At 51.6% G+C, this 139,323-nt stretch overlaps 7 protein-coding genes and 2 long non-coding RNA genes across 11 annotated transcripts; 4 read left to right on the forward strand and 5 right to left on the reverse strand.

The window, feature by feature from the left end:
* Nucleotides 1-1,178: 1,178 nt before the first annotated feature.
* On the reverse strand, nt 1,179-8,222 carry LOC108392823 (keratin, type II cuticular Hb6). Its single transcript, XM_036992304.2, has 9 exons — nt 7,796-8,222; nt 6,808-7,016; nt 5,956-6,016; nt 5,244-5,339; nt 4,851-5,015; nt 4,470-4,595; nt 4,003-4,223; nt 2,088-2,119; nt 1,179-1,935 (listed from the first exon to the last, which is right to left on the reverse strand). The coding sequence occupies exons 1-9, from the start codon at nt 8,162-8,164 to the stop codon at nt 1,754-1,756; spliced, it is 1,461 nt and encodes a 486-aa protein (XP_036848199.2). The 5' UTR covers nt 8,165-8,222; the 3' UTR covers nt 1,179-1,753.
* An 8,415-nt stretch (nt 8,223-16,637) lies between these two features.
* LOC108392820 (keratin, type II cuticular Hb1) lies at nt 16,638-23,029 on the forward strand. Its single transcript, XM_036992301.2, has 9 exons — nt 16,638-17,088; nt 18,421-18,629; nt 19,270-19,330; nt 20,236-20,331; nt 20,852-21,016; nt 21,312-21,437; nt 21,684-21,904; nt 22,156-22,187; nt 22,447-23,029. Exons 1-9 carry the CDS (start codon nt 16,720-16,722, stop codon nt 22,674-22,676), a joined length of 1,509 nt encoding a protein of 502 aa, XP_036848196.1. The 5' UTR covers nt 16,638-16,719; the 3' UTR covers nt 22,677-23,029.
* A 143-nt stretch (nt 23,030-23,172) lies between these two features.
* On the reverse strand, nt 23,173-31,457 carry LOC108392819 (keratin, type II microfibrillar, component 7C-like). Its single transcript, XM_073213497.1, has 4 exons — nt 31,345-31,457; nt 29,623-29,801; nt 28,722-28,764; nt 23,173-28,438 (listed from the first exon to the last, which is right to left on the reverse strand). Exons 1-4 carry the CDS (start codon nt 31,435-31,437, stop codon nt 28,391-28,393), a joined length of 363 nt encoding a protein of 120 aa, XP_073069598.1. The 5' UTR covers nt 31,438-31,457; the 3' UTR covers nt 23,173-28,390.
* A 5,712-nt stretch (nt 31,458-37,169) lies between these two features.
* LOC108392824 (keratin, type II cuticular Hb6-like) lies at nt 37,170-46,495 on the reverse strand. The gene is made up of 11 exons (XM_073213496.1): nt 46,220-46,495; nt 43,943-44,027; nt 42,458-42,823; nt 41,554-41,762; nt 40,829-40,889; nt 40,340-40,435; nt 39,978-40,142; nt 39,595-39,720; nt 39,125-39,345; nt 38,281-38,312; nt 37,170-37,698 (listed from the first exon to the last, which is right to left on the reverse strand). The coding sequence occupies exons 2-11, from the start codon at nt 44,024-44,026 to the stop codon at nt 37,586-37,588; spliced, it is 1,473 nt and encodes a 490-aa protein (XP_073069597.1). The 5' UTR covers nt 44,027; nt 46,220-46,495; the 3' UTR covers nt 37,170-37,585.
* A 281-nt stretch (nt 46,496-46,776) lies between these two features.
* On the forward strand, nt 46,777-53,936 carry LOC108389287 (keratin, type II microfibrillar, component 7C-like). Its single transcript, XM_036992303.2, has 9 exons — nt 46,777-47,538; nt 48,589-48,797; nt 49,439-49,499; nt 50,395-50,490; nt 51,010-51,174; nt 51,470-51,595; nt 52,303-52,523; nt 52,706-52,737; nt 53,235-53,936. Exons 1-9 carry the CDS (start codon nt 47,155-47,157, stop codon nt 53,408-53,410), a joined length of 1,470 nt encoding a protein of 489 aa, XP_036848198.1. The 5' UTR covers nt 46,777-47,154; the 3' UTR covers nt 53,411-53,936.
* A 1,288-nt stretch (nt 53,937-55,224) lies between these two features.
* On the reverse strand, nt 55,225-68,595 carry KRT7 (keratin 7). The gene is made up of 9 exons (XM_036992118.2): nt 68,232-68,595; nt 66,472-66,683; nt 64,378-64,438; nt 63,154-63,249; nt 61,472-61,636; nt 60,208-60,333; nt 57,721-57,941; nt 56,048-56,082; nt 55,225-55,690 (listed from the first exon to the last, which is right to left on the reverse strand). Exons 1-9 carry the CDS (start codon nt 68,553-68,555, stop codon nt 55,533-55,535), a joined length of 1,398 nt encoding a protein of 465 aa, XP_036848013.2. The 5' UTR covers nt 68,556-68,595; the 3' UTR covers nt 55,225-55,532.
* On the forward strand, nt 60,241-63,147 carry LOC140843609 (uncharacterized). The gene is made up of 3 exons (XR_012121486.1): nt 60,241-60,368; nt 62,558-62,671; nt 62,973-63,147. It is a non-coding gene; the product is annotated as an uncharacterized lncRNA (long non-coding RNA).
* A 37,560-nt stretch (nt 68,596-106,155) lies between the features above and the next one.
* On the forward strand, nt 106,156-128,394 carry KRT80 (keratin 80). Its single transcript, XM_017662131.3, has 9 exons — nt 106,156-106,576; nt 112,461-112,669; nt 117,264-117,324; nt 117,595-117,690; nt 124,176-124,340; nt 124,765-124,890; nt 125,519-125,739; nt 126,211-126,266; nt 126,390-128,394. Exons 1-9 carry the CDS (start codon nt 106,277-106,279, stop codon nt 126,509-126,511), a joined length of 1,356 nt encoding a protein of 451 aa, XP_017517620.3. The 5' UTR covers nt 106,156-106,276; the 3' UTR covers nt 126,512-128,394.
* On the reverse strand, nt 115,623-124,752 carry LOC140843610 (uncharacterized). 3 transcript variants are annotated; one of them, XR_012121487.1, is made up of 5 exons: nt 124,354-124,752; nt 123,494-123,554; nt 116,349-116,471; nt 116,069-116,250; nt 115,623-115,857 (listed from the first exon to the last, which is right to left on the reverse strand). It is a non-coding gene; the product is annotated as an uncharacterized lncRNA (long non-coding RNA). The 3 variants fall into 3 exon arrangements; XR_012121488.1 differs by lacking the exons at nt 123,494-123,554; nt 124,354-124,752 and adding exons at nt 118,029-118,121; nt 118,196-118,321; XR_012121489.1 differs by lacking the exons at nt 123,494-123,554; nt 124,354-124,752 and adding an exon at nt 117,203-117,308.
* Nucleotides 128,395-139,323: the final 10,929 nt, after the last annotated feature.

Raw genomic sequence — 139,323 nt, forward strand, 5'->3', positions numbered from 1 at the left:
ACAAAATAAATCGCAATAAAGACCGATGGTCACAGACACAGTTCAGAGCTATGGCGATGTGATGCTGAGATGCTGAGTGTGGTTCCCAGGAAAGGAGCATGGTGGGGTTTCTCTGCTCAGGTGCCTGCTGCCTCTATAAGAGCTCACTGCAAAATACTGGGCACTATTTTCACTTTTCACCTTTTGATGTAAAAGTGAAAATCCTCTGGATTTCTTTCAGTTAGTGAAAACAGGTACTAATATAGATATCTTTTGTAAAAGCAAAGTAGCATAACATGCACTTTCAAAAAGTGGGGCACACGTGTATTGTTTTAAGCCTCTAAATTTTGGAGTGATTTGTTATGTGCCATAGGCACCTAAAACACCTCCTTACAACTCCGTAGCTATGATTATTCCATGTCACAGATGAAGCTAGAGCTGAGTGACTTGCCCACAATTATGGAACAAGCAAGTGGCTGATGCAGCATTCAAACATAAATTTGTATTAACAAAACAATTTAAAATACATAATCTGACTTAGGGAGCCAGAAGGGACATTAGGACTACTGTCCAACCTCCCTCATTCTATAGTCAAGGAAACTGAAGCTCAGAGGGTGGGAGCAATTGGTAAAAAGTCACGCATTTGGGGAGTAGCAGAGGTGGGACTGTAGATTAGAAGCCCAGTTCTCCTGACGCCACCCACTGCTCTTTCTCTGCCCTCCATGGCTGGTCTGACAAGCCTTCCTCACACATTTCCTCACATACTCTGGGGCCAAGTCACCTAGCTGAGAACATTTAGGGAACATCTGGCCATGTCTAGACTCATCTTTGGCTGTTATGATGCAGAGCAGGAAAGTAGTACTGGCTGGAGTGGGTGGAGGCCAGGAATGTTGCTAACCTCCCTACAACAGGTCGGCCCCACAATAAAGAATTCTCCAGCCCAAAATGTCAATAGTGTTGAAGTTGAGAGAACCCCTGGTCTAGAGAAACTCATGCCCACACAAGGTTCATTGCCTGCGTGAGTCTTCCCTTGTTTTCCCAAGGCTTAGGTTGCTTGAGGCCAAATGAACAGCATCTACAACAGTCATTTTCACCTACTGAAAAATAACAAAGTGGATGGAGAGGTATTAAGGAAATCTCCAGCAGGAAACACCTATCACAGGAGGGCCCTGGCATTTTCAAGACTCTGAGGCTCCAGATTTGATTAGCTACAATTAGTTTATTGGAAACAGAAAAACAAAGGCAAACAAATGTGCAAGCGGTTGAGTTATTGGCTTTTTAGAAGCTTCTGCAGGCAGCCCTGGGAGGAGATGCTCTCCCCTACCACGGGTCATTTCTCTCACAGAGCTCCAGGAAAACCACCATCAATGTTCCTGGCCTCCGTTCCACAGGTACAGCACCCTGGCAGGTTCCCAGGAAGTGCAGATAGGGAGATCATGGGGCCTGCCCTGTTCCTCCAGGCTTGGGTGTTGGGGTCAGGCAGGAACAATGAATCCAGCAAAAAACAGAAGGTAGAAGAAAGGATGAATCCTCAGAACAAGTGGACTACTAGGAAAAGTGACAGCAAAAGGCCAAGGTGCCACCCCAGCCCGGCCAGGGCTCAGGGCACCAGGGGATGACACAGAGGGAGCAGGTAGGGAGGACATGATGCAGTCTGTACACCTCTGGCAACTGGTTCCCGGGAGCCATGGCAGGTAGGTTGTGGGGCAGCGGGCAGGGCGTTCCATTTGGGCTAGGTCCTGACAGGGTGGAGGGGGCCGTGGGTGGCAGCCTCCTAGCACTTCTTACAGCCCACACTGCAGGCACTGACACCAGTGCAGGGGACACAGGGGGCGGCAGTGCCCACCACCATGTTGCCGCTGCAGGGGGCACTGCAGACTCTGGTGCTGACAGCAGGGGTAGCACCGGAGGCGCAGAGATCGCCACAGACGACGCCACCGCGGGAGCTGCTGACGCCTGAATGGGTGGGGCGTGGGGGGGGAGAACAGGCAGAGAGGCGCGTCAGGCCCAGCCATAGCCTGGCGGCTTTGGGGCAACCAAAACCACCCCCACCCCACAGGACTCAGGACCACCCCAGCTACAGAAGGGGGAGGGCTTAAGCTACTTACAGACATTCACACTGCCAACGCCCTCACACAGCCTGTTGGAGGAGGAACAGAGAGAGGTTAGTGCCATTCAAAAGCCACCCCGCCCAGCGACCAAGGTGGAAAGGCAAACCCATGGCCCTCCTGTGTGTGTGCTCAGGGGGACAGGCCACGAGAAGGCCAATGCAGATGCCAGGGAAGCCTGGAAACCATGCAGCTCCTGGAGGCAGACACCTGGTGCACCTGGCTCTCTGCTCCTTACTAGCTGAGCACCTTGGACAGACCCTCCCCCAACCTACCTCCCCATGGAAAAGTCTTCTCCTAGATCTGTTGTGAGGATGAAATCAAGGCATATATGTAAGTACTTAATGCCTACCACATAGTGGGCAGTTCAGATGTCAGCTGCTACCGTTTCTGTTGGTTCTGAGGAGCAGCAGATTTAACCTCCTAAATCTGGTCTCACTGGTGTCACTAGTTGGTGAGCTTCAGGAGGCAAGTGTTTTGTCTTTTCCCATTTGCAGAATCAACAGTGCCTACAACAATCCCTGGGTCAGTAGATAACTGTTGCACTGAATGAATGGGATTTTGCAACCCATTTAGAAAAGGCTCAGAGACTATCTACACCAATTCCCTCATTTGACAGATGGAGAAACTGAGGCCCAGAGAGTGTACATAATGAGTGGTAGAGGCAGGGCAATAGCACGGGCCACCTAACTCCCAGACCTCATCTCCTTCCCACATTTAAGGGAAGTGTGTCCTTAAGGGAAATACACCTGAATCCCTCTGATGCACTGTGACAAAAGCCTGTCGAACTCAGCTTCAGATATGAGGAGAATCCACAGCCCACCATCTATTCATCCCATGCCCAGATTTTCTAGGAAACCCACAGCAAGGCTAAGTCCACTCCTAGAGCCCTGGGTGGGGGAAGGGTGGGCGCTCAGTTTCCAGTGCCCTCTCCAGATACGCATCTTTCCAACTTCCAGATTCAATCTTGAAAAACTCTTCCTCTCAGGATTCTTCACTAAGGAACTCCCCAGACCCAGTTGACCCCAGCGCCTCTGAGCTTTCCAGTTCATTTACTAGAGTGTGTTGTGAGTCCTGCCATGTGATCACTTTGAGTCCAGCTACCAAAGCCGCATGCCAATTCCCCAGCATACAGGTGCTCCCTCTGTGCCCTCAACCTCCACTCTCTCTGCTCAGGCCAGGGAACTAACTGGCTGTACGCAAGCGGAAGCTCGGGAGCACCTGGCAAACCTGGGGGAAGAACCCAAAGGCAACATTTTGGGTGTGTTGTCCTCAGAGAAGCTATTCAGCTGCTCTGCAGCCATAGGAAGGCTCAATGACCAATGCATCTCCCCAGGCCCTAAAGCAAGCAACACACAGAAGGGCCCAGAGCAGGGCATAGCTGCCTCAAGGGACAAGTCCCTGCTATCTGTCTACTGTCCATCCAACCTGCTGCAATGGAAGAGCAACTCAGGGGTACACACTGTAGTTAGAATGTGTAAGGGTCCGGTGTGCCCTACTGAAGCTATCATTATGGGATAACTCTGAACTCCCAGGGCTGGGGCCAGGGCCAGACTTGAGAGACAGCTGGAATCCTGAGGGATATACCCAATGAGGGCCCAGGAGGGAAGAAGCACGAACCAGGGGAGATGGCCCCAGACCCAGGATAAGCTTCTCAGGAGCAGCAATTACTATAGCCTGACTCCTGGTTCTGAGGAACAGACTTGCAAAAGGCACTAACTCCAGCTCAGCACCTAAGTGGGCATAAGAGACTCAAGTGGGGCTACAAACAGCCAAACGACTTACTCAAATTACCTGTCCAGTTGCAGGATAGAGAGGTTTGGAAACAGGAGTCAAGTGCTGCCAGGAATGTGAGGGACAGGGCACCCTGAGAACCCAGGCAGAGCTGGGAGAGAAAACTGGCTATGGTACCCACCTCTGCTCCTCGCCCTCCAGCAGGCGCCTGTAGGTGGCGATCTCGATGTCCAGGCCCAGCTTGGAGTTCATCACCTCCTGGTACTCCTTGAGCAGGCAGGCCATGTCCTGCTTGGCCTTCTGCAGGGCGGCCTCCAGCCCCGCCAGCTTGCAGCGGGCATCGCTGAGGGCGGCCTCACCCTGCTGCTCGGCCTGGGTCACTGCAGCCTCCAGCTTGGAGTTCTAGGGCCCCAGGAGAGAACAAGGTGGGTTATGGTCCCTGGGACCCCCTGGCCATCTCCTGGTTGTGTCTGGTCTCTCCCAGCCAGTGGGGAACACCCAGGACAGGGCTCTTGCCTTCACCACCTGAGTTCCCTAAGTGGCCACAACCAGGGACTCTAGACATGCAAACGGGCTGGGGAAGAATGGTGAGATCCATCCTGGGCACACACTGCCTGTGGGACTCTAGGGAGGCCCCACGACCCATACCTGGCACTTGGCATTCTCGACCTCCGCGGTCAGCCTCTGGATCATGCGGTTCAGCTCATTGATCTCCTCCTTGGTGCGGCGCAGGGTCTCCCCATGCCGGATCACTGTGGCCTTGATCTCCTCGCACTGGGGGGAAGCAGAGATGCTCCTGAGGATCAGGATGGGAACCCTACCCATTCAGGTAACCATGGATGATTGTGCAGTGCTCAGCCTGTGCAACCGTATAGGGCAGCCCTGCCCTGCCACTACAACCTGAGAGTTGTCTGCCCTTCTGTTACCATCTCTAGAGATCAGCACCCACAGACAAGAGACCATTTCTGATACATATCTTGTATCCTTCCCATTGCCATGTCTAGGAGGCAGGCGTCCTGGGCCACTCACCTTGGTGCGGTACCAGGACTCAGCCTCAGCCCGGCTGCGACTGGCGATGTCATCATACTGAGCCTTTATCTCAGCCACGATGCTGTCCATGTTCAGATCCCGGCTGTTGTCCATCTTGACGATGACTGAGGTGTCTGAGATGTGGGACTGGAGAACGCGGATCTCCTGCAGATGGTGGGGGGTGGGAGGATGGAAGGATCTCGTTCACACCACACCCTCACCCACAGTGTATACCCAGTCCTCTCAGCCCTTCACTGGTCTCCAACCTCTGCCCTCTGGACAGTCTCATGGTCTGCAGCCCCCTACCCAAACCACTGCCCAACTCCAGTTCCAGGCCAAAGCCCTCTCTTCCAGGCTAGCTAACAGTGTTCTGCCTGGACCACAGCCTCTCACCTCCTCATACAACTGCCGCAGGAAGTCGATCTCCTGGGTCAAGGCCTCCACATTGGCCTCCAGGTCTGACTTGTGGACATAAGCACAGTCCACATCCTGGACAAACAGAGAGTCTTTGAGTTCAGAGAACCCCTAGTGACCATTGCCCCAAACTCTTCTCTCTTCCCCCCACTCCCCTGCACCATTTATGGAGGCCAGGGGGAAAGGATTTCTCACGCTGTAAGAAGTCTGCCCAAACTGACTCCCCACGTGGCCACCTGGACCACTCCCTGTCCCCCAGCACTCCTCTAAGACTCCACCTGGCCATTCCTGTTTCTGCTCCAACCTCCCCCATGCTCTGGGACTATGCACCTCCTCTTGATCAGACTTCCCACAGTGCTAGATAGGACACTGCCCCTCAACATAGAAATATAGAAAGTTGCCATGCCTCCATGGGACCCTAACCACAGAGCACTTCTGAGGCAAAGATGAACATCCTTAGGTCAACCCAGCCATCCCTTACCCCAGAGCAGGATGTTAGGTGATATTCCAAAGTTATTGCCCTTTGTCAAGGCGCTGGATGTGCTTTTCATGACTCAATCTCTAGGAATTCCCCATCCTGACATGGTAAGGTCATGCACCCCACAGTGAGGCTAAGACCTTCTGCGTCTCCTCAGGAAGACTGCCCGTCTGAGACCCTCATGTCTGTGCTTCCCAGCCCCATGTTACTCACCTTCTTCAGAGCCACAAACTCATTCTCAGCTGTTGCTCTCAGAGAAACCTCCTCCTCATACCTGAAGCAGAAGAGGACAGAAAGGGAGGTCATGGAAGGGTGGGTCTCCCCCAAAACCCCCTCTTTGTTATACCAATGGAAAGGGCAGTATTTGTAACCTCCCAACACAGTTGGACCCCTGGCAGCCCTGCTGGGTGCTTTCTGCTTAGATTTGGGATTTGTCTATGATTCTCTCCCCACTGTGAATTGAGGGATCCAGGGAGCTAACCTAGGACCTCACAGCCCTGATCCCACAGCTGCTGTGAGGTCATCTCAAGATACAGATGAGGACTCCGTGCCCTGCCTCATGCTGGGAGGACTGTATCACCTCTGGCAGCCCCAGCCTACCCTCACCTGGGTGTCCATCCTAGCTCAGGTGTAGGAGGGCCTGTGAAACCCATCAGCCATCAGCACTCAGCTCCCAAGGCAGTGGGACATCCAGAGCCCCCGGACCTGTCATCCTTGAGTCACCCAGATGCACACATCAGACCTATGTGTTACAGGCAGGAGCCTGAGAGATCAGGAAGAGAAAGCCTGAGAGGCTGCAGAAGCTTTCTCGGGGGACAGAGCTCCTGGGGAGCAGTCCTGAGAAGAGAAGGCTGAAGTGCGGGAGAGCTATCTCCTGGCAGATTCATAGCCCCACTCTTAGGTGGGCACCTGGGCAACAACTGCACAGATAAGAAATCCTACTGCTCAGTCCACCCTGGCCTGCATAGCCACTCGCCCTTCTTGGAAATTCTTCTCGAGTCTAATGCAGTGAGTTTTAGACCCAAGTCCATTTCCAGTGCCCAAGTCACTCCCAGTCACACTCACTTCTTCTTGTAGCCCTCCAGCACCTCCTGCACGCGGTTGAGCTCAGAGGCCAGCCTCCCGCTGTCGGCCTCCGCACACTCGGCCTCCCGCCTCAGTGTCTCGATGTAGCCATTGAACAGCGGCTCCAGGTTACTCTCGCAGCACTGGCGGTTCTGGTAGAACTGCCACTTGGTCTCCAGCAGCTTGTTCTGCTGCTCCAGGAAGCGCACCTGCCATTCAAGGATAGGAGTGGGGGTCTTATGGCTCCTGATGCCCCAAAGCCAGTTTGAGGGATGGGAGTGGTTACTTTAAGGTGATCTCCCAAATCTGGAGCTCAGCAGAGATTAAGTAGAGGTGGGCAGTGCAAGGCAACTTCTGGATTTCCTGACTGTGATCTGTGTCTTTTTGCAATTTCAAATTGAGGGCAAGGGGCTAGAAGAGGTCAGTCCCTGCTCTCAGATTAACAGTAATCCAGACCTGATGAGTCCTGGTGGCATGTGGAGGTCAGGAGCCAGGTAGAGGGCTCAGCTCCTCACCCTGAAGTCAGAGGAGAAGCCCTCATAGGCAAAGCTCCAAGATCAGATCACAGCAGGGGGCTTCTGGGGCTGGGTAACCAGGGAGATAATGTCACAGGCCATCTGAGGAGAGCTCAGCTACCCTGGCTCCTCCCCTACTTCATCTGATAGCCAATCCACCCCCTTCAGCCTTAAGATGCAAAAACTTCTGATTTCAGAAGCAGCAGTCATTTTTGTCCTCAACTGCCTGATGTCTAGCTTGTGCCCCAGAGCAGCCAAGTGACACTCTCCTTCCACAAGTTCTGCCTATCTGAACTCTCAGCCAAATCTTTCTGGATCTTGTGTGAGTGGCTGTTTGTGTCTGTGCCTGCCTCTCCTGTCAAACTAGAGGTTCCCACAGGCAAAGTTCTGACAGCCTCTGACTCTGCTTCAGTGCCCAGTCTGAATACTAATCATGGGTGGAGTTCAGGCAGAGTGTGATCAAGGACACCCACCTTGTCGATGAAGGCAGCAAACCTGCTGTTGAGGCACTTGATCTGCTCCTTCTCCTCCTGCTTCACGCACTGCGCATTGGGGTCGATCTCCAGGTTGAGGGGCGTGAGCAGGCTCTCGTTGACGGACACGGAGGTGATGCAGGGCGGGGTGGGTCCAGACACGCCACCGGAGCGGTATCCGAAGCTGCGGCCACAGGAGCCAGAGCGGAAGGCCCCGCAGACACTGCGGCTGCCGAAGGCCCCGGTGATGCCGCGGTAGCAGGAGAGGCCGCTGTAGGGGGCTGCCGTGATGCAGCAGCGGCCTGGCCTGGGCCCACAGGCTGAGGCACAGCTGAAGGCCCCGCCAGCACAGTAAGATCCACAAGTCATGGTGCTTCTCGGGTCACTGGAGGCTCTGAGGAGGGAGATATCCTAATGGAGGGCACAGTGGAGGAGGTGTTTATGTCTTGGACATCTTTGGGCCCTTTATATATGCGGGGAGCCCAGTGCGTCCACAGGTTAAGAGCAATTAGACGTCTTTATGGGCTTGGGTTGTTTAGCTGCTGTCACTCCTCCCTTAATGCACTTAATTAGGGGCCAGATACGGCCGATGTTTACAGCCTTTTACCCTAAACTGCACAATTTTTGTCTTCAAAGGGCCAGCTCACTTCCCCCACACCCACCCGTGTATTCCCCATTCACAGCTGGTCAGAGTCAGGGATTGGAAGACGGGGGAGCCATGACTCAGGTTGGAACGATGGGAGGAGAAAGGCGGCGCTGCGGCTCCTCCTGTACCGCCCATTTGATGAGATCAGCGCTGCTGTCCGTGGTGCTAATCAGACGGCCTGGAACACTGAGATAGTGTGAGATCAATAGAAAAAGACGTGGCACCGGGGTGCTTTTGGTGATTTCCCTCACACTGATGGCTTCTTTCTGCACCACCAAAGGCCCACATTTACACAATCTCCTAACCACCCCACACAAACCCAACAACCCCACATCTGCTCTCAAATCCTTCACCTACCCGTATCAACATATTGTTTCTGTCTTTCTCTCTCACACACACTCATGCTATGCACTCCCACCCACAATCTCACACACACACTCACACGTGCTTTCATGCACACTCACCTACCCCCGCTTGCACACAGACCAATCCCTCAGCCAACTTCCTAGACCTTCATGGCCAGCCTATGCTGAGAGAAGGCATGCCCTCCCTCAGCATCTTCCATGAGGCCGCAGGGGGCACACACTAGCTCTCTGGCATCAGGTATGACCAACCACCTCCAACAAGGCCCCAAGCAAGGATAGCTTGTCTGGATTTCACCTCAGGCCTCCATGTTTCCTCCAGGGTCCAGAAAACTCAGGATGGACGCCACTGTTATGAGGCTGTGTAGCATCTGGCTCAGCATATAATAGAATCAGTCAAGACAGAGCCACAGGAGGAGAGCTCCCAGCCCCCAGCCACCATCCTCCTGAGTCTGTGCTGCTTTCCATTCTCTACCAATCCTGCAGCCCTCTCTCTTTTACAGCAGTTTATCAGTAACCTTGACAGATGTTAGAACAGATCCATCTTGGTATGTGCTATATCCATCCAGTGGGGCTAGTGTGGGCCTTGAGCCCAAGAAAACTGGTAGGAACCAAGACTCTACCCTGATTAGCTCTGCGTAACCTGAGGTCCAGGTATTTCACTTCTCTGGGAAATGGGCTAAGCTTTCCATCCCAGGGCTGCCTTGGAGAATCGTGGCTGTGCACATGCTCAGTAAGCTTCAGAGCACAGTGCAGATGTGCTTTGCTGTAATCATTAACAAGCAGGAGGCTCTAGGGCAGCATTTTTTCAGAATTCACATTGTGACCCATGAATTTTAATAGAGTAGAACAGAATAGAAAATATCAGCATGTATCACAGGTAGTAAGAATACTATTTCATGAACTTTTTGCTTCAATTGTATGTAGTATGTATGTATGTGTATAGTCACTGAGAAAAATTATTTCTTAATGTGATTGAAACTAATCAATGGTCTATTAAGATAACTAATCATGGCGTATCAGTTAAGAACACAGACCCAGATTCCAAACTGCCGAGTTTCTGAGACCAGTTCTGCCACTTTCTAGCTGTGTGATCTCAGGCAGTTACTTAACCTCTCTGAACCTCACTTCATGATTTATAAAATGGAGAATAATAGTACCACCTCATAAATTGTTATAAGGATTAGAAGAATTAACCCATGCAAAGCACTTACAACACAGCCTGACACTCTGTTTTAAGTATGTAATCATATCAGTAGTTGTTGGAGCTGTTGCAGTGGCTTTAGTGACAGGTTTCATGGGGAAACAGTGGTATGTGTTATCACCGTTGCCACTGCTGCTGCTGTGAATATGTCAGCAGGTTTGATGGCATATACCTATCCGCATTCCTAAACTACCTTGTAAAACCCCCACTAATGGTGCCTATCTTAAAAGCCTGGTATAAGAATTAAATTAAATAATGCATGGACAATGCTTAACTCAGTATCTGGCACATATTGAATAAGTGTTCAACAAGTGTTATCTACTATTATTCTACCATTGGGGTCAATCCAAGGGGCAGGGAGGACATGGGATCTTTGACTGTGGTTACTTCTTTTATCCTAGGAAAGAACCCAAAATCAAGTGCACCTCCTTCAATCCCCACTCTAGTGCAGCTGCCCAGGGAAGGCCCAGTGGGAATCTCTCCTCTTAGACAAAGTGAAAATGTCACCAACCCTTGGGCAATCATACTACTGGATGAAAAGAGAAGCTTAGACAATCCAAAAAGTCCATTTTCTAAGAATAGTTCATAAATTTGTATTTCTTATTTGGCCTTAATAGACCATCAGAAATTCCCAGCCATAAATCAATGACATGCCCACTCATCTTACTGTTTGCCTGATCCTAAAGCTTCCTGGTTGGTCAGTAGCCCAGAGGTACAATGGGATTGAGGGTGGGGGATATGCCACTGATAGTCCATCCAAGTATATTGGAATTCCAAAGGGAGCAAGAGAAATCAGGCTTTCAGTGAAGCTGGACAGCTGGGTGTTGGAGTTGAGGAAGAACTTCCCAGGACAGGCAGTCATGGTTTCCTAAAGGAACTTGTATTATGTCTCCCATTTAGGGAGCTTTATATAAAACAGAAACACTCTTTATTCTGGAGTGGCCACCATATTTGTGGAGGCAGGAAAAATCAAAAGACCTTCAGATTTAGAGATCAGAGCCTTTTCTTTTAGCTCAGGTGAATTTTGTTTCAAGGGATGCCTGGCAAGAAGAAACAAATTGTGTAGTTTTAACATTAGGAAGTTCTTATTCAAGGCTCCCTTTAGTCCATTCTGTTCCTGCAGAGGATGTTATAAGACAGATTCCCCAAGATGGATGATGGGTTAGACAAGATAATATCTTCCTGGGGTATTCAGGAATTCTGTGATATATCCTTTCTGTATGCTGAGCCCTGTCTGAATTTTGGAGGGATGGAAGAAGAAAGAGACATGGTTTCTGGAGCTCCCAATCTGACAGGGAAGACAGATCCACATTCATGAGAAAGTCCAAAAGTCTGAAGAGGGCTCCTTTTCAGCTGTACCATCAGATGCTCAGGAATGTAATGTTTACTGACAGTGCTTGTTCTGGGGCAATGTAGGATGCAGCTTGTCTGGTGGGAAAGGGAAGAAAGGCTCCCTGGAAAGGGTGAGGATAGGCGTCAGAAAGAAGGAAGGTGAGACAATTTGGTAGTAAGGTGTTCATGGAGGTATTTCAGAGAGTACACAGTAGGGGCACTTGAGTACCCCTGCAGAAGAGGAGGGGATGGTGAGATGTGGCAATGGAAGAGCACCAGTTGAGGCGGAGACCTCAGAAGCAGGGCCAATGTCACCTACAGGACCCTGTTCCATGACCGCAGGCTGAGAGGCAGCCTGTGGGCTCTACATCTGAAGGTTACCAAAGCAGCTGCACACCAGGCTTGTAGGGACCCAAGGGGTCATGCCCTTTCTAACCTTGCAGCTCATGATTTCTCTTCCTAGAAAGCAGGCACAAGCCAGGTTCCAGTGAGAGAAATTAAGGGGCTAGGGAGTGGCTGTATACACAACATCCAGGCTATTGATGAGGTAGCTGACGTCAGATCCAGCCACCAGGCAGGGTGATTGGGTTGGTGAGTTAAGGAGAGGCCCAAGTCAGACCCCTGCCTCTTGAGCCAAGACAGCCCGGAATAATGGTCAATTATCCATGAGAACTCACCAGAGGAAGTAAGTGCCAAAGGCTTTCATGGAGATCCTGAAGGAGGGATGAGGCATGACTCAGGTGCCCTGCCCTTAGTGAGGTCCATCCCACAAACTGGGCTGAGCTCCTGCACCTCCCCACCTCACAGCCCTTCCCTGTGAGGGTTCATTGCTATAAAGCTGGAGCCAAGGTTGCCTACCTCTTTTACACCTTACTGTGTCCCCATTCCCATCAACCTCTTCTTCAGCTCTTCTTCCCCTGGAAGTCCCCCCCAACCACTATCCCCTGAGTCTTCTCCCCTTTTCCCTCCACTGTCCTCCACTTCCCTCCTCTTCCCCCTGTCTCCCTCAACCTCCCTTTCTTCCCATTCTTCTTGCCTTCAGCCAGTCTCTGTCCTTCTTTCAAAGAGCCCTAGGGAGTAGCTTCTTTTCCCTAGAAATCCACCTCCCATCCACTTCTCTGACCTTCCTCAACCCTCCTCCCAGACTCTGCTCTGTCCCATGGCCTTGCCTTGAGAATTCTTGCCCCTGTTGGCTGGCTACCACCCCTGTCATCACACAGGTCAAGGATTTCACTTTGGTCAAGAATACATCTATTCACATCATCTGTCTTTCAGGCCCAGTCAGGAATGTGTCCCCATCCCACCCCCACTCACAGGAATGGCTTTTCTCTGGTCTGCTTCCTCTAGCCCTCACCCCATCCTGCTAGAAAGCTTTGCACAAATAACCACCAAGCTTTGACAGATCCATTACTCAGCACTTAATACGCCACTGGTATTCATTTGATTCATTCAACAAAAATTTATTGAGCACCTACTGTGTGCCAAGCCCTTGGAGTGTACCCATGAACCAAACATTTGTACCTATTGGTGGGTTGCAGGGTTTGCATTTTTATTCATGATCTCGGTATGTGTCCAGCTGTTCTGAAAACTGGAAGCTCACCAAGAACAAGGGTAAGCTCTCCTCTCCAGGACTTTTAAGATCCTGAACCCTGGGAGCACTCTAAAGGGCCCTGAAGAGGGACTGGTGGAAGGGAATCTGATTAACGTGTTACACACAAACACCATCTATTGAGTGATACTTTTAATGATGGCAGATGGTGGCAGGGTGGGAGAGCAGTGAGATAAACTCATCCCTTCCATTGGGATCAAACACACCAGGCTCTGAGTGCCAGCTCGGCTACTAACTACACAAACAGAGAATCTCTTAACTCTGTAAGTCTCAGCATCCCCATCTGTGAAACTAGATAATAACACCTTCCTTGGAAAGTCATTGTAAATATTAAATGCATTAATTCATGTTGGGCAATACAATATCCAGTATGAAGTAATATCAGGAAATATTATTATTTTTTAAGTTTGGAAGAATATTCATAAAATATTTATCCACACTAAGCATATATTACTTGCATGATTTTTAAAAATAACCACCTACCCTAGAAAAACTCTTGCACACATATACCAGATGGCATGGAAAAGAATGTCCGTGGCAGCTCTATTCATAACACAAACTCTGGAAACTACCATGAGACCATCAGTGTGGAAAGACGAATAAACTGAATAAACTGTGGCATATTCATACAATGAGTGCAATCACAATAAAAATGAACACAGTGCAGCTACAGGGAATAACATGGTACAAAAGAAAGCAGACATGAAAGGATACATACAATATGATTCCACGTATGTGAAGTTCAAAAACTAGAAAAATAATAATGTGTGGTTTAGCGATGCATACATTGGTTCTTAAACTGTAAAGAAAAGCAAGGGAATGAGCCAACACAAAATCTCAGAGAATGGCCAGTTCTAGGCCAGGAAGGACACAGGTGCAACTAAATGAAGCTCATAGGAAGCTCCTAAGTTACATGTGTTTTCTACTTCTTCCTATATGTGTGAGGTCCACCTATACATTCTTTCTAGGGGTGACATATTTCACAATAAAGACAATTTTAAGTTCCATAAAACTCACATTGCCAGAACCAAGACCATAGAGAGAGGATTCTGCCAACTCTGTCCCCTCCCATCCCCACTTCCTCCTGCCACAAACTTTTTTACTCCAAGAAACCAAACAGGTTGAATTTCCTTTTAGGTCTTCAAAAATTAGCAGCAATTAATAATCCCTGAAGTTTAATGAAGTGGTGTCATATTTTTTTATATCCTGTTTTAAATTGCTCCTTGCTTCTTCAAAATTGCTCAGCAAGGGCCAGCCATTAGTAATTAGCTCATGTTTATGCATGTTATTTTTATAGGGAGTGACACTGTTCGAAAAGGTAAAGCGTGTGTGAGATGTGCCTTGACTCACAGCGCTTCTCCTTGGGACACCCGGCCGGCTGACCTGCAGGAAGCACTACGGCTCAATTGTGCGCAGTGCCCAGAGCTGTGTATGCAAGTATTGAGGGCCTCAGAAGTGTTGGCCCAGCTCCCAAACACACAAAGTGACAGTAGGTGCCACACCCTCCTCTGGGATGACCAGGTGGCTGACACAGTCCATGACCCCACACCTCTCCTGTCACAAGGCTCCACTACTGAATGTTTTACATTAACACATACAGCCTACCTTGTATCCTGCTCTTTTCTCCTCCTTCCTTCTCTTTTCCTATCAAACCCACCCCCTTTCTCCTTCCCTAAGCTTCTCTGCCTGCCTTTGCCACTAAGCACAGCAGCTACAAGGGGCTGTCAGCCACATCATTTTACTTCTCTTTCATTTAATGAAATCCTCTGCACGTCATGAAATAACTTTTCTAGACCTGCTCTATTGGAATGCGTGCTTCATGGCTAAGTAGAATACAGTACAATCCATCAAGGCACTTAAATATACCAGAGATAAACAAATAACCAAAACTGTCATTTTCCACCCTCTCCCTTCAATTCTCAGCCACAAGGTCTTGCAGGCCTGTGGCCTCCTACCTTACATTGCCCTTGTGTTACACTCACACCCACACCCCACTGGCTTCTGTTGGTTCTAACCATACCAACTCCCTCTGACTCTGCCCATCGTCCTTTGACTGACTATCCCTAACCCTAAATCCATGGTCTCCCCTACTAAATAACTTTCTCTACCCTCCTGAAATTGTCCAGGGATTAAGAAATCCAGGGCTTGTCATAGCCTGGAGGTGAGAAGCCATTGCATCTCCTAGCCCCATCGCATACAGATGGGAGACTTTGGGTGAGTTACTTAACTCCCTGAGCCTTAGTCTCCTCATCTATAAAATTAAGATAATGATACATATTTTATATGGTTGATGGGAGAACTAGAGATTGTTTATGGTATATAAGGATAATAGGTAGCCAAAAAAAAGAAAATATTCTCTGCTCAAAATAGGACCTATGTTTCCCTACAGACTTCTTTCTAATTGTAAAGAAGGAAATGTACTCAAGTGATCCAACTGAGCAGCACAAATAACAGGTACTTCTTGGGATGATACAATCAGTTAGATACCATCACTTATAAAGTATTCTGCCAAAAAAAATGTTTCAGTTAAACCCAGTCAAGCCTCTAGACGAATGCTGTCCAATAGATGCTGGTGTGATTGTGGAATAATTCTGTATCTGCACTGTCCAATAAGGTAGCCACTGGTCATATGTAGCATGTGGCTAGTGCAGCTGAGGAACTAGATTTTGAATTTAATTTTAAATAATTTAAATTTAAATAGCCACATGTGTCTGTTGGTTACCATATTGAAGAGTCCAGCTCTAGAGTTAACTTCCAGGATATAGAAAATGCACAGGGTAGAGCCACCAGTGAAATCACATGAAACCTATTTTTAAAAGTTCTTAGGACAATTAGGAAAATCAAAAATGGAATGGATAGTAAATGATTCTTTGGAATTATTGTTAATTTTCTTGCATGCAAAATGGTATTGGCCTTATTCTTAAGAAACGCATGCTGTAGCATTTAAAGGTTACCTCTCATGCTTTCTGTAACTGTCAAAAAATTGGGCAAATATGAAAACAAATATGGAACAATGCTAACAACTGTTGAATTTAGGTACTGAGGTGGAACATCTCAGGGCATTAATTATACTATTCTTCCAACTTTTCTATATGTTTGAAAACTTTCATAATTGAAGTTGAAAAAGACATGAAACACAAATACGTAATAATCTGCTGGTAGCTACTGCCATGATAGGAAAAATCAGATGTATTTCAGCAGCCCACTAGACATTCTAAAATGGGGAAAATACAGATTTCTGTTATAGTAGCACATAGGACACTACTGTAATGGGAACTTCTAGATGTTATTTATTAAAAGTTTAGTCTTTCCCGGGTCCCATCCCCATTCACCACTACCCCTACACAAACACAGGTCCCCTGCTTCTCCCAGGATCTGGCCACCCTTCTCCTCCCTTCTCCTGGCCCCATTCCTCCCTCCCCTCCCCTGCCCTGCCCTTCCCTCCCCATAATCCTCAGATGAATGCATGCCCTGCTGGCAAGGCACTTTGAAGATGAAACATGCTGAGTGCCCCTACAGCCCAGAGGTTGGCATCCTTTACACAGAGGAGGGTGGGGGCCACTCCACCATTAAACCACGTTCTAAAGAGGTTTTGGAACCGGCTAGCCGCCCAAGCCCATAAAGCACAAATTGCCCCACCTTCATCTGCATAGCCAAGCCCCTAGGATCCGAGCATAAATAGGACTGCGGCCCTTGAGGAGCACGTTGGAGTTCCCACAAGACTCCAGATCACCCACCCTATACTCTGCAACACACACCTCCAGAAGCACCATGACTTGCGGATCGGGATTCTGCGGCCGCACCTTCAGCTGCGCCTCGGCCTGCGGGCCCAGGCCAGGCCGCTGCTGCATCACGGCAGCCCCCTACAGCGGCCTCTCCTGCTACCGCGGCATCACCGGGACCTTCGGCAGCCGCAGCGTCTGCGGGGCCTTCCGCTCCGGCTCCTGTGGCCGCAGCTTCGGATACCGCTCCGGTGGCGTGTGCGGGCCCAACCCGCCCTGCATCACCTCCGTGTCCGTCAACGAGAGCCTGCTCACGCCCCTCAACCTGGAGATCGACCCCAATGCGCAGTGCGTGAAGCAGGAGGAGAAGGAGCAGATCAAGTGCCTCAACAGCAGGTTCGCTGCCTTCATTGACAAGGTTGGTGTCCTTGATCACACCCTTCCTGACCCTCCCATTCCTGGGCTGGCCACTGAGGGGAGTCAACGGCAGGGGTACGTGGTACAGGTGAACCCCAGTCTGATGGAGGATGTGGATACATATCCAGGGCACAGATACACAGAGACCTGAGTATACAACAGCACCTCCTAATTTGATAGCACTATTATATAAACCTCTGCCCAGATAGGCAGGGTCCTCAACACCCACTTCCTGAGCCTGGGAGTCCTGGGAGGAATGGGGACTGCTGATATATTAAGTGATAGTTTTAGGTGGTACATTAAAGCATTAAATAACATTAAACCACTGATGAGAAAATGCACTTCCTTTCATGTTTGTTTCATTCCTTAACATTAATGGAGAAAATCTCATTGGGTGCTGAAATGTCTTTAACATCCCTCTAATATGAGATTCTAATAAAGAAAGCAAGCCTCAGGTTCAGTTGCTGCTAAGGGGCAACAGTTTCAGCTAGAATTTAATATTTTTGGAGCTCCTCTTATGGAACTCAAAAGTGATATTGGATTCCCAACTATGGTGGTAATATAAAAATATCCCTTTAACCCTGCTTAAGTGTAAAATATTCAGCAGATCCATTTATTGATACACCCTAAATAAAATAAAAGGCAGCAAAATCCTGAAGGCAGCCTGAGAAGGATCATATCTGAGAACCACTGCCCCCGGCCAGCTCTGTGAGTACGCACAGAAGAGAAAGGGGGCAGGGACGGAGGACAGGGTCTGGCCAGGTCCCACCAAGAGTGGGTGACAGAGCAAGACTCCAAGCTCAGGATCTCCCCAGCTTTCTAGGCCACTGGGGCTTTGGGGCCCAGCTACCCCTCTCCTCCCCAGCAGGAGCTGCCCCACCCAGACAGCCACTGCATCCTGTTGCTGGCCCACATACTCCAGAAAAGTGGCCAGGACTCAAGCATGGAAAGTCCTGATTCAGGAGCAGGAGGCTGGGCTTCACGTCCAGGTTCTCCTCTGATTCCCCTGCCAATGCTGGGCTGTAGTTTTCCTTTCTCAGCCCCAAGTTCACGCCAGAGTTCTGTATGGTGCAGGGGATGAGCTGGCCATGACCTTGAAAGGAAAGATGAGGCCAAGGCAGCCTTGAGACTTCTACTCACTCAGGCCTGACCAAGTGGTCATGAAACACGGATGCTCCCGGTACGTCCTTGGCCCAGAAGAGCCCAGCAGGGGCCACCCCAGCCACCCCTTCCTCTGCACACCCCACTGCTGGCTCTGCCTGGACTCTGCTGCTCTCTGAGGAGGGCGGTGGATATGGGCTCCTTTGACCCACTTTTCTCCACTTCTACCCAGGTGCGCTTCCTGGAGCAGCAGAACAAGCTGCTGGAGACCAAGTGGCAGTTCTACCAGAACCGCCAGTGCTGTGAGAGCAACCTGGAGCCGCTGTTCAATGGCTACATCGAGACCCTGAGGCGGGAGGCCGAGTGTGCGGAGGCCGACAGCGGGAGGCTGGCCTCTGAGCTCAACCATGTGCAGGAGGTGCTGGAGGGCTACAAGAAGAAGTGAGCGCCTCAGGAGGAGGGTTTGGGCAAAGGAAATGGGGTTAAATCCAGGCAGGATGCATTTGGGCTAGACCACAAGAGGAACTTCCCAAGAGGAAGAAGTCAGGGATGGAAAGCCTGTGGGGACCATGTTCTTTTCTGGGATGAGAGTTTAAACACTGGAGTCAATCTGAGCTGCTCCAGCTACCTCATCACTATGTGTTTATTTCATTAATTCAGCAAACATTTTTGAGCATCCACTCTATGTCCAGGTGCTTTTTAGGACCTGAGAAAGGGGCAGGAATGAGCAAGTAAGCATGAAGGATGAAGGGGGCACAGATCTAGGGTGAGTTCCTGCCCCCCAGGGGCTGCATCCAGAAGCAGAGAGGAGGCTTCCAAGGTGTGCGACGCACCCACCCTGGGCCCGGTCAGGTGACAGTCCCTGAGCCAGGAAGAGCACTGGGTGGTGACAGGGCTGGTCTGAGTGCACAGAGGGAAAGGAGACACAGGGACCCTTCTAGTCCCAGAGCCTGATTCTCTGACCACCTCCAGAAAACCCAGTTCCTGGCTTGTGTGTGTCTGGCCTTCTTTGTCTTTCTTTTCCTTCAAATCCCAGCCTATTGAAGTGCTAGTCAGTGAACTTCGTGCCCTTTGTCCCCAGGTATGAAGAGGAGGTGGCACTAAGGGCCACCGCTGAGAATGAATTTGTGGCCCTGAAGAAGGTGAGTGACCCCAGAATACTCCACCCATAATTCAGAAACGAGGGCATAGGCAGGAGGCAGCTCTGCAGTCAGAGAGGCTGGGTGACTCCCCACAATCACAGAGCCCAGCGTCCCCCGCACTCCTTGCCCCAGATGCCCCCGTGCTCCTGGTGGCCCTGGGAAGTGGAGAACAAGCCTGCTTCAAGCAGCGCAGGCCTCCCCCCAGCCCAGGTGGCTGCCGTCCAGCCCATGGTTCCCACCTCCTCACGCCCTGAGCCTGGCAGAGAGCGGGCACTCAGGAAATGTTTGTGAGTGAAAGAGCACATGGATGCCCAGGGAGGGCAGCACACTCAGGCCATAACAGTTGGCACATGTTGGCAGGAATAGTCCCCTGTTCCTCACCTCTTGGACTCAACTCGGCACAGGTGCCACATGTGGACTCTGGGCAGGTCCTTCTAGCCATTCCCCATGAGGACGGCAGTGTCACTTTGAGGACACTGAGGCACGGCGGTCACAGGTGTCAGCCTGAGCCACCCTGGCTTGGAAGGAACAGAGTTGATCTCTTCTGGCCAAAGACCTCCATTCTGACCACAGACTACAGTGTATTCCCTGAGATTTCAAAGCCCAGGGAGGCAGGGCCGCATTAGAGGTGACCCATTTTACACTAGATCCTAGTTTCAGTGAGAGTGGCACGTGTGCATTCTAGAGGGACCATCCCGGTGACACCAGACGATGTGCCTGGAAACCTTGGGGTCCCCACCCTTACCCGAACCTGCTCCTGACCCCTCCGACTGCACAGAGGACTTCAGCAGGCTCTGCACGGGGAGCTCAGGAGGGTCTCCACCCAGCCTGATGGGGTGCCCCCTGCTGGGGAGAGCTCTGTGCTGTCTCACCTGTGTGACTCCTGTACCACCCTCTCCCTTTAGGATGTGGACTGTGCCTACCTGCGCAAGTCGGACCTGGAGGCCAACGCAGAGGCCCTGATCCAGGAGATCGACTTCCTGCGGCGGCTGTATGAGGAGGTGAGGGGCCACAGAGCAGGGGGGCAGCAAGACAGATGTGAGTTAGACACTGGGAAGGACTTGCCACCATTTATTTGGCTTCTGAGCCCCTGGGTTGGAGGGAGAGGGGGAGTACAGAGCAGATGGACTGACCTGGGACAGGTTTGCTGTCAGAAGGTGAAGAAGGGTGGCTTTGGTCTCATCTGCCATGCCCCCCACAAGCTGGTGTTCCTGGTTGCTGTGGTGACAGTCATCACAAACTGGTAAATGCTGACCCTAGACCCAAAGGATGGAGACAGGAGGCCCTCACCTAAATCAGGCAGTGGGCCTCAGACTTGGCCCCTGTCAGCCTCTGGTCTCTGGACCTGGAGAGCATTGGGAGGCCCCGGGGCTGAGGGGGAGACTTCCCCGGTGAGACTGGGGCTTAGACAGCGAGGCTATGGAGGAAGCAGAGAAAGGGGACAGGGAAGGTCTGTGAGACGGCGGGCTGCCAAGAGTGGGGCTCTGGCCAAAGAAGCTCTGTCCCCTCCCACCACTACAGGAGATCCGCGTCCTCCAGTCCCACATCTCAGACACCTCAGTCATCGTCAAGATGGACAACAGCCGGGACCTGAACATGGACTGCATTGTGGCTGAGATCAAGGCTCAGTACGACGACATTGCCAGCCGCAGCCGGGCCGAGGCTGAGTCCTGGTACCGCACCAAGGTGAGAGGCCCAGGACACCTGCCTTCAAGACGTGGCAGTGGGAGGGATGTGATGAATATATTAGAAACAACTTCTTTGTTGGTAATTCTGATCCCTAAAGAACTGTGGGCTGTCCTTCCCTAGAGATGATAGAAGAGGGGCAAAAAGCTCTCAGTGTGTTGTTGGCGTGGCAGGGCACGGCTTCCCTATATGGTTGCACAGGCTGAGCACTGCACAACCTGCAATATCATCCATGGTGACCTGAACCGGTAGGGTTCCCATCCTGAGCCTCAGGAGCATCTCTGCTTCCCCTCAGTGCGAAGAGATCAAGGCCACAGTGATCCGGCATGGGGAGACCCTGCGCCGCACCAAGGAGGAGATCAATGAGCTGAACCGCATGATCCAGAGGCTGACCGCGGAGGTCGAGAATGCCAAGTGCCAGGTATGGGTCGTGGGGTCTCCCTAGAATCCCACAGGCAGTGTGTGCCCAGGATGGATCTCACCATTCTTCCCCAGCCTGTTTGCATGACTAGAGTCCCTGGTTGTGGCCACTTAGGGGACCCAGGTGATGAAGGCAAGGGCCCTGTCCTGGGTGTTCCCCACTGGCTGGGAGAGACCAGACACAACCAGGAGATGGCCAGGGGGACCCAGGGACCATAACCCACCTTGTTCTCTCCTGGACCCCCAGAACTCCAAGCTGGAGGCTGCAGTGACCCAGGCCGAACAGCAGGGTGAGGCTGCCCTCAACGACGCCCGCTGCAAGCTGGCTGAGCTGGAGGCCGCCCTGGGGAAGGCCAAGCAGGACATGGCCTGCCTGCTCAAGGAGTACCAGGAGGTGATGAACTCCAAGCTGGGCCTGGACATCGAGATCGCCACCTACAGGCGCCTGCTGGAGGGCGAGGAGCAGAGGTGGGGCCCAAACCTTACTCTGACCTGCCTCTTCAAGAAATGCCACCCTTTCTCTTGGCTGAGAAATGGCCTGGGGTGTAGGAGAACCTATCATTTATTATCTTGGGGTAGGGGGCAGTTTGGGAGGGCTATTCCCAGGGACCCTCTGCTCCTGCTCTTTTGACCACCTCCGGACGCACCCCAAGAATGGGGAGCTCTGTCTGCAACTCCAGCCAACTCAATAATGTTGCCTTTTTCTTCTTCCCTCTCAGACTGTGTGAAGGCGTTGGGGCCGTGAATGTCTGTGAGTAACATAGGCCCTGGGTGGATGGATTTACTCCCTTTCTGTGGTATGAAACCACAGAAACCTAAAGAGCCAGCTGGCATCACAGCCAGGAGGGGTTTGAGAAAGACAACAGCTCTGGGCCAGATGGATGTAGGGTTTTCAAGTAAAGATGCTCTGAATTCCAATCATCTAGTGCTCCGGGCTTGGGGATAGGCATCATTGAGGAGATGGGATGGTTTGTCCCCCAGAATTTTGACTAAACCTTTGGGGTTCACAGGTGTCAGCAGCTCCCGGGGCGGGGTCGTTTGCGGGGACCTGACTGTGTCCGGCGCCCGGCCAGTGACGGGCAGTGCCTGCAGCGCCCCGTGCAGCGGGAACCTGGCAGTGAGCACCGGAATCTGCGCACCCTGTGGCCCCTGTAATTCCATCACATCTTGTGGCCTCGGCTCCTGTGGCATCAGTTCCTACGGTGTGGGCTCCTGTGCCAGCAGCTGCCGCAAATTTTAGGCACCCCAACTCAAGCCTGACATCTCTCCTGTGCAGCCCCAGATGGCCCCGCCTGGCCTGGTCCAGCCCCTCCCAGCACCCACTCACCCCACAGGGTGGAGCAAGCACTCTGCTACTTCTCTGGCACTTTGAAAGGTCTCTTCCCTCCTGGCCTCTCATGTCTGTGATTCCCTCTTCCTGGGCGCTGAGAAAGGCTACCCTAGAAAGATGTCCCTTTGACATCCACAGGAAGGGAGTCCAGGGGCAGGGAGGACCAGGACCAATCACCATAGGCCCCCCAAGCCTCTCCCCTTCCTCCTCTGCAGTGTTCATCTCCGTCTTCTTCTGTGTTTCCAATAAATCAGTGTAGTTGACCTGGGCCTTGTCTGTACCTCTGTTATCCTCAAGGGTCTGGGTTAGGAAGGTCTCCAAAGTCACATGGAGAAAAAGGAGCCCAAAAAGAGCCCTCGCTCGGGATCTTCAGTACCGTCCTCTCTCTCTGGGCTCACAACAGTCTCAGAGTTAGCTAAGGGTTGTGCCAGCCTCTTCATGAGGTAATTTTATCCACACAACCTTAACGATCTTATCCATATGCCATACCACCTTCATGATACATCTTGCAGATGAAGAAACCAGAGCTCAGAGGTGCTCAGGGACTGGGGCAGGGCCCGACGCTGTGTTCACTGGTACAGCTGACTTTGAACACTGTGTGTATCTCCAGTGCTCATTTCATTAAACCACAGTTGCCTCCCAGAAAACAACCCTGTGCGTATCTGTAAAATGACGTATAATGAAAATTAGATTTACCAGTGACTCAACACTTATGGAAACATCACTCATTGCTTTGATGAGGAAGACTCATGCTTGAGTAATTTATTAAAATTCTTTAAGGGGTAAACACATAAACATGACTTAAACCTTCAAAAAGCCTTTGATATGGTTACTTTTTTTTTAATGGCATCCTTTTGGGGTTGGAGACCTGCCATAGCTGATAAATTACCTCAAAGACAGAAAACAGCACATAACCATATGATGATGGTGCACAGAGGTGAGCCCACAGAATCTGAAACCAGATCACCTGGGTCCAGATGGGCTCTGTTTCTTACTAGCTGACCGACCTTACACAATTTACTGAACCTCTCTGTGCCTCAGTTTCCACATCCCTAAAGCAAGAATGATCAAAAGAGCACCTACCTCATATGGTTGATGAGAGGATTAAGGAATTTCATATATGTAAAGTATTTAGACAATGCCTGCCACAAAATAATCACACTACACATTCATTGTTACCAGCACTCTTTCACAGAATACAAAGTAGAAATCCCAGTGCTCAGAGCCATGGCCAGCCTCTTGTGCATATCTATAAACTGATCACACTTACATCTTATTACATTTATATCTGTGATCAGAAATTTCAAGACAGAAATCATTATGTCTTCCAGGGCCTTCAAGCAGGTGACTGTCCCCACTTGATACTGATAAGAATCTCACAAGCACCAGAGGGAGTAGGGAGTTAGCCCCTCAGCCTCACTATGGGCCAAGGCAAGTCCCTGAAGACAGGTCTGTACAGAAGGGTGAATCTTAAACTTCCAGTCCCAGGCCCAGAAAACCATAGCAGAAATATAAGTCCATCCTCCATTCCCCAGGGCAATAGAAATAATTAAGAAAATTGAGAGCCAGAACCAATGTCCTGAAAAGACAAAGGCTCTTTCAATGGATAGAATCAATCTCCTTTGAACTAACATGGCCCTGCCACCCTCCTGATGGAATTCTGAACAGGACAAAGCCCTGGGAAAGTCCCTCTGCTGTGACACCACACAGCTCAGAAGCAGTTCCTGTCAGGAGTCCAGACCTGAGGCCCAAGCACCAGTCCCATCCCTCCAGCCCTCCTCAGTTCAGAAGTCACCTGCAATTCCAGTCCTGAAGGACTTCTCTTCTCTGTCAACTAACCCCTCCCTTCCCATCTCACTGGTCTCACCAGCCTGGCTGAGCCTTGATGACCTGCCCCACTTACCTCTCTCATTCGCCTTCCAGCTCTGACCCTTCTATCTCCCACTCCAGCTCTACCTTGCCACCTCTGGGCAGGCGCAGGCAGGAGAACAGGGTGAATCAATCAAACACAAAATATTAATGATGCAGAATGGTGAAGAAAATGGAACACCTGGCTGTGTGACTTTTAGCAAGTTGCCTCCCCTCTCTGGGCCTCTGTGAATTCACTAGTGAAATAGAGTGTTTTAACTATATAGTTGCTAAGGTCCCTTACCAGTTTAAAGCTCTATTATTCTTTAGGAGAGTTGGGAAAGGACTAGGAGCCAGAAGGAAAGGACTAAGCACTATAGGAAAGCAGGGAGTCAGAAGCCATGCAACTGTGCTGTATGCATCCTGTCTGTATCATTCCACAGAGCTGTCTCTAGACAGCTGTCTATGAGCAGAACAATACAGCATCTGGGTATGTGCACATCTCCAGGCATCTGTGTATAAATATATTTATATGTGTGTGAGTGATTGTGTGTGTGTGTGTGTGTGTGTGCCCGCCTGTGTACATGTGCTAGGGGAGAACCTGTGTGGGGACACCAGTGGGTTCATGCTGGTGAGGTGGAGTCACAGAGAACAGGGCTGAGGTGGGATGATAATGGGCAGGCACTGCTGGGGGTCACAGGAGAGATGCCCTCTGGCTAGGGGGTCTTGGCCCTACCCCTTGGGCTCACCTCCCTGCCCTTCTGCCCTCCAGTCACTTTAGCACCAACTGGGGCAGATGGAGTTCATTGGTCTTCAACTTCGTAGTAACTCCTTTAAGGGTGCTCAAAAACAAGAACTCTGTTAAGTGAAATACTAATTACATTTCTATCATTCTCTCTATGCTTTAAGCACTTTACATATAGTAACAATTAATTCCCAAACAACACTATGATAGTTAGGATTCTTATTTTACAGATAAACTGTGGTGAAGAAAGGTTAAGTAGGGAGGAAAAATAAAAGGGATAAATGAATCCTCACCAGTTAGATCTGGAAAGGGCAGAACTGAGGCCCAGAAACAGGTGACTTTGGTCAAGGTGGCAGAAGACTGGGAACAGAAACTCAGCCCTTCTTGCCTTCCTCCACACTGGTCTGATTGCTAGAGTGCAGCTGGAGCCCCATCAGGAAGGATGGCATTTAGTAGATCATCAAGAGACCCCCAAGAGGTTTCCACGGGGTAAGACATATCAATGGTGGAAGAACAGGGCCCAATTCATCCAAGGACAGAGCAGACCAAATAGGACCACAAAACCTAGACCCGTTTGCATTCACTACGTGGCAGGCCCTCGCAACGGATGGAGGAGACAGTCACTGCCCTTGAAGGGCCCAAATACACACACAAACACAGCTAAGCTACATTCATCATGTTTAAGTGCTATTAAATGTGAGGCAGGCATGAGGAGCCAATGGAGGGCTGATCCTTTGGGGTCCCCTTCTGCTGAGAAGCAACAACTGAACTGGTGATGACCCTCTTCCCCTCAGAAGTCACCCCAACACAGAAAGCTTGTAAATGGGCTAGTGAATGACTCTTCACAAGTGTGCCAAGCAGTTATCCCCCACCCCAAGCTGGAATGTGGCCCATGGCCAGGGAGCCACTCAGAGAATCAGTCCCCAAGCACAAACATTGCTTGTGGCCCATGTGGCCCAGCAAGAGACTCAAACCTGACACCAGAGGTTTCTTTGGAATCTCCCGCACTGACATCAGGCTTATTTGGAAAAGGGAAATGTGGGCCATCAGTCCTCAGTGATGCAAGTGCAGACAACCTGCTGACAACCCCTAGGTGGCAGGTCCTTCTGCACTTCCCACAGAGCTCCTTCCTCCACATGATGGGCACACCAGCAGCTGGAAAAACCTGACCTTGAACATCAGAGAATGTCCTCCTAGCAAAATGGAGACACAACTCTGCTTTCAGACAGCTGCTTTGCATTGGGAGTGTTAGTAAAAATATTTATATGGTTGGTGTCTGTCAGTATTGATTAAATGGGGCTGATGCACGAGCCCAGTGGGGCATGTCCCCTACCTCTCAGGTGGGTGGCAACCTGCCAGACAAGTTTGGGTCCCATTCCTCTTGCCTGAGGCTGCTCTGTTTACCCACGGAGGAGCCCTTTGGATGTCTGTTCTCCAGGCAGCAACCCAGAGAATCAAGCAGACACCCTGGCACTAGCATACCTTAAAAGGTAAAACCAGGGCCTCTGGCCAGTGACGCACCTTGGCCCCACCCAGGGACATAGCAGGAACCATTGTTCCCCAGTGCCTTGATGAGGTAATCCTTTGTGCAATGGAAAAGAATGTGAGTTCACTGAATCGTAGCTCCTCTGAGGCCACTATGGCAAGGAAAGCACCCAGAAACCCAGCCGTTCTCTGGCCACCCCACCCCCCAAACTGGCCTACCTTCTGCACCCCTAAGTCAGTTGCCTTTGGAACCTCAGACCAAACTACACCGCAGTGCTGGAAGTAGGCATAGAGTTAGAACCTGGGTCTGATTCCAAACACATGAACTCACCCACCACGGTACGTTGTTCCCAACCCACCAACAGATCATTTGTTAAGCTAGAATCCAGGCCTAGGCCACCTGATTGTGTTCATACCCAGCCCCAGTCTGTGAGGGCCATCACCCCCAGGGCCTGCACTTGAGTGCTCCTGCCAGGGTAACAGAGGGTGGCTAACCCTCATCCCCATCTTGTCCTGTTTTCTTTCTGGTCTGTTTCCTTGTTTATAGCCTGCTTCCCTCCCAGAACATCATCTCCATTGGGCCAGGAGGAGAGCATCTTGCTCACCAAGCACTCTCCCTGACCCTCAGGGAACACTCAGCACCCCAGGCTGGGGGGTAAGCAGACTGGCTGCATGAATTAACCCCTTCTTTCCCTTTCACCAAGGGTCCGCGGATACCACCACCCTGACCCTTAGATCCTGGTTCTATACCACCACGAGTTGAAGCCATGTGGACCCACACACCACCAGGGGAGGGCTGCTTCCTGGCAGTGTCTCTCCCTCCCTCCCCCACCCCCAAATTCATCAGCTTTGTGACTGCTCAGGGCATAGCTAGAGGAATGGAATCCAGGCGGCAAACAGCCTGCCAGCTCGGTCTGCTGCAGAACTTCGTATTGCAAAAGGATGAGTCCCAGGAAGAGCAGGAAGGGGACGGTTCGGAAGGGCAGGGTGCTGGATCCAGGTAGTCCACAATTCCTCCCCAGTGGCACAGCACCCAAGCCGTCTCCGCACTGGGAAGGGGTCTGTCACGGTCCAGTAAACTATTCCAAGACTACGTTCTGGGGTGGGCGGTAAGAGGCAGAGATGAGGTGAGGGCCAGTTCATGGGAGAGGGCGGGCGTCTGAGACGCAGGGCCAAGTCTCTGCGGCAGAAGCTAGGGTTCTTTGACTTATCCAGAGCGGGACAGGAAGGATCCAACATCCGCGGGAACGGCTGCTGATGACGACCCGGCAAAGCCGGCAGAGCCGCAGAGCGCGCAGCGGCCGCCAGGGGCGCTCGTCTCCAGGGCTCAGGAGCCCGCTCCAGACGGCCCCAGGCGGGCAGGCCTGGAGGTTGAGCTGGGCTCGCAGGTGGGAGGGCTACCCAGGACTGAGCGGAGGGCTGCTGTTGGAAGGAGACACCCCGCTCCTCCTGCGTCCCAGAAAACAGACATACAGACTCCTGCTCCAAGGGGCAGACTCACAGACCCTCCCCGCCCATTAGAAAACTGACGTGCAAACTCCGCAGACTAGCAGCAGACCCCTTCCTCCAAGTCAGACACGCAGATTCTCCCCACCTGAAAAATAAACAGTCTCCTGCACAAGGACAAACCCACAGAAGCTCCTCCCACACCCCAGGACACACCAACAGAACCTCCCCTCAAAAAACAGACCATGGGACTCCCCCACAACACGGACAAACACAAAGAATCACCCACAAGAGAGGAAAAAGCCCCCTAAAAAGGGAGACACAGAAAGGAAGCAGACCCTTTCTCCCTTCCCAAGAGGATACACACAAAGGAGGAGGGGAGAGAGAAGATCTGACCCCTCTAACCCAAGTTACCTCTGTTATTTACTTACTGCCTCTCCCTGCTCCAAATCCCAGACCAGGCCTGCAACCCGCCTAGAGGGAGACGGAGGAAGCAGGTGAGTGAATCTATCCTCCTGGTGTGATATTCTCCATTCTGCAAGACAAAATGCTTCTGGCCTTCTCCAGACAGACAGAAATCTTTCCGTCCTGCAAGCCCCTTGGTTCTCTCAGACCCCCAAAGCTCTTTTGCATCAGACTCCTCTGGACCTTAAACTCAATCTTTCCTGACTTAAGTTTGAGTAACTCACTTTTTAGTGATGACTTCTTAGAGGAAGGAGAAGGCAAAAGATCTACACTTTCTTTGACCTAAACTTATCTTGAAAGGAGAGATAGGAGAGAGCTCAATTGTCTGAATAATATTGTTTGAGCCTCACCCAACACTTCACCTGTGTCCTTGAGATGTTCTTTACCCTCTCTGAGATTCCTTTTCCTCTGTAAAATGGGGATAATGGGGTTTTTGAGGGGTTTAAAGGAGGTAATAAGTGCAGCATTCCTGTTCCTGTTGTATGTGGGTTCCCCTGTCTAAGGTTAAAAGCAAGGCTCTACTTGTTCCCATAAACCTGCCTTCCCCAGCCTCTGCCTCAGCAGGGTCGGAGTTAAGAGGAAAGCACTCCACAGTGGCAACCTTATCCCCCTGGCTGGGCCTTGGTCTCTGCAGCTGTCTCCATGGACAAAATGCCCCTGCTCTCTGATCCTGTCAGTGAGTGACTTTCTGAGTTGCCCCATCTCAGGCACTGAGTGTGCATATTAGCTGGACGTTTTGTCTAAAGGTCTGTAAGATGGTGGTGGGGAAAATGGCTCTAGGAGAACAAGTCCCTGGATACCCAGGTCGCCCCCCTGTGCCCTGCACTCCAGACCATGGCCACATCTGAAGCACCACCAAGCCCTCACCTGCTCTCTTTGACCTCCAGCAGCTTGCAGTAGGTGGTGATCTCAAAGTCCAGGCCCAGCTTGATGATCATGAGCTTCTGGTACTCACTTAGCTGCCGCGCCATGTCCTGCTTAACCTGCTGCAGGGTGGCCTCCAGCCAAGCCAGCTTGCCCTTGGTGCTGCCTGAGACATCCTCCTCCTGCAGAGCAGGGGGGTCCTTAGCTTTCTGTAGTTCGCAGGGCTGGAGGTAAAGGGAGGATCCCAGAAGGAAAGACATCCTTGGCCCTCTGCCTCCCCTGTCAAAGATTCAGAGACTGAAGGGCCAATGAAGAATTAGAGAGCATTGTGTGGAGTGAGCATGCCTGTTCTAAGACGTGTGTTTGTGTGTCTGCCCTGTTTCTAGGGTAAAGATTTTGGATTTTACATCTAGTATGGTAACACTTCTAATAAGAGCTAGGGCCCGGAAAGTATTCAATGCTGCTTAGCACCTAGCCCTGGGGTTATTGTTTCATCAGGGAAACTAAAGGAAGAATATTCTTTCCTCACAGAAAATTAGAATTCGTAGTCTCTGGGGAGAAACAGTAATAATAAAAACTTGCCTTGGTGACATGTGCTTGCTGCTTAGGAAAACAATGGGGGACTCACAGCAGCTGGGGTCCACCCACTCACTCTGCCCCCCTCTGGACCCTGACCAGCTCATCCCTGTGCAAAATCATCAGTTCTTGGAGAAGCAAGAACCCCCACAGATATACCTCAGGGCCTCATATCCCCTTACACCTGCAGAAAGCAAGAAAAAGACCAGGAGGAGAACCTCTTTCTTCTGCTGGGGTGGAGCATGAGCTGGGGAAGGGTGGGGGGCGGGAAGGAGCTTGACACAGAAGCCAGCTGGGAGAGGGGAGAGGAGGTTGAGGTTTAGGAGAAAGAAAGCATTCATGTGGGAACCTCTCCTTTCTAAAGTCACAAGCCTGAGTCACAAACGCAAATGCCTACAGAGGCCTGGCTAGAGGCATCAATAGGTAAAGGCCAAATGTTAAATATTTATCAATAGTATCCAGTTCCACAAAGAAAATGTGCACACTCTCATTTTCCTGAAATCAACAGGACCTTTCATGTTTTCTGTCTTTCCTTCTCTAATTTAGATACTCAGATTAGCGCCTTTTCTCTTCCTCAAGGATAATAGTAATGCCAGCCAGGGTGATGCAAAATGGCAAAGACCTCTCTGCCTCAGTGTCAAAGGATGCAATTTGGAGTGGTGGGGTCTATGGCACACAAAAGGAGTGTATCCCCCTGTGAAGAGGCTTCTTTTCTCTAACCAAATATTATCACGTGGGAGCATAGTTTAACATGGCAAGACCTACACATTTTTAAAGAGAACCCAGAAAACAGGATTTCTAGATAAAATCTTGTAAATTCTGAAGATGGGCTCAAACTTAACGTTGCATAGGACAAACAAAACACACAGACATAAAAATGTACATACACAAAAAAGTGATAAGCCAGCAAGCATACATATTCACACATATTTACCTACATGTTCATTACTTACGCACATGGAATACAGAGAGTCTTTGGCAAAGTAAGGATGACATATACACACAGCCGCACTCCTGTCCCTCGGACATTCACAAAGAAAGACTCTATACATTTATTCCAAAGACTGGGGTCGACCAGTCTGGTGGTTGTAAATAATGGACACCCTCCCACCATTCACCTCTCTGCCGCCCCCCACTCCCACCCCTCACCTGACTCATGGCTCTGTCCACCTCCACAGTCACCCACTGGATGGCCTGGTTGAGCCTGTTCAGCTGCTCCTTGCTGTGCCTCAGGGTCTGCATGCATTTCTGCTTGGTCGCCTTTATGTCCGCACACTGTGGGGTGAGGGCAGCCGAATAGGGGTGAGGAACAGGGACATGGGAAACAGACAAGAGCACTTGACGGAGACCAGCAACACAGTTGCAATACCCACCCATCCACCTTCTATCATGGACATATCATCAGACTTCTTGGGACCTCCATTTCTCCATCTATAAAATGGGGATGATAATCTTCCCTATGCCCAGGGGTTGTTGAAAGAATGAAATGCATTTGGGTGACACCCTAGTGGGTGACACCTAGTGGGTTCAACAGTAGCGTGAACTTGGGTATGAAGGGCAACAACACAGACAGCAGTCTGTCAAGTTGAATCTTTGGACTGAGATCATATAGGGTTTATCCCTGGATAGGGATAATTAAACTCTAGGAAACTAATTATTATCATTCACACAATAATTCCTAAGTTTAAAAATACTTTTAAAAAACTAAGAATGTGAAGAAACTTTCTTAACTTGATGAGTGCTATTAATCAGTGGCCAGATTCCAGCTTCTTCCCCAAGCCCAAGGCCACTGTGGGAAATGTTGTCTACAAAGGACAAAATCAGTGAGGCTTCTCCCTCCAGCACCCTGCTCCGCCCACCAGTACATAGCCCATGCAGAGTGACCGAAGCTTGCACTCTTCAAAATCTTTTACCTCCACCATCTCACTGGAGCTGATGGCTACCTGTGAAGTAGACCAGGTAGATGTTATTGTCTCCATTATCTTTCCCTGGGCAAGCAGATGCTCATTACATCAACCTTGCAAGGAAGCAGGGACCCAGAGGGACATGAGTGACCCTGCCCATCAACAACTGAGCCAGACTGCATCTTAAGCCCATGCTCTTTGCTCTATACCCTGAGGGACCTAAAGTCACCACACCCTACAACCCAGAGAACAGGAACTGTTCACACCTGCCCAGTGCAAATTTCTTTACAGGCAGATGTGGTTAGTGGGGAATGGATATGAACAGACTGAAAAACATCATCTCCCACCAGTCTCTGCCCTATTCCCAGTGCCCACCCTTTCCGCTCCCATTCCCAAAAGCTATAGACAGCAGACAAGCTTGTGGCTGGCTGGGCCCAACAAATCTGGGTGGGGTCCAAGACCCCTCATCCCATGGGACCCTGTGAGACACATGGATGAGTCTCACCGTGACGAACAGAGCTGCCAGTCTCCTCCAATTCAGCCATGAGCACCTGAGCCCAGCTCCAGCCCAAGGAGCTCCCAGAATCCTCCCCTCTGAGATGGGGCCTGTCCTTCCTGGGGGCTTTGTGACCTTTGATATAATTACAAAGTTCTGACAAGGGGTAGAAGGGGCCATTCTGTGAGCCTGCATGGCAAAGTGGAGGTCTGTAGGTTAGAATGGGCCTTGAGGGAAGGTCGGGGGGAAGGCTGCTTCAGTGGGGACAATGTGTGGAGCTGAGGAGTTTGGGCTTATGGAGGGGGCAATGGGAGCCACAGGAGGTGCTTGACAGGCAGGAGTATGGTGTGCTATGCAATTTAGCAGTGTGGAAGACAGACAGGAGAGAAAGAGACTGGGGCTGGGGATTCCAGCTCTGAGACTAGGTAGGGAATTTGGAGCAGGATGATGACTGCAAACTGAAGGAGTAACCAGGGACCAGAGAACACAACTGATCGGCATTTTCCTTTTGTTTTATAAATTTCTCATACCTATGAAAGAGGATTTATAACATATACTTATTGATTTAAACAGCAACAGTAATGAAACAAATCCTTGTGTACGTTCTAGTACCTTTGAAGCCCCCCTGTGGGACCCTCCCAAAAGCACCCTCCATCCCTGACCCCAATCCCCAAATTAACTACTATCCTGGGCTTTGTGTTAAGCCTTCCCTTGCTTTTCTTTATTACTTTATCATTTTTGTATGAATCCCTAGGCAATTGTTTACTTTTGCTTACCAAACTTTATATTAAAAAAATACCACTTGTATACTTCTATGACTTGCTTTTCCCTCCTCAACATTCTATTTTTAATGAGAGTCAGCCATTTTGATGAATGGAGCATTGTTTATTTTTCAGTGCTGTGTAGTATTCCAACATATGATTATTTCTCCACTCTCCTGTGAGTTCATGTATGTGTACATTTGTTTTATGACAATGTAGCAATGAACTTTTTCCTGCATATCTGTTGGTATATTTTGGCAAGAGGTTCTCTAAGGTACTGACTGGCAAGCTTTTTTTTAACCACAACTTAAAATAAGACATAACATACATATTCATGCACTAAATCGAAATAAGTTTCATGAAACATCACTCATTCCTACTGTGTATAACACACTCTGATCCTCTAAACAATCACTTTAACATTATTTCACTTCCCATTTATGGCTTTGTGTTTCAGGTACTATTTTGGTTTTAGGTTTTTGAATGTTTCATCTTTCAATTTTCAGTCAGGCCTTATGTTTATATTTCATTTCTTATAAATAGCATATTTAATAGATTATGAAAATGAAATACCCATGAACCCATTTACCAACACAAGAACCAAAGCAGTGCTATAATTTATATCTACCTACATACTCCTTCCCAACCCTGTCCCCTACTTTTCACACTAGAGGTAACCACTTCCTCAAATTTGAGTTATTGTTCTCCTATATTTTTCTTCTGGTTTTATTACATACATGCCTATAAATAAAAATATATTTTTTAGTTTTCCTTGTTTATTTTTCTTATAAAAGTGTATCACTTCCACAGGGACTTGCTTTCTTTTTTAACATTATGTAACTAGGAGCCCTCCACTAGGATTCATAGTACTCTACTGAGTAGAATATGCCACACTTATTGTATTATTGTAATTTTATTATTATTTTAGTTTGGTTTGGGATTTTCCTTTTACAGAGTTGGTGCTCTGAACATTTTTCTAAATATCCCTGATTCACATATGTGAGAATTCTTTTGATATACATCTAGAAGGGGAATTTCTGGGTCATAGGTTAATCAAATTACCAGACAAAAATGATTTGCCAAAGTTGTTTAATTACAGTTTACACTTTGGTCAGCAATGTATAAAAGATTCAGAGCTTCTCCAATGTATCTTAAATTTCAACAATTAAATGGTATAACTTTTTGGTCTTGCTTTTCATTTTCATTACTACTAAGTTTGAATTATCTTTTTAAATGTTTACAATCTGTATGGATTTCCTTTTTCTTTTGCTCATTGTTCCTATTGGGTTGTTTGCTTTATTCTTACTGGATTATAAGTGTTCTTTATATTTCTAGATATTACTACTTTATCACCTACATGTACCAGTTAATCATCTTCAGGTTCATGGCTTATCTTCTCACTTTCTTTAAAAATTCTAAATTTTAATGTGTCTAATTTATCAATTTTTTTCCCTTTGTATTAACCATTCAGTGTGTCTTTAAAAATCCTTCTCTTTAGCAAGGTCAGTAAGACATTTTCCAATTTTTTCTTCCAAAAGTTTTTAAGTTTTGTATGTGATATGTATCACTTTAATTTCCTTGGAATGGATTATGTGTATATTAGAAGGCAGAGATCCAATTTCAGTTTTTTCCATGTGGATAACTAAATGCATAGTCCCTCCTTTACTATTGATCTGCCAAACCACTGCTGCTGCATATCAAATACACAGATATATAGATATCATGTTATCCATATATCATATTTATATAGATTTAATATATTTGTGTAATAGATACACAAGAATAGACAAATGGAACAAACTACATGTTATACATATACACACATATATATGTGTAACATAAATTATGCATATATATTATACATACAATATATGTTTTTTAATTATTTTTAACTGAAGAATAATTGACATTAATATACATGTTTTCTATATATACACAATGTGTGTCAATTTAGGGGCTCTCTATTTTGTTCCATTGGTTAATTGTCTATACTTGTGTGGATACTGTACTGAATTACTATAGCTTTATAATAAATCATAATCTTTGAAAGGGCCAATACCCATTAATTATTTTTCATCAGTGTTTTGACTATGTTTGCCTTTGTTTTCACCATAAATCTTAGAACCAACTTGTTAAGATTTATGTAAATTATTTGGAATTTGATTGTAGTTGCATTGATTATAAACCAGTTTAAGGGGAACTAATAAGTTTATAATAGTCAAGCTTCCTGTCTGTGAAAATGGTATAGCTCTTCATTTAGTTAGGTCTGCTTTGGTATCTTTCATTTCATATAATGTTTATATTTCTCTAGATACAGGTCTTTCACATATTTGTTAGGTTGGGTTTTTAAATCCTTATTTTATCAACCATATTGAGATATAATGTACACAAATGTACACACATTTTAAGTGTACAGCTCAAGAAGTTTTGACAGGTACATGCCCCTATTTAGCCACCACTGAATAGAGAACTTTCCATCATCTCAAAAGTTCCCTCATGCTCCTTTGCAGTAAATTCCCCCACCCCACACCAGGCAACCACTGATCTAACGCCATCAATTAGCCTTGTCAGTTCTAGAACTTCATATGAATAGAAGCTTACAATATATGTGGGTGTGGGTGTGTATATATATATATATAGTCTTTTTTATCTGACTTTTTCACTGAGCATAGTGTTTTTAAGAGTCATCCATGTTTCATGAATCAGTAGTTCATTCTTTCTGTTGCTGAGTGATACTACATTGCATAACTATATCTCAGTTGGTTAACTGTTCACCTGCTGAAGGATATTGGGTTGTTTCTTGTGTGGGCTATTATGTGAAATTCATGTACAAATCTCTGTGTGGACACACATTCATCTCTTTTGGATGAACACCCAGGAATGGAATTTCTGTGTCATTTAGTAGTATATGTTTAACTTTGCAAGAAATTGTCGAACTGCTTTTCAAAGAGACTATATCATTCTACACTCCATGAAATTTCCAGTTTCTCCACATTCAGTATTATCACTCTTTTAAATTCTAACATTCTAGTGGGTATTAAATTTCTCCTAGTGGTTTTAATTTAGATTTCCCTGATAACTTATGATGAACAACTTCTCATGTCCTTATCAGTCATTAATCTATCTTCTTTTGTAAAGTGTCAATTGAAATATTTTGCCCATTTTAATTGATACTGTTTTTTACCCCTGATCATCTACCATGCCTTCTTGCTTACTCAGTGATGCATTAAAATGTATTGTTAAGTATATTACCCAGAATTTTAGGTAACTTATGATGAAAGGATTTTTCAGAGGTTCTAGTCTGACATATTGCAAGAAAAGAAGTTCCTGGCGATATTTTTCAAAGAAAAAAAAATTAGCCAGGTTTGGTGACATTTTGGGGAGGGAAAATAGGTATCAAAGAGTTTTAAGCTGCAGATATTAGAAAGAACTGACAGAGAGGAAGTTGATGAATGGACATCAGTAGAGGAGAAAATGAAGAGGCATTTTAAGGCAGTTTGATTCCAAATATTAGTGCAACATTCAAGTGGAGATGGGCATCCATCTAGGCAACTGGAAACATTAGGGATGAATTCACTCATTCTGTTACCATTGTTCAGTGCTTGCTGTGAGCCAGCACTGTGCCAGGCACTTACAGGCACTGGAGAACGGCCTCAGGGAGTCCCAGCCATCAGAGCACCACTGCTCAATGTCCCCAGCCCTGAGTCCACAACTGAATAAATAGCTGGCATGGACTTAGTAGCCCCACTATGTTAAATGTCCCCCTGGAGATCCCACCCACCCCCTCCAGGGCTGCAGTAATGACCAGAAGGATTAACAAGCATGAAAGAAACTGTGTGAGTTTATTTTAAGCATAGACAGCGAGGAGAAAAGGAAGATTTGGAAAAGTAAGGGTAGAGTAAGAGTCAAGGGAAGGTTGGGAGGAAGGGGCTGAGGGACTGTTCTCCCCATGGGTTCAGGCAGCCCAGACTCCTCAGGCAGAATGAATGTATCCACAAAACACTCCTCCAATAGCCTTTCTCAGCCTGAGAGAGGCAGGAGACAAGGAGCAGGATTCTCACACAATAAGAAAAGGGATGTGGACAGCAGGAAAGATGGGTCAGAGAGAAAACAAACAGTCGCACCCATCATCAGGCTACACATGGTCAGGTTGGGCAGAAGGGCCATCTGGGATCCTCAGAGAGGATGAGAAGGCTGGGAGCTCTGGTCCTTCCTCAAGCCGTACCAAATTAACCCTTCTTACAGCTGCTGCCACAGGCTCTTGTGCCACAGAATCTGATGCCGCAGGTGCGGGTGGCTGAAAGATCCCCACATACAACTCCGCCCTGGGAGCTACTCACACCTGCACAGAGACGGTAATGGTAAATCAGAATTTTTGGTGGGGGTGGACAGCTGGTCCCAACAGCCTCCACCTCCAATGAGAACTCCCTCTCTGCCAGCCAAGAGCACCATGCTGATGACTGCTCATCACCCACATCTCCAAAGACAAAACCAACATGAGCCCTCCTGTGGGCTGTTCTCGGGACTCCCACCCTTACTGGAATGGAATCCACCTTGTGGTTTAATCTCAATCCCTTTATTATAAATTCTTCTGCAGCTGATTTCAGGAAGATCTCCCTGGGACAACCAAGCTGATAAAATATCTATTTGAACCCAGAAAAGTGTTTGACCTCATGAACACAAACAAGTGTGTTTGGACAGGGAGAAAATAAGAGTTTCTTATGATAGGGAAAATAAAATGGACTCTGACGGATCTAGAGTGAGAAGTTAGTCCACTCATGACCTGTCAACCAGCTCCCTCTTTGTAACTACATGACTGGAAATGAATGGAACCCCTTCTCCCTTGGTCTCTTCACCCTGAGAGCAAAAGCATTCTTCCCATTATCTAACTTCAGTGTCTTCATCCAGGGCCAGAATTACTCACAGATATTCACAGTACTGATGCCTTCACACAGCCTGATGCAGGAGAGAAAAGGTCAGCATTAGGGTGTTAGTTCCTGACAATGATCCAGAGGTAACGTGGTCACCAGCTCTGAGCCCAGTCACCCGAGGAATGACCCAAGTCCCTCTCCAGAAGATCTGAGGTCCAGCACCATCAAAGACTTAGCATCTCCCCACCCCTGTCCCAAAAGGGCATAAAGGGCAGGTTCTCCCAGATCTCTCTGGGAAGTGGGACCTGTTAAAATGCAGCTGGACCCAGAGCTCTCTTCACCTGCCCCCAGGAATCCAGCTCCAGACAGACTCCCGCACTCCCACTGACCAGCTACACGATCTAACGATCCAGTCTCCCTGAGCCGCAGGTGTTCCATCTCTCGAATAGAAATATTTTTGTTCTATTTGCCCTTTCAGCTTGAGGCCTCCTTTCATCCTGCCCCCTAACCAATGGTATTCTGGAAGCAGCTCACAGAGCCTGTTTTGCACATTTCTAGCCAACTCTAGAAGTCGTAGTGGTAGCTAGAAATCAGCTTGCTGGAAGTATTTACACTACTGATATCAGCAAATACTAGAAACCAGGGCTTTTTTTCCTCGGAGAGCCAGCTGTTAAACACTTATCAGCAAACCATTGTTCCTAACTAAATCATGTAGGAAGCCTATTCAAGACAAGCAATGGACCTCAACTAAGACTGTTCTCCCTCGTCTCTCCTCAGGGCAGGGAGGGACCACAAAATGGTTCCAGAAAGCAGAAGAGGAAATGGGGGAAGTAGTAGAGCAAAATTATGGGTCAGGTCTTTGCAAGGCCCTGCCCCCAACTGCGGGGCTGTACCCACCTGTGCTCCTCGCCCTCCAGCAGGCACCTGTAGGTGGCGATCTCAATGTCCAGGCCCAGCTTGGAGCTCATCACCTCCTGGTACTCCTTGAGCAGGCAGGCCATGTCCTGCTTGGCCTTCTGCAGGGCGGCCTCCAGTCCCATCAGCTTGCAGCGGGCATCGCTGAGGGTGGCCTCACCCTGCTGCTCGGCCTGGGTCACTGCAGCCTCCAGCTTGGAGTTCTGGGAGCCCAGGAGAGAACAAGGTGGGTTATAGTCCCTGGGTCCCCCTGGCCATCTCCTAGTTGTGTCTGGTCTCTCCCAGCCAGTGGGGAACACCCAGGACAGGGCCCTTGCCGTCATCACCTGGGTCCCCTGAAGTGGCCACAACCAGGGACTCTAGTCATGCAAACAGGCTGGGGAAGAATGGTGAGATCCATCCTGGGCACACACTGCCTGTGGGACTCTAGGTAGGCCCCAAACGACCCATACCTGGCACTTGGCATTCTCGACCTCGGCGGTCAGCCTCTGGATCACGCGGTTCAGCTCATTGATCTCCTCCTTGGTGCAGCGTAGGGTCTCCCCGTGCCGGATCACTGTGGCCTTGATCTCCTCGCACTGGGGGGAAGCAGAGATGCTCCTGAGGCTCAGGATGGGAACCCTGCCTGTTCAGGTCACCATGGATGATTGTGCAGGTTGTATAGCACAGCCTCAGGTTGTATGTGGCAGCTCCACCATACCCCCCTAACCTGAGAGCTCTCTGCCCTTCTTATCCCTAACAATCAGAATCCCCAGACCAAAGAAGCCTCATTAATATACACCTCAAAACCCCTCCCACTGCCGAGCCTAGGAGGCAGGTGTCCTGGGCCACTCACCTTGCTGCGGTACCAGGACTCAGCCTCAGCCCGGCTGCGGCTGGCAATGTCATCATAGTTTGCCTTGATCTCAGCCACAATGCTGTCCATGTTCAGGTCCCTGCTGTTGTCCATCTTGACGATAACTGAGGTGTCTGAGATGTGGGCATGGAGGACTCTTATCTCCTGTGGGCCAACAGCCATTTATATCACATATACCATCCCGAGTCAAACGGAACAGGCCACAATCCCCTTTACATACATTCACAGCCGCCATTTCCAAAGCCCACAGGCCTGCAGACCCCTCTGTCTGCTTCCTTTCTATATGGGCTGGCCTAGGACAGAGACGAGGGGTGACTAATGTCCTCCCTGATGGTGCTCACCTCCTCATACATGGTCTTCAGGAAGTTGATCTCCTCCACCAGGCTGTGGACATTGGCCTCCAGGTCTCCTTTGTGCACATAGGCACAGTTAATCTCCTGGAGACAGACACAAAGGCAGTCCCTAGTTGTTTCCGTTTTTCCAGGGGTCTCCACCTCCCCAGGCCAACTCTGGAAAATCCCCGATCCTATTCCCAGCCCTGCAAAGCAAGTCAGAGGCATAGATCCAGAAGTCAAAGGACCAGGAACTAAGCTCTCCCTTCAACTCTAGCAAAATATATGTGACTTTGGAAAGTTCTTCCACCTCTCTGGGCCTCTCTAAAGAGGAAGATCCAGAGAATTCCTGGTCTATGGATCTCCTGGGGTATGAGGAAAGAAATGCCTTTTCATGAGTGGAAATAAAATATTAGCTTAATAACTGAAGGAGGGAGTACTGGGTGCCTTGAGGGCTGCCCATTCCCAGGCGGCTGGACCACAGGCCAATTTACTCACCTGCTTCATTCTGACAAGCTCATTCTCTGCTGTGGTCCTCAGAGTGGCCTCTTCTTCATACCTCCACAAGGAGAAGGGATTTGGAACAGAGGAGATTATTCAGAGATTTGGCCAGTAATGGAAAGGAGCAGAGACCACCCCAGTCTGACTTGTCCCATCCCTCCCCCAGGATGACTGGAATAGCCCCCTCATCTATCTCCCTCCCCTCAGGTCTGGAACTTCCCTCTCACCCATATCTCTAATAGTACATTTCTCTAACTTAAACACTGCTCCCTTTAAAGATCTTGATTTTGCTGTTACTCTAATAGAATAAGCTGATTCCCTGAGCTTAGATCTGGGAAGGTGGGTGGAATCAGCAACAGGAGCCAGTGGGTGTGAAGGTGCAGCAGAGGAGCTGTCATTTCTTTGTAACCCCAGAACCCAGCAGAGTTATGGAACACAATTAAGTGCTCAGAACCGGTTTATAGGATGATGTATGGATGGATGAATGAATAGGGATGTGGTCCCTATCCTGAGAAGTTCATAATGCACTGGGAAAAGGGTCATAGCTGAGATTTCAGCTTTTCTTTTCTTCATGTGTCTTCCTGTCACAGCCTTTAAAGCTGATAAAAGCACAATTGGGTTAATGAAGGAAGAAGTTTCTGAGGCCTGTGTGTTCAGTGGTTCCCCAGTTGTCATATCATGTGACTGCTTCTGAGAGAAGTGGACCTTCCCCACCAACTCACTTCTTCTTGTAGCCCTCCAGCACCTCCCGCACATGGTTGAGCTCAGAGGCCAGCCTCCCGCTGTCAGCCTCTGCACACTCAGCCTCCCGCCTCAGCGTCTCGATGTAGCCCTGGAACAGCGGCTCCAGGTTGCTCTCACAGCACTGGCGGTTCTGGTAGAACTGCCACTTGGTCTCCAGCAGCTTGTTCTGCTGCTCCAGGAAGCGCACCTGAGGCCCAAAGGCACAGCCATCTAGTCACTTATAAATCCAGCATCCTGGAAGACCCACCCCACCCCAGCTTCCACACCAGCCTCACACCCCCCGCACACACACCCCAGGACCTCTATCATTTGAAATGGCTCCAAGTATTAGCCTGAGGACCCCATGATCAAAAGGATCTTTTCTAATGCTCGGCCTCACCATGCCAGGGATCAGTATCCCTCCCGAATGACGCTTCCCCTGAGAAACCTTCCCTGGCTAACTCGCCTGTTGGCTCATACCTGTCTGAAATGAACATTGCCCAGGTGTCCTCAGCTAGTCCCAGTGTTCACTGTGTGTGTGTGTGTAAGAGAGAGAGAGAGAAAGAGAGAAAGAGAGACTGGGCTGGCAATTCCAGACAAGATTATACCAAAGGATGACCTTATTGTCTCTAAGTGTCTTGCAGTTACAAACCCTGTCCTAGTCTCACTGTGGGGACCCTGCCTGTCTGGACAGAGGTTGTATATCAATCAGGAGGCCCTCCCTATACTCAGGTCTCTGTACCTGTCTATGCCCTGAATGTGCATCTATGTCCTCCATCAGACTGGGGTTCACCTGCACCACGTGTCCCCTGCCCTTGACTTCCCTCAGTGGCCAGCCCAGGAACTAAAGGTGCAGGAAGGGTGTGATCACGGACCCCCACCTTGTCGATGAAGGCAGCGAACCTGCTGTTGAGGCACTTGATCTGCTCCTTCTCCTCCTGCTTCACGCACTGCGTATTGGGGTCGATCTCCAGGTTGAGGGGCGTGAGCAGGCTCTCGTTGACCGACACGGAGGTGATGCATGGAGGGCTGGGCCCGCACACGCCGCCGGCGCGGTATCCGAAGCTGCGGCCACAGGAGCCGGAGCGGAAGGCCCCGCAGACGTTGCAGCTGCCAAAGGTCCCAGTGATGCCGCGGTAGCAGGAGACGCCGCGGTAGGGGGCGGCCGTGATGCAGCAGCGGGCGGGCCTGGGCCCGCAGGCCGAGGCGCAGCTGAAGGCCCCGCCAGAGCTGTATCTTTGCGTGGACTTGCAGATGGTGCTTCAGGAGCTAAAGCAAGACGGTCCACAGGTCACGATGACTGGTCTGCTGGAGATGAAGCCAGAGAAAGAGGATTCTGACCGCTCCCTCACTGCCAGGCCCTTTTATAAACCCAGGCACCTGGGTCTGCCTCACTGTGTGAAGGGACCATTTTGTCACCTTTATGGGCTTGAGGAATTTCACAGTCATTTCACTCCTCTTTTCATCAAGTAACATCATCAAGATGAGGCTTTGGAAAATCCTACACTTGGGCAGCTCTGAAGCCTTGACAGCGTTTCTCCCACAGCTGAGGACCTGATGGTGCTGGAGGAGTCACGGTCAGCCAGGGCTTGTGGACTCTGAGCTTCGTGAGATAATTAAGCAGGAAAAATGAAGCAAAGATGAAGGATTTCTTTCAGGTCATCAGCTGGGCTCATAACTCAGTCTTTCATTTTGGGCCACAAGATTAACTGAAACTAGAAGCAAAGGAGAGGCTGTCCTGGCAGGTGAGTGGACCCAGGCAGCTTTGAGAGGAAGAGCCTTCCAGGGCCTCTGCAGGCAGGGCCTCAGGGGCCAAGTCTTCTAAACAACCTAGGACACTTAATCCTTGACAAGGCCAGAGAGAAATTGCGTCTATCCCCACCAAGATGTGTCACACAACCAAAAAGTTATTTGTTCAGCTACTTCATGCTGTGGGACCCTTAAAGTTGGTGGATGTATACAAGTGATGTGGTGTGAGAGTTCCACACACCTGGATTCCTAAAACCTGCAGCCTGTCCATCTACCTCTATCCCTTCCCATGTGCCTTACCCCCTTCCAACATAGTGTCCCTCAACTCGACCATAAGCACAGGGCCACACTCTCCAGACAGTCTCTTTTATAGGGTTCCCTGTGTTTGGGGTGCTTTCAAAAGAGCTTTTCTGATAAGCACTGAGCCTGGACAGAGAGGCAGAATCAGGGGCCCTACCCAGGAGAGCATCAGCATTCAGGAAACCACAGCTCCCAGACCTGGAAGAGCAGACTGGCCAGTGGGGTGGGCAGAGAAGCCAAGGACAGTTCCCCAGGGAGCTACCTGGGCTGATCAGAGGGCAATAGAAGGAAAATAATAACAACAGTAATGATAATAGCAGTTGGTATTTGACCACTTACTGTGTACCAGGCATTGTACTGATGCTTTCCATGCCCACTTTTCTTTATCCTCACCAATCCCTGGGCACATCTTACCATCTTCATTCTAGATACAAAGGAAGTTGAAGCTCAGAGAGGTTATATAACTTTTCGCCCAGATTGTAAGTGGCAGAACCCAGGCTTGAACCCACGTATGTCTGATTTCCAGAAACACTTTGACCATTACACCATGGAGAAGGAACAAATGTATTTCTGAAATGGGCATATTGATGTTTCATAATGCTGTCTTGGGTTACCAAAAGTAGACAAACACACATATACATACACTTTCACACACATTCACACTCCATACACAACACCCTTGTCCCATTTGCCCATGCACCCCTGAGCATGGTCCTCTCCAGGTAAAGTACTTCTGGTGCTCAGCTTGACATTCTAAGCCCACCCTGTCCATCTACCATGTTCACCATGTACCCACAGCCTGCCTCTCCTTTCCGCTGCCCTCATCCATCCTCTATTTCCAGCCAAAGTGGACTACCATCTGTTCCTCTCACATCCCATGGCCTCCCTTGTTTTGTGTCTCTGCTTGCACCATTCCCTCTGCCTGAATCCTTCTCCCCCATGTCATCGCAGCACATCCCATTCCTCACCACTCTTCAGGCCCAACTAAACTGTCATCTCCTCCTAGGACCCTACCTTTGCCTCTGGCCCCACGCCCGTGACCTGGAGGCTCACCCCCTGGAGAAGTCCTGTGGCCTAGTGTTTTCCCATGACAGCCAAACCCCCTGCGGCTTTGTATTAAAGTCCTCTGTGTGCATCTGCCCTGCCTGGGGACTGCAGTCTGCTCCTTCCTGCTCTCAGCCTGTTTCCTGCTGGGTGCTCAGGGGTTGTGTGTTCCCTGCCTGGAATGGCTCCTGGGGCCCACTGGAGGTAAAGAAGAGATACGAACCTAGACAGATCATTAGCATTTCATCAGTAGACTGTTGGATGGGAGAAAGAAGGGGAAAGGGTATGATTTCTAAATTTGGCCAAGAATGGAGCAACCCTCCTCCCAGCCTCCATGACTACCAACCCTCCCTATGAGGAAGTCTGTCCTTGATTGTGTCTGAAATCGCTCATGCTTTAGCCCATTTCTCCCCTCTGGGTACTAAGAAAATTTTAGGGAAACCAGGGAGCATGTTTCTGTGAGGCTGGGTCAGGGATTAGTACTAACACTTGGGGGACCACTGTGCTCTAGCTGTCAAACCTTTCAATTGCATCCCCTTTGGGCTGCATTCTTCATGGTCACAACTCAGCATGCAGCCCTCCTACCTCTCTGAATTTTAAAAGACTTAATTATCTCTGCAAAGGCTGATTATTAATCTCATCTACTGTAATAGCACAAAACATCTGTTTCATCCACCCACTGAAACCCAGAAAGAGGTCTAAGGAAACATTACATAAGTGCCTCCAAAAGTCTAAGTGAAATCCTCCATATTTCAGGGTAAGTCCATTTCCTCTGGTGAGAGAACACAAGGGAACATTTCTCCAATACTATTATTTCCTGGAGAAAACTGGAGTAGAAACATATAATCCTGAAGCCATTAGTCACACAGCTGGTAACCCCAGCAGAAACTGGGAGTGGAAGCACAAGACACTGAGGGTTAGACTCCATCTTCCACAGAGGATAGCACTAAGGTTGAACTGAAACTCCTGCAAAATCAAGGCTGGACCAAAGAGTCCCAGGCCCACAGTGTTGGGAAAGATGGCAGAGGGGCAGTGGCACTCCCTAGAAATGGAATGCCAGGCAACCCAAAGCCAGGCCAGTTGGCCAGGCTGGCTATGATGATCTTTGGGGTTCCAGGATTTAATTACCAGCTGCACAATAATAACTCATGTTTATAAGCAAAGGAAGCTAAGGGTGATTTGCATATTTCTCCTTAATGCTCTCTGCTGAGTTCACACTCTAGTTTTCTCTGCCCATAATTGGACTTAAAGGTAGCTTCCATCGTACTGGGTTACAGCCTTCCGGGGTTAGTGGCCCTGACAAAGCACCAGTTGAGGAGAGGCTGTGCATCAGGCCCATGTCTCCAAGGGCCCAAAGCCTGGCAGCCTGGGCTCCTGCCTCCAAGTACTCACCCCTCGCTTAGCCTCCACAGACTCATTCCTTGGGAGGCATTGGTGATGGGAGGCCTGAGAGCCTCCTTTCAGATTCTGACTCTGCCCCTCTATCTATGGAGCTTTATGCTTGACCTTAAAGTCACTAGACCACTCTGAGCTTACCTTCCTGATCAGGTAGATGGGCACAAGCATACTGACCTCAGAAGGATGCCCTGGGCTTAGATGCATTGACAAGGCAGTATAAAGCCCTCGCTCTGTAGGCACTCCGTAGATGCAACTCCCTTCTTCTCCCCAAAGCAGGTTGGAGAGGGGGATAGGAAGCGATTTTCAGTAGCGGAAGGGTGTGACACTTAGGAGGAGAGGAACCATGGGCTGTGTTCTGAGAAAAAGAGGAGAAAGTTTCTGTCCAAAGGGACACAGGACTAATGGCAAATTAATGCTAGTAAAATAAATAGAACAAACAAACATTTATGGAGCTCTCACTAACTGCTAGGTAGGGCACTCAATGCTTTCCTGTCCATTATCTCGTCCGGTCCTCCCAACAGCTCTCAAACGGGTACTACTATTCTGCTATTACCCCTTTGTCACGTGAGGAAACTGAGGCTCGGAAGGTAATTCAGCTGTCCAAGGTCATGACAAGAATCTGTAAGACTGGTTTCAGAGACCCCGCACTTCAACCGGCGCGCGCGCACACACTCGCGCGCGAGAGTGCGCCCGCACCAGGAGGAAATGCACAGATTGCCAGTTTTTCCCGACTGCGGGGCGGTGCTGCTGGGACCGAATGGGGCCAGGGGTGCCTAGCTGCCCCATCCTGGGGACGCAGCCATGAGCCAGCCTACCCGGACCCAGTGCGGCAGAGGGGCGTAGGGGGCCCACCCGGAGGCGCAGCCCCGGCCGCAGAGCTGACCAGGCGCTTTCCGGCCCCATAAAGCGCGGGCGGGAGATGAACGCCGTTTTATGGAGGCTGCCTGCGGCCCGGCCTGCTTTGATTCCGGCTGGACGAGGCGCAAGGGCCGACCTCCAAGCTCATAAACGCGTTGGCTGTGCGCTCCATCCCCGGGCTCGCGGACCGCGATATAAGGCACAGCACCAGGGCTTCAGGGTCAACCGCCCGCCGTCACTGCCGCCGCACCATGTCCTGCCTCTCCGCCCGCCTCGGTGCCCCCTGCGGGGTCCGCACCTTCAGCTGTGCCTCGGCCTGCGGGCCCAGGCCCGCCCGCTGCTGCATCACGGCCGCCCCCTACCGCGGCGTCTCCTGCTACCGCGGCATCACCGGGGGCTTTGGCAGCCTAAGCGTCTGCGGGGGCTTCCGCGCCGGCTCCTGCGGCCGCAGCTTTGGATACCGCGCCGGTGGCGTGTGCGGGCCCAACCCACCTTGCATCACTTCCGTGTCGGTCAACGAGAGCCTGCTCGCGCCCCTCAACCTGGAGATCGACCCCAATGCGCAGTGCGTGAAGCAGGAGGAGAAGGAGCAGATCAAGTGCCTCAACAGCAGGTTCGCTGCCTTCATCGACAAGGTGGGTGTCCTTGATTACACCCTTCCTGCACCTTCAGTTCCTGGGCTAGCCACTGAGGGGAGTCAAGGGCAGGGGGACATGTGATACAGGTGAACCCCCAGTCTGATGGAGGACATGGATACACATTCAGGGCACAGACAGGCACAGAGACCTGAGTATAGGGGAGGTCTCCTAATTTGATACACAACCTCTGTCCAGGCAGGCAGGGACCCACAAACAAGTTGGCTGTCCTTGATCACCCACTCCCCGAGCCTGGGAGTCCAGAGAGGATCTTGGAATTTTCAGGACAGTCTCTAGAAATGGGGAATGGGGACTGCTGATATTTTATGTGATAAATTTAGGTGGTACATTAAAGCATTAAATAACATTGAAACCCCTGACAAGAAAATTCATTTCCTTTCATGTTTGTTTCATTCCTTAACATTAATGGAGAAAATCTCATTGGGTGCTCATACGTCTTTCACATCCCTCTAATAAAGAGAGCAAGCCTCAGATTCAGAGCTGTCTAGGGCAACAGTTTCACCTAGAATTTAATGTTTTTTGAGTTCCTCTTGTGGATGCCAAATGATACTGGATTCACAACTATGGTGGTAATATAAAGTTACAACTTAACCTCATTTAAGTGTAGACTCTAAGTAGATTCATTTGTAGATGTGTCATACAAAACGGTACCAGGAGGACAAAATCCTGAGGTCCACCTGCGAAGGGTTCATTAGAGAACCACTGTCCCTAGGTCAATTATTTGAATGTACACAGAAGAGAAAGGGGACACTGCCTCTGGCCCAGCAACACCCAGCTCAGCCCAGAACTCCTGAGTTTCCCGCACACCCGACCCAGGACCATGGACAGACCCTCACTCGGGCCTGAAAAAGCTGTCATGAACCACAGATGCTCCTGGTGCGTCCTCGGCCCAGGAGAACCCAGCAGGGGCCACCCCAGCCACCACTTCCTCTGCACACCCCACTGCTGGCTCTGCCTGGACTCTGCTGCTCTCTGAGGAGGGCGGTGGATATGGGCTCCTTTGACCCACTTTTCTCCACTTCTACCCAGGTGCGCTTCCTGGAGCAGCAGAACAAGCTGCTGGAGACCAAGTGGCAGTTCTACCAGAACCGCCAGTGCTGTGAGAGCAACCTGGAGCCGCTGTTCAATGGCTACATCGAGACCCTGAGGCGGGAGGCCGAGTGTGCGGAGGCCGACAGCGGGAGGCTGGCCTCTGAGCTCAACCATGTGCAGGAGGTGCTGGAGGGCTACAAGAAGAAGTGAGCGCCTCAGGAGGAGGGTTTGGGCAAAGGAAATGGGGTTAAATCCAGGCAGGATGCATTTGGGCTAGACCACAAGAGGAACTTCCCAAGAGGAAGAAGTCAGGGATGGAAAGCCTGTGGGGACCATGTTCTTTTCTGGGATGAGAGTTTAAACACTGGAGTCAATCTGAGCTGCTCCAGCTACCTCATCACTATGTGTTTATTTCATTAATTCAGCAAACATTTTTGAGCATCCACTCTATGTCCAGGTGCTTTTTAGGACCTGAGAAAGGGGCAGGAATGAGCAAGTAAGCATGAAGGATGAAGGGGGCACAGATCTAGGGTGAGTTCCTGCCCCCCAGGGGCTGCATCCAGAAGCAGAGAGGAGGCTTCCAAGGTGTGCGACGCACCCACCCTGGGCCCGGTCAGGTGACAGTCCCTGAGCCAGGAAGAGCACTGGGTGGTGACATAGGCTGGTCTGAGTGCACAGAGGGAAAGGAGACACAGGGACCCTTCTAGTCCCAGAGCCTGATTCTCTGACCACCTCCAGAAAACCCAGTTCCTGGCTTGTGTGTGTCTGGCCTTCTTTGTCTTTCTTTTCTTTCAAATCCCAGCCTATTGAAGTGCTAGTCAGTGAACTTCGTGCCCTTTGTCCCCAGGTATGAAGAGGAGGTGGCACTAAGGGCCACCGCTGAGAATGAATTTGTGGCCCTGAAGAAGGTGAGTGACTCCAGAATACTCCACCCATAATTCAGAAACGAGGGCATAGGCAGGAGGCAGCTCTGCAGTCAGAGAGGCTGGGTGACTCCCCACAATCACAGAGCCCAGTGTCCCCTGTACTCCTTGCCCCAGATGCCCCCGTGCTCCTGGTGGCCCTGGGAAGCGGAAAACAAGCCTGCTTCAAGCAGCGCAGGCCTCCCCCCAGCCCAGGTGGCTGCCGTCCAGCCCATGGTTCCCACCTCCTCGCGCCCTGAGCCTGGCAGAGAGCGGGCACTCAGGAAATGTTTGTGAGTGAAAGAGCACATGGATGCCCGGGGAGAGAAGCACGCTCAGGCCATAACAGTTGGCACATGTTGGCAGGAATAGTCCCCTGTTCCTCACCTCTTGGACTCAACTCGGCACAGGTGCCACATGTGGACTCTGGGCAGGTCCTTCTAGCCATTCCCCATGAGGACGGCAGTGTCACTTTGAGGACACTGAGGCACGGCGGTCACAGGTGTCAGCCTGAGACACCCTGGCTTGGAAGGGACAGGGTTGATCTGAGACCTCCCTTCTGACCACAGACTACAGTGCATTCCCTGAGATTTCAAAGCCCAGAGGGGCAGGGCCACATTAGAGGTGACCCATTTTACACTAGATCCTAGTTTCAGTGAGAGTGGCACGTGTGCATTCTAGAGGGACCATCCCGGTGACACCAGACGATGTGCCTGGAAACCTTGGGGTCCCCACCCTTACCCGAACCTGCTCCTGACCCCTCCGACTGCACAGAGGACTTCAGCAGGCTCTGCACGGGGAGCTCAGGAGGGTCTCCACCCAGCCTGATGGGATGCCCCCTGCTGGGGAGAGCTCTGTGCTGTCTCACCTGTGTGACTCCTGTACCACCCTCTCCCTTTAGGATGTGGACTGTGCCTACCTGCGCAAGTCGGACCTGGAGGCCAACGCAGAGGCCCTGATCCAGGAGATCGACTTCCTGCGGCGGCTGTATGAGGAGGTGAGGGGCCACAGAGCAGGGGGGCAGCAAGACAGATGTGAGTTAGACACTGGGAAGGACTTGCCACCATTTATTTGGCTTCTGAGCCCCTGGGTTGGAGGGAGAGGGATAGTGCAGAGCAGATGGACAGACCTGGGACAGATTTGCTGTCAGAAGGTGAAGAAGGGTGGCTTTGGTCTCATCTGCCATGCCCCGACAAGCTGGCGTTCCTGGTTACTATGGTGACAGTCATCACAAACTGGTAAATGCTGACCCTAGACCCAAAGGATGGAGACAGGAGGCCCTCACCTAAATCAGGCAGTGGGCCTCAGACTTGGCCCCTGTCAGCCTCTGGTCTCTGGACCTGGAGAGCATTGGGAGGCCCCGGGGCTGAGGGGAAGACTTCCCCTGTGAGACTGGGACTTAGACAGCGAGGCTATGGAGGAAGCAGGGAAAGGGGACAGGGAAGGTCTGTGAGAGGGCGGGCTGCCGAGAGTGGGGCTCTGGCCAAAGAAGCTCTGTCCCCTCCCACCACCACAGGAGATCCGCATCCTCCAGTCCCACATCTCAGACACCTCAGTCATCGTCAAGATGGACAACAGCCGGGACCTGAACATGGACTGCATTGTGGCTGAGATCAAGGCTCAGTACGACGACATTGCCAGCCGCAGCCGGGCCGAGGCCGAGTCCTGGTACCGCACCAAGGTGTGTGGCCCAGGACACCTGCCTCCAAGATGTGGTAGTGGGAAGGATGTGATGTATTTATCAGAAACAACTTCTTTGCCTGTGATTCTGATCCCTAACGAATTGTGGGCTGTCCTTCCCTAGAGATGATAGAAGAGGGGCAAAAAGCTTTCAGTGCGTTGTTGGGGTGGCAGGGCACAGCTTCCCTATATGGTTGCACAGGCTGAGCACTGCACAACCTGCAATATCATCCATGGTGACCTGAACCAGTAGGGTTCCCATCCTGAGCCTCAGGAGCATCTCTGCTTCCCCTCAGTGCGAAGAGATCAAGGCCACAGTGATCCGACACGGGGAGACCCTGCGCCGCACCAAGGAGGAGATCAATGAGCTGAACCGCATGATCCAGAGGCTGACCGCTGAGGTTGAGAATGCCAAGTGCCAGGTACAGGAGCCTGGGCCACTCCATTGTGTAGAAAGACAATGGGGTGAGCCTGCCACAGGGGATTTAAGTTAAACACCTTGCCAAGTTGTGGGAAAAGGAATGAACTTCAAACATTAGGCAAGTCTCCCCCATTCCTGCTGAACGGAGGGGGGAGCACTACAGAGGAAATGGAATGAGGGGTCTTTCCTGGTCTCTGGGCAAACTAGGGCAGAGGAAACAGCACCGATCTGCTGGGCCAGAACCTGGCTCTCCTACCAGCTGGTCCACCAGCTCACCACATGATTTGGGGCAAGCCATTTCACCTCTCTGGCCTGTTGTTCTAGATCAGTGATCACTCTCTGATGTCCCAAGAGGTCATAAATGAGTGAAGTGGCTGTACGGAAGGCACTAGGGCCACAGTGATAAACTGGAAAGCAAAAAGGGCAGAGCTAATCAGATCCAAATGAGGCAGGCCATGTGGAAATGCAAGGTCCAGTGTGGACAGATCCTCTGATGTTTCAAGAGAAGCCAGGAATCTGGATATTTTACGTTAAAGTTCAAAAATTAAAGATGCTGTGTTAACATTCCCTGGGAACACTAATTTGCAAATCCTCACTTAACAAGTGGGTAAAGCCCTTCTTCTTCTGACAATCAATGGTCAGAGGATGCCTGGCCTGTGAATCTGAACCCAGAACAGAGAACCTTAATAACCCTCCCCCGCCTCCCAGAACTCCAAGCTGGAGGCTGCAGTGGCCCAGGCTGAGCAGCAGGGTGAGGCCGCCCTTAACGACGCCCGCTGCAAGCTGGCTGAGCTGGAGGCCGCCCTGCAGAAGGCCAAGCAGGACATGGCCTGCCTGCTCAAGGAGTACCAGGAGGTGATGAACTCCAAGCTGGGCCTGGACATCGAGATCGCCACCTACAGGCGCCTGCTGGAGGGCGAGGAACAGAGGTGAGGACCACACCTGTAGGGGCGGATGTCCCTTCAATCTCCCCAGTCTGTGCTTTGAGCCAGGAGCATGTTTTGCATATATTTGCACCTAACTTGCACTGGTGCCTTGGAGGAGGGAATTTGCAGTTAGCTTTTTTGTCTCTTCGTTCAACAAACTTTTGTCTCTTTGTTCTTCCTGCAAGGTTGTGTGAGGGCATTGGAGCTGTTAATGTCTGTAAGTAATCTGTCCTGTGGGTTCTGACATAAGGGATTGGGGCTCTTGGTGTGCAAACATTTTTGTAAAGAGCCAGATAGTAAATTTATCAGGCTTGTGGGACATGTGGTCTCTGTCTCACTACTCGACTCTGTGATGTGAAAGCAGCCACAACCATAAGCAATATTTAATGAGTAGATTTACAAAAACAGGAGGCCATGAGGCCGTCATGTGGCTGTAGTTTGAAGACCCTGAAGGGAGGAGGGTGATGTGGCAATGAATATAATAAACAGCTATTTCTGCATAAATGGCAGTTGTGGGCTAACATTTATCAAAGATGCTTGAGGTTAGACTGCAGGAAGGTGTGCCCAGATGTGAAGAGTGCGGGTTGTGGGGGCAGGGATGGGGGATAGAAATGGAGCGGAGGAGCTCTGAGCAAGGGAAGGGAGCTCTGGTTAGCAGGCAGGGGTCTCCAGCGACAACTTCACACGGGGACTAAGCCCTGCCGTCTTCCGTAGGTGTCAGCAGCTCCCGGGGCGGGGTTGTCTGCGGGGACCTGACCGTGTCCGGTTCCCGGCCGGTGACGGGCAGCGTCTGCAGCGCCCCCTGCAGCGGGAACCTGGCGGTGAGCACCGGAATCTGCGCGCCCTGCGGACCGAGGTGTGGCCCCGGCCCCTCGGTGCGGTTTGCGTAGCGCCTTCCGCTTTGCAACACACCTTCCAGCGAGCGAGCAGTCCTCCAGCGGCTGGTCCCTGAGCTCTGAAAGGCCCTAGGCTTGAGGCGAAGGGGCTTCAGAACCGGCCCTCTGGACTCTCCCAACTGCTGCCTTATCTCCTTGCATCTCTCTCCCCTCTTGTGTGCTTGGTTCTTTCCGGGAGGCTGGGCACCTGGCCCGCGCATCTGGCAGCTCTCCCCACCCCCACCCCCAGGAGTCTAAATTACTGGGTTCCTCGCAGCCCTGGGCAAAGATCCAGTCCCGACTCAGGCTGCTCTGGGGGCCTGGACGCCAGTGGCTTCTGAGGGTCAGACTGGCCCCAGGGCCACTCAAGTGTGGGCGCACTGCGCTGCGTGCTGTGGCTCCCCTGCCTTCCAAACCTTCGCACAGTGACTGAGTTTGCATCTCGGAGGAGACGATTTTCCGCAGCAACCTCCTCCTGTCCCTCTCCCTCGCGCTTGGTTTCCATGTTTCCAATAAAGCTCATGGGGCATATGTAATCCGCTCTGAGTGTCTCCCTTTTGTGCCTATGCATATGCACTTCCAGCTGACAGAGCAGCTCTTCTCAGCCAAACGGCGCGAGAGGGCTGTCTCACTCTGGCCCTAGTGCCATATTTACATGTCCTGAGGGGTCCAGAGGGATAGGCCAAATGCCTAGACACACGGAAGCATGAGGAGGCACCAGAAGGGAAGTGAGAAGGGCAACAGGGAGAGGCCTTGGCCAGGAGGGAAGGGCTTGGCTCCCCTGACACCTCGGGTGGGACCTCATTGCTTGAAACTGCTGGAACACCAGTGGTCCACTTCCTCCACACCCCCATCCCACCACCACCTCAACATAGGAAAATTCTTGACCATAGGATCAAATATACAGACTTCCCCTCCCCCTGGAAACCAACGCTTCCCCCACCTTCCCACGCATGCCACCATCATCACCCCCTAGGGGTCCAGACACAGAGACCTCCTACCTCTTCCCCAGGACCCATCATATGTGCTGCTGCCCATCAGGAATGGATGTCCCCAAGCACAGACCACAAAAACACCCCACACCCAAACACACAGACCCTCACACCAAAGACCTTGACAACAGATGCCCTTTTCCAGCACAGACTTGCACAGATGTCCTCCCCGCCCACCCACCCCCCAACAAGGTATCCAGATAGAAAGCCCCTCCCTCAGCCCATGGACCCAGGCACAGATCCCCCATACTAGACTAGACTTGGGGAGCTAGACTCTGGCACCACCCTTCATCCCTCACATCTCCCAGACTTACACACACTTCTTCCCACTGCCATCACCCCCGCAGAATCCCAGACCCTAGGCCCCAGACACACACAGCCATCCAGGGCCCCAGGGCGTGGCAGACCCAGCACTGGGAAGGGCTGAGGGTGGCTGGTCCACCCGAGACCCATGCCTGGCACAGCTGAGTATCTATGGCCTTCTCACACCGAGGAATATACTCCGGCAGCACAAGGCATGGAGGCCAGGGGTGCCAAAAGCCCTCCCTCTCCCCTCAGAAGGAGATGACTCCACTGTCCACTTCTTGGCAGAGCCAGAACTTCCCTAGAGTGTTTCTGGGCTCTTCAGGAGAGCTGGAATCAGCCCAGCCCTGGGAGGGCACCAAGGCCTCACACTGGGTAGGAGCCAAGTTCCTTAGAGCAGCAGCCCTATGTCACCAATGTGCCTTCTCCTGCACGAGTGGCTTCCCAGTCACCAGGGCAGACTGTCCTCTCTAGGTCCCCTTTCTCCCTTCCCACCCTCTCCCCTGCCCACCCTAGTGAAGCCAGGATGCCAGGTGCCGGGCATGAGGCTCATCCAGGCCTCAGAAAGAAGCTGCTTTATTGGGAGTTATTCTGACATCAGTTTTCAGACTGCTTTGCAATTTTAGGACCACAGATGGGAGTCCCCTTGCGACAACAGTAGGTGGGGCTATGGGGCTTCCCACGCATGCCCCATCATCACCCCCTGGGGGTCCAGACACAGAGACCTCCTACCCCCTCCCCAGTACCCATCATATGTGCCTCTGCCCATCAGGAATGGATGTCCCCAAGCACAGAACACAAAAACACCCCACACCCAAACATAGAGACCCCACACCCAGGGCTCAGTTGCGGGTACTCCTGCGGGTGGCAGACGAAGTCCTGATGGAATAAGCCTTGAGGGACCCAGACCCCCCGCTGCTTGAGAAGCTCAGAGCATTGCTGCCCATGGTTCCCCCAAAGGCCAGCGCACTGCCGCCGCCACCAGTGGAATTCACCACAGCTGGGAGAGAAGGGAGGAAGGCCTGGTCAGCACGAGGACCACCACCCAGGCCCCAGCCCTGCTCCATCCCACCCTACTGTGGCTGCCCCTCTCCCTCCCCACAGGGCACACCCAATAGGAGCCTCCCACAGTGATGGGGCTCCCCCACAGGTGCCCCCTGCCCTACTCCTCCCTCGCCCCCTGCCCTACTCCTCCCTCTTGCATAGCTTCCTTGGGCTGCTGAGCCTGGCTGGGATCTCCAGACACTGGCGAACCAATGTTGAGGGAGAGAGGCTCCTGGTCCCCACAAGGCCATCCTATACATCCTGGTCTATAGACCAGGGACAGCACAGGGGATGGGCGCTGCCAAGGACTTACAGATGTTCACGGCTCCCACTCCATCTCCGGCCAACCTGGAGGCAGAGAGAAACCTGTGAGAGGAGCTCTTTCCTCAGTGTTGCAGAAAGCACAGCCAGTACCCCTCCATCCAGGCCCCAAGCAGAACTGGTGTTCCTTCCTCTGTCCCCTCACTGCCAGCCTTCCCCCAACCTTGTTGCAAAATGAGTGAAGAGTGTTGCAGGGGTGGTGGGCATCGGCTCAGGCCTTCTTATTGGCTACATGACACTGGGCAATGTGTCAGGGCCTCCATTTCCTCACCTGTAAATTGGGCCTAACTCAGTACCAACCTCACCAGATTGTTTGTGAGAATTAAATAACATAATTTACCTAAAGCCCTAGGAACACAGGATTCAGTAAATCCTGTAGCTGCTCTTGTTATTTATGGGAATGGCTGCCTTCTCTAAGCAGATGATAAAATCTTCAAAGTGGGCTGTAGCTTATTGATTCCTGTATCTCTAGCGCCCAGTATGAGGTCTGGCATGGAGTAATAATTTAATGTGTTGAAATAATTAATGAATTGTTGACTGAGTAAATGCAGCTCCATCCGGGACTAAGGAGTAAGCAGGGAGGTAGGTGGGGTGGCTTTAACGAGCCTGTGCATTGAAACAGGTCTTGTACTGGAAATTAAAAATCCATCCAAGACAGCTGGGTATGTTTGTTTTGTGACTCACAGTCCTATTATCGCCAAGCCCTTGGTTTTGGGGATGACTTTACAGTGGGGAGTAAAGTACACTTTGATGGAGGGAGTGAGGGGAGCCCAGCTGGCCTTAGCAGCCCCAAGTCAGGAAGGGGGTAGAGCAAAGACCAAGGGCAAGAAATGGGTATGTGTGGAAGCATCCAGGCCTCTCATTCAAATGGCCCCCACAAGTGCCAGGAGGTGCTGGCAGTTGTGGGTGTGGAGGGAAGCGAAGCTGCAATCAGGCAGCAATTCCATGTAAAAATTGCTGGAACAATGACTACTGAACTCAAAAGTAATGCCTAAAGCTCTAGTGATTTGTGTGATTTTTTTTTCTCTTCCTAAATAAATATTTGGTTTTGTGTTTAATTTTATATTTGCAACTTTGTATTCTTAAAAGAAGTCCCCCTAAATCGCATGGGGTTGTAAGATCACAAATCCTAGACCTGCCCTTGGTGCTTAGACATTAAGGGATATAAGCAAGATGTCTGTGTCCCCTAAGGGTCCTTTCAGAGGACAGTCTCCTTTCAGAGAACCAGGATCTAGCTCCAGTGATAGCAACTTGGCCTCAGATTAGGCTTCCAGGGGGCATGTCTCCACTTGCCATGTGACCTTCGGCATGAACTCACCAATACCATGTGACTTAGCACTCAGTTATGTGGTGAGGAGCAGCCTGGCATCATGGAAGAAGCTTGAACCAGGATTCAGCAGAGTCTGACTGTACACTGATCCTGTCCCCACAATTAATAAAACTGAACCAGTTTCCCCCTCTGTAAACTAGGCATCAACAGTGCTGACCTGCTTACCTGAAGTGTTCTGTGGATCAGATAAGAGGCAAAGAAGCCAGCATCAGCTGTGCCCTTCCCACACTTCCCACCCCCAGTGCCCTGCAGAAGATGATACACAGGAAAAGCTTGTAGATGGATGACTGTCAAGCCCCCCAGAACACTTCCTTTTCTGGCTTCTGTGCCCTCACCTGCACTCCTCGCCCTCCAGCAGCTTGCGGTAGGTGGCGATCTCAATGTCCAGGGCCAGCTTGACGTTCATGAGCTCCTGGTACTCACGCAGCTGCCGGGCCATGTCCTGTTTGGCTCGCTGCAGGGCACTCTCCAGCTCCTCCTGCTTGGCACGTGCATCCTTGAGTGTCATCTCCCCATGCGCCTCGGCCTCAGCGATGGCGGCCTCCAACTTGGCACACTGCAGGTGGGAGTGGAGCTATGGGCTGGGGCACAGGGCTCACCAGTCCCTGCCTTCCCACCCTGCAGAAAACACCTGGGCAACTTGCTTACAGTAGCTTCACTGGCAGTCTACTCCCCCAGGTACCAGGGAATCCCAAGGGTTAAAAACATGGGGTTTGACACCCAATGCCTAGGTTCCATTTCTGGCTCTACTACTTACTAGCTATGCAATCTTGGATGAATCAACCCTTCCAAACCAAAGTCTCCCCTTTTCTACAATAGCAGTAATTACAGCACCTTTCTCATAGGGATAGTGTGAGGATTAAATGAGTAATACAGAAGTTCTTGGCAGTATCTCATGTACAGCAGGTAATTAATAAATGTCATTATGATCACTGTTATTAATAAATGTTATTATGGTTTACAGATGCCCAGCCCCCAGCTGGAGGAGCTCCAAGGCCGTGGATCCCAGGTGAGTCTCAGATTTCAGACAACTGATAAAAACCAAAAACCACCCTCAAAACAGGAACTAGTTTGAAACAGACCAGACCAGAACAGGGGGACTTGGAGCACAGAGGCACTGCTTGGAACCCCCAGGCCCAAAATGCATAATCAATAGCCCCCCTGGTTTGGGTTGGGGTGTTCAGATTTACAATGGACCTGAGCAGCAACTGCCACTTCTTGCCCTGCCTTAGCTTTCCTTCTGCTTGTGGCCCATCCCACCATCAGAAGCCTCTCTAGTCCTGGGCCTCCTCTTGGTCAGCTCAGAGGGCTACAATCCTCAGCCCCTAGCTCAGGGCTCCTCCTCCGTACTCCCCCCACCACCCGCCTTCTATGCCCTCGAACCCTCTCCCCTGGGCTCACATAGCCTGTGTGCCCAGCCCTTCCAATCCTCCCCGGGAAGTCCTCCAATGTCAATGCTCACTGCCCCTTGTCCATCAGTCAGTGTCCTTCCCTAGCACACTTGTGCCCCCTTGCCCAGGGCCACCCCACTGCTTGTGGACCCCTAGATGGTGGTAGGCACCCCAACTCTGGAGGCTGGCTCTGCCCTGTTGTGTGAGCTGAGAACTGGGTGCAGCAGAAGCTGCATGGTTTGGGAAACCACCATTGATTACTCTGTGCCTCCCCTCCCAGCCTGGAGCTGGCTCACTTCACCAGTGACTCATGACCACATTTGTGCCAGGAGGCAGCCTCCGCCCTCGTGTAAACAGGCCTGCAGGGCTCTGAAAGAAGGCCATTTCTGGGTAAGTCACCCCCACATCCCGTCCTCCCAGCACATGTGGAATCAAGCTCTCTGAAGCTGCTGCCCTGGTCACCTTCCCTCCCTCCCCACTGCAGACACCTGCTCAGGCTGAGCTGCCAGTCTACCCCCGGGCCTTGGCCAGGGCTTTGTGGGGGGGGCCTTCCCTCATCAACACTCCCCACACCAGCTTCATAACACATCGTCCTATCAGTCTCTTGTCTGAGTCCTGTGTCCCTAACATGTGCCAGGTGCTGGGAAGGGAGGGCACTCAGCCAGACAGACAGGGTCCCTTCCTTATATTTTTTTTACTCCAGTGGAGGTGGGGCACGGTCAACAATTTAACTAATAAAGCAGAAAATTTCAGATGGTGGCAGGTGCTCCAGGGAACTTCAGGCAGACTGCTGATAGAGTGGATGTTTGAGGACGCCATCTCTAAGAAGGGGTCTTTTGTCCACAACCAAGGGATGAGAAAGCGGTAGCCATGTACAGAACTGGAAGAACCATATTTCAGGTGGAGGGAACGCCACATGCAAAGGCCCTGAAGCATGAATATGCTTGGCAAGTGCAAGACACAGCACACAGGCTAGTGTGGCCAGAGCACAGGGAGAGAGACAGTGGTGGGAAGGGAGGTCAAGAGATGGGTTGGGGCCTCATGAGCCATAGTAAGTGAGCCTTGGTCCCCTATTCCCCACAGACTGCAAGCTCCCAGGCACTAATATTGCACCCAGTGCTAGGTGCAAGGACAATGCTCATTACCAAATTGGTAATGAATAGTGGGCTCCTCTCTGGCCGGCCAGCCAGTCTCCCTCCACGGACTCTGTGCCCAGACAGGACTCCTCACCCCCTTTGGCCCCAGCCAGGCCCTAGCCAAGAGCATTCCGTCCTGGCGACCTCACAAGGAGGCCTGAGAGACTTGAGCTGCACCAGCCTCGGCCAAGAGGAGGTAAGGGTTGGGTTGCCACCCACCCCCTGCCTCCTGCCCCTCCTTCTCTGATGGCTGTGCTCCACATGCCCCAAGAAACAAGGGGGAGGGCCTGCCCACCTGGTTCTTGATGTTGTCAATCTCAGCCTGCAGTCTCTGGATGGCTCGGTTCATGTCTGCAATCTCATTCCGGGTGTTGCGAAGATCGTCCCCATGCTTCCCGGCCTGGGCCTGGAGGGTCGCAAACTGGAGAGGCCATACAGAGAAGTCCACAATTACAGGTGACTCATCCCTCTCAACATCCAAGGACAGCCCAAGGTTCTGAGCGATAAGTCCTCCTGGCTTATACACCCAGGGACCAACAGTCTAACTCCCAATAATCTTCACCCACTGCCAAGAGGCCAGACTACTGGGCAGTGGGGTACAGCAGGGGTTCACTCTCCTCCAGGGAAGGACAAGGATGGCTCTCCAGGACCCACTGCCATCATGTCCCAGTGCTGAAGAATCCCTGCAAGTCCGAGATACAGCTTAAACACCCCCCATTAAAAACACACCTGTTAGAAACATCAGCACCACCTATTTCACAGATGAGGAGAATGAGTCCCAGAGACTAGAAGGCACTGCCCGAGAATCACATAGCAAATATGAACCCAGGTCTCCTTGTTGGTATACCTATGTCCTCAGCCATGCACCATGGATGACTCCCTATCTCTGCAGAGGCATCCCCCTCTGCTGCTTTTAAACCCTGCCTCAGGTTCCCTCCTCCAGAATACCGGTTTACTCCAGCACCACCCCTGCCAGCCCACCACATTCTCTCAGCACATGTACAGGCAATGCCCTGCCTCCACACAGCACTTGGAATTATTAAACCTCCCTGGTCTAGAGCCCAAGGACCCAGAATCTTGTGCCTGCTCTTCCATCTACTAGCTGTGTGGAGTTAGGCAGAGTACTTAACCAACCTCTGTGTGTCTCAGTTTCATCATCTATAAAATGGGGATAATAAGAGTACTTGGGCTGTTCTCTGGATTAAATAATCAGCACAGGTAAAACATATGAAAACATTGCTTAGCACAGACTGCCTGCCAAATTTTAGCTATTATAATATATTACAATAGTATCCCAGCCCAGAGGACACTATTATTTTGTGTCCATTTCTTCTGTCCTGTCCCCAACCTCAAGCTGGGATCTCTCCCTGGGCAGGGGACTGGCCTTCACAGCCTCTTCTTCCTGGGATACTGGAGAGCACCATAGACTTAACCACTGGTGCCTGCCAGTGGGACCCAGTGGGACCCAGCCCCTAAAGGCTTGAGACAGGGTGAGGCATAAGGGAAGCTGCTGCCAGCACCTGCCAGAAAGAGAAAATGTGCCCTTAGTGGCCACCCACCTTGGTCTGGTACCAGGCCTCAGCCTCAGCCCGGCTGCGGTTGGCCATCTCCTCATATTGGGCCTTGACCTCAGCAATGATGCTGTCCAGGTCTAGGGAGCGGCTGTTGTCCATGGATAGCACCACAGAGGTGTCCGAGATCTGGGCCTGCAGCTCTGCCAACTCCTGTAGGAACCAGACAGAACATCAGGACCTGGGGCGTGACCCATCCATCCCCAAACACTAGGGAAAGAATAAGGGAGAAGAGACAGAATGACCAGTTGGTGGACAGCCACCCACCCAGTCCCCTGAGTCACCAGGCAGAGAGGGAGCCCAACCCCAGCACCTGCTAAACAGTTCTTCCCACTCCCAACTGCCTGATATGCTACAGAGCAACTTCTCAAATAAGAGAGTCAGGTGGGGTTATAGTGTATAACGAAGTGATCCAGAGTGAACGGTGATGGCTCCTTGCTGGAGGTCCTTTGGGGCATGAGCTCCATTGTGAAGATGATCCCCCGGAGTAGGTAAAGTAAGTCCTATTTCACCCTCTAACGGAACACTTGGCAGCCTTTAAAACTGATGATGTAGCTGCATTTGTGAAAAGGGAAATACATTCATGGCATACTGTTACATGAAAAAGGGTATGATCGTACTTTTATTAAAATGTAATATGTATTTCTATATCTTTAAGTTGCATAGAAAAAGGCCAAAAAGGTAGGTGCCAAGGTAAGAGTGGTATATCTTGTCTTCAATTTTATGATTTACTTAATTTTCTGGGTTTTTTTATAATGAATACATGTTTCTTTCATAATGAGAGGAAAATAATTATATGTACATATATACACCCAAACACACACGCACATACATACACACACACACACACACACACATATATATATATATATATATAAAACTTGTGATAGACATATGAAGACCAGCACTGAGACTAGGAGGGCTGGAAGTAAACCTCAAGGATCCAGCCCCTGAGATGAACACACATGGGAACTCACTTTGAGGGGCTATGGAGGCTGGATATTCAGGCCAAGACTGGACTGAGGAGAGCTGAGAACTGTTCTGTAACTAGCCTCATATGTAATTATTTCCCAGACCAGCCCTGCCGGACGATGGGGCACCCTATCTTCTGCCTACAGCCAGAAACGCACACTGACGGAGTGGAGAGGTTTTTAAATCTCCACAAGGGTGAAGAGCTGGAAGCCCAAGGTAGGGATGAGAGGGAAAGAATGAGACGGGAGAAAGGGGTGGGCAGACAGAGTGACCAGTCGGTGGACAGTCACCCACCCAGTCCCTTTTTGGTATAAATTCCAAGGAACTCCAATCTCCCTTGACTCAGGCTTCCCTGCCTGTCCCACTCAGCCCACCTCTGAACTCTGTCACTGCCTGGGATCCCTTGACGTCCTCCTGTTCCTTTTAACCCCTCCCAATCGCCCTCCCTGACCAATGGTCATCCCATGTCTCTGGCAGGCCAATCCTGACTGACCCCATTCTACTCTACTTTCCCTAGCTCATCCAGAATTCATCTTGCTCATCATGGATTCCTGAGTCCAGGAAGGAAAAAGAGTGGAATAAATGCCCCCACACACACTCAGTACCCCAAAACTGGTTCAGAAGCAGGGGGTGGACTAGATGGCCCCTTAGATAGAACATGTAGGACATGAGGTGTCTCCCAACCACTAGGTCCTCACCGTCTCATAGAGGGTCTTTAAGAAGTTGATCTCATCATTCAGGGCATCCACATTGGCCTCCAGGTCCACCTTGTTCATGTAGGCAGCATCCACATCCTGGGAGGTGGTGGTAAATGGGACAGGGAGACACCATGTCCTCAGTAATAAGAACATTTAGGAGGAGAGCAAGCCAGCACTGTCCAACCCACAGAGCCAAACACTGTTACCCTCCAAGAAACAGACAGTTTCTCCAGGCTGCCTGACATGCCAACAGCAGCAAGTTAGCAAGTTTCCTCTGCGGGACCCTCCCGGGCTACATGATGGACATCATCTCCATGCATCCCCAGGACCAGAGGGGCCTTCCCAGCACTAACAGCCCAGAGCAGCCTAAAGCCCCAAACTTAGCACTTTACCAGTTCCTCACGGCTTTGGTGGCTTGGGCACACCCCTGGCTCTGCCACCCACCAGCTGTGTGACCTTGAACAATTCACTTCAATTCAAGGACACTGATCCCAGGGATAGAAAATATCAAGCTTAAATGTTGAACTGGCAGCTTGGTTGATTTCAATGCAGATGACACTGCAGGTCCAGATAATGTCTGGGCCTCTGCTAACCATACTTTCCTATGGTTAAACTCCTGTGGGCAGGACCCACTTCCACTCAGTCCTGAATCTCCCAGAATGCCCAGCACTCTGGGGCAAGTTGCATTTATGTAGATGGACTGGAACACTAAGCTGCTCCATGTGTGTTGATCAGATTCTTAAATCAAGCCCCCTAAGATATCCCTCAGGCCTTCCAATCTTGGCTCACACATTCCAGGGATGGGAAGTTCATTCGGCCCCAAGAAAGCCCACCCCGTTCATTCGGCCCCAAGAAAGCCCACGCCATTCATTCGGCTCACATTTCAAGCCTGCCATGTGCAAACCTTTGTCTGTAAGAAAAGGTTCTGAATGTGACAGAGCACCTCCTTATTTGGGGTTGAAATCACCCTTCCTAGCCTCTAACCTTTGGTCTTAATTCTAACCCCTCCAGGCCCAGAAAAAAGTCTAGTGACTCACCACACACACACACACACACACACACACACGCTGTGTTATTAAGGGCCTGACTTCCAGATCTCTCCTCCAAACCCAGGCCAGACCTTGGCCACCTTGGTCCCTATTGTCTGTTCAGGTGAGAGGGCCCTGTGGTCCCCTGTGTCATGTATTTTCATGTAACATGCCCCCTACCTGTCTGCCCCCTCACCTTTTTCAGCACCACAAACTCATTTTCAGCAGCCGTCCGACGGTTAATTTCATCCTCATACCTGCAGTAGAGGGGTGGGCATGGTGTTGGCACAGCTTTGCCTCCATCCCTCCTTGTATCCAGGTGTGAAAACCTGCCCTGCCTCCCTTCGCCCTCTCCTTAGTGACACACTGCAAAAACCATGTGTGAGTTATAAAACCAAATGTCCCTGACTTTTTCATGTTCCATATAAAAGCTATTCCTAAGGCTTTGAGTCTTGGCATGGGTTGAGGGCATGGGGAGCAGGAAATAATGTGGATTAAAGGACAAAGGCTGCATATGCTGGCAGCAAGACTATTAGCCATGCTTAGGCACCGCTTCATAGGGGGCCTGCACGGGTATGAGCTTCCCGTGCATTCTCATGTAATCCTTACAACAGTCCTGGAACAAAGGAACTATGATTTACAGGGAAGGAATCGGAGGCACAGAGAGGCAGAATAATCTGTCCAGTCAGTAAGACGCTAAGTGGCAGAGCCCAGACTTGAACCCTAGCATTCTAACTCAGCCCATGCTGTACCCACAACCTAACCCCACCTCCTGAGGGTGAAGAAAGGGCCTGAAGGGGAGCAATCCTTCTAATTGTGAAATCAGGAAAGAGGGTACAGAAAGTCCTGGAAGAACCAGGCCCAGCTAGACTGTCCAGCTCCCATCCCTGCTCCACAGGTCTGCTCCCATCCCTCTTCTTCCTAAGGAGCCGCCCCACCAAAGGAGGCCATCCACAGAGCAAGAGAGCATGTGAGCCTAATTGCACCTAGCCAGCATTCACTTGGGGACTTTTTAAAAAGGTGTCAGAAATGGAACTCAGCAGTGCCCAAGAGCTGCAGGAGAGCCCCAGGAGCCGGGTGGGGGGCAGGATGCTCTGGCAGTCAGACTCCCAAAGCCCTCATCCCTCAGGTACTACAGAAGAGTTACAGAAATGTCCTCAAGGCCGTCGGTCCACCCGTGCCTCCGCACCATGCCTGGGCCCAGAGGGGATGCAAAAGGGAGCTCACAGGCAGCTGCCCGCAGGGCCCCTCCCTGTGCCCCTCCCAGGCCCCCTTCAGTCCCAGCCCAGAGCGCAGCCTGGCTCCTCGGGTTAGTGTGGGGGGAGGATTATGTGTGCACACACATGCATGTGCACACAACAGGGGCTCACTGGTTGCCGGGCCTTTCCTGCTCTGCACCTGTCTGGTTCCACCTGCTGTGGGATTAACCCTGTTGACTGTTGCCCTAGGGAAGTAGAGGGGTGGGCATTTTCCACACAGGCCTTTGTTTGTTCTTCCTCCAGTCAGAGCCAGTGTCTCTACTCCAGCTTAGTCATACATCCCAGGCAGACAGAGCAAGCTCACAATTCCCAGTGCCCACTGGGTAGGTATGTCAGGGTGGGGCCCAGCCAAAGCCTCAGGCTTTGGTTTCTATTCAATGAGAAAAGAGAACTCATGGGCACCTCAAAGGTCTGTCCTCAAAACCCCAACCTTCCTAGCCCCTGCACTCCCTGCCCTCCTCATAGCCTCCCTTCTGACTCCTGCCCTGACCAGACCCACCCCTCATCCTCCGCAACCCCTCCCATGGCTCACAATGACCATTCTCTCTCCTGGCTTCTTTCCATCCCAAGTGTGCTCCATGTCTCAAAATTCAAGTCCCTGCTCTCCCAGTGATCTGCTGTGTGATCTTGATCAAGTCCCTAAACCTCTCTAATTCCTGAGCAAAATGGAGTTGTTCTAGAATAATCTGTGAGGCTCATGCAAGTTCTGAAGCAGAGCTGCCCTACCCTCTCTTGGGACCTTAGTCAGGCATCCAAAGGGAACAGTACAGGTCAGAGATGGGCAAAGATATTTCACTAGGAATAAGTCAGGAGAACAGACCAGAATGACTGGGAAACAGCCCTCTGGGATAAAAAGTGGAGAGGAGAAGTAGAAAATGTATTAGCCAAGACCTTCCCTTCAGGGAGCTATTGTACTGAGCCGCTAGCTGCACCCTCTGATGCCTAACCCAAAGGGAACTTGCAAAGGTCAGCTCATGAGGGACACATTGGCCCAGGGCATGCATCCTGCAGGTCGCACTAGGGGACAGTACTTATTCTTGAAGTCTTCCACAATGTCCTGCATGCTCCGCAACTCCACCTCCAGGCGACCCCCATCCATCTGCAGGGCGTCAAGCTGCTTCCGCAGAGCAGCAATCTGGGCCTCAAAGATGCCCGGGAGGCAGCTGCTCTTGGTCGACTTCTGCTCCTGCAGCAGTGCCCACTTGGTCTCCAGCAGCTTGTTCTGCTGCTCCAGAAACCGAACCTGGGATGGAGGAAGAAACAGGAGGTGTTGATGGTGCCACATAGTGGGGCTGGGACAGTCTCCAACCACGCAGAGGAGCCCATGCTCCCACTGGCTGTTCCACCAGTCTGGGCCCCCAGCCCTTGACCCTCTCCTCCAGGAACCCCACCCAAACAAGCCTGTCCTACAGGACTCTGTCTCACGTGTCTCGGAGTGTGACAGAGGGCCAGGTGGGCCTGCTTCACCAAGGTGGCCCAGTGCTTGTGTTCCAGGGCCTTCTGCCCCCTGTGCTCTCATTGCATTCCAGGTGATCTTTACCTCCTCTCTGAAGAGTTATGCATCCTTCCTGTGTCCCGGGCCTAACTCAGTTCTGTCCCAGGCCTAACTCGGTTCCCTCCCTTCAGGATGGGATCTTGTCTCTTCTTCCCTCAGTATACCTTCTCCCCTTCCCCTTTCCTCCAGCAAGGCCTCAGGACAGGAGGCTACAATCAAGTCATTGTAAAAGGAGCACCAGTTCCGTGCTAGGCCCACAAGGAGCACCCAGTAGGACTGGGGGTGGGAAGCAAGCCTCCTAAAACCAGCAACTCTGGGCAGCAGGGCTTAGGGGCTGCAGACATAAGGCAGAGCAGCTCAAAGGCAGCAGAGAAACCTGGGCCTGGGAAGACTTCAGCAGAAGCTGAGGGACAGGGAGGGTCTGAATGTTGAGGAAGAGAAGGACATGGTGGGCTGGGAAGCAGAGAGCTACACAAAGGCAGGAGAGGAAAGGTTTGGTCCACACCTGAGGGGGAAGCCCTGGCAGAGGGGCCCAACTGGGCTAGCCCTTAGTTCCTGGGCCCAGCACCACTTTGCCCACCCCAGACCCACCAGTCAAGTCTGCCCCCTCACTCCCAACTCCCACCTCATCCCCCCAGCCAGCACCCCTGTGGGATCCACCCAGCCAGGAAAAACACCTCCCAAATGGTCCTCCCCAGGCCCCCTCAGTGCACCTTCCCTGCCCCCCAGATGGGCTATCTCCAAGGGCAGGACCAAAGGGAGGCTGCAGGACCAGGTAGGTAGGACGGGGGTACCTGGAAGCCTCCCTCCCTCCCTCCAGCCTTCTATTTCCAGCATCTGTCTCAGGGTAGGCAGTATCTGAGGGGAGCTCCTCAGCTGGGAAGGGGCGTCATCCCCTATCCCATCTCAGACTCCACACAGCCTCCTCTCAAAGAAAGGGGCCCAGAGAAAGAACTTCCGGCCCTGGCGCCTGGCGCTCCCAAACTGTAGCAGTGACAAAACCGGTCCAAGAACCCCAGCCCACTGACAGATACAGCCAGGCAGCGCTGCCAGACAGACCCAGGCACACATTCCGTGAGGACAAAGCACTGCAACCTGGGCAGCTTGCTGGAAGGAAGGGCTTGGAGACGGACAGGGACAGTCACAGGATTCCTGGGGAGGAGGAAGGGGAAGGTCCCTAACACGCGCGGAAAGACAGAACACACCAGGCCTCCAAGCACCTATCTTGGTGCCGTCAGGGCTGGGGTGGCTGCTGTGGCCTGGAGCGGGACCTGAGGCAGAGCGTGGCCGGCTCACCTTGTCGATGAAGGAGGCGAACTTGTTATTGAGGGTCTTGATCTGCTCGCGCTCCTCCTGGCGCACCTGCTGGATCGAGGGGTCGATGTCCACCCGCAGCGGAGCCAGCAGGCTTTGGTTAATAGTGACCTCGCGGATGCCGGCGCCCACCGGGCCCCCGGAAGCGGGGCGCAGGGGCACATGCGGCCGCGAGGCGCCCAGGCTGTAGAGGCTCCTGCTGCTGAAGCCAAGGGGGCGCGCCGAGCTCAGGCGCACCTGGGCGCCGCGCCCTGGAAAAGCAGCGGAGCGCGAACTGAAGACTTGGGAGCTTAAGTGGATGGACATGCTGGGGCCGTCTAACTAACGAAAGGCGGGAAGGAGGCGAACTCACTGATCTCGGGGAGATCGGTCCCTTTTATCCGCTAGGCGAGGGCTGATCTGCTTACACAGGTAAAGGCGGGGCTGGCCGAGGGCCACCTTTCTCTGCCTGCCCCGCCCCTCCCCAGGCCGCTTCAGCCACCGCGCCGCTCACCCCGCAGAGGCCCAGGCTTTTGGTCCAAGCTGGAACGCGCCGGAGTGGGCAGGAGGGCCGTAGGCCCCTAGAGGCCCTGTTGCAGGAGGACGCAGAGATGGGTGGGAGACAGCCGACAGAGCAGATGCGAAACAGGTTGTCTGGAGAGGCTTCCTGGAGGAGGCTTGGGGGAAGGGATGAAGAATACCCAGATTCCTGAGGCCAGAGCAGAGAAATCAAGTTGTGAAAGACTGGGGGAAGGGGTGCACAAAAAGTTGTCACTGAAAGCCAGAGAGGCATTCTCTGAAAGGCTCCTTCCCCCAAGTCCAGCTCCAACTTGAGAGATCAGCTCAGTTCTTGAGTGATCTGATAGGGAGGGAGGGAAGAAGCTGACATACTGATTTCCTTGACCACACGGCCCTACACCTCATTTCCATAATAGGTGTGTGGGGCTGGAGCCTACCAGGAAATGAGGCTGGGTGTGGCTGTCTCTGTCCAGTGTTCCCTGGACAGAGGTAGGGTGGGGCCTGACCCCAATCTGGCCCCTCTTCTTGCTACTCCAAAGGCATCTGAAGCCCAGAGGTCTGTGGGAATTACTACTCTGGGCCTGTGCTTTTCTCCCTCACCCCCAAATCACATTCCTGTCCACTTATTTTTTCCTGTAGAAAAAGAGGACACCTGTGTGTATTTGGGACACTCTGTGGGTGTCTGTACATTTCTGTGTGTATACATCTGCAGGTCACTGGGCTTCACTGTCTGCATATCCCAGACCTGTGTGTGTGCATGTCTATGAAAGTTCTTTTACAGGTGGGAGTCCATATAGGGGGGTAGGGGGACCATGAATACACAATTGCCCACTTTCGTATGCATGTCTGAGCATGAGCCTGTGTTTGCACACGGACATACGTCCCAGTCCCCCTACCTGGCCATTTTCCGGTTTAAAGGTCACCAGTTCTCATCAACACCCCACCTGAAGCCACTACCAAGCAATGCCCAGGAGTTTCAAACCCAGCCCTAGAGGGGGATAAACACTGGATGGGAACAGGGAACACTGGACAGAGACAGCCACACCCAGCCTCATTTCCTGGTAGGCTCCAGCCCCACACACTGGCCACACCCCTGTACATTCCTTCCCCCATTTTCCACAGACCCAGTGTGGCTTCAGGGGCAGCCTGAGGAGCCCCTGGAAAAGGCCTGCTGTCACCTGGACCTGATGAGCTGGACAGATTGACACTTCATACCAAGCCCTGGGGCCGTTCTGGAGGAGGAGGAGGGTAGGGATAGATCCCCTTCTGGGTTTTCATTTCAGTTGATCAGGACTTCTGGTAAGGCTGACCATCTAGCAATACCTTCTTAGTGACCCCTGCCCTCCCTCTCCTCCCTATTGGTGTTGGGACACCTCAGGCCGGAGGCAGAGGGATGCCCAAGGAGACCATCAGTGGTGTCTGCTCAGGGTGTGTGTGTGTGTGTGTGTGTGTGTGTGAGAGAGAGAGCAGAATCGTGGGGATCCCACTCCTCCCCAGCCCACACCCTGCCAAGCAGGTGAAAGAAACCAATTGTTTAATTTCCACACACATGCTCAAACACACATGCACACACATATACATGCACACACCCACACACATGCACACCTCATCACATTCACACTCCAAATTCCTTACCCCTCAGGACCCATCCTCAACTTTTTCCCTCTACCTCCCACCCTGGACCCCTACCCCTCTACCCCCAAACCCCACCCCTGCCCTTTGCCCCCTCCAGCCCCCTCCCATCTACTGCCCCCACAGGATCTGCTCTCTGGAGGCTGTGCCCCGCCCACACCTGGAATTCCTTCCACCCCTCCACTTCTCCCTTAGGAGTAGGGCCTGAGAAATCTTTGGCAGGGTACTACTGCCTGCTGACCCTGAGCAAGTCACTGCCCCTCCCTGACCGCACCTCCCTGGGCATGAGATAAAATCCCTAGTTCCTTGGGGAGAGCCGCAGGACATTGCAAAGGAGAAAAGATTCCCAGGTCCAGGCCTCAGCCTCCCCGTGAGTGGCATTGCCCCATTCCAGGGCCTGCTGGGTATCTGCCCCTCAGCCTCACCAGGCCCTCCCTGAAGCATTCCTGGCAGTTCCAACCTTGCCTGTCTCCTGCCATCTCTACGTTTTCAGGCTGGCAGCAGGAGCCCATCTGTGCCAGGCTGTGCCCATAAACACCCTCTGGAGGGCTTCACCAGGAGCTGTGGACAAGAAGCCCCACAGTGGCTCCAAGTTCAGTGGTACGTCTAAACTCACCCCAGCCTGTACCCCAGCTGGCCTCCCAGAGACCCCTTCAGGAGACTGTGGCAGAATCTTGAGACAAGTTAATCCCCAAAGCCTTTCCCACTTGTCCTTCCCTACCCTAAAATCTCACTCCCATCTCCATAATGTTCTGTCACACACACACACACATACATACGCACACCTGCTAAGCACACGCTCACTCATCCTTCCTCTCCCTTCCTGGCTTCCCACCACACCCTCTGGGCCCCAGCTGTGAACAAATAAGCAGGCCCAGGTCCTCAGCGCTGCTTGGCTTCACTGAACCTGTCCCAAACACTGTGGCCCTGCAGCCCCTGTAGCGGGTATTGGCTGCTCCTCTCCTGAGAGGTGGGGGAGACATTCTTCAGGGCTCCCTGCTGCACTTTCAGGACTGTTACTCATAGTCTGTGCCCTCTGATGGATGAGTCCACTGATTCCCAAAGAGGAAAAAGAAAAGCATGATTTGTTTTCATTATCTTGGAATTCAAATGCTTGCAGTCATAACAAAAGCCATTTAACATTCCTGCATGGAATGTAATACTTAAAAAAAAGAGTCAAATAATGAGAGACAAAGAAGCAACATAAATGACAGCCAGTGGGCTACTTTCCTAAATACACAAGGCCCTGAGAAAAAGACAAGAAAGAAGAAAACGGACAACAGACATGGATAATATGAGCTGGTGCCTACACAGTACTGACTCTGCACGTGCCTGGCACTGTCCTGAGCACTTTGCATCTATTAACCCATTTAGTTCCCATAATAACCTGAAGGCATTCTCTGAATCACTAAACCTATTTTTAAGAGAAGAGACAGAGGCACAACAAATTTAAGTAAATGGCCCAAGGACACACAGCTGGTAGAAAAGCCAGGACTTGTAGGTTGGCAATTTGAACCACTAGATTACTTACAATAAAAAAGAGAGAGAGAGAGAGAGAGAGAGAGAGAGAGAGAGAGAAGAAAAGAAAGAAAACCAAATAGCAAATATGAAAAAAATGCTCAACCTCACTCAAAGAAATCCAGTAACAAGAGGAATGAAAAGTCATTTCACCTGTCAGGTTGTCAAAGACTGAAATGTTTGATAACTGTGATGGTGAGTGTGGGGGTAACAAAGTTTTGTCCTTCATTCATGGGAACGTGGATTGGCACATGGATTGGAGGGCAAGTTAGCAACAGCTACCAGAGTTAAAGACATTTGCCCTCACCTCAATGCACAAAACCAAAAAGTTGAACACGCTTGTATTCAGCCATGTATGTCCACTACGAGGACCTTACCCTGCAGGTGTGCCCACCAAAAGCCCACACATGTGTCTGGCTTTTGCCACCATTATTTCTCATCAGAGAGAAAGAGGAAACAACGCAAATGCCCATCAGTAAGAAGCAATTAAATGGACTGAGTTATGTACATTCAGAGGGATGATATTTATTGAGAAGCCTAAAACCCTACCTGTGCTGATTGGATTTTTGTTTTTATGTATTGATCTCACAAATCACTGCAACTTTTTAAAAGCCTATGAGGGTCGTTCCATCTGGCTGTACCATTTCCACCCCTCTCCTCGTGGCTGGTCCCTACTGGCCCTGCAGTCACCTCCTGACCTCCTGGCCACTCCCTCACACTCACCAGGGCCTCTAGCTCCTGGCACCCTTGTTCTCCATGTGGATGACCCGCCCAGCCTCTCAGCCTGATTGTTCCTTAGTTCCTCAATCCCATGGACATTCATTTCCATCCTTTTTCTTTTGTCTCTGCCCATGGCCCCACTGTATACCCTAAACTGTCCCATCTTTGAAGTCTTAAAGTCTGATCTTACACTTCAGGACTGTTCATAACCATCCCACTCTCAGTAGATGGGTTCATCAGCCACACCAGCATCCGCAACCCTAAACTTGATTATTCCATTTTCTCTCGGCCTGCTAGCCTCCCTCAGACCTTCTTTCCAACTTGGACCCCCCCAGTCTCTGAGCCCTTACCCTGAAGAGTCTCCTCCACCTGGATAAACCCCCAGTCTGCTGACCTTAAGCACTGAACTTCTCTGCTCAAGGTCTGAAGTGCAGAGCATCAGTGAAGAAAGCCTTGTCCTCAAGATCTGGTGTCACCACCAAGTCACCAGGCTCAGCTGCATCCCCTCTCCTACTGGGCACTTCTCCCTGCCTTTGGTCAACAAGCTCTCTTGGCCCCCCTGGTTGCTACAGCAAAGCTTCTCTACTCTCTTCCCATCCCCCACCTCACACCCCATACCCTCACTCTCCACAAAGTATCATAGCGCTCTTCTCTGAGAAAAATCAAGGCCATCTGGCACAAACTCCTTTACCTGCCTTCCCCACCCAAACTTTCCTCCCCACCCACCCTTCCTCCCTCCCTCCAGGCTCTGAGCACAGACTGTCTCTCCACCTGCACCCTGGACACCAGCCTCTCTCACCTCCTCAGATATACTCTTCCATTCATTGGTCACCACTTCCTAACACTGTCACCCTCTGTCCCCTCCCTTTGACTGCCTTCCCTCTTGTCTGCAGGCACTATTGCTGGAGTGTAAAGCCGTGTCTAGTGGGCAGAGGTTTGAGTGGGATAGGAAGTGGAACCATGAATGCCTACTACAGTTTCTCATGAGGTTTGTCAGTAGGAGAAAGTGAGGTGGGATGTTAACTTGAATGGAAAGCAAGCTAAAGGAAAGGATTGATGCAGGATATAGAGACTTGAGCATGTGGGATGGCAGAGGAAAAGGAGATAGACCACAAGGAGAGATGTTAATGAGGAGGGGAGAGCTAATTAATGGAGCAAGTGGGGGTGGGGGGGCAAGTGCAGGATGGGTTTAAGAGTCTCAGTGCAGAGGAGGAACACTCAACACCTATGGCAGGAAGGTGCTAAGGATAAACAAGGATATAGATATTCAAGGTAGGCAGAGGAGGCTAGCTCAGAGAAGTTTCTATAAAATGTGGGAATGGATATTTTTTGCAGGGGTGATAAAAGCATTTTGTGGGGCTGTTCTGACCAAATTCTCCATGCCCAGTCACCCTGTGCACGTACTCTGGTCTTGGTCGGCGTGACAGTTACTCCCCTGAATGAGACGCGGTCTCAAGGGAAACCGGTTGGCACTGCGTGAATGGTGCAGACACTGGCTTCCTAGCTCCACAACCTTGTGGCTAACTTCTCTGAGACTCAGTTTCTTCTTCTGTATCATAATAGTGTCTATCTCATGGGTTCTCTTAAGTATTGAAGTAGATAGTGTTTTAAAATACAGTTAAAGACTCAATAAATGGGAGCTGTTGGTGTCATTGAAGTTGCTGTGGCGGATGACCAGGCTCTTGGAGCTTCTTCTCCTTTCTTTTCCTGTAAGAACCCATGGATATTGGGACTTGAGATACCATCTCCCTTCATTTGTCCCTTGTTTGATGAGCCTGTGCTACTGGCAGGGGCATGAGGTAGGGCAGTCTACAGGGCCTCACATTACTTACGGAAGAACCAAGCCCCCAGCCCTCTCCCATCCTCCCCTTCCCATGCTTCTTTCTTTCTTGCACACTGGCAGTCCTTGCCAGCCCTCTCTTTCTGGCTGTCTGGCATGCTGGCATCTCCCATGTTCCTGCTGAACTTTCTGGGCTTGTGGGACTGGATGTGCAAACAATGGATCCCCTACTTCGTGGTGAGGTTCACTGTGATGTACAATGAACAGATGGCAAGCAAGAAGCGGGAGCTCTTCAGTAACCTGAAAGAGTTTGCGGGCCCCTCTGGAGGTAGGCTGTGGCAACAAGGCCAAGTTCAAGTTCTGTCATCCTGGAAGCAGGGTGACCTGTACTGACCCGAATCCCAGCTTTGAGAAGTTGTTGATCAAGAGCATTGCTGAGAACTAGCACCTGCAGTTGGAGCGCTTCATGGTGGCTGCCGGGGAAAACATACACCAGGTGGCTGACGGCTCTGTGGATGTGGCGGTCTGCACCCTGGTCCGGAAGGTGTGCGGAATGCTGAGGCCAGTGAATGGGGGTAGGGGAAGTGGGAGAGATCCATCTGCACTGTGCGCCAAGCAGGACACCTGTAGGCTTCAGGCATAGCTCCCACTAAGGGTGACCTTCGACAAGTCACTTCACTAATTCCTTTGTTCATTTATTTAACCAACAGACATTTAGAAAGTGTTGATTATGCTCAGCAACACGGTATTTCTGGGGTAAGAAATTAGTCTCTAAGAGATTAAATGACTTGCACAAAAGCACAGAGCTCTCAGAAATGTCAGAGATGCAACTAAAATTCAAGCACCTTAACTTCTAGGTTAAAGACATCTAGCCCAGAGATCTCACCATGCCACAATTGTGCTGGCCTCCACCCCAGTGTCTTCTAAGTCCCTTCACAGAGTCCAGCTTTCAAAAGATGAGAACAATGAATCCCAGAACATCTTCCTTCTCCAACAAATGACAGTCTGGAGGTGCACAGACAGCCATCTTTATTTTACCTCACGTGTTCTTCAGTTCTTCCTTTGGGGCCCCAGAAGTTATCTACATACCACTCTCCAGCCCTTTTCTCTAGGAAGTCATTATTCATTTGTGGAAAAATAAAAAAGCATATTAGGGAAGAAAGGGAGAAGCAGGGAAAATCAGTTTCCCCAAAGACATTGCAGATGGCCTGGACTTGTTTTAGAATTGTTTGCTGAGGATGGATTCCTGAGAGAGGAAGAGTTCAAGTCTCCATACTTTCTTTGAAGCCCTCATACGTGTTGCCAAGCTGTATGTGATTTTTCCCATTAAAAAAATGTCTTTCTACTGTCATGTAATTGTCTTCACAGTATCCCATTGTATAGGAATATCATTTTTTAAAATCAATATAATACTTAACTTAGAGACAATTTCTTTCTTTGCTATTACAAGCAATGCTGTAGAAACATCCTGGACTTGACTGATTACTTTTGCAGGAAGAACTGAGTGAGCTTACAGGATAAGAGTAGATAATTTAAACAAAACACATGCACACAACTTTTTAATGTCCTTAAAATGCTGTTTCAATTTACCCTCCCTTTGAAGGTGATTAATCATTTGCAAAGCACATTTCTGGCCTCACCGATTGTTGACACTGCATGTCTCTTGTAGGATCAGCCTCTGGATCTCTCTGAAGTTCCCACCCCCTTCATAGTCCACTTTCCTGTGGTTCATAAAGAAAGGCAGTTTTTCTTCCACTGCCACTGCCTGAAACTTTCTCAGTGTCCAGAATTAGCAACAGGTATCAAGGCGGAAGCCTGCAGCTCCTCGCTAGAAAGGAGCTTTCAAAAAATAAAGTATGAGAAGTTTTCAAAAAAAAATTAAAGAAGACATTGCAGATGGCATCACCTTGTACCTTTGGAGGCTATTAACTCTTCAGTGCTTCTTATTTCATTGTCCTTAATTATAAGGCAATTAATCAATGCACCCTAATTGTTAAAAAGAATGTTAAAATTGAAGACATGGAAAAATGAAAGTTTTCCCTTACTTTCCTAAATCCCACTGCTCTTACCTGTCCCCATGGGTTGCTAATAATAATGGGTATCCTTCCAAAGTTTTCTTTTTCTTTTCCAAATACCTCCCTACTGGAAGTTTTTCTATGTCAAGTGTACTAATAGTTACTTTCACATTTCAAGTTTTATTTAAATCCATACTTCGCTATCAGCATACAAAATTATATAGTTACATGGTCTCCTCAACTTACAGCAGACCTCTAAGACCTTTTACTTCCCCACCTTCATCCCCTATTTCCTCTCAACCCCATCAGTCTCTCCATCCCATATCCCGGGTTTTATTGAAATAATCTATAATTTTAGTTTCAACCTATTACCAAGGATTTCCCCCACTTGTCTTCTATTTCAAAGACCTTTGCTAATTTATAACATAACTTAAAGTCAGTTTACCATTATCCATTTATTTACTACAAATTTAACTAGATTTATTGCTCTCCATAGTTTCAAATTCTCTTTGTCGTCCTTATCCTGAGGTATTTTTGGTTTTTTCAAATTTAATTTTCACTTGTCTTAACCACTTTTCTTGAATAGTTGCCTGAGAAGTGGTTCATAGAGATATTGCAGATCTGAAAATGTCTGTCTTCTATCTTCCTGCTTAATAATATTTTAGCCAACATTCTTAGATCTGAGTCCTTTCCCCCAGAAATTATGAGCACTGTTCCATGGTCCTGGGGCTTTCCAAGTAGCAGACGGCACCTTCAGTGCCAATATGATTCTCTTTCCTTTTCAGGTAACCTGCTTTTATCATAGACTGTTTTTATGTCTGGCAGGTTTTAGGATATGACTAGGTGTGTGTCTTGTTTATTAATCTTGCAAGGCATTCAAAGATCTCTTTTCATGTGAATACTCTAGCCTTTAGCTCAGAGAAGTTTCTTCTATTGTCTCTTTCTTTCCTGGTTCTTTTTTATTTGTTCATTTCTTTTCTTCTGGAAAACCTGTATTCAGATATAGAATCTCCTCCCTTTGGCATTCTTGGCAGCTTTCCACTCATAATTTCCATTTCTTTATACTTTTGTTCCATGCTGCAAGCTAGTTCCTCCATTTCATCTTCTGGGTGACTACCTCTGTCATTCAACAGTATTTATCCTACTTTGCTTTTCCTCTATTGAATTTTAAATTCAGGATTTTTTTTTTAACTGCCAAATCCTCTTTCTTATTCCTAGATTATTTCTGTGCAAATATGCTGTTGAACCTCATGCAAGTACTTTTGTTATTGTACACTGTTTTTAAGTTCTATCTTATTTGTTCCATTAAATTTTCCTCAGCAGGAGGCACTTGTTCTGACTGTTCAGATTGGTGTCCTCCCTTCAGACGGGCAGCCAGTGAGCTGCCAGGCAGAACTCTTCTGTAGGAAGAATGGAAAGAGGCTTCAGGTTCCTTGGCTGTGCCAGCGGAGAACAGGTAAGGGCAATTTTCTCCCAGCTCAGGCAAACAGAGCAGCCATTGTCAGTACATTTAGGGGGCTTCTCTCTAGACGTTTTGCAGAGTGGCCAGGGTTGGGTCCTTTCCTTGTGTCCAGAGAAACTAGATCTACTTTTTCAGATGCTACAGATCTACTAGACAAACAAGCTTCCCCCAGGCCTTTGGTTCCAGGGTCCAAAGAACTCCAAGCTTCTGATGTGTTTGCTCTGGGCTCCAGCAAGAACCTAACTTCCCCTCCCACCTTCATTAGCTGATTGGCTTCTTATCCTATCCATTGAATATCCCAGCAAAACAATGGGAAAAAGAGAGTCACCCTCTCCACTTCAGCCACCATTTTCCTAACATACCACAAAGATGACTGACTGGTTGATAACATGGTCTAAAGAGGCAAACCACAAGGCTTGTGATGAAAAATAACAGCTCCCAGCCACACACAATTTCTGCTTCTTCTTGAGTTACAGTGTTCTTTACATATTCTGCATTCAAGTCCACTGTGAATACATGAATTATGAATATTTTCTACTAGTATAGCTTGCCTTTTGATATTCTTAATGGTGTCTTTTGAAAAGCAAAATGTTTTATTTAGGTGAAGTCCAATTTATCACATTTTTTCATTTATGCTTCTTGCTTTTCCCATCTTACCTGATAAATCTCGATGGACCCCAAGATTATAAAGATTTTCTCTTATATTTTCTTCTAGAAGTTTTATAGTTTTAACTTTTATATTGAGGTCTGAGATCCATTTCCAGTTAATTTTTGTGCAAATACATTGTTTTATTTTTTAATGGATATCCAGTTCTTCCAGGACCATTTGTTGAAAAGACTATCCTTTCTCCATGGAAACTGCCTTTTCATCTTTATCAAATATCAGTTGGCTATATATGTGTGGATCCATTTCTAGATTCTATTCTGTTCCACTGATCTATGTGTTTATCCTTTTTCCAGTATCATCATACTGTCTTGATTCCTGTAGCTTTATATTAAGTCTTGGAATTAAGTTACGCAAATCCTCCAACATTAAGATCTGTTAGGGAGAGTTTAGAGTGGTCTTTATTCTGAACTAGTTTAGGCCTTCCATTAGGGCCTGACCCTTCTGGGGTCTCCACTAAAGACCCCAGGTATGCATTAAGTACTCTCCTCCTGGGCTGTTGTAACTTGAATGAGCTCTGAAAATTGTTCAGCTTACAACTCCCCAGTCATTCTTTGCCTAGTCTCATGGAGTTCACTGTACACATGAGATTCATCCTTAAGCAGTGGACTCAGGAGAACCTATCCAGAGCTCCAAAGCTCTCTCTGTGTAGCTACCTCCTTTCTGACAGCTGCTTAACATTCATATTTCTTAGTACATTAAAAAAAAGTTAGTGTATTAAAAAAAAAAGCCTACAGTTCTCCTGTGTGTCTTCTTTACTAATCACACAGAATACTTCACTTAGGACACTTCTGGTCGCCAAATGTGTAGGAGTTTTTCCTACTCCAAGCAATTCTGTGACACAAGCTGGGTGTCCCACAATTTAACTCAATTCTGGCAACTCTGATCTACCTGGAAACAGTGTTAGATCCCACAGGTTAAGGGTCCAGCCCTACAAAACTGCCCCACTTCAGATGCCAATCACAAGTCCAGGTTGTCTCCTGTGCTTCTGACTGATCAGCTATAAATCTGAGATTCCCGTGACCCCCTTGTCAGGTTTGATTAATTTGCCAGAGCAGCCCACAGAACTTGGGGAAACACATATGTTTCCAGTTTATTAAAAGATATGATAAAGGATACAGATGAAGAGATGTATAGGGTAAGGTCTGGCAGGGTCCAGAGCCCAGAAGCTTCCGTCCCTGTGGAGTTGGGGTGCATCATCTTCCCAGGATGTGGATGTGTTCACCAACCTGGAAGCTCCCAAGCCTCCTACTATTGGGATTTTATGCAGGCTTTGTTTTGTCACGTAGGCATGATCACTTATTAACTCCCCCATCTCTAGAGAAGAGATGAGACGAGGCAACGAAAATTCCAAGCTTCTAATCATGGCTCGGTCTTTCTGGTGACCAGACCCCATTCAGAAGCTGTCCTGGAGCCCACCCAGAGTTGCCATAGTAGAACAAAAGATGCTCCTGGTGTTCTTATCACTTAGGAATGTATAAGGGTTTTAGGAGCCTAGTGTCAGGGACAGGGTCAAAGGACAAATATCAGAACAAGGAATGCTCCTAATGTTCTTATCACTTAGGAATTTACAAGGGTTTTAGAAACCCTGTGTCAGGGACAGGATCAAAGACCAAATATTAGAACAAGAGGTGCTCCTTGTCCTTACCACTTAGGAAATTACAAGGTTTTAGGAGTTTTGTGGCAGGAACCAGAGACAGAAACCAAGATATACTTTTTGAATTATCTCACAGTTAGTTACTTGTTCCACTCACAAACTTCCAGAAGGGTTCTGCAACCATCTATTTTGCTGTTTTCTTTGTCTTTTTAATGGTTCTGCTATAACATAACATGTGCATTCCTAGAAATTGCCATATTCTACAAAATCACACACCACAACCACAGGACTTAGTGAGGAAAAATTAGGGTTATGGGCACAATGCTCAAAACCTTCATCAGTGACACATTAAAAAAGACAGAAACTTAATAAAAATGGTGGTACAGTTTTACACATATTAAATGGTTAAGAAATACATAACAGCTTCAAAAATAAGGTATTTTACCTGGAAAAAGGCTTGAAGTTTGCTTGTGGAGATGGGCATCAGGAGGGTTGCAACATATGAGTTTATTGTGAAATTATTGTGAGTTATCCTGAGTTATCAGCAAGGAGGAGGGGTATCTGAAATCCGAGGGAAACTTCTAACACCTGACATGGATGGGTGTGAACTGAACTGCAGCAGCTGGTAGATGTTTGAGTTGTACACATTTTTTTTATTCCTACATGGCCCGGTTAGGCTGAGAGCAGTTTTCTGCATTCACCCCCATGTTCATTCCTCACAGACAAAACTGTGCATAAGCAAATGTGAAATTCACGTTATGCTCAAATTGTTCCATAATATATCATTCATGTTGAAACCAATTCTCATTTTCAAAACAACCAACTGTACTTGTATCTAAATAAATAAATAGACAAATTTCACTGCAGTCTTAGTGGGAACAGAGTTAAATATATGTGTTCAATCTGCCAGATTTAACTGGAAGCTGTCACTTATATCTTTACCAGGCATGTCCCCCAAGAAGGAAGTGGGGTTTTCTGGGGTAAAGACTGGTGACCCCATCACCATTTCCCACTATCTAGCACAGCGCTGACCTTCATTAGGTGTTCACTGATATTTAATGAATAAAGTTGAAATGAAAGTTGCTCTATAACCATTTAATGCATCGAATGGACAAAATATTTGTGTGAATTTATGAAGACAGACTCTTTTAAGTAGATTCCTATCTCCCAAGATGTCCTCGAGTTCGTGGAACATACAGCTACCACACATTTTAGCAACAATTTCTCCAGTCAACAATTCCTCAGCCCAGAGAAACACTACCTGTTTGAAACCTGACCAGAGAGACCTAGAATGCTCTGGAGGAGGCTGCTTTCTCTCAGCCAGCATTGCAGTTCCCACAGGCCCACCGGCCAGGGAGCTCTCTCATCCTCACATCTCCATGCACACGAGCATGTAGGCACTATAGGGGCCTCTGACTCTCAGGGGCTCAAGGCCTGCCTTTGTTGGCCACACCAGTTATTTGAACAGAGAGAATTCAGTGTAAGGAATTGTTCTAGGTATAGTTAACTAGGACATCAGAAGGGAACCCTGTGATATGACTGAAGTGGCACTGGCGGGAGCAGCTACCAAACCAGGGCCGAGGGGACCAAGGGAAGAGAGCAGAAGGATCAAAGCCTGGAAACTCAGAGGACGGGCCCTGACACCAGTGCTCTGAGTGGGAGGCACAGCCCCGCTGCTGCCCCTGTCCGCCACCTCAAAGCAGGGCCCTGTGTGCCTTGGACCCTGACCTCCGAGGAGGGGCCGCTGGCTGGCTGGTGCAGGTATCTCGAGTGGGAGGGTGTGATGAAGATGATACTCCAAGTGCTGGGAAAACTGCCAGCTGGACTTGGCTGATGCTACAGGAAGGCACTGCTGCTGGCAGCGTGAAGGAGCCTCCAGAGCACAGCCAGCAGCCCCGGGCCCACGGGAAGCCAGCAGCTCGCCGTCTCTCCCTCCTTCCCTCTCACTCTTGCCTTCTCTCCTTCCTTCTCTCTCTCCCACCCTCCCCAATCCCTCCCTCTCCCTCCTTCCCTGTCCTTCCCCCTTCTGCACCCCCATCCCCAGTTGGCAGACCCTATGCAGAGCTAGCAAAGCCTAGTCCCAACACCGTACCCCAAAGCAGAGTATACGTACAGGAGGGTGTGGAGCTAAGACACAATGACTTGACCATCACACCCATCAACTGCAAATCCTATCTCCCCCACATCTCATTTTTCCTGAGCTACCTAAACTACCCCATTCTTTTGGCATTTGCTCCCCACATCACCCCTCAGCCTTTCAGTGAGGGCCTCACAGACACAACCCTTAAAGCAATCAGCTTAGGCATGGGCTGAATTAATTGAGGTGCCTGGGTATAATAAAAATATACCTTTGTATCTTTTATTCCTGCCATCATTCCTGGTATACAGCAAGCACTCCTTAAATGTTTCTTGGTTAAAACTGAAATTGTATTCGAATGTGTGCTAATTAAATCAAGATAACTTTCTGCCAATTTAAGTTTCAGCTATTTTTAAAATAATAATATGCCAATGTCATTTGAATGTGGCACTCAAATTAGGTCAACCCTTTAGGAGACAGTTAGTGAGAACCCATCTCCAGGAAGGTGGCCATCGTGGCATTGTTTACCTAGCCAGAGAAAAGGACAGGGAGGGAGAGAGAGAAAAAGGAAGCACTTATCCTACAACAGGGAAGGAGGTAAGCTGTGAGGCAGTCCCTCAGTGGTATAATACACCCCTGCATTTAAGATCAGAGTCATGGAAATCATGCTGAAATGTGGAAAAATCCTTCTCTTCAGTGAAGGTGGATACCAAACCAGACTTTGGACTCAGAGCTACCTGGGTGGCCATCCCAGCTCCACTTATTAGAGGTGTAACTTCGCACCACCCCCACAAGCCTTGGTATCTTTACCTCTAATATTGGAAAAATACCTATTTTGCTACATTACATAAAGGATTAAATGAGAAAGAGAAAACAGCCTATACAGAGCCTGGTACATACCAGGCATTTCATAAATAGTGAATGTTTTTATTATTGCCTTAAGTAAACATGCAGGATGGAAAGGTGCAGCAACATTACAGCTGTAATTATATTTAAAATAAAATAGATGCACTGGGAAAGAGCTGAATGGAAATACACTAAAGTACTGAGCAATGGTATAGTCAAAGTGTTAAAATTATGGATGACTTTTTCTCATTTTCCAATATTTATCCCATGGCTTAGTACCTTAAAAATGGCAAAACATACATCATTTTTTAAGGACAAGAGCAAAACTTCCCAAAGATCAGGCAAAGCAATGATTTACTGGTCAGTAAAAAGTCCAGAATGTTGCCTGCCTGCCTGCCTTCATGCATGATTCAGAAACAAAGCTATTAGACGGAGCCAAGGAAAGCAGGCAGCCCACGCCAGGGTGCAAAGGGGAGGCTGCTTGTCCCAACACAGCAAAGGGCATCTGTACTGGGGCACTGGTTGCAGGGGAGGTCGGTTATGCATGCAGGGATGATGGAAGGAGAAATGAGAATGAGCCATGTGATTTGGAGGTTTAAGTGTGGACTCATGGCCTTCAAGATAGACAGACATAGACAAAAATACATAGATTTAAATTGTGTATGTGTGTTTACATATACATATATGTACACATAGTCCCTACATCTCTGCTGATTCTATAAAATATGTTTACTCAATATATCATAACTTCCCATTAAAAGTCTCTTTATTTCTTAAGATTGGCTTCTTAACAGATTTGTTTCAGAAACATTCCTTTCACACTAACTAATCAATGTTGGTGTAATTCTTATTAAAATGTCAGTATTCAAAAAAAAGAGAGAGAAAGAAATGCATGGGAAAAGGAAAAAGCAAATTCAGAAGAGAAGGAATGGAAGGGAGACAAAATAGGAGAGAGATATACAGGATACTTCAGTTGTACATATTATGCTTTATTTCTTAAACTGGGTGTTATGGATGTTCATTATTATAATCTTTTATTATTTTCTCTGAATGTGAACACATCTAAAATAAATTTTAAATGTTTAATAAATTGGCATATATAAAATGCCAATATTATTATAACAACAACAAAAAAACAAAGTCTCTTTATTTCCATACTGTCCACCACCTGAACAGGTTTTAGAATCACTGGTCTAGAATGTAGCACATGAAGGCAACAGTCTGTTCCCAGCTTAAAAGTTCAAAATTCACTGAAAGATTTCAAAAACTATGAGCATACCTAGTATCCAGATCTTGGTTTCTAAATACCATTCTCCACTAAAAAACTGAGGTTCCTTGGAGGAATGGCTGATTCCAGGGCTGGGGCAGAGATAACACAAGATAAGTCAGGACCATCTTGCTCCAGAAAGTTAGGAAGTATTTAAAGAATGGACAGCATATACCAAAAGGACACAGAAACCAGCTTAAAGGGGCTCCCACTGGCCAAAGCTGGAACAATCTGAGTATTAAAATAATGAATTAAATAGCAATCCCTGAGTCTATATGAATATAAATAAGTGAATAAATAAATGTGGAGAAGAGGAAGCTTGTTTTTTCCATACAGAAGATGCTAACTAATAAATGTAAAAATAATAAAGGATTTGGCAACTATCATAGTAATAATTAAACCAAGAAACATCAGTGATGCCAGAACTAGTGGAAGGAAATTTGATGAAGATCAGGAGATTTACATGATCTCAGAGAATCTCTCCAGAAAGTGCATTTTAATTAGAAAGAGGAAAAAAAGCAATTTACAATGAAGAAACTTGGCAGACACCATCTTAATCAAGCCATCAAAGTTAACATCAGCAGTAATGGGACAAACTGAAATCGTGCCCTGCCTGGTAGGGTACAGTAGGAAAAGCCCAGCATCGCTTCTATGGAACTCCTGTCCATAAATGTATAACCTAATGTATAACCAAAATATAATTATGAGGAAACAGCAAACTAAGACAAACCCAATGTAGAGAACATTCTACAAAATAACTGGCTTATCATCCTCAGAAGTGTCAAAGTCATGAACACTAAAGCGAAGGTACAGTTCCGGATCAAAGGAGACCAAGACATGACCACCCAATACAGTGATGCATATTCGGAACTGGACCCTTTGCCTACAACGGACATCACTGAGACAACTGGTAAAACTGAGCGGGGCCTAAGGATTAGATGGTAGTGGTGGACCAATATTAATCTCCTGATTTTGATGACTGTGATGTGGTTAAGGGAAAGAATGTCCTTGTTGATAGGAAATACACATCAAGATACTTGGGGGTCAGGGGACATCAGATCAGTAACTTACTCTCAAATGGTTCGGGGGAAGAAAAGTTCTTTGTATTATTCTTGCCAGTTTTACGTAACTTAGAAATGATTCAAAAGAAAGTGAAGTCCAGAAAGTGTATTTCAGCTGTGACCAAAAGCTCTGTCTCTTTATCTCACTAAAGCTAAGTCAGCTCGGTCGGCCAAACCTGTTTGTCCTGATGGTCGGGGCCAGGCTGCCAGGCATGGGCTGGGCTAACAGCTCTCTGTCCCAGGGATCACACTGCACTGGAGGCTGGGCCAGGGGGGGATAGAGAGGTGGCTCTGGACCACAGCTTACGTGAGGAACCCCAGCACTGAGCACTCAGGAGCTTATGACCTTTGGGGGTTGGGATATAGGTAGAAGCACACCCACCAGGGCCAAGCCCATCCTATCAGGCCCGGAAGGCTCAGAGAAGGAGGAGCCCTGAGAAGAGAAGGGGAGGAGGAGAGTGAAGTGAGGACAGCCTTTGATTTCTGAGAGTGTCACACTGTTGATACTTAAATATGTATTTAATCCATAAAAGGTCACCAAACTCTGTTGTCCTTGGACCTCTATGCCATTTCCCTGGCATTGTGTCCCCAGCAGGAATAGCAGGGTCCTGCTGGTGCAGTAGCCAGTGAAACCAGGAAAGGGTTGCCCTGGAAACAGGCATTCCAGCAGCCAGTCTCTGAGGGTTTATGAGGTTTGTTTTTTCTTGCACCCAGCAAAGCCGCATTTTTTGCATATTTAAACAGGTTTGGTGTTTTCCCTGAGATAGCTCTGCAAATTTCAAGAATGGGAAAGAAAGAAATGTTTGTTCATGCCTATCTCTTCTGTGCAAGAGCTGTGCAAAATCCACCTCATGTCACACTTTTATACACTCCCACCCAGTCCCTGATAAAGGCTGGTCCATAGCAGGTGCCCCATGAATGGTTTGTTTCTGTGTGTGTATGTGTACGTGTGTGTTTTAATTTCCTTGTTCTGCATGTCTGGGTGGCAGAGATAAGTTCACCAGCATACTATTTCCCTCCATGTTTCTACCTACAAAGACTCTCTGAGGCACTTCATCCTAACCATATTGTGTATGTGACTCTCTAGAATGGTGTGTTTAGTTACAGAGAGATGGATAAGAATAGTTACCTGCCCTAAGAAACCAGTAAGTTCCTGGCTCCAGAGAAGCAATGGCTCCTAGAGATAAAAAGCTGGGCACTGGGGATTATCATACTGCAGCTAAAATGTTGCCTTTTGAAAGACACAGAAACTCCCATCCCTACCTCAGCCCACCCCAGGCGCTGGTGCTGTCCGTTGCGCTGAACAGTTTGCAGCAACAGGGAAGGGATGACCCTGGGCCCCATCAGGGGTGTAGGAGAGAGGGTTCAAAGCAGGAATTTCCACATCTCAGATGTTCACCAAAGCCCAGGGAAGCTCTGACTGGAGACCGCTGGAATCTGAGTAAAGAAGAGAATCTCTCGGGGAACCAAGATAGAGCACTGGTCTGGCAGCTGGATTGAGGAGCTCTGATGGATGAGAGGAAGTCCTCAGGCTGGGCCTAGACCCAGGGTAAGAGTCACAGTCCAGCAGCAGCTGCTATGAAAGCAATGTCTTCTAGGGCTTGGCTGGGTCCTTTCAGGCTGTACTATCTGAAAAGCATCTACATATCACAGAGCTCACGTCAGCACCACCTTCAGCCCACAGACCTGGGGGTGCTTAGCTAGCCCCAGGGCCTTGCCTTCTAGCTCCTGAGATCCAGTTACTGGCAATGGCCATCTCATTGCAATGGTGATAAGGTGAGCAGCCAGGCACATGTCTGCTCCTGTCTGGGTCCAGCATCTGATCCCAGTGTGACCTCTGCTCTCTGGGACCTGGGCCTGACTCATGCTTCCAGAATGGAAACCTGAGGATTGTTGCTGCCCAGCGGTAGCTGACTTGCGGCTGCACAGGGCTCACAGAAGCTGTCAGCTCTCAGAGAGGATACACCTGTCATTTCCTGACCACCTACCATGTGCCAGGCACCAAGCAGACTGCCACATTTCATTGGTATAATAACCCTGTGGATAATTTTTGACCTTTTCTAAAAAGGAGGAAAGGGAGGTTCAAAGAGGATCACAGAGCTGAATTCAAAGTCAATCGCCCAGCCCTCAGCACAGCTACCCACTTACCCTCAGGGGTCTCCATGGGGCCAGCCGGCACCACCCCTGGGAACCACCAAATGTCTATTCATTCCTCCAACCAGCATTTGTTTGAGGGCTGCCTGTCCTCTGCCTCACAGCTGCTCAGTCCTGGTAGGCCAACCATGCTCTCCAGGAGGAGCCAATCTGGGCCAAGAAGGGACCCAGGCTACCAAAGGCAGAGACAGGGCATCAGTTGGGTAGTGCACCCATGCACCCAGCAGGTGCTTCAGGGCAGGAGGTGCGCATCACTCTCCTCTCGCCTTGGCCTGCAGTGGGTGGGCAGGGCGGGGAGGCAGCCTCCTCTTGTTCTTGTGGTTTCAGGTGCCTGGGTGATGTCAGGCCTGAGTGATGTGTGGGACTCACAATGTCTGGGGCCCAACTGGGGGCTGAAGCATTTCTTTAAAAGGTTATAAATCACTAACTACTTCCCCTTTCCACCCAGCCCCACCCCACCCCTGGCCGAAGAGGACTTGTCTCTACAGGTAAATTAAGACAGCTTCCCCAGCCCTCCACGTAGCTCACATGTGTCTGTGGCCCAGCAGACCCAAACAGTCACTTTCCTGTTGGTCTCCTAGCCCTCACACTGCAGTGAAAGGCTGTGTGTGCACAGCAGCCTAACGCACGCAAGTAGCCAGGCCCTCTTGGACACGTGCACAAAGTAAGCAGCTCCTCACTCCCTCACCCACATTCATGCTGCTCCATGCTCAGGGGTGTCCCCAGCATAGATGATCTGCTGCTTGGAAAGGCCCTCAAGCTCCTCCAGCTCCCCACAGAAACATGTGCCTTTCCACTACCACATATGCTCTCAAGTGACACTCACAGCTATACAGGAGGCTTACAGGTAAAACTCTACAGAGCCCATATTCCATTCACACATTTGTGCGTGCAATCCACAGACACAGACACAGTCATCTAACAGTATGTACACACTGAGGTCATACACCCATACCAGACACACACACACATGCATGAATGACATATTGTGCCCAATTGTCCACACACTGTTCACGCACTCCTGCCCACCCCTAGACCAACAGATATGACCTTCAGGATGCCCTGGGTGAGCGTACCAGCAGGGAAGGAGCCGACTCCACAGGAAGCTGCAATCCCCAGCCTCACCTCCAGAGGTCACTGCCTGGTCTTCAGCCCCAACTTTGGGCTCCCAGGACAGGTGAGAGCAGGCCTCCCACCTTCCTGAGGCAGCAGGTGGCACGGTGGGGCCTCAGGCTCAGGCCTGGCCCATTTTCAGGAAGAAGGGGACATCCTGGAGAGGAGAGCTCCAGACTCGCAGCAGTATGTTGGATGACCTCCTGCCAGATGGCTGGGGAGCTCGGCCTCAGCGCTTTGGCCAGCCCCAACCCACCACCTGCCTGCCACCCTCATGAGGACATCTTCCAAGGGGACCTAGGTGGCAGGTGGCCTGGGAGGGCAGGGGTCACGGGGTTCTGAGCATCTCCACCCCACTCACTCAGCTGCTTGCTCCCCCAGTGTGGAGAAAGCTGGGAACCCAGAGACAGAGCTAGAAGCTCTTATTCCCTGAATTCCCACTGCCCTCCCACAGCTGGGCCCACTTCCTCCTTTTCAGGGCTCTGCGGAGTCAGAAAATGAGCTAAAATGCAAAGATAGGAGACTTTCAGAGCAGGGTGAGTCCAAGGCTCTCACCCCTTTATGCCTAAGCCATCACCCCACCTCCTGGTCCTTCCAGCCCTGGGATCCTCATCCCACTCTTACAGGGTTGGGTGGTAAGCTGGAGAGCTGAGAGGTTCTGAGACAGCAGCTCCGGTTACAGAGGAGAAAAGGAGACCCTGGCCCAGGACCTTGTCTGCCATGCTTCACCCTGGACACGCTCCCACACCCCATCCCTGCAGCCCCTCCCAGGGTTTTGTCATCATGCCCAGCGCCAAGCTCAGGCCCTTTTATGGCCAGCCGGAGCCTTTTGGTCCAAGGGCTCTGCCTCTCTAGGTCCCTGTGCCCCAGAACTCAGGCCCAGATGGAAGAACAGTGATTGTCCATTAATGAGATACTGCTAGTGGCAGGGAGGACAGTATTCACTCTCCATCTTTCAGGTGAAAACACTGAGCTTTGGAGAGGCAGCATGTCTCCTCTGAGAGCCTACAGAGCAGACCAGCCTTTGCAGCCTACAGGGAGGTGTAGGGCCCAGGCTATGGTTATGCCCCTGGCCTGCTATCCCTCCAGCTCCAGCCCTCTGTCTCGGCCTTCCCCTCCAGCAGAGCCCAGCCCCAGCCCTTGCCCCTGTATCCCACCCACACAGCCACCTGGGCTCCAGAACCCTCCCAGGGGAGTCCCACCCCTCGCAGCTGCACTGGCCACCTCAGCTCCGGCTCTAAGCACACACTCCCACCCCTCACCACTCCCTCTTCCGCAACACCTGAGGTCAGCCCAACACCCCTGCCCGTTCTCACAGCACTGGCACTGTAGCCCCTATCTCTGGCCACCTCTCTCCCCCGCCTAAAAACCATCCAGTGGCTCCTACCTCCTTCTGAGGAATGGTGCACAGTCCTCAGCGCAGCATTCAAGACCCCTGTGTACCTTTCCTGCCTCGTCTCACCCACTCCTTCACACCCACACCCCCAGTGACCTCCCAGCACGGGATCTGCTCTCCCACCCCACAGCTGCTTCCAGGTCCCCGGCTCAGCCTGCAGGGCTCAGCTACATCTCCCTCCACACTGCCTCACACCACCAGTCTGGGTGGGTCAAGTGCCACCCTCAGAGCTCCCATAGCCCCCTGTGCTTCCCCAGGCCTGAATGCCTGCCTGGCTGAATCCCCATCTGGACAGGCATGACCCAGCCTGTGATCTCCTCAGCACTTGGCACACCGCTCAGCACCTAGTTTTATAAATATTGTCTAGTAATGATTAGACTACATGTCAATACTGGTGCATCTGGCTCCCCTCTCCATCACTGTGGCACTCAGTGACACTCGGTCGGGGGTGGGGCAGCTGGCAGTCAGTTTCCCCTCAGTCCCCTGTCCCCACCATGCTCCCTCTTCCCAGGGGTTCGCAGGCAGCAGCAGGCCCACTGAAGTGCCTGAGGCCCCAAGGACAATCCCCAGGAGAGTTGGCGCAATAGCCCAGCAAGAAAGTTTGGTGCACACCTTGATGACACAAATCTCCCTCAGACACTACAAGGTTGATGCGCGGCCAAGAGAGCCTGGGATGCCCGCCACCCATTACCTGCCTACAGGTCTCTGGGGCTTCTGTAGAGCCACCCAGCATCCCCAAGGAGTAACATTATGCTCTTCCCAAAGGCTTTCTCAGGTCCTTCCCGTCCTGGAACAGCTGGAGCAAGGAGGGGATGCATGGGGGCCCTGCCCTTGGGAAGCTTCCAAGCTGGAAAATGAGGAGTGTTCGTGTTGCCCAGGGCCCGGGCAGAGCCAGGGACAGAGCCGGGCCAGGGTCAGGTGGACACGTGCTGTTGGATGATGACAGCAGCACAGTGATAGTGGCTACTCCTCGTTAAGCACTTACTAAGTACAAGACTCCAAGCTAAGCAATTTAGAGATGTTTTCTCCTTTAATCCTGCTCATAAGTCTGTGGGGTATGTATAATCCTTACTGAAAGAGGAGCCTCAGAGAGATCTAGCAATCTGTGCAGCCTTGCACAGCCAACTAGTGGCAGAGCGGAAATGCAAATTGGGGTCTGCGGACTCCAAAGCGCAGGCCCTGCCCACCCCCATTCCATGACAATCCCAACCTCAAGGTGAGCTGTTGTCATTTCCCTTCCAAACAAAGCCTCAAGAGTGCCCCACTGCCAAGAGCATAGCCTCTCCCAGCCGAGGTGCCCCACCATCTGGCCCCTGCCTGCCTTTCCACCCTCACGCCTGCCGGCACCCACCACACCTCAGACTTTAGTCTTGCCGTTTTCCAAGTCAAGCCCTCTGAGCTTAGCATTTATTGTTCAGACAGGCTCAAAAATGCCAATGGGGTATGTGGGGGGACTTGGTGAAGGGGGGAGTTTAGTAAACATAATGTTCCTCATGTAATTATAGATTAATGATACCAAAATTTTAAAAAATTTATAATTTAAAAATTCCTGCCCCATTTTACAGATAACAAAACAGAAAATTAAGAATGTTAAGTAACCAGCCCAAAGTCACACAGCTGGGAAGCAATTGAGCCTGGTTAGAACCCAGGTCATTAGAGCACCAGGTAAGAAGGCATTAATTTGTGTTACCAACAATTAGGGAATGGGAATTAGTAGGACATGCTGCTAATGGTGCAGAAGGTAGAGGAAAGAAATCAGGTGAGTCCCAGAGAGGAGGAGGGCCAGGCTAGCCTGGTGGAATGGTAGGGTCTGGATGGGCAAACCTGGGAGAGGACAGCATGAAAATAGTATAGGCAAGAGAAAAAAGGGAGGGAGAGAGACTTGTCAAAATTAGGGAGACAGTGTGACATGGTGGAATGTATCATATGGGAGTCAGAAGACACGCTGTGTTCCCCAAATCACTGTGTATGTATACAGTACATTCCAGGCCATTAGCAAGGAAGACATTCTCCCTTGGTGCCTGTAGTACAACAACACAGACACAGGGGGAGAGCTCAGAGCCAGCTGAGGCAGAAAATCTATCAGCAGACACTATGAACACACGCGTATGCATATGCATATACACATGCACCACAAACTGCACAAGGACCCCCAGATCAGGTTGTCTGTCTCCATGCCTCCAGACCGAGCACTTCAAATGTCTCCCCCTGTCCAGAGAATGTGCCCTCCACATGCCAATGACCACAGCCCCGGATGTCAGAAGGTCTTGCTATCTCACCTTGCTCCCTCTTGCTGCAGTTCTGGCCTGCTTGCTTCCTTTCTGACTCAAGAGGCGGCAGACAGAGACAGGCCCACCCTCCTCTGTGTGGCTGACTTCCACCTGCTGGAACATGAACATACCTCTTATCTTTCCTGCCTGTTTGGCCTCCAAATTCTACACTCAAGAAGACTGTCTTATTCACTACTGAATGCTAAATGAAGGAATGAGTGAGCAGGCAGGAGCCCACCTGCCCCTCCATGGCCCCACCTGGACCCTCAAGATTTATTGACAAGATGAAGACATGAGTTTCCATGTTCTACAAGGTCATGGTGAAGATGACATGAGAACTGCCTGCAAATTGCTGAGCACAGAGCAGGACCCAGAGAAGCCCTCAGTGAGGAGCACTCCACTTGTTACTAACATGTGTCCTTTGCTTCAACTCCCTCTCCCCTTGAGTGGGAAGTCCTTCTTGATGGCTAACCTCATGCCTTAAGGCCATGGCACAAGCCAGTGTTCCACCTTTGCTGGAGTCTGGGGACTGAGGTGGTCAAGACCGTACTGGCTGGTTAGGGATGGGACCAGGAGGGAGATTATGGAGGCGCCGGGCCCAGGGCTCAACCATGCACCTGCTGCAGCTCTGGTGGAGATCGGGTGCCTGCCAACCTACCCCACCCCATGATCTCATGGCTGCATTTGCCAGGCGCTAGCTGAGGAAGCAGGTGCTGACAGCAGGGCCTGGGCACAGAGCCCAAGGACAAGAAGGCGGGAAGGCTGTGAGGGCCAGGGACAGAGCTGTCCCCAGAGGCCTCAGACCGAGGTCCCTCTGGCCTCCATGTGCAGCCTTTGGCTGGTGACCCAGCATCTAGACTCCTCCTCCCAGGGCCCTGCCCACTGGCTATCCATCCCAAAGGACAATGGATGAAGGGAGGTGAGGCTCTCTCTTCCTCCCCAAGGGCCAGTCTCTCCTGTCACATCTCTTTCAGCTTCTCTCTGCTCCAAACTTCTGGCCTGGAAAAAGGATGCTACTATTTTAAAGAATGAAGGGTTTGCTGGGCTGGATACAGATGGCCAAATACTGTCATTCCTGAGACTGCTGCAGGAAGCATCTAAATGCTAGTTATAAAGTGACTCTGAGTCCCTGAAGAGATGACTCAGTCCCAGTTTCAAGGCATTCCCAGAGATGAGCACAGACCAGGAGTCAACCCCAGTCCCAAAGTTCTCCTATGTCTTGATCCTCAGCCCCGCCTTCCTAGCCCACCCCAAGATGTCCTCCCCAAAGCTCCCCTCCACCCACAAAATCCATTATTGCGCTCAACAGACTCCTCCACCCAGCCCTGGTTGGATAGACTGCAGTCTGGGACACATCACGGGACACCTGGTGACCACCCCTGACCTGTTCCCGCTTGCTCCCATGATGAAGAGCCTTCGCAGGCTCTGGACCATCAGCAGCTCCACTTGCCTCTTCATTCAAAGGTGAAGCCCCCAGCCTGGGCCTAAAGCCCTGTCCCTCAGGTGCTCCTCCCACTCCCCATCTCACTCCCATCTCACCCAGGCTCCCTACCCATGCCTCCCTCTCCCCACCAGGGAGCCCCTACCCAGCCCCTGCCCCTTCCAGCTTCTCAGCCCTGCTTCATAGCAACACCTCCTAGAGGAAGCCACCCGGATTCCACCCCTCTCCCTCCTCAGCCCCTGCCCCAACACCAGTGCTCAGGGTGTGTCTGCAGCTCCGGCCTTGGACTGAGGCTTGGAATAGGCCAGCCCCCTCCAAGGAGGGCCTCAAACACCAGGGCAGTCCCTCTTTCTCAAATCCTGGGTTTACTCCAACCCTGACCACACACACAGTCGCTCTTCCTGGTCCTCCAATCCCTCTTTGTAAAGAAAAGGGGTAGAATAAGGGTGAATCTGAGGTTTCTTTCCACTGTCAGAGCCCAGGCCCAGGCCGAAGCAGCCAAGCCAGGAGATAGGGTGACTGTGGGTCTGCCATCCTCCCCTTGGTGCCCTGACTCCCCTGAGATGAAGGCAGCAGGCCTCCTTAGCACCCCCTCTGCTCCTCAGAATCTTCTTCAGCCTCCTGCCTCATCTCTTTCCCCAGACATACCAAGATAAGTCACCTGGATGGACCCAAGCCGGCTCTAGGCCCAGCTCCCTGGAGGGGAGGACCTGGCCCAAGGCCACACCACATTTCTATACCATTTCCAAGTGGCACCCAGTGGGCTGGGCAGGCGTGTGGCTGGACAATCCCCACCCAGGAGGCAGGGCAAATTCCCAGGGTAGCAGGTCATTGAGCCAGGGCTCTGGGGCACAGCTCCTAGGGACTGGCTGGTTCCAGAATGATGAGGCCGCTGGGATGCTAGGTGCCTCTGCGCTCCCTGCCTGTCCCACCCCAAGGAAAGCCTTTCCCTCCCCAGCTCGGTCCACACCCCCTGCTCCAGGAAGCCTTCTCCAGCCAGCCCCACCCAGCTCTTAGCCCTGCTTATCCCCTCAGCACTTAGATCGAGGGCTCTGCCTGTATTCAGTTGCCCTTGTTTATGTGGTGCTTTTGCAAATGTCCTCATAAAGCCACACATTCCATGAGCATCACTAGTGAGTCCCCATGTTAATTAAGCCCATTTGGCTAGAGGATTAGTCCCTGCCCTTAAGGAGTGTCAAGGAAGACCTTGGAATTTAAGTCACATCTCTCTTCCTGCAATTTTTTCCTCTTGATAACCAAGCAAACTAACTTATGAAACTCCCAGCAATGAGCAGCTTCTTCCCATGTCCAGGTTATTGCTTTGATTGCCAGGGAGACTCCAAATAAAGTTGTATTGGGGCAGGAATCTCTGGGGAGTATCTGGAAGAGGTCAGCTTCTCCTCAAGGGATGCTTCTCTCTTTGAAGCACTGCAAACCCTTCTGAAATCAGGTTCCCTCTTCCTGGCCTCTGGAACCAGACTGAAGGCTAATGCTGTGTCCCCACCAACATATCCAGATCGGTCCCTCAGGTGCTACAGTAGGAGGTAGGGAGAGACTGACCTGGGATTGAATCTCTAGCACTTACTAATTTGTGTGGATTTATTTAAGTGCTCTGGACTTTGATTCCCCAATCTATCAAATGGGTACAATAATAAGAACACTTAAACAAGGTGGTAAAGACATGAGGTGATATATGTAAATCAGCCCAGAGTGGCATGGTTGCCTTCCCACCTTGCAGAGGGCATTGCAAATCACTTCAAGGTCACACAGCTAGTTTCAGGGATGCATTCATTAACCAGGAAAAATTTCCCTGAGTCCTTACTGAAACAGGCACAGTACTAAACTTATCTGCTTATCTAGATAAGCTTACAGTAGGAGGAGGCAGACCTGTTCAGTTGGAAACAGTAGGATGGAGTGGGTCCAAAGCTGTAAGAGAAAAGAAGCAAATTGTTGGGGCTCACAGAAGAACCAGCAGGCCCTCCCCAGCCCCTTCCCAGTCCAAAAGGCTATTTGACCTTCATTTCCATCACAAAGGACATATTGGTAGAGTCCTGGAATGAGGCTTCAGCGGTAGGTCTCCACACAGGGTGGTTTGCCCTGGACCCCCCAACCAGGAGCAGCCCCAGAAGGCAGGGCTGCTCAGAGGGGCCATCTTCATTTGCAGAAAGTGAGGAGAGCTTGGGGGTTTTGTTGGGGGGGTGTTGCTGCTATGGGAGCTGATGCTGGCCTGGCTGCCAGGGATCCAGGACTTCCTGTGGGGAGAGGTAGCAGGGAGCGATGTTGGGCCCAGGCAGCTGCTGCCCAGCCCCACTGGAAGTGTAGGGCAGGGCCCGACCTGGGGCTTCACACCCAGGAATGCCATCAGCCCACCCAGGAACCCCAGCCCCCACCAGGCACCCCAAGGGCTGCAGGGGAAGGTGGGATTCATGCCTCTCCACACCTCCACTGACACCCCAGCAGGAAATATGTTGAGCTCGTCAACATCTCTCCTGCCCAGGGCCAAGAGCTTCTGTGGCTCTGAGATGATGGGGCAGAAGCGAGGTCATTAAGCAGGAGAGACTGTCATTAGTGCTGGTGATGCCAGCACACAGACAATGGCAAACAGTGATTAGCGGCTGTGTCATGGGGTGAGGCAATGCCAGCAGGGTGCAGAGAGCCACTGCTGGGGAGCACACACTCACACACTCACGTGTCCACTCACTCACAGAGGCGTGAGGAGATACAATCACATGGGGTGCGAGTACACACATTGGCATAAACACACTCACTTGTTCACACACACACCCAGAAGCATAAGTAGATACACTCACACATTCACACACGGGGTGTGAGATGACACACTCTCATATCTTCATCCAAGGGGGCCTGAGGAGGCATGATTGCACACCTGCATGTTCACTTGTTTGCACACGGGGTGCAAGAAGACACACTGACACTCTCACAAGCTTGCACTCCCATAAAGGAATATGAATAAACACACTCACATACTTGCACACTCACATGTTCACACAGTTATGGGTAGGCACTCACACATGTTCACACATTCACACAGGGGCAGGAGAGACACATATTCACACACTTACATGGCCACACACTCATTTACATATACAAGGTGTGAGTAGGCATGCACACACGCTTGCGCACTCACACACTCACACACACACACACACACACACACACACACAGGGACTGAGCAGTCACACTGCCCTGAGGTGCCTGTAGGATCTGAGACACCCCACTGACACACCAGAGGGGCAGGGCTCCTGAATCTTCCCAGAGCCAGGTACCCAGACACACAGATACCGCCCCCTGTCTGGAAACAGACCCACAGACCAGCAGGGGCCCCAGAGAAGAAAGATTCTCATCCTCCTCGCATCCCAGCCACTCCCTGTTTCAAAGGAGCAGCACCCAGGACGGAGGCACCACGCCAACTCTGCAGCCCCTTCCACACCCCCAGCCCCAGTACCTGACCTGAATCCCCCAAGAAATAGGCTGCCATAGGCATGTAGGCATGTTTCTAAGAGCCCCTGAGCCCCCAGGAGGGGAGAGACAGGAGGAGAGGCTGGGAAGAGGAGGAGATTCCCCTAGAATCCAGCCTCGGCCCATTTTGAATCTGCCCTCCCACCCTCCTCACCAGTAGGCTTTCATGTGTCAACAGAAGGGCCAACGTTCAGCTCAGAAAATGTGGGTAGGGGGACAAGAAGAGAGGCAGCCTAGAGTGGTGGGCCGAGCTCAGTCTCCAGCTAGATGAAGTGGAGTCATCGGGGAAGCAGGGGGAAGCCTGAGTCCTGGGTTCCGATCCCAGCTCTGCCACTAGCTGGTGCAATCGTTTCCTATTGCTTCTGTAACAAATTTCTGTGAACTTACTGGCTTAAGACAACACAATTTCATTATCTTACAGCTAAAATCAAGGTGCCAGCAGGGCTGAGCTCCTAAAGGTACAAGGGAAGACCCATTTCCTTGCCTTTTCCAGCTTTCAGAGGCCGCCCAGTTCCCTTGGCCCCTTTCATCTTCAAAGCCACGGCCAGTCAGGGCTTTCTGACAGCACCGTCCTCTGTCCCCTCTTCCACATGTAAGGCCCCCTGTGAGTCCATTTGGCCCACCCAGGTAACTCACAATAATCTCTTCATCTCAAGATCCTTGACTTAGTCAAGGTCCTTTTGAGATGTAAGGTAACATCTTCACAGGCTCTGGGAATCAGGACAAGGATATTTGGAGGGGCTCTTATACTGCCTACCACACAGGAACCTTGCACAAGCTGTTTAACCTCCCAAAGCCTCAGCATCTTCAACTGTGATCTAAAAATCATTCCTACCACATGGGTGATCGTGGGGATAATAGAGCCACATGAACAGGAAGCACTGGGCCGCCCACTGGGGGAGGGTGCAGGGCAAGGTGGGTAAGGGACCGAAGCTACTGATGGGGTCCCGGTGGACTCGGGCAGGGGCCAATGGGTGGGTTAACGACTCAGGGGGTGCAGGGTCCCTGGATTTGGGCAGCAGTGAGGCCCTGCCATGAGGGGAGCCCCCTGCCAGGGCTGTGGGTGCGCCTGGGGGAGGGGAGCAGGGCGGGCCTGCTGCTGAGGCTTACTCCCGCTTTCCTGTCCCTCACCTCCTGCCATCTGCTTGCAGGGCTGCAGGGCCAGTAGGGGGGCAGGAGCACAAGACCAGGCTGCTATTATCCTGCTAAATGCAGACTTCAGAATGATGACCCAGGGAGATAAACCCCACATAGAGGAACCGCCTGCTGGAAAACATGCATTACTCTGCCATGTCCCCCAGTGCAGTTTGCCTGCTCAGGAGGCAACCATGACAACTTTGAGGGGAGCTGAGGCCATCCGATTCCCACCGACTGGTCCCGCTCCATCCAGCAGCCCAGGCAAGGGCCTCGTCCTGAGCTTGCTGCCCCCAGTGGCTCAGCCCTGTACCCGGCCCCCTTCCCTGCGCCTCCCTGACGCGGCACGTCCCCCAGCTCTTCTGCTGCTCTGCCAGGCCCCAGCTCCTCCCAGCTTCCCCCAGACCCTCAGAACTTAACTCCGGGACCAAGACGCCAACCAGCCTGAAGCAGCATTGAGGAGATGAAATCGGGTCACCTGTGTGAGCATGTTTTCTAAGTCTGGGTACCGACTTGAGTCATGGGATCCTGCTGAAGGACTTCCTCCTCTGCTTCTCACCAGACACGGTGGGCAGGGCCGGCCTTAGGTTGGCCTTTCCTTGACAGCTGACATGGGGACTCCCGATTGTGCTGCTGAGGAGATCCCAGCACATGCTGGAGGAGATAGAAGGACGGGAAGAGAGGACACAGCTGCCTGCATATGGCAGGTCCCAATAAATAGGTGCTGAAAGCACAAAGTTCAGCCACTGAGCTCCTACCATATGACAGGCACCATGTTCAGTGCTAGAGATACAAAGGTGAATGAACCATAAATGACCCAGGCCCAAGCTCCAGTTCTCAAGGTCCATCCTGCATATGGGCTAGCCTATGGGCTGGTGGCTACCCGCCTGGCCACAGCTTCTGGCCAGCCTATGCCACCTGGTCCAGTGCCCAACACCACCCTGGGCTGCTGCCATCCTGGCCGGCTCACAGAGGCTGGGCACTGATCACTCAACTGGGAGCAGAATACGGTTTCAGTCTATTATCAGGGAAGATAAAGGCAGCTGCTGAAGCTTGGAGAGCAGTTTGGGCTTACAAATAAGCATCTCCAGATGCCCTACCACTCCCCTGTCCTGTCTTTGTCAGCCACCCCTGCCTTCCAGTCCCTCTTTGTTCCTCTCTGAAAGCAGCCCAGGGAGGGGGCCACCTTCTAAATAGCTGTGTGCTGTGCCAGGAATGCTGGTGAGGAGGCTGGAGCAGCCAGGCAGCTGGCCTGGAGGCAGGGACTAGATGGAAAGAGATCCCAGAGTTCAGAAGGCACAAGACTGGGAGGCAGAGGGGACCTGGACTGTGGAGAGAACACCCAAGTCTCATACACACACACACACACGCCTCATTTATCTTTTGTACTGACCCCTCTGTTCAGCATAGGGACAGGCACCCAGCAGAGACACAGAACTATCCTCTGAATGGAGGCATAAATGGCAGGGGGTGGGTAAGACAGCCCGGTTCTCCTGTGATCAGGATTCCAGGCATGGGGGACCTGGATGAGGGGTAACAACGTCCCGAGGTCCTTTCTAGTTGGGGAGAGTGGTGAAGGGAAGAGACCTTTGCCTAAGAGAAGCATAGGAACAAATACTAAATAATGAAGGGCACAATGTGTGTGAAAAAAACTTTTCTCGTGCACCTACTGTGTGCCAGTGGTGATAGAGCTCTGAACAAAACAAAGTCCTCCCATTGTGGAGGCTGCATCTGAGGGCTCTCCCACTCTCCAGACAAGGAGGGGACCTTTGGGAAGATGTCCTACAGGGAGGGAGCAGGCAGAGCTGCCTGAGTAGCCAGCATGAGACTCAGAGGCTGCTGGAGGAGGGGCGTGTGGGAGGGAGAGGAAACCCTGTGTGTCTGTCTGTCTGAGGCCCGAGAAGCAAGGGCTATTGGAAGGACCTGTCTTCAGGGGCTGAGCAGACAGGCACAGTGGCTGACATGGAGAGCGGGTGGGAGGCCACCGGGCTCCTGTTGCTGGAACCTGGCAGTTCCTCTGGGGGCAGGAAGCAGCTGAGATGATTCTCAGGGAACCCAGTGGCCTGTGCTGCTCCCTGGCCCTCCCTGGGAGGCAGCAAGCTGCCAGAGGAAGCGGGGGAGCCTCCTGCCAGTTTGCCTGTGTGCAATTCTTCTTCCTGCTCCTCTCCACCCAGAAGCGGGCCTGGCAACCAAACAGAAATGCCACTGGCATGAACCTCACGCCCACACGGCCGGGCAGGGCCTGGGCTTCCCCGGGTAGGTTGGGCCTTTCCTACTCCTAGACCAGGAGAACCACCACCATGTGACCCATCTTCAGGCCATCAGAGGAGGGGGACTGGGAGTGGAGGCTTATGGCTTGGTCCCTACCCTGCCCCAAATGTGTGTCTGACCAAACCTGAGGCCTGGTGAGGCTCTGCCAGCTTGGAGAGGCTCCTTCTGCCTCTTACTTTTGCGGAGGACCAGCAATCGTCTCGCCCCCCTAAGGCATTTGGCCATGGCAGGCGGGCATCAGAGTTCCCTCCTGATGCTGAGCAGGAACCAAAGGAGCAGATGCCAGGCCCCTGAGAGTTCATTGGTGGTGGTATGTGCAGCGCTCCAGGCAGAGGCACTGACACAAACCTCGGGCCCAGCACAGTCAGCCCAACTCAGCCTGGCACAGAGACAGCCAGGTCCTGCAGGGCAAGGGCTCCAAGCCAGCCTCCAGAGATGGGGTGTCTCCCCACCCTGACTTTCCCCCACAGCCTACCTGGGGTCTCTCACTCTATATCACCCAAAACTCTCGATGTTGTTCCCTGTGCCACAATATATATAACAGGTACTCAGTGTGGAAGAGTGGCCTTTTACTCGTTCTAGAGAGAAGTAGTCGTTGAGCACCTATGACATGCCAGCTACAGTGCCAGGCACTGGGTCAGAGACAAAACAAACACCCTCACAGAGCTTCGCAGGGGAGGCAGGCTCGGGTAAACAAGACAACAAATAACTACAAATTGGACTAAGTGCTGTGAAGACGGGAAAGTGTAATTAGCCGATGCTTACCTCTTCCTGGCCCCAGAGGCCTGCCCACATTATAGAATCCCCACACCTGCCTGACCTCCCCAGCATGCCGCTTGGCCCAGGACCTTGGTTCACTGAGTACCTGGCATAGCAAGGACATTGACAACAGCTTGTGGAACATTTGTTGAACCAAACTGGAAAAAACTTTCTAATTAAAAAAAAAAAACAGCAATCTTCCAGGTGGCTTGTACAACTTGATTTTACAAGCCACTGAGCCCCAGAGAGGCCAAACATTCCACCCCACACCACACAGCTGGTGAGAGGCAGAGCCCACGCCAGAAGCCAGGCCTCCCATCTCCAAGCCCAGAGCTCTGCCACCACCCCATGCTGCCCTCCCCATCTATCTTGAACCACTTCACAGTCTCCAGTAATCTCCTGGCCCACCTCAGATGCCTTCTTTGCTGATCAGCACTGCCCAACAGAATCACATGTGGTGATGGAAAAGATGCATGTCTGCCCAGTCCAGCTGGACCCATGACATCACTCAGCAGATTCAGGGAAATGAGGCCTATTGGTAGGGGGGAAGGAAATTGGCAGAGGCTGTGGAGGGTATGGAGCAGATGAGATACAGAGAGGAAGAAAGGCAGCAGGAGTAAAAGATCTTGTTTGATAGTCCACAGAATCTTCTAGACTTGATCCCATAATCCACAGGGAGCCACTGAAGGACTTGATGCTGGGTGTGAAAATACCTTGATTGCAGCCCCCCTGGGTCCCCAAGGTGGTCGCTGCTCCTCAGCTCAGTAGCCCCTCCAGTGCCATCCCACACAGGTTCCCACCCCAACAGATCTTACTATCTTAGCTGAAACCCCCTTTCCCTCCCTCCCTCCTAGAAAACTCTTCCTCTTCCTTCAAGCCTTGCTGATTGCCCCCTCCCAGGAGGCGTTCCAGACATGCCCACCCCAGCCAGTGCCTCTCGAAAGTCTCCAGAGCCTGCCTGGCATGTGGAGGAGACTTAATAGGCCCTGTTCCCATTTCTCCACCCTTACTGCCAGTTTCCCCTTTCTTGGCCCTCACCCTTCCCAAATAGACTCTCAGCTCCCCATCCACAGCTCTGGTCCTTAGAAATTCTTTTTGCAAAGCCATGGGTAGCTCAAAGGCCCTCAGCCCCAGCCCTAGGCCATCCCATTCTCAGGACTTGGTCCTCAGGCAGGGCCTCCCTCCTGCAGTCTCAGGACAGGTCTGCTCAAGGAACAGTCCAGAGAAAGGAGGCCAGAGTTTCCAGTCTCAGCAGGGAGAGGGCCCTGAGCCAGTGAGCACCCCCTGAGCATGGAGGTAGACACACATTTGGAGAGGGGAGAAGAGATGAACAGGAAACTAAGCAAGCTTATCTCAGAAGGCTTCCTGGAGGAATAAACCAGCCTTCCCATCATGCCCTGGAGTGAAGGTAAGATTCTCCCTGCCCAGGGAGTCCCTGCCTGTCTCCCCAGGAGCCATGTCCCACCCCAGAGCTCCAGCCAGGCTGCAGTGTGCTCACTGGAACATTCATCCCGCAACTATGCATTAACTATTCTGCGCTATCCCAGGCCTACCGGCTGCACAGGCCAGGCCTCAGGCCAAATACGGAGCAGGGCACAGGGGAGGCACTGAAACTGTGACACAGGGATGCCATTCCCATAAAGCCATCCAGCTGGGCTGTGGGGGCTGACCTGACGCCTCTCCTCCCTAGAGCTGAGAAGGAAGAGCCAAGGGCCTGGACTCTGAGTGGGCAGGACACTGTGGGAGGGCCAGCTGGACAGGGAGGTGAGAGAGAAGAGGCAGATGAGAAGGAGAGGGAGACAGATCAGAGACTGGGAGGGAGAGACATGGAGAAAGAAACGGAAGGAAGGAGGAAGCAGAAAAATGAGAAAACTCCCCCTTGCTCCTTTGAGGACCAATTTGAGGAGCCATCCGGGCAGCCCAGCCCAGCCTCCCCGGTCCTTAGCTCTGGCCATCCCTTGTCCCATTCTGCCTTTTCTCTGCCCCCTGGATGAGCCGGATTGCACCCCATCTCCAGTTACAGAGGTACCAGGAGCACAGTGGGGAGACTCAAGGTGGAGGGAAGGGGACTGAGATTTCTGTTCCTGGATCATGTCCCACCAAGATAGGCCTCCAAAATCCCACAGGGGCACAAGATGCCCAGATGCCATTTCCAGTTGGGTCATCATGCTTATGACCCCCCTGAAGCCCAAAGCCATCTTCTGATTGGTGGGTAGGTTTTTTTAGTATATCCAGGAGAAGTTTAGGGCCAGCCCAGGTACCTAACATCCCCCAGAGAGACTGGACATCTCACCCGTCCTCCATCTTCCCCCTCCAAACCCAGCCAGGCTGCCTGCCCCCTGCGAGGCCTGAACCCCTGGGTGGTTAAGGCTCCACACCAAGGCCAGGACAGGGTCCTCAAGGAGTACAGAGAGCCAAGGAGTTCCATAGCTGAGCCCCAAAGAGGTCGATGCAGGAGGGGAGCTAGGTGAACGAAGGGGAGGGGCTAGGGGGTAAGGCTGGGTGGTTCTCTGAAGTTTTGCTTTGTTTGGGGCTTTTTGGCTGCTCTTCCTGTCTGGCAACCCCAGCTGTGACAGTCACAGATACCTCTCTGACCGCACCTGAAGGAGACTGCCAGCCAGAGAGGAAACAAGAGCCAGGCCCACGTCCCAGCCCCAGCCAGAGCATGCCCTCCGTGCCTCCAGCTCACCCCAAAGAAGGTCCAGTGTGGAGACAGGGACTAGGCAATAACTGTGACCTGTCAAAGCAGGCTGACAGAGGGCAGTGGGAAATAGCAGACTTAAGTTATGTAGAGGCACTTTTGAGAACTGGGCAACCTGCTTTTAAAAAATGAGGAGGTGGAACAGAGCCTCAGACAGAAAGAAGACAGCTTTCCTTGCTATTCCTCTGCCCTTTCCAGGAGTCACCAGCTTAGAAGCCAAAGGAAACTCACAGGTCCAACTGTCTGAGTTCAAATCCATCACCGATAAATTGCATGACCTTAGACAGGTACTTAACCCCTCTGAGCCTCAGTTTCCTTCTCTGTAAATTGCGTCTGATGAGCATTAAAGCTTCTGCCTCAAATGGTGGTTGGCATGGATCAAGGGAGCTAATCCATGTAAGTGGCTGGGCCCCATCTGACATGTCAGCAGTTATTTTGGCACCAGCAGAGCCCACATGCCATTGCCTGTCTCCCCTTTCCCCACAGCACACAGGGGTGGCTGGGGTGGAGAGGGCAGGGTGCTGAGTTCGCACATGCCACTCATATACCAGGTCAGGGAGCCTGGGGTGGGCCATGCAAGGGGGTGTTGACTGAGCAAGGGAGCAGCATGTATTAGAAGTAGGGATACAGACACCATCGCAGTAACCCGGTCATCCAGAAGCGCCTTACTGTCCCACGCCCAGCATCGGAGCCTGGGATCCAGCCTCGGGAGAGACTTGTGGCCTCAGTAGAGCTCCCAATGCCCTAGGGAGCCAGAGATGCCCACTGTGCGGGGCAGAGATCTGACCTGGGAGGCAGGAGGCCTGGAAAGCACAGAGCAACCCCAGGCAGTGGCTCCCATCTCCAGCCCGTCTCCCCCTCCAGGCCCAGAGAGGCCTGAGAGCTCTTCCATCCCTGAGCACCTGAGCCTCTCCCAAACATGCTCCTCTCTCTGCTGTGGCTCCAGCACCCAGCGTGGTGTTCAGGTCCAGGAAGGGCACTCAGAACCATCCAGCCAAGAGCATCCGGGACACCAGACCAGGAGGGAAGGAAGAGGCAGGCCCAGGAGAGCCAGTAACTCCCTGGAAGTGGAGGACTGGGGCTTCCAGAATGGCAGGGAAGGCCAGAGGCGGCACCCTGGGCTGGCTGAACCCTCTGCAGCCCTATCAGAGACTCTGTGGGAGCAAAGTCTTTTCTATTTGTACTTCATATTTAAGATGAAACAGGAGAAAGAGAATAAGAAGAGAAGAAGGAGGGGTGCAAAGGGAGAGGGTGGCACTGGGTCTTGGCAATCCTTTACTAAGGGTTTGGGCTCACCCTCTACCATGTTCTCTGCAGATACCACCTCCTGTGGGGCTGGCATCTTCATCCCCATTTTGCAGATGACAACAGAAGTCAAGTAACCTGCCCAAGGTCACACCAGTGACCAACACTCAAGCTGAGTCTTGAACCCAAGTCTCACTTGTCATAAGCCAAGGACTCTTGGCCTTGACCATCTATTTCCTCTCCAGCCTCTGAGGCAATGGTATGCACACAGAAGGTGCTCAATAAGTGCTAGATCAAGGGATGGAAGGAGGGAGAAGATAAGCCAGGGAGATTCTCAGGCAGCTAGAAAACAAATAAAAAGGTGCTGTTTTCCAAAGCCAGGCTGGCACAGCACCCGGAATGGCTGCCCTGTGCTTGGGGAGCTCAGGGCCTGCTCTTGCCTCATCTTTTCCAGAAGTATGTGAGCCCAGATACGTCAGCCCTCAGGTATGCTGTGAAGTCTGCGGTGAGAGGCGCTATCTCTGCCTCTCTCTCTCTCCCTCCCTCCCTCTCTCGACTTCCCTGTTCAGTCTGCCCTCCCTCCTCTTCCCCACCTCCTCCCCCTTCCCCCACCCCCACCCCGCCAGCCAGCCCAGCCTTGGCCCCCCTTGGGAGCCAGGCCCAGCCTGGTCGGGGTCCTGTGAACAGCCCCCTCAGCAAGGCAGATCCCTGGGCCTGGGAGGAGACAGGGCAGGGGGAGGGGTGGAGTGCCACACCATCTAACAGGTTGGTCAGGCTGGGAGGCGTCCCGCCCTCCTGGAGCTAATGAGCACTGTAGGACAGGTGTTAGCACTTCAGTCTCCAGCCTGCCTTGCCTGTAACCAGAGCCAGCCACCGGACCCCTCGGAGGCCTACTGGCCCATCGCCGCACCCGGCCCGGGGCCACAATGGCCTGCCGCTCCTGCGTTGTTGGCTTCAGCAGCCTTAGCAGCTGTGAGGGGACCTCAGCAGGCAGCCCCTGGCCTGGGACCTCGGGATGGGGCAGCTGCGGAGCCCCCAGGCCAGGCTTCAGCTCCCGCAGCCTCACAGGCTGCTGGCCAGCTGGGACCATCCCCAAGGTGACCATGAACCCCAGCCTGCTGGTGCCCCTGGACCTCAAGGTGGACCCATCCATCCAGCAGCAGAAGAACCAGGAGAGAGAGGAGATGAAGGTCCTCAATGATAAATTTGCCTCCCTAATTGGCAAGGTGAGCAGAAGTGGAAGTGGGGCAGGCGGGTTCCAGAAAACTAAGGACCATCAGGCTTGGGCAGGGAGCTGAGCTCCGTATTTCCCCAAGCATCATGCCCCACCCTGCCTCCAGCCAATGGGGAGCCAGCACTGCCAACTTTGCAGGCTAGCCCTGAGCAGAGAGATGGGGACGGAAGTCCTTGAGCCATCCTGGCATGGGGGGAGAAAGGGTCCTAGGGTGTTCTCTGAGGGATGTTTGTATAACAACGTGCTAAGTGGCCTAGGGTCACCCTGGCCATGGGAATTCTAGGGAGGAGCTCTGAGTGTGGCCAGGAAGATGCCCCATCATAGGACTGGCTGATGGAGGCATGGTCTACAGCCCTAGTCTGAGGCAGGTGGACAGTGGAGATGACCTCCTAAGGGTCCAGCTTTCCAGGGTCAGAAGCACCATCAGGGCCAAAGAAGCACATGTGGCTGCCAGAAGGAGATTTCAGAGTAGGGGTGCAGCTGTGGCATGACAGGAGGTAGGAATTCCACGGACTGACACTACAAGTCAGAAACAGGCAGCCAGCCAGGCTTCCCCATACCCCCTTGCGTACGGGGAGTCCCCAGCACCTAGACTTCTTAGACTCCGCTGCCATGACCAGTGCTGTCTAGGGCACTCTTGTCCATCCCTGCCCTAGGACAAGGGCTTTGGGAGGTCGGAGGAAGTCCTGTCCATCTCCCAAATCTGCTCCTCACTCACCCTCTCCCAGAGGCTCTCCTGCCTCACACTCCCAGCCCTGCTCCCTCCTGTCCAGCACAGGAACAATAATCATATAGTAACTGCAGCTGTTGATTAATTGCTCGCTATGTGCCAGGCACTGTGCTGGATGCTTTACGTATTTATCTCTACTTCCCTCAACAACCTTAGATAGAAGTCATTTTTATGCCCATTTTACAAATAAGAAAAGCAACCTTTTTGCGCCTACCCCCTGTAGCCCAGAGCCCCATCCTCCTACCCTAGCTCAGTCTTTGCTGTGCCTTGGTCTCGCTGCTTCTGGGCTTCGCCACGTGTTGCCAGCGTCCCCATTAGTTGGACTCTCACGGAGAGGAGCAGAGGGGAGGAATAAACACTCACAGAGCACCCACTTGTGCCTGGCTGGCTGTGAAAACTGTGCAAATGTGTCATGTAGTCCCCAGGGCAACACCTCATGGTGGCTGTTATTTTCCATCTGTGCAGATAAGGAGGCTGAGCATCCCCAAGGTTAAGTGCCTTGCCCAAAGTCAGACAAGCAGTAAATGTACAGTCTGGGTTTGAACTCGGGCCCTGGAGAAATAAAACCAATAGTCTCTGAAGTGGGAATCATTTCTTTCCCCTCCCTCCAATTCATGTGCCCTGATCAATGTTTCCACGCCACAGTTGGGGTGCCCAGGCTGTGGGGATGTGGAGGGGTCATGACAACTGGAGGACAACCGTCCCCTGAGGTGGGGCGTCTCCTCCTCCAGCCCCAGCGTGCTGCTCAGAGCCCTGCACTGCTGGGTGGCTCACCCTAGGAGAACAGCCCGCTGCCCCTGGGGAGGCAGGTCCCTGCAGGGCCGCCTCCTCTCCTAACCCAGTTTAATCCCTTAAAAGGAATGCTTCATGAGCTATGTAATTCGGCTTGGATGGGTGGCTTTTCTTCCTGAACACCAGGGCTGATATCACCCTTTGCCTCTGCCATGGGGACAGCAGAGTTAAATGAGCACAGGGAATGGCCCGAGGGGTTGTAGTCCTGTGCCCAGGGCCCAGGACAACGCCTCTGAGGTCTTTAGCAGAACTGGAGCCTCCCAACCATCAAGACTTGGCCTTCAAATGGGTGCTTTTCAGGGTGGGACACAGGGAGCCATGTGCCAGCCCCCTGAGGGCCCTGATCACAGGGGCTCTGCCCAAGGAGTCCCGGCTGATCCACCTTCTCTATGGAGAAGTTCTGTTAGCTCATGGCCCTCCCTGTCTCCTTGTAAAGGCCACAAGGGCCTAAGGGGAAGCAGGCAGTGGTTTTAAGTATAAAATCTGAAGCCACATTACTGGGTTTGAATCCCGGCTCCACTGACAGAGTGTATTATCACAAGGAAATTATTTAACCTATCTGTGCTTTAGTCTAATGGGCTTGTCAGAATCAAACAGGATAATTTCTGAAAAGCACTTGTAAAGTAGTTAGTTACCTTGTACCAGGTATGTTCTAACCATTAGTTAAATAAAAAATAACATTAATCAGCCCAGCCCGGGGAGCTCTTGAAACCAGTTAGCCTCTTCCAGAAAGTGCCTGAGAGGAGGGAAGGAGAGGCTCTGCTGGAGGCAGGGGTGGAGGAGCTCCCTGGGCAAGGGTATGGCACAGAGCTGGGAGGAGATGCATGCGCCCAGGGGCAAGATGCCATGATGAGGACAGGGCTGGGTCTCTGGGGAAAGAGAAGAGACAGGCAGGGGTCTCAAGCTCCACATCCTTTTCTGGGCCTTCTGAAGCACGGAGAGAAATCAAAGAACCCCGAGGAGGTGGGAGGTTGAGGGGAGACCAAGGAGTTAGCCAGGAGGCCCGGACAGTGTTGGTTTTCCCACAGGCAGCAGGCAGGCTCTGTCCTTGGGCAAGCGCTCTGTGCTTCTGACTCCGCCTCCCTGCTCTGTCCTGGGTCTAAGGGTGGCCACTGGAAGGACTGGTACAGCTGCAGCCGTAGGAGGAGGGGGCGAGCAGAAGCAGCAGCTGGAGAGGAAGCCAGGAGAGGCAGGGAGAGGGCAATGCCCACACGCAGCAGAGGCTGCTGGTTGGGCCCTCTCACCTTCATAGGCAGACAACAGATGGGATGCGGGTGAGACAAGAGAAGGACTCCCATCAGTTGGCATAACAGGATTGTAGAGAGGGAGCCCAAGAGGGGTGGTGAAGTGCCTGGTGGTGAGGAACAGGCACAATGTCCTCCCCCAGCCTGCGTGGCAGCCCCCTGCCTACAGGCAGGAAGGTACAAACCACCACCTCCTGACAAGAGACCCTGAGACTCCTTGGCCAAAGCCAACTTCTGAAGGAAGGCAGGGAGCTTGACCCCTACCTGAGGAACAGGCCCGGCATGCCCCCAGGGCACCATTCTGCAAGCGTCCCTGTCAGGGCTGTGGGCCATGGTTTGAGGACCTGTCGCCTCTGAGGTGGTCACCCTCTCTCCCCAGCCAGCAGCTCCAGCTTGGGCTGCTCATTTCCCTCTACAGAAAGCACACCTCCCCACCCTGGTCTGGGCCTGCTTTTCAGGTGGGTGGCCCAGTACCACAGAGTTGGGTCACAGAGCACTCTGTGCTTCTGGGCCTCAGTTTCTTTGTCTGTAATATGGGAGGCAGGTAGAAGAGGGATTTGCTTTCTGGGGCCCCTTCTAGAGCTGCTGCCACTGGTCTGAGGGCAAGGGGCTCAGCCAGAATAGGGAAGAAGGGGAACCAGAGACAGTACTCGGCAACCTTTGCAGGTTGGAGGCAATTAACCTGGCACTTGATGGAGTGCAGGGATTACTGGCTCTCCCTAGGCCTTTGTTATGAGAGGGAGGAGCATTTCTGTAGGAAAGGTTCTGGGTGGGGGATGCATTTCAGTCCCCACCTATTGAGACAACAAGGAACAACCCCATGGGCCAGGGAGAGGGGACTGCCCTGATCCCCCACAACCAAAAGTGCCTTTAGCTGGGCAGGCTGGCCAAAAGCACACCACCTCACAGCTGACTGGTCCTGAAGCATTGGGGATTGAGGGTAGACTATGGGAAGGACTTCCTGGCGGAAAGGTGTTTTTTTTGGTCTCTTAATGGGTGGAGAAAGGAGCCTCACATCTCTCCTCTCACCCCACCCTCAGTGTAAACACGGGCTCCTACCTGTCAAAACAGAGGGAAGGTGGAGTAAGCAGATACCTCCCCTCCAACCATCCCTCTCACATGCACAAGCAGGACAGAACCCTTCTTGACCACCATCCCTACTGAACCTGTTTGGCTGTGACTATAGCAGTCTGTAGGTTTAAGCTGGCTCTAAGCAGAATTTACCAGCACAAATGGGAGTGCCTTCATCCAGTATTCCTGCTGGTGTTGTCTACTGCGAATGTCAAAGGGGGCTTCTCAGGGGGTGTCAGAGTGCCTCAGGAAAACTTGGGGATGTGGACAGGGCACAGAGAGAGTGCAGGGCCTGCCTGTCACCCAAATTCAGGAAAAACAGGCAGCTTGTGAAGGTCCAGAGTGGGCAGTGGCCATAAGATGGGCCTGTTTGCGAAGCTTGCCCACCAAGTTGCCATGTGACCCTGTTCAAGTCACTTGACCACCCTGGGCCCCCATCTCCTCCTTTGTAAATGAAAGGTACAGACCAGCTGATCCAAAAATCTCCTAGCTGTGATTCTAGCTCTTTCAGATTCTGGTTCTGGGGTCTGATGCCAGCAGTGGATGGGAGGAGGCCCAGCTACTTACCTGTGGGCAGAGGGAGCATCACCAGGCTGGTTATCACACATCTTCATGACAACAACAGCCTCCACTGTTTGGGAGCCAGGCCCCAGCCATCCCTGCCAGCTACACTTGTCCTGGTCACCAAATGGGTTAGGGACCCAAGAGGGGGGAGCAGATGGCTCCTAGTTGGATGGGGAGGGTGGCAGTTCAGAACAAGTGAGGAGCAGACAACTGAGTACCTCGTACTGGAGGGAAGTGGGTGTCTCCCAAGATTCTTGGAGGTTTTCATACAGGTGGGAGCACATATGGGATGGTGGAAAGGAGCATGCCTGAGAGGAGCTGGAGCCTGGAGAATACAGGCAGGGCAAGAATAGGCAGGGGGATACCCCACGCTTTCCTAAGCTGGATGGGGTGGAAGAAAGGAGAGGGTTCAAGAGGGACCCTGACAGCATGCTGGTGACTGGGGTGAGCTGTGGGAGCCCCTGTAGAAGTCTAAGCAGGAGAGCATGAAGGAGACAGGGTTTGAGAGGAGTGACTAGGCGCAAACAGGCCCTCACTAGAGGCAGAAGCCAGCCCAGGAAGGGCAGGTGGGTACCAGGGCCCATAGGGACCCCAGCAGCACTCCGGGGGCATATGTTACAATAGCTAAAAGATTCTAAACCCAAACTGCCTGGATTCCATTCTTGGTAAGGCCACTTTTTAATTTTGTGACCTTGGCAAGTTATTTAACTTCTCTGTGCTTTGTTTCCTCGTGTCTGAAGTGTGGCTGGAAGCAATATCTACCCCACGAGGTCATTGTGGGGATTAATGAGTTAAAGATGTGAAGCATGTGGAACAAAGCCCAGCACACAGTAGGGCCACGTAAACACCTGCTATTATACTCTAATGCATATCCCAGGCTCTTCTCCCAACAGCCCTCAGAGGAGGGCCAGGGCAGGTGGTATCATCCCAACTTCTAGCTGAAGAAACTGAGGCTTAGAGAAGCTACAAGTCCAGGGCTGTCAGGAGGACTAGCATTTAAGTACTAACCAGGCCCTACCCTGCTGAGTTTCCAAGGCAAGATAGGACCAGGCTCGTTGTGTGTGTATGTGTTGTGGGTGGGGAGGGGGACAAACAGGCCTCTGACATCCCAGGTTCCCTGGGTCTTCCACCCAAGCTCCAGGTGGGCATGGAGAGCCTGTCACATGTTGGCACCTTCACATCCTAGCCCCCTGCCCTGCTCTCCCCTCCCCTGCTCCTCTACTAGGAAACCCTTGCTAAATGTCTCCACCTCTCTCTGATTCCCTCCTTATCTCACCATCTTGCTTTTGAACAATCAGCAATTGGAGATGTGATCTGACTGCGCTGAGCTAGGCCCAGGTGGGTGTGCCCCCAGGTGGGTGTGCAGCAGAGCAGATGAGCTGCCCCTGCCCAGGGAGGCCGCCCTCCCCCCAGGGGTGGGGGTGCATCTGGCTGGCCTGCCCCTGGCCCTCTCACCAGCCCTCCTTCACTCCCAGGTTCAAGCCCTGGAGCAGCGCAACCAGATGCTGGAGACCCGCTGGCACTTACTGCAGAGCCAGGACTCAGCCCCTTTCGACCTTGGGCACCTCTATGAGGAGTACCAGTGCCGGCTGCAGGAGGAACTGAGAAAAGTGAGTCAGCAGCGAGGACAACTGGAGGCCAACCTGCTGAAGATGCTTGAAAAGGTTGAGGAGTTTCGAGTCAGGTAGGGTGTGCCCCCTGGGGGCTGTGGGCAGAGGCTGGGGGTGGGTACCAACCCGCACTCACTCCAGTGCAAGGTCCAGGCACCCATGCCAGAAAAGAGGAAACTTCTTTAAGGAACATTACTTAACTACAGACTTACTGAGGACCTACTATGTACAAGCTGGCATTCGAAATACTGGGCAGACACGGCAATGAACCTACAGCTATAAGCCCCCTCACAACACAGTCCTGTGCTGGCTGACAGCTGAGCCCTATGCTTGCTGCCCCTTGGGGCGCTACTGCAGCCAGTCCCCCATACCCTCCTCTTATGCCCATAAACACACTTGCTCTTACCCACACCTCCCACTGGCAGTAGGAAGTCATGTCACTAGCTACAGCAATCGGTGGTCTTCTGCTTTGGGTATGGTTTGGGATTTTGATCTTGATTGGGCTGGAAAGCAGAGGGGGGTGGGTGTAGGCAAGGGACAGAAATGTTGGGCTTTGTTTAAAGAAAGAAGCAATCCCCTATAAGGAAAGCATGCCTAACCTCAGTGGTTGCCCTGGGATCTAGAGAAATGAGGGAAGCCCAGCCCCCACTGCACACGACTTAGTGGAGCAGACAGACACAGTGACGAGTGGCTGGCAGGCAGTGCAGCCTAGTGGTCAAGGGCCCAGATATGGGCATAGACTAGAAGGGGCTTATTCCTCACCTCCACCCCTCACTAGCAACTTGCTAATCATCCAAACCTCAGTCTCCTGTTGTGTGGAGTGGGAACAATAATAGCTGATATCCACCTAAGGCTGGTGTGAGGAGGAAGCATGGTGCTCAGCACTTATGAACTGGTAGCTCCTCGATCCCCTAGAAAGCTGAAGCACCCAGCACACCAAGTGTCCTTGGCCCAGCTTTGCTGAACTGAAATGGCCAGTCTAGAAAGGCAAATAAGGTCCTTGGGTAGCTCAGAAGAGAGGTGACCCCCTCTGACCAGGCAGTGGCCAGGGCTTCAAGGACAAGGAGGCTGAGACAGAGCAGAGAGGCTGTGCCCTGCGCTCCCACCTGGGTTGGGAGGAGGCCCCCAGCTAGCATGAGGGGAGGACAGAGTGTGGCTGACCCCCTTCAGTTCCCCCCACTCTCCTCCAGCACAGGGACCCTGCCCCTGGGATTGCCAATCTGCAGTGAGGGCCACAGTCTCCAGGGCAGCCAGCCAGGGCATGCACAGAGCATGCCTGTTGGGAATCAGGGCTGTGGCTCTGCTTGCCCACCACCTCCCACATGACCTCCCCTGCTCAGGCCCCCTTCAAAGGAGATGGTACATGGAAACTCTCCCCACTCCAGGGGCCTCAGTTGCCTCATCTGTGGGTCTGGCTGGAATTTTCTAGCTAACAGGCATGGCCTGAAGCCTTGGCTTGAGCTGGTCCTTGTTTCTGAGCCTCTCCCTGGCCTGGGGGCCACCCCTCCCTGAGCCCTACCCTCCCAGGGTCAAGGGAAACACACACACACACGGGACCTCATTGCCCGTTCTGAGCTGCACAACTTTGACACGTGACCATGGTGAGAAGAATCACGTCCACACATCAGAATTCACAACTTGTCTTGCTGAGGTTTGGCCTACTGGTGTTTGGCCTGCAAAGGATCAGAGTAGGGCAGCGCTGGATGGGGCCTTTGGGTCCTCTTCTTAAGAGGAAGGAAACACAGGCCCATGAGGGCAGGGGCTGGTCCTTGGTCACACAGCCATGCACGCGAAGTCCCATCCCTAACCTCTGCCGGCCAGCCACGGTATGAGGCCGCTCCTGTGAGCCCAGCTAGCTGGCATCCACAGAGGTGGATGTGTTCTGCACACACACTACTTATGGCTTTAATCTGGCTCAGCCCCTGCATTTGGCCTGCCGCCTAGTTCCTATCTGCTGCCTGGTTTTACTATTTAAGCAGAGGGCCCCTCTCTCCTTCTGTGGGTAGGGAGCCCACCAGGGCTGGGGGAGGCAAGGCTGGAGGGCTTCTGGGTCTGTAGGCCAGAGCTCAGGATGCCGCAACCTGGTTGTGCAGAGCCTGGGGGCCCCCAGGAGCCAGGAGACACCAGGCCAAGCCCTGACAGGGAGGGGTGTGCCCTGCCTCTCCAAGTCCGATGAGATCAGCTTCACTCCTAGAAATAAACAAGCTGGGGGTGGGGGTGGGGGTGCAGCGCAGGTGTGGAGAGAGCTGAGAATGGGTTTGGGAGCTTGTGGCTGGCAGACTGGCAGGGGATTGGGGGTGAAACGGGGAGGTGGCATTCACCTTAGCCTCTATAGGGATGGAGACTTCCAAAAGCTGTGATGTTGCAGAGACCCCAGGGATCACCTAGCTACCCCTTCTGTTCTGTTCATACGGAGAAAGCAGCAGTCCAGCAAGGGGAAACAGCTCACGCGAGGCCACACAGCGAGTCCCGCGGGAGCATGGCGTGTAATTGTAAACGCTGTTCGCTGCACAAGAACATCTTGTTGAGGGGCGAACAGGCTAAAATCCAGCGGACTCACTGAGGAGGGAGGAGGGAAGGCTGCACTGAAGGATGAGGGGGGCAGTGAGGGGCAAGGAGGAGGGCTGGCATCTCCAAGGGCCCCAAGGACAGCTTTCCCCAGGGCACTGCCCCCAGGCAGACAGAACTCTGCTATCTGGAGGGGAGGGGCTCTACCACCAGGCTTGTGTGAGAAAGGCCAATCAATGAGGACCTCTCAGCTTGGGGCTCCCCAGGCCCCTCTTCACAGCAAGGAATTCCTCAGAGGCTTATGAGATTCCAGTGGGAAACCTGTTCAAGTCAGCCCAGCCCTGAGGATTTGTGTAGGATAAGCAGAGAACTACCCATTCTCTGCAATGAGTCTTCTCATGGTTTCTGTCCAGAAATGCTAGAGGCCAGGGCAGAGGGTGCTGGAGAGGTGCTGGAGAGAGCAGAGCTCAGGTAATAATAATAATAGCTTCAGTGAGTGTCAGACACTGTTGTAAGCACTTCGTGTGTTAACTTATTTAATGCTCATGACATCACTATTAGCATGACTGAGGCACAGGCTATTAGCTTATCCAAGGTCACACAGCTAGTCAGCAAGCAGCCAGGTCTGAGTTCAAGTAGTCTGGCTGTGGAGCCCATGCTTAGCCAGCACACCACACTAGCCTGTGTGCCCTTCTCTGAGCCTCCAGTTCCTCATCTGTGAAATGGGACCAATAGGACCTCCTTGCTGGGGGCTCTGAGGGTCACAGAAGAGAATGCAGGTGAAACTTTGTGGGTATTTTGTTCACCCTGACAGGCCCCAGGCAGCAGAACAGTCTCCCTAGTCCCTCCTCTGCCCCACCCCTGGGACCTGCATTCTTAGGGCCCCTTACAGACTCCTGGAGGCCAAGGCAGTGGCCAGGGAGGGTGTGTGGGCTCTGCACACTGAGCGTCGGAGACCCACATACCCGCAGGCTCTTGCTCCCAGGTCTGTTCCCCTCAGGTCCTCAGGTAGGCTGCTGGAAAAGAGGGCCTGAGGGGTGGCAGGTCCAGCCAGCTGATGTGGGCAAGAGGGATGCTGCCCCTGCCTTGAGGTCAGGGCCAGGGTAGGCAGCGGCTGTAATTAGCACCGTCAGTGATTCAGGCATTCCTAGAGAGGAGGGAGAAAACAGGAAGCTGCAGAATCCCCACATCTGCTGAGGGCGTGCAGGGCTAAGGGTGGGAAGCCTGTGGCTGGCAGACACCCACCTGGGGGCCAGCACACAGGTCTTGATTAGAGGAAGAGAAGTAAGTCAGGGATCCAGGAATCCTGTCCACCCATCCGAGTCCTTGTCCAAACACAAGGTGGGCTTGAGTGAGGAGGAAGCAAATCTGAGAAGAGAGGGAACCTGCCTTTGTCGAGTACTGACTGTACCTGTCTGTCATTGCATCAAGGGGACCTTTGTCAGCCCCCACACATGCATATGTACGCACACACACCTGCATGCACACGCATGCACACACACCCTGGTAGAAAAAGGAGCTGAGCAAGGAGGAGGAGTTGCTTGCCCAAAAATACACTGTAGGTCCATCTTACTGCAGTGCCATGCTCTTCCAGGCCTCCCCCTGGAGGGAACATGATGGAATGGTATCCTGCCATCTGGCAAAGCAGAGGGGAGAAGAGGGGACTGTGGGAAAGGGGGTAGGTGTGAGAGAGAAGATATGAACAGGATGCTCAGAGCAGAATTGACCAAAGGCACAGCTTGTTTGAAACTGAGACTCTTGGGGAAGGAGACAGGAAAAAGTTGAAGGAACAAAGTGTCAGTGTGAAAAGGCTCCACAATCAGGAGATGCTTCCTGGAGGAGGTGAGTGTGCAATGAAGCCAGGAAGGGGGGCAGGTGCCACTGGAGAGGACTGGCTGGTCATCAGGGGTGAGGGAATTGGGAGTGGATTTGCCTGCTTCCCCAGAGCCAACTGGCTTAGGGGGGATGTGTCCTTGAAAACAAGGGGTTGCATCTACCTTAAGCAAGGGCCACTTTTGTCAAATTAGCACACAGCACCAAATGGGACAGCAGAGGCCCTGAGCCCAAGCCAAGTAGAAGTAGCCACACCCCAAGCTCACCACATCCAACTGAGCGGCCTCTCTCTCTCTCTGTCTCCGTCCCTGTCTCCTCCATTCCCAGGTACGAGGAAGAGACCTCGAAGCGCACAGACCTGGAATTCTCCCTCACAGAGCTGAAGAAGGTACCCTTCCCAGCCCACCCTAAGGGCTCCTTTCCCATGGGCTCTCTGCCCTCTTTTCTTCAGATCCCCAAGCAAAGCCCTGGGAGGTTTGAGTCCTAAGACCTCAGACATAGGGACCTACCTGTACCCACCCTGTTCCCTCTCCCAGGCTCTGAGCCAGGCCTTCTCTAGGAATCACCCCCAGTTCATTCTATGAAGTCCCCTGGCCCCGCTCCCGCCCTGGGACCTTCCACACCCTCTCCCAACACTCACTTCTGCTCCCACCCCCAGGACCTGGATGTAGAGTGTCTTCGACGGACTGAACTGGAGTCCAAGTTAAAAGGCCTGCAGAGCTTCGTGGAGCTGATGAAAACCATCTATGAGCAGGTGAGGAGATGGGACCAGTGTCCCGCAGAGCCAAGAGCTGCCCAGTCCACAGTTTAGGGGTGCAGGGCAGTGACGGGCATCCAGGGGCATGTGGAACCTGCAGCAGTCACTCACCCTCTCCGGCCACAGACGCATTTCCTAAACCCCTTACTGTGCTGCTGTCCATCACCCAACATGTCCCGTCATCACTCATCTTGCAAAGCATGCACAGCTCCCCCAAAAGGCCTCTCTCTCAAGGAGAGCCTGTGCCTTCATGTGTGGGGTGTTCGGGGCCTGTCAAGGGTCAGGAGGTGGCCTCAGAGGCGGGGAGCCTGGGGGCCTTGAGTAGGCCTTCTTACCGAATGATTTCTCTCTAATCCCAGCAGCCTAACTTCCAGGTGCCTGCAGTGCTTGGTCTGGTAGGCATGCATTTCACTCTTCCCAGTTTGGGGCTGAGACAGGGAAGACCTGTAGTCAGATTCTCTGGGTCCCAAATGATACTAGCCTCTGCTAGAACAAAACTCACCTGGTGAGTGCAGACAGAGGAGCCTCCGGACATTTTCTTATCTGTCCTTAAGTCCTCCGCCAAGTCTCAGAAGGCCTGGCTTATAGCCTGGGAGAAGGAACAGGGTGGGGACAGATAGCTCCCGATGTCTGAGGTCTTAGGACACAAGTCTAGGCCCAGCAAGGCCTAGCACATGGCCAGTGCAGTCAGCACCAGGCCCCGCTGCTGGGGCTGCACGCTGGACTCTGCACCTCCACTCCACTCTGCCTTCTGGGCATCCTTTAAGATGTGCGCCCCTACTGTAGGGGTAAGGAGGCACAGAAGTGACACTTCAGTTCAGCTCCGAGCAAGCAGACCCACTGCTGGAGATAACAGGACCTGGCAGCCTGTGTGCTGCACACTGCTGGTGCCAAAAGTCAGAGCAGGGATCACAGGCACCACCAACAATGGAAAAGTGCTGCTCTAATGGCCCTAGCAGCTGCTGACCGCAGCTTCATGGCCTTCTCCTGTGAAGAGGGAGATTGGGCCCCATGGCTGCACACAGGCCACATGCCTTTGTAGCAGGCTCAGGCTGTAGCCAGGCTTCAGTGGGCCTGAGACCTGTTTGTGACCATGGGAGGTAGCATAGCAGAGAGAACAGCACAAACCTTGGGAACAGCAAGTAGGCAGCCCTCCCAGGCAAACCAATCCCATCAGCTGCCCTGAAAAGCTCCCAGGCCCTAGCAGAGCCCTCCACAGCCAGGCCAAGCCCTGTGGGGCTGACCAGGCACCGTGCCCACTGATTGGCTTGAGAAGCAGGGTAAGGGCTCCTCTGCCCAGACACACTGAGGAGCCAGGTGGACATCAGCAGGGCCCAGGTTTCAGAATCTGCACTCTGCTCCACTCAGCCACATCTCAGCAAGCCCAGAGCCTAAGCTCTATGCCAGGACAGAGGTCCTGCAAGTATGGAGACATAACCGGGAAGACCAGGCATCATCGTGATATACCTGGGCATTGCCAGGTACACACCCATAAAAATCCCTGGCCCCTGCTCTGCTGGGATTTTGCAGCCCTTGGACCCCAATCCTGACTACCTCTTTGACCATTTCTGTAACTTTGGGCAAGGTATTTCTCCTCTCTGTGCCTCAGTTTTCTCATCTGTGAAATGAGGAGAGTAGTACTACCAGGCTGGTGGGGTTGTGATGGTTACTAAAGCCATTGATCCATTTAACATGCTTATTGCATGCCTGCCAGGTCTGATATTACAGCCATGATGGGTGGGCAATGTCCCTGCTCTCAGGAGGTTACAACTTAGCTAAGAGGGGATGGCTAATAAGCAAGTAAACAAATATCAGAACAAGATCGTTCTGGGAGTGCAGAGTGCTGCTGGCTGCGAAGATGCCAGGTGATGTATTAGTGCCGGAGGGAGGGGAAAGCTTCAGAGCTTGAGGCCAGGGGGCATCTCAGAGGAGGTGCAAGGCACCTAAGTCAGGAGTTAATTTTGGTGTTGAAAGGGAAAGAAAGCAGCAGCTGAGGGCAGAGGGCCTGGGGCAGCTCATGCAAGGTCCTGGGCCCTCAGACAAGGTTTGGATCTTACTGGAAGTGGGACAGGCAGCGCCAGTGGGTCTTGAGGGTGCACAGTGCAGCGGCGTGGAGGTGTGGCTTGTGCTGTTAAATTGCTGCGGACACGGGGCTGCTACGAAGGTAGCAGGGGCTCAGCACATTATAGCAGTTACGGCTTTGGAGGCAGCAAGGTGGCCAGTTGATGCCGAGACAGGAGGCTTGCGATTCTCTACGTGCGCCATGGACAGTTGAGCGGCAGGCTGAGAATCTTTGCTAAAGAGATTCCCCACACTAGCAGGTGTCTAAGCCAGCACTTTCTAAATAGAAGTATAATGCAAGCCACATATGTAATTTTAAGCTTTCTAATAGCCACATTTTTTGAAAAAGCAGAAAAAATCTATTTTAATAATATATTTCATTCAGCACCATATATCCAAAATATGATTATTCAACAGGTAATCAATACAAAAATTAATGAGATATTTTATACTCTTTTTCTCATATTAAGTCTTCAAAAATCTGGTGTGTATTTTACACTTACAGCTCATCTCAGCTCTCACCAATACATTTCAAGGGCTAGTACCACATACGGCTAGTGGCTACCACACTGGGCAGAGCAGGTCTAAGCCAAGGAAGGAGCCAGCCATGGCCACCTCAGGTAGAAGAAAAACATGGCTGGGTGTGAGCAGTCCCTGGTGGGCTGGCCACTCTAGTTTTAACTTTGGAGCAGACACCAGATCAGAAAAGCATGGCTGTGTAGGCTTACCCTTGTGTCTCAGAAACCAGCCCTCCCTTCTCCCCAAAACATACACACAAATACACATCCTGGGATACGTACCCTGGGATAAGTTCTGAAAAGCCAATGGCCATGGGCTGCTCAGGACCTCATGTACATACTGCAGCCTTCCGGGCCACCCATCTGCAGCTGGAACTGGGCTCACATTCCCCATCAGCTGCACTCCAACTCCCAGTTGGGTTTGGGGCCTGGCTGCTTCCAGTCAGAATGTCACCTGCCCCACCCATAAATTCTGGTTCCAGTAAGGTTAGCTGCACAATCTGTTGACAGTTCCCCAAAAGGCAGGCATACCTCCTGGGATGCCCGTCCCTGCAAAGAGAGCCTGGTACCTCTAAGCTGCTTTGGTGCCTGCCTTCCTGGTGCCACAAGGAGGCTGCTCCAGGAATGGGCTGCCCTGCCTCTGGACATTTCACCACAGCTTCATCACCTATTAGCAGAATAGGATCCCTAGCTGCTGTCCATTGGGCGCCCATGATATCCCAGGCAATGTGCTGGGTGCTTTCCAGAAGGAGTCTCATCTAATCCTCACAGCAACCCTATGGCGGTAAGGGCAAGGATTAAGGAGGCCCAGACGATAGAGCAGCTTGGATTTGAATCCTGGCTCAGTAATTACGTGAACTCAAGCAGGTTCTTTTAATCTCTCTCTGCCCCCGTTTCCCACCTGTAAAATGGAAATAATACCACCTAGCTCACTGGCCTGTTGTGAGGGTTTATTTTGTTAGTTTATCCTAAAGCCCTCAGAACAGTACCTGGCATGTGGTAAGGATTTGTAAACATTAGAGGTTTTCAGTTCTATAACTGCACCCATTTTACAGATGAGAAAACTGAGGTTCAGAGAGGTAAAACCCTAGCTAATATGAAGTGTTGGTATTCTGAGCCCAGTGCTATTAAGCACTCCATTTTACTGAGCAGCACTAAGTTAGCCCTCAGTCACCATCCACCCTGACCTGGGGACCAGGAGGTGGTCACACACACGGCACTCTCCTCAGGCTCTGGAGCCTAAAAGCAGCTCTAAACTGTACCTCAGCTTAAGTCTTACCAACTTGGATGTGCACATCCTCCCTAGCAGTCCATCCCCACCCCATGGTGGCCCTTTCACACCACACAAGCCAGCATTGTCACACCCAGGCCGCCTGACAGGGGCCAGCATGTCTGAGCAGGTCTGCAAATGTTCTAATCACTCCATTTCCTGCTTCTGTTTACCAAGCTCATGCTTAATCTGCCTCTCTCCAGAAAAGATCTGAGGCCAGTCTGTCAGCTGTGCTTCACCAATCATTTCTCTGCAGCAGGGTGTTCTGAAAGTGCCTGGCCTTCCCTGGCTCATAACAAATGACAGCTTAGGCCTGCGCTAGATGCCACTGGAGGGCTTTATCTGGAATTCCCCAGGCCCCCTGACCCCCACACATGTCAACTGAGAAATCCCCATAGCTGCATCTCTGAAACTGTCCACAGCTGAGCCTGGCTGGGATGTCAGCTCCATGTGGGAAAGTTTGTCTCCAGTGGTGACCCAGGGCAGCAGGGGTGGGCATGAGTCTGTAAGCCTCATTCATCTTATCCTGGCATGGGTTGAACCCTCCCTCTGCTTTTGCCTAGAGATCTGTTAAGTTCATTGGAAAATGAGCCAAAACCCCTCATCGGGAGACCCCCAAACGGCAGCAGGTCACCAGACTCAGGGTCCTGGTGGCTCTAGCAGAGACAGGTTGCCTCCGGGGGGCTTCAGGACGTCCACACTAAGCTACATTTTCCAGGACCCATCCTTGTCAGCAGGGTGGGGTCAGGCAGTGTGCAGACGGGAGGGACAGCCTCCCTCCGCAGGCCCCCACAGCTACCCGTGTGGGTCAGGCTGACCCACCCCACCCTGCAGTCTATGGCTACAGGAAAGCAAGCTGCAGGTCAGACATACCACACTCTGCAGGTACATACTCCAGAGGCTCAGCCACATCCTCTCTGACATAAAGAAGGATGGACAGTCAGGAGGGGCCCCAAAGTCAGGGACTAAGGTCAGAATGTGGTCATTGACCCAAAACCAAAACCCAGCCTACCTGGATCTGGGCAGGCCTCTGGACCCAAATGCCAGTTTTCAGGAAATGGGGGGAGCAAGGAGCATGCTGAACCTCAGCCCCCAGGGCAATCACTAAAACCCAGCTATGGCAGGCTGTTTTCAATAAGAAAAACAGCCAAAAAAGAAAAAGGACAGAGACAGAGAGATGGAAAAGGTATCTATAGAATAAGACTTTAGGACCAATTGCAATGTATGCATCTTGTCTGGATCCTAATTCAAACAAACATAAAATATATATTTATATTTAACACTGACCAACATTCGATAATTGAAATAGGGGTCAAGTGTGTAAATGCCAGTAAAAGTAACTGTGTAATCCGTGCTGCGTGCCCCAGGCCCTCCCTACCCCTGGTGAGCCTCACCCCCCCATTTCCCAGGATGCCTGGCCTCCCTTCCTTCCTCTCTGAAGTTCCTCAGCCACCTGACTTACCGTCTGCACAATTCTGGCCCCAACACTCCTTCCTCCTTCTTCCTCCTTCCCACACCAGGCCCCCGCCCAGGCCTGGATTGTTCTGCATTTCCAGGGGAAGGGGCCCCAGGCCCAAGAGGTGACATTTTGCCTGCCCCTACGAAAACCCCTGTCCTCACCTTCCTCTCTACATCCCCCTGAGCATCCGGGCCAGAAAGCCATCGGGCTGCAGGCAGGCAGAAAGCCAGTCCAGGGCTAGAAAGACAGAGGCTTCAGCTCCTGTCCCTGCACCTCTAAGGGAACTGACAGGAGCTGCCGAGGGCCCTGGAGTCCCTCTCTCCCTTCACAGACTTTCCATAACCTCTGTGTGCCTCAGTTTCTTTCCTTCCTGAAACCTGGGCTAACACGCATGCCAGCCTGGGAGGGTGAAAAATCAGGATGCCCGCAAAACACTTAGCACACAGCCTGGCCTGGAAGGAGCCCCTGGAAATGGGAGCTTTTTCCACTTACAGGGATCTCTGAGGATGTGGCCTGGCCTTTTCCAAGCAGAGAGGAGGGAAGAAGAGGGATCCTAAAGGACAGGGGGAACATGAAAATTCAGAGATTAAATCCTGTGGCTGTTGCTGGGCAGGCCCCTCGGGTGGTAGGGGTGAGGCAGCGAGTCTCCAGGGTGACCTCTGGCAGGAGGGGTAGGGAGCACAGGTTTGACAGCCTCAGCCCCACTCCTGCCCCTCATCACTTATGGGCTTCCATTCCAACATTATTTAGCAAACTGAGATGCCACCTTGCCAGATGTGGGAGCCCAGAGAGGAAAATGGCTCCCCACACCCTCAGGGAGCACCTGCCCAGCGGGGACGCCAAGCTGCAACCCACGGAGCCATATGGTGGAACCATGCGCATGGGCAGCCTCCCCAGGGCCTTTTCCCCTTCTGCAGGAGACAGGTGTCCCAGGCTGGGAGGGGCAGCGGTGTAGACAGTAGCCAATGGGAAGAGGACTAGGGCTGGAGCCAGGAGTCCCTCCCTGCCCCTGGATGGGTGAGCAGGGGCTACAAGCTGCTTCCCAAGAGTCCAAGCTGGGAGGCATTAATCCTTTGATCATCTCTCCACTCCCCCAGGGGAGAAGGGACTTGGGGGACTATGGCTGGCTGAGGCTCTGGTACCAGCCTGAGCCCCCACGTCTGTGCCTGGCCAGGAGCTGAAGGACCTGGCAGCCCAGGTGAAGGATGTGTCGGTGACTGTGGGCATGGACAGCCGCTGCCGCATCGACCTGCGGGGCATCGTGGAGGAGGTGAAGATCCAGTATGACGCCATCGCGGCCCGCAGCCTGGAGGAGGCAGAAGCGTACTCCCGGAGCCAGGTTGGGGACTGACCTGCAGGGACAGGTGGGGCGGCACTGGCTGTGGTCGCCTGCAGCTCTGCGCTGGGATGCTGTGAGAGAGGAAGGGAGGCACGGGCAGCAGAGACCACTGTGGTCTGTTCCCAGGCAACCTGGGGAACGTGAGAGCCCAGCGCTGGGCCCATCCAAGGGGTGATGGGGCAGGGCAAACCCCCAGTCTTCACCCGCTGGAAGCTCATGGCGCTGCGCCACCCAGCAATTCCAGGCCAGGTGTGGGCTGCCATGGGAAGCCAGGAGGAGGCCATCCAGAGTGGAGATGGTGGGGGCAGGAGAGGGGGTGGGAAAGGCTGGCCTGGGAGCCGTGGGCTGCAGAGGAGGAGGTAGGGAGCAAGGGGTGAGGGACACAGGCAGCTGTCCCTCATGGCCACTCCTCCATGCCCTCCAGCTGGAGGAGCGGGCCGCCTGCTCAGCCAAGTTTGGGAACAGCCTCCAGATCAGCCGCAGCGAGATTGCTGACCTCAACGTGCGCATCCAGAAGCTCCGATCCCAGATCCTCTCCATCAAGAGCCACGTGAGTATCTAGAGAACCCACCTGAGCGTAGAGCAGGGAGGAGCCCAAGGCCACGTGCTGTCCATCACTGTCACACACACACACACACACACACACACACACACACACACGCTGAGTACATGCAAGACCTGACTGGGTGGGCAGGTCACTGAGCACATCTGTGCCTCAGTTTCCTCACCTGTCTTCGTAAGCTGGCTATAAGGACTGCAAGAGCTTCACATGTAAGTGCTCTGTAAACTTGCCAGGGCTGTTGAAACATTCGAGAGCTCCATCACCACACACACACCCAGAGCCCACTGCCTCCCTCCCAGGCCTCCCACCAACTCTATGGAGATGGGAGTGGAACCTGAAGCCTCAGCTTCCAGCCAGGATGACTTTAGAACAAGCGTTGCCCTGCAAGGACAGCTGGGACAGGCTCCTTTCTGGACTCTTGGTACCTGTGGCACTTCCCACTTCCGTGGCCTTTAGGAAGTCCTCCTAGGGCTAACTGAACTCCCTCTGGCTGCAAGGCAACCCTTTACCACTCCCACAAATGCTGCTCCTTAGCCCCGCCTTCTTCCTGGCCCTGGCCCACTCTGTCCTTGCACCCCTGCTCACTGACCCTTCCCCTCTGTCCTCCTGGCTACAGTGCCTGAAACTGGAGGAGAACATCAAGGCAGCCGAGGAGCAGGGTGAACTGGCCTTCCAGGATGCCAAGGCCAAGCTGGCCCAGCTGGAAGAAGCCCTGCAGCAGGCCAAGCAGGACATGGCACAGCAGCTACGGGAGTACCAGGAGCTCATGAACGTCAAGCTGGCCCTGGACATCGAGATCGCCACCTACCGCAAGCTGGTAGAGGGCGAGGAGAGCCGGTGAGGCGACCAAGCAGCAGGGCTGGGCAGGGCCAGAGGGAGGTCTGGAGGACCCAGTCTGCACAAAGTTAGCCTCCTGCTCCAGCATGATGCCGTGAGCCTGGAGGCCTGGGTTCAGATCCTGGCTCAGCCACTAACACACTGGGATTTGGGATCAGTTCATTAAATTCTCAGTTTTCCCATCTGGAAAATGGGCTGATCATAAACATGGCCCACCTGTGCTGGGAAGGATTAATACAACTCTGCATGCAAATGCCTATCACAAATAAGTACTCAGTAAATGTTATCCACTTATGCAAAGGAGAGGGGACAGAGGCCCAGAGAGAACAAACTAGCTAACCAGTGTCACACAGCAGGGCAGCCTAGAACAATCAAGAATTGCCCTCCACCTGCTAGTGTCCAGGCCCCCAGTCCTAGGAGAGCTTAAGCCACGGCCCATCTTCATGTTCCCCCATTTGCCTCCCCACCCAGGATGGACTTGCCTTCAGCTGCCGTGGTCAGTGTGGTGCAGTCCAGATCCGGAACATGTGAGTCTGCAGGCCCCCAAAACCCATGTGGTGCGGAGGGAAACAGGATGAGGCAGCATGAGCCTAAACACTTCACGTTAAGTGACCCCCGCACTCCTGCCCCCTCCCTTGTATTCCCTGTAGCTGTCTCCAAGCCCCACCTCTCGAGATTCGCCTCCCAGAAAAAGAACCGGAAAGGCCACGTGATCAAAATCACTGAAACGTCAGAGAAGTTCTTCTCACAGGAGTCAGAGTCCTCGGAGTAAGGCTGCTGGACCCCAGGAGCCCCTGCTCACTCCTCTAGGGCAAGAAGGACTTAAGCTAGACTTAAGCAAACAGCTTGGAGCCTCTGGGTCGGGAGGGGAGGCAACCCTGATCTTGAACTGAGAGGAGGAGGTCGCTGACAGTGACTGCTTTTCTGTGGGCTGCCGGGGTGGGACAGGCCTGCCACCAGCTGTGCAAAATCACTGACTCCATATCAGTATCACAGTCCCACCCTTCCAACCTTCTGGCCAGAGGTCTTCCTGACAGGACAGACTGGGATTGGGAAGGCAATTCTGTCCCCACCCTCCTCACTCCTCTGAGGCTCCTCTCCACTCCTCTGAGGCTCCTCCCCCAACAGAGGGGAGGAGCAGGGTCGCTTTGACCCTTTTGCCCAACCTTTCCCTAAACTTGCATCTCAAGCCTTGCCTTGCCTCTGCCTCGGAACCGAGGCTGGTGCCCTGGCTCACCCAGCCCAGCCAGGCCTGCACCAAGGGCTGAGGAAGGCTGCTTGGGCACCCTCCCAGATCTGGAGTCCCTGGGGAGGCTGGGTGCTGTGTGTACACCCGGGCTTCCGGTACCACCTGGGCTCCCCAGAGACCTAGCAGTATTAGGGAAAGAGGGCAGGAGGCTCCCTGTGTCTTTGGAACCTGAGCCTGCACCTCTGAGACCTGCCCAGACACCTATGGCTCTTCCCTTCTCCTGTGGGTCCTTTCCAGCAGGTCACAGTCAGAACTGGACAGGCTGCCCTGCCAGCTCCCAGCTCCTTCTGCAGACGTCTTGCCATGATGAACTACCAGGGCGAGCTGGGTGGCAGCCTGAGGCCAGGCAGGAGCATCAGACCCTCCCTTCTCCTCTCTACCATCCTGGCGTTCACACCCTGCCTGGGATCTGATCTCTGCCCTCTCCCAGGTGTTTCCCAGCTGAAACTGGCTTTGTTGTACCAGGCCCTGGAGATCCCTAGCCCCAACCCACCCTGCAACCCCAGGCCCATTTCCCGGGACTCCACTTCTCAGGGTCTCTGTTCTCTACATCAAGCATGGAGGGCCACACATCCTAGCTGTCCCCTCCTCTGCATCCACCGAGAAGCCCAGGAATGCCCCACGTGAGTGGAGTGAAGCTCCTTCTTCTCTTCCTCTTCTGCCCCTCCTCCCTCTATGCCCACTCCCCTGCCTCCAGCGGGGCCATGAAGAAGGCACAGTCCCAGCAGTCTGGGAACTTCTGAGCCCTTGAGGTCGGGCTGGGGAGCCACAGTGGCCGCCAAAGAGAAATTCCACATCTGACAGATTTGGGGTTGGGAGAAATACCCCTTTCCTCCTCTTGGCTCCCACCTTTGGGGCTCACAGGGGGTACCCTGACAGCTCCAGCTTCCCACTCCACAAACCACCTTCTCTCCTCCCTCTCTTCTCCCTACCTGCCCCTTGCCTCACCTCCTCTTCTAGCCCTAGTCTTTGATTCATTCATCTCACCTTCCAGGACAGGGCAGCCCAAGGCCTCAACCTGTCCTAGGCTTCAAGGTCCTCCAGGCTTGTGGGGGGCCCTGAAGGGCTACTGACTCAGGCTGAAGGGAACTCGGACATTTGCTCATCTCTGAAGTCCCACAAGGGTGCTGACTGCTGCTCTTCCTCCGCCTATTTATTGGTTTCCAAGGGAGCAAATCCTCAATGGGGATACAAGATATATAAAGTATAGATATTATTTTTTCATAACTTATGTGGCTTTTAACTTATTGCTTCCCTTACTGCTTCTGCATAACCAGTGCTATACATTATACTCTCTGGATAGATATCACATGTTCCAGCCACCCACCTGACTGGCTATCTTGGGGCAATGCGCCCTTCTCCCTGCCAAGGGATGAATAAAGTGCTGAGATTTGTCCATGGACAAAGCTGTGTGTCTGTTTTTCTCTCTCGGGATTGGTCAGTCACTGGCCAAACAGGTTAACCACAGGACTTTGAGGATTCTCCAGTTACGGGAGAAGGGATTCAGGAACCTAGTTATACCTTCACACACCAACTGGACATGAAAAGGTGTCCTGCCACACCATCCTACTATCCCAGTGTTGACCTGCATTCCCAGCACCTCCTGACATGTCCAGGCACCTCATGGCCGCGTTAGCAAGCACAGACACAGGGGATTCCCCGAGTGGTGGCGGGTTTCTTCTCAAGCACTTCTGCCCGACTGTGGGGGTTGGCACAGCCCAGGATACATTCTGATGGGTACAGGTTTAATCCTGCCAAATCAGATTCTAGATCAACAAACAAGGACGGAAGACCTTCTCCAAGCCCAGCCCTGTGCCAAGAAACCTACGATTGTTCCCTGTTCCTCCATCTCAAGAAGCTCACAGCCAAATTCACAGGTAAACCACTCAAGATAGCCATCCTGGACTTCCTCGCCAAGTGAAGAAGGTCAGAAGAGAGGGGCTGTGCAGTGAACCGGGGAATCAGAACAGGCTGCTGGGCAGAAGAGGGGCGCTCAGTGAGCTTGCAGGATGAACAGGGTCTCAAGGACAGGAATCTTGGGGGTGAAGAAGAAACGTTGAAGCATTCATGTCCTGGCTTTCCACTCACAGGCAATGAGACCACAAACAAATGGAGCCTCAGAAGAGTCTTTTTACAAAACTGTTTTACAGAAGACTTTCCTCTTCTGTAAAATGGGTGTTTCATCTGTGGTAGGGTGTTTGGGGATCTGACGAGATAGCTATGTTCATTCCTATCTGGAATGCCACATCTCTTGGTTCCGGCCTCTGAACTGCAACAGCTCAATACATGTAAAGGATTGTTCATGGGGTCATTATTGCCATTACAGCAAAAGTTACAGATTAAAGACAACCCTCTATCTGGAGACCAAATACAGCAGACAGGCCTCACACTGGCTCTCTCAGGGCACCGCACAGCCACACCTCTGGGCTAAAAGTTCAGACACTTCCATTCAGAGTTGATTCATTCTTCTGAGGCCCCTGATGGATGGGCTCCAGTCTCAAAATTCAAAAGAGACTGATAAATAAATTACATTCCCACCCAGGAGGGGCCTAGAGCCCAGACCAGCTGTCTGCTTATTTTACTTTTGCTTTCAATAGTACTAATTTCTGAAACACACATGTTTGGATACTAACTTGAATTTCTGAACCTGAATATGAATTTCATAGTCAACAAATGTATCTGTTATTTCCTTCCTTCTACTTACTTTGAATTTACGATTCTTATCATTTTCCAACTTCCTGAGTTGAATGCTTTAATTTTTCATCCTTCTTTTTCAATATAAGAGTCTCTGAAGACCATAAATTTTCCAAATACCATTTTGACTGCTTATCATTTTCATAAATAGCATTTTATTAGCACTTGTTAAAACAGTTTTATTCTTTGACTCTTAAGTTATTTAGAAATTTCCCAACACACAGGTCATTGGTTTCACAAACATGTATTGAGCATATGTTTAGTCCGTGCCTGGTGCTCCAGAGAGCATGTGTAGTTAAATACATCCAGCATTTATCTCTGTATTCTGGACTCCCTGACCCTCTCCTTGAGCTGTGGTTCAGTTGCCTACTTTTGTGCCTTTTATGTACAGAAGACTAAATTCCTTGGGGGCAGAGATTGCATCCCATCATATCCCCAGGGCTTTGCACAGTGCCCGGCCTAAGTAGGTTTTCAATAGATGTAAAATGAGTGAATGAATACATGAATGAGATACCTCCCCAACAGAGGTCTCCTAGCCTAAGCATCCATGAAAGAGTGGGCAGAGCTCCTTGACCTTTGTATCCCAGTACTAACACAATGCCAGGCACATTGAAGAAGTACAGTTAGTGCATAAAGGAGGGAAGGGAAGAGAAGGGGATGGGAAGGGAAAGGGAAGGGAAGGGAGGGGAGGGGAGGGGAGGGGAAGGGAGAGGAGGGGGGAGGGGGGAGGGGGAGGGGGAGGGGAGGGGGAGGGGGAGGGGAAGGGGAGGGAAGATGATAGGGATCTCCCTACCCATACAAGGAAACTCCCCTGCCCCTTTCCTGCTAGCAGCTCCTGAAGAATTCTCTGTAAGGCTGGGAGTTTGATGCTCCTCCTCCTGCAAATCCCCTCCTTCCTCCTCCTTCCCACCCCTGCTCTCTGGAGGGATTCAGTGAACACAGGGCCAAGGGTACCACTCCTGCTCTGAGTAAAACAAAAATAAGCCCCTACTGGGTTTTGGCTCATTGTTCTTGTTGATCTCTGGTCCTCCTCCCCACCTATAAGAAGGTCAGGACAGGTTTCATTAGCTGAGGCCCAGCAAGGCCAAGCCTTGTAACTCTGGTCACCCAGCAGGTAAGAAGAAGTATTTTGGTTCCGTGACACCACCTTTTACCTACAGACTCCCTGCCACAGGAATGGTAAAAAGCAATCAAACCCAGGAACTGGTGAAGTGGAGACTTGTGGCCCCAACCCTCAAACACAAAGGGTGATAGGGTTGAACAACAGCTGGTACCCAGCTGAGCCCCCAGACTCAGCGGGGAAGACCAGGGCTCAGAGGTCTTGGGCTAGGCCAGTCAGCACCCTGGAGGCTCCAGAGAATCCTTCTTCTAAGGGGGCCCTGGGGTCAGAGCCCAAGGCAGGCCCTGTGTTCTAGGGGTTGACTGCACGACCTCCTCTCCTGCCCCTTTTCCTGGTCTATTAAGGCCTGAGGAAAAACAGCTGGAAAGGAGATCATTCCTCTGTTTGGGAAGCTCCAGAGGCTGATGGGGTTGTGGGGGCATGGGGGGGGGGCAAGGATCAGAGATCCTTGGGCAGAGCTCAAGACCTCAGAACTTTGACATACATCAAAGAGGGCTTCCTGGAGGAGGAGAGGAGGGTGGCTTGGAAAGAGTGGTGTTACAGCTGTCAAAGAGAAAGGGAGTGGAAATGGCCTGGGGAGAGGAGTGGAACAGATTTGCTCAATCTCCTGCCTAAGCAGAGAGCAGCCTGCGAGTTACCAAACTTGAACGGAGGAAGCCTGAGTTGAGGAGGAAAACTATGGGAGCATGTGTTATAATGTGGGGTGACCCTGAAACCCCCAGTCTGTACAGGACTGTCTTATTCAACTGTGCATCCCAGTGTCTAGCAAGGTGCCACACATACAGTTGGCATTAACTAAATGCTGGATAAGTGAATGAAGTTGCTGAGGGGTGAATGATGCCTTTTTGAGCACCTACTATGTGCTGCACCCTTGCTAGGCACAGCAGAGAGGGAGGAGGGAATACAGGGTAAAATGGGGCCCATCTGGGGCTTCTGGCTTCCGGCCAGGATCCAGCTCACGGTCCCCTGTTGTGCCCAAGTCCCCTTTGCTGTAATTGGCCATGTGCTCTCTGTGGGACCTTGGGCAAGACCTGTCCCCTCTCTGGAGTGGTTCCTTCATCTGTAACATAAAGGAGTCAGATGGGGGGGGGGGGTCCTACACATGTTCAACAGCTGGCCAGCCTTTTCTCCACACCCTACTCGCCTCAATTCCCTGGGCAACATGCTCTCCTACAGAGGCAGCAGTCACCCAGACCAAGACTGGCCTGTAGAGCAAATCCTGGTTCTAGCTGTGTGTCTGGGGCAACCTCCCAGACCTCTGCCTCATAGATCTTTAAAGAGATGATGCACGATAAAGGAATTTAGTATGATGCCTGGCACACGCTAAGTGCTTAAAAATAACGCTGATAGCAAACACGCCAATTGTGAGCGCCTTACCCCTTATCCTGATGAGAGCTGGAATCAGCACCCCACCTGGCCTCAGTGGCCTGGCCAGGAGTGGTTAGGAGAGGGTCTACACCATCTGCCAACCTCACCTGCACTTGCCCCCACCTCCAGGAGAGGCCAGGGCTCAGAGATCTGTTTGGGGACACTTGAGGATTAAAGAGGAAGTGGCCCAACCCTCGCGGTGCCGGTGGGAGCTGACAGCCCGCATTCCATTGGGGAAAGGTCAGCAGGCCGGCTGGGCTGGCGCACCACAGCAACCACTGCCCTCTGCTGGCTGCTGCGAGACCAGCACTTCTCAGGAGCCTGAGCCTGCCCCCGGGGCTCCCTCTCTCTTAGCAAAGAGGTTAGAAGGGAGGCAGGGCTGCACTTCGAAGCGCTAAGCCCAGAACTCTCTCCACACCCTCAGCCTAAATCTCAGGCCTAAGTGCTTAGGGACTCCCAGGGCTGAGCCCCCAGAGCTGGGCCACAGGCTGAGCCATCTCCCCCTACACACCCCTATCCCTCCCATGCCCCCCACGCCCAAAGGGGAGGCTCAACCCCTTCCACCAAGAGAGCTGCCACTCCACAGGCTCAGAGGCCCTGACCTCACCTACAGCACCACCATCTGCCTGAGCTCCAGCTCCTTCTCGTTGGTCAGGCCTCGTGTCAGTTCACAGGACACCTCCTCAGAGAAAGCTGCCTCCCTCCCACCTCCACACTGCTCTCAATTTCCTGCTTTTTCATCGCCCTGTCTCGTGTTCTCCACAGCACCGAGCACAGCTTGAGTTGTCCTGCTGATTGGTCCTTTTCTAGTCTATCCATTAACATCCAGTCAGGAAAAGAGGACCACGCTAAGTATTTCAGGCAGAGATGATTCAATACAAGGAACTGAGAGTGTGGGTGTGGAAAGCTTAAAGGGGGAATCCTGCAGGAGTCAAGAGACCAGTAAACACTCGTAGGGCTCAAAGAGGTGGCCTTACCCAAACCCACAAGCTCATGTGGCCTTACCAAAACCAGAACCAGGGGGCTGGTTCTCAGACGTGGGGGAGGGAGGATTGGACAGAGTAAAATGTCTTCCTTCTACTGGAAACAGTTGGGACTTAAATACTGGGTGATTATTCTGATGAAGAGGCCAAGGCACATGTGCCCCAGGTGAGGAATGTGTGACACCTGGGAAGCCCCTGCCGGAACTCTGTCCAGAAGCAATAAACATCCCCCCAAATAAACAAGTGGGGCTACCCTAAGGAACCCATCAACAAAAGGAAAAAGTAACCTAAGAAATGGGAGGAAATACTTGCAAATCATATATCTGATAAGGGGTTATTATCCAAACTATATAAAGAATTCCTACAACTCAACAGCCAACAAAAATTCAATTAAAAATTGGGCTTAGGAACCGAATCTGCAGTTTTCTAAAGAAGACATACAGATGGCCAACAGATGCATGAAAAGATGTTCCACATCACTAATCACCAGGGAAATGCAAATCAAACCACAGTGAGATATCGCCTCACACCTGTTAGAATGGCCACCATCAGAAAGACAAGAGATAACAAAGTGTTGGCAGGGATGTGGAGAAAAGTGAACCCTCCCACACTGCAGATGGGAATATAAACTGGTGCAGCCACTGTGGAAAGCAGTATGGAAGTTCCTAAATAAATTGAAAATAAAACTACCATATGACTCAAAAATTCTACTTCTGGCTATTGATTCAAAGGAAATAAAATCACTATCTCAAAGAAATACCTGCACCTCCATCTTCATTGCAGCATAATTCACAATAGCCAAGACATGGAAACAACCTCAGTGTCCATCTACATGTGAATGGATGAAGAAATGGATATATTCTGTGGGTATACAATGGAATACTATGCAGCCCTAAAAAGAAGGAAATCCTGTCCTCTCTGACAACAGGGACAGACCTTGAGGGCATTACACTAACTGAAATAAATCAGAGAAATACAAGTACTCTATGATCTCACTTGTAGGTGGAATCCAGAAAAACTGAACTCAGAGAACAGATTGCTGGTTGTCAAAGATGAGTGGGTGGAGGGTGGGGAAATGCGAGAGAGAGAAAGAGAGGAAAGAAGCAAGAACACACACCACTGCTTTGAGTGCTAGATTTTTTACATTTTTAAATTTTTTTTCAAAGGGAGAAAACTGCCTCTCCCTGTCCCAACTAAGGCATGTGGGTTTGATGTATGTTACCATAACCATCCAACTTCTGTCCCAAAGAGAACAAGAAAGAACCAGAATACTTCTGCCTTCTCCTCCTCCCCACCCCCAAATCCTCCAGCCCCTGACAGGTTTGCACCAGCTGCAGCCTCAAAGTCAGGCACCTCCCTGCCGTCAGCCCCCATCAACAAGGGACTCTGCCACCTTAGACCAAACACTCAAATTCACTTGACAAATATTTATTAATGCCTATATGTGCCAAGCATGTTTTAGACTCTGCAGATACAGCATGAACAAATCTGCCCAAATGCCTGTTCACATGGCATTTACATTTGAATGGGGAGAGACAGATAAGAAAGAAATGTATGGTACAAGACTTCATTGACTAGATGACAATAATAAATGCTATGGAGAAAAAAAGGAGAAAGATGCATAGGGAGTGTTGAGGGGGAGTGATTGATAGGGAAGACTGGGAATGCCTCACTGAGAAGGGGGAAAAAAGGGGAAATTTCATCAAAAGCCAGAAGGAGTTGAAGAAGTAAACCCTGTGGATGCCTGTGGAAGAGCATTCCAGCAGAGGGAACAGCAAGGGCAAAGGCCCTGAGGTAGGACCCAGCCTAGCATGTCTGAGGGCCTCCAAGGAGGCCAGTGAGGCTGCAGTGAAGGACGGGGGTGGGGGGACGGTGGGAGGAGACTGTCAGAGGTGGGAGCCAGACTGTGCCAGGCCTCAGGGGCCATCAATGGACTCCAGCTTTGACTGAGTGAGATGGAGGATTTGGGGGGGAGAATGACTGGCTCTGACCCCTGTGCTAACAGGCAGAGGGCCAGAACAGAACGGAAAACCTGGAACTTTCCTAGCCCCACATTTGACAAGAAATGAAAGAGAGAAGGGCTTTCTCTGCCAGTCCTTCTTCTACCCCATAATTTCCATTTAAAGATTCAAGGGAGATTTCATTTCAACAAGCCCTAGGACACTGTATGTGACTTGCTCATCACTGTATCCCAGTGCCTCACAAAGGGCCCAGCACTTAGCAGGTGCTCATTAAATATTTGCTGAGGACCTGTGCAGACATACCCGGGAGGAAGTGGTCCAGCACCCTGGAATAACCCCCTTGGCCCAGTTGCGTGTCAAGCCCTGAGCTGCACACCTAGCAGACATCATCCCCATTTCAGGAGAGGCTGAGCGACTGGCCTGGGGTCTCCCCAAAGCAGAGCTGGAATCACACCTCAAGCCTGTCACACTCCAGAGTCCTTGCCTCTTCTCACTGTCACAAAGATCCAACACATCCTGTTAGGCCAGTGCGGTCACTCCCACTGCCATCCTCTCACCCAAGGCCCTCAAACACCAGCCCACAGTGCTCAGAGAGGGAGGGGAATGTCCCTGTACCTCTCCCTCTGAGGGTCTGTGAGTCTATTGGTAAGAGGGTTAAGAGTCTGCCCCTCCAGGAGAGGGTGTACATTTGTCCATCTAGGAGTCTGCCTCTCAGGGTGCAAAGTCCGTGCTCCCACTCCCACCCCCACCCCTGCAGGTGAGTCAGTCCCTGTGTTTCAGCCTCGTCCTCCTGACTCGGATCCCTGCGTGCCTGCAAAGCTGCTCGCGTATCCGCAGGCCACGAGCGCCCCCTGCTGACCGTCGTCCCACCTGCATCGCCGTACCCCGCAGGAGCCGGAGTGTCTGGGCGCTGGGACGGTACAATGCGCAGTTCCTGGAGCTAGAGTTGGGCTTCGGCCCTTCTCCCCCACACCCATGAACTACCAGGGACTCCAGTATTGGGGTTCCTAACCCCTCTGTTCCCTCAGGGGTTGAGGGGCATTCCCTGGCACACACAGAGATGGGGACGAGAACAGACCTGTCCTCCCCACCTTGGGACCCTCCTACAGGCTCCATAGGTAGTGGGGGGCTGCGCCTGGAAAGAGGTGAGTAGAGGAGGATGGGGCAGGACTGGGACTCCCTGGGCCAGTCCACAGTGGGTCCTCTGCCCCTACTTTGGGGGCTGAAGAAAGCCCGGGCCATTTGGGTCCCAGCCTTAATCCCTCTTTATCCCATCTGCCCTCCTCTTGTTCCACCCATTCCTGCCAACTCTGCCCCTCTCCAAAATGCCCTTCCTTCAAATCCTCAGAAGTCCCAAGGCCATCAACTATGCCATCAAGAAGCCATCACCCATTCTGCACGGCACTGACAAGTGTGCTGAGTCAGGAGCCCGAGAAGGGGACAGAAAGTGGGTGAGCAGGAAGTGAGGTCAGCCTTTGGAAAGGAGCACGTATGCACAGGCACGTGGCTACATGCACACATGTTCAAAGCATGTGCATATGTGCACACATGAATGCAGGCATGCTCTGTACACATGAGCTCTTGTGTGCATACATGTGAACACATGTGCATACATAAGTATACGTGTCCTGTGCTCATATATGAGCACTGTGTGTACACCTCCATGCATGGGCACAGGTTCCCATGCCTACAAGCAGGCATCTTTACACAGATACAGACAGGTACAGGCTCACCATCAAAGGCCATATCTACACACACATACCCTCTCAGTCGGTGCTCATATGCACACACGTCCACACATGTCCAGAGACACCTCACTTTGAACCCTGTCTTGGCTTTACCACTCATTTGCTCTGTGAGTTTGGGGTGTGCAAACTTGCAGAGCTTCAGTTTACCTATCTATAAAAGTGAGTAATGGGGTGCCTGTTGGGTTGTAAGGATTAAAGGGGCTAATGAATGGATCAGGCCTGGCATGTGGTAAGCACTCAGCAGGTGTCAGCCAGAGAACCCCCGCCTCAGGCCTGTGTGTGACTGTGACTATAGGGTAACATTTGAGGCACACACACACGCACATACACAGGGGCTGCTCTGTGTGTTTCCAGTGCTGGCACGGGCCACTTGGCTATGAGCTGAGCTGAGGAGCACGTGGGCCCACACGGGAGCACAGCCCTCCCACCCCAACCTGTTGAGACAGGGCCTGGCCAGACTTCCGGTGTGCCTGCTGCCTTCCCTCTCCTATTGCCCAGACACTGGAGAACAAAATGGAGGACATAGGGACAAACTCACCCTCCAACCCACCAGGGCTTTACCACCTTCAGTGAGTTGGGCGTGCTTTAGGGGGCCCTCCCTAAAACTGCAGCAACTAGGAGGTCCTCCTGGGGGCACTCCAGGCTGCTTGACAATCCCCTCCCCAAATCCATCTCCCCACGAGCCCAAGGCTACGGAGACCAGGCCTCTGGTGGGGTGAGAGGTGGGAGGCACCACAGGCCCATCCTGCCCTGGGCCTCCACACACACACTCCCCCCATGGCCTCCTGGAAAAGGGAAGCCAACCAATATTCCTGTGACCACCTCTCCCTAGGACTCCAGGTTCCCTCAAAAAGCCCTGCCCTGCCCTGCCAGGGCCCAGAGGGAGAGGAGCTCCCAGTCCTGGGCCCAGGGCAGAGGACAACCTGGACTGATAGGCTCTTTCTGAAGACCTTTCCAGGAATCAGGGGGAACCACATGACAGATCACCCTTTGAAAGTGTGCCTTTCAGTACCAAGTCCCCAACCTGTCAGCCCCAAAGGGATGATCTCAGACTCTTTCCCTTACCTGGCCTGCCCACCAGGGGTGCAGGCAGCACCTGGCAGGAACTGCTGCCATACTTAACAAACAAGAGCTCCTTCCGTTTGTCCTCTGGAAACTAAACAGACCCAAAGGCAGCCAGTACAACTCACTTGGGCCCTGCCCCTCCCAGTCCCCCAAAATAGGGCAGGGCCACCTCCTACCTCAGGTGTGGGGGTGTTGAGGGTAGCACAGCCATCCCCGGGGTGACACCCCAGCACCATGAATGTAGCCCACCACCTCATTTCACAGATGGAGAAACTGAGGCCAGAGAGAACAGGCTTTGCTCTAAGGCACACAGTGAAGGTGGACTTTAGGCCAGGAGCTGGGCCTCCTGAGCACCCCCCACCTTCTTTGGAGACAGCCAGGGCTCCAGCAGATCTCTTGCTCTGAGCCGTGCTGTGTCCTGGGACTGTCCAAAGGACAGAGTAGACAGGGAAAGGGGATGCACACCCCAAAGCCAGCTGATGTTCTGCTGGGCTGAGGAGCAGGCTTAGGAGACACCATCCCAGGGCCTGGGCTTAGGGCTGGCAGGATTACCACTCCCCAGGCAGGCTCCCCTTGGACCACTTGGGACCTGACCACCAACAAATGAGAGGGTCACTGGTGTGACCACAGACAGGTCTAGGTTTGGGAATGGGGACCCTGAACATATTCTGAGACCCACACCCTCTACACCATTGTGGCTTTGCAGTTTTAAACCAACCAGAAAACTGTAGAGATAAGAAAATCAAACAAGAACATTGGCCTAGGAGTCAGGGTCCCTTGTTCTGGTTCTACTTCTGCCACTAACTCACTGGGGGAACTTGAACCTCAGTTTATTCATTTGTCAAACGGAAATGGGGTTTGTATTCTCCCTGCCTTCTACCATCAATGCTGCCAGAGCCTACCCCTCAAGGTCTGAGTCTGTCCTTCCAAGCCAGGAATGAGGCTCCCCACTCTCCTGTCTTGGCCCTGCAGGCCAAGGGCAAGGTCAGAAGGAGCCACTCTCAGGCCCCTCCAGGCTCTTTGTGCCCCAGCTTCCATTTGGAGACTCCAGACAGGAGAGGCCAGGCAAAAGGTGGAGTTTCACTTTGCAGCCATTCTGCCCACACCCCACATCTACTTCCAACCTGAGGGCCACAGCCAGCTATGGGATGGGGTGGGGGCACCATGAGGCCTCTTCCTGAGGACACTTGCCCTGGGGGAGCTGCCAGTCTGATGGGGGAGGTGGGCGTGGACAGTTTGGGGCACTGTCTGGGTCACTCCCCGTGAGCCTCTCCTACAGGTGAATGTCCACCGCAGCGCAGCAGAGCAGGGGCCCTGTCCTCCTGTAACAGATGAGAACACTGGGAGCCCAGCACAGCTCTGACCGCCTCCAGCAGGACAGGTAGGCTACTCAAGA

The sequence above is a fragment of the Manis javanica genome, chromosome 10 (assembly GCF_040802235.1).
Source record: "Manis javanica isolate MJ-LG chromosome 10, MJ_LKY, whole genome shotgun sequence".
NCBI lineage: Eukaryota > Metazoa > Chordata > Mammalia > Pholidota > Manidae > Manis > Manis javanica.

Bases quoted from the DNA above. Each gene is read 5' to 3' on its own strand.
- LOC108392823 (XM_036992304.2), bottom strand. From the start codon at position 8,164: ATGACTTGTGGATCTTACTGTGCTGGCGGGGCCTTCAGCTGTGCCTCA. The intron at 4,596-4,850 runs GTGAGTGGCCCA...GCTTCCCCCCAG, and splicing joins AGTCCTGGTACCGCACCAAG to TGCGAGGAGATCAAGGCCAC. The intron at 4,224-4,469 runs GTATGGGTCGTG...CTGGGGCCCTAG, and splicing joins TCGAGAATGCCAAGTGCCAG to AACTCCAAGCTGGAGGCTGC.
- LOC108392820 (XM_036992301.2), top strand. From the start codon at position 16,720: ATGACTTGCGGATCGGGATTCTGCGGCCGCACCTTCAGCTGCGCCTCG. The intron at 18,630-19,269 runs GTGAGCGCCTCA...CTTTGTCCCCAG, and splicing joins CTGGAGGGCTACAAGAAGAA to GTATGAAGAGGAGGTGGCAC. The intron at 21,017-21,311 runs GTGAGAGGCCCA...GCTTCCCCTCAG, and splicing joins AGTCCTGGTACCGCACCAAG to TGCGAAGAGATCAAGGCCAC.
- LOC108392819 (XM_073213497.1), bottom strand. From the start codon at position 31,437: ATGCAGACCCTGAGGCACAGCAAGGAGCAGCTGAACAGGCTCAACCAG. The intron at 29,802-31,344 runs GTGAGGGGTGGG...CCTGCTCTGCAG, and splicing joins TGGACAGAGCCATGAGTCAG to GAGGAGGATGTCTCAGGCAG. The intron at 28,765-29,622 runs GTGAGGGCTTGG...GTCTCCCTCTAG, and splicing joins CTGGAGGTCAAAGAGAGCAG to GCGGGTTGCAGGCCTGGTCT.
- LOC108392824 (XM_073213496.1), bottom strand. From the start codon at position 44,026: ATGAAGATGGTAAGATGTGCCCAGGGATTGGTGAGGATAAAGAAAAGT. The intron at 42,824-43,942 runs GTAAGTGGTCAA...GTCTTGCTTTAG, and splicing joins AGTACAATGCCTGGTACACA to CTCCTGAAGCACCATCTGCA. The intron at 38,313-39,124 runs GTGGGTACAGCC...CTCCTGCATCAG, and splicing joins CTGGAGGGCGAGGAGCACAG to GCTGTGTGAAGGCATCAGTA.
- LOC108389287 (XM_036992303.2), top strand. From the start codon at position 47,155: ATGTCCTGCCTCTCCGCCCGCCTCGGTGCCCCCTGCGGGGTCCGCACC. The intron at 49,500-50,394 runs GTGAGTGACTCC...CTCTCCCTTTAG, and splicing joins AATTTGTGGCCCTGAAGAAG to GATGTGGACTGTGCCTACCT. The intron at 51,175-51,469 runs GTGTGTGGCCCA...GCTTCCCCTCAG, and splicing joins AGTCCTGGTACCGCACCAAG to TGCGAAGAGATCAAGGCCAC.
- KRT7 (XM_036992118.2), bottom strand. From the start codon at position 68,555: ATGTCCATCCACTTAAGCTCCCAAGTCTTCAGTTCGCGCTCCGCTGCT. The intron at 61,637-63,153 runs GTGAGGACCTAG...TGGTTCCTACAG, and splicing joins TAAAGACCCTCTATGAGACG to GAGTTGGCAGAGCTGCAGGC. The intron at 56,083-57,720 runs GTGAGGGCACAG...CTCTGCCTCCAG, and splicing joins CTGGAGGGCGAGGAGTGCAG to GTTGGCCGGAGATGGAGTGG.
- KRT80 (XM_017662131.3), top strand. From the start codon at position 106,277: ATGGCCTGCCGCTCCTGCGTTGTTGGCTTCAGCAGCCTTAGCAGCTGT. The intron at 112,670-117,263 runs GTAGGGTGTGCC...CTCCATTCCCAG, and splicing joins GTTGAGGAGTTTCGAGTCAG to GTACGAGGAAGAGACCTCGA. The intron at 124,341-124,764 runs GTTGGGGACTGA...CATGCCCTCCAG, and splicing joins AAGCGTACTCCCGGAGCCAG to CTGGAGGAGCGGGCCGCCTG.